This window comes from Stylophora pistillata, chromosome 12 (genome assembly GCF_964205215.1).
Source record: "Stylophora pistillata chromosome 12, jaStyPist1.2, whole genome shotgun sequence".
NCBI classification, from domain to species: Eukaryota; Metazoa; Cnidaria; class Anthozoa; order Scleractinia; family Pocilloporidae; genus Stylophora; species Stylophora pistillata.
The window spans coordinates 6124660-6268838 of NC_142530.1; the positions used below are offsets into that span (position 1 = coordinate 6124660).

The window sequence follows — 144179 nt, forward strand, 5'->3', positions numbered from 1 at the left end:
CATCTGTAAGAACCTACTGCTATATAGTAATATATTTTTTTGATTATTGTCTAGTACCATAACAACATTCATTACACTCTAGCAGGCAAAAATAAAAACAAGTAGACTTATCCATGATTGGAAATGACAAAATTGCGTAACGACAGCACAAATGGCAATAGGGCAGTCTCCTAAAGATAACTCCAGATGTGCGATAGAGAAAGCCCAAGTTCAAGCAGCTATGCGTCTGCTTGAAGGGAAAAAAAGTCTAAAACAGCAAAATATGATGAAATATTCCTTGCATAATGAATATGAAGTTTCAGCATTTAATTTTTATTTATCAAAATGTACATCTTTCATGGTTTTAATTTCTGGTTTCCCTCTTGTTGTGGAAAAATGAAGTAACCTTAGTAATGGGATAGGATCCGATTCAAGCTTTGAACTTAATTCGACATAAATATCCAGTGCTACTTTATCTGCTGAAATTCATGCCAGAAGCTCTATAAAAATATCGGTTTAGGCCTTCCCTGCACTTTGTAATCCCAAGAAAAAGAAAATAGAGATTACCTTAACATATTGCAGCAAAATCCCAGCTTATCTTGAACCTAAAACTTTACCCTGGAAAAAAAACTATACTTCGGCGCATGCGCCAAGAGCAAAGTTTGGCACACGAGCCTTCTTTCGCAAAACGACTCTCGTTTTGTCAAACGAGTCTCGTTTTGTCAAACGAGTCTCGTTTCTAAAAACGAGTCTCGTTTCTAAAAACGAGTCTCGTTTCTACAAACGAGTCTCGTTTCTATTCACAAACAAACGAGTCTCGCTTTAAATCGTTTATCGAGTGATTTATAAATCGTGACGATTTAAAATCGACTCGTTGCCAAGAAAATGTGAGTGCGTTTCTATTCACAAACAAACGATTCTCGCTTTAAATCGTCTATCGAGTGACTTATAAATCGTGACGATTTAAAATCGACTCGTTGCCTAGAAACTGTGAGTGATCCAGGGATTGATTGATTGAGTGAGTGAGTGAGTGAGTGAGTGAATGAGTGAGTGAGTGAGTGAGTGAGTGAGTGAGTGAATGAGTGTATGAGTAAGTGAGGGATTGATTGAGTGAATGAGTGAGTGAGTGAGTGAATGAGTGAGTGAGTGAGTGAATGAGTGAGTGAGTGAGTGAGTGAGTGAGTAAGTGAGGGATTGATTGAGTGAATGAGTGAGTGAGTGAGTGAATGAGTGAGTGAGTAAGTGAGAGAGAGTAACAATAGAATTCCGATCTTGACCCCTTTTTGACGGGATGTTTCTAGGCGCTACCTACTCTTTGTTTCGGAGTACTACAGAAAAAAATAAACATCACAAAATAATTTCGAGAATTGTTTTTCAGAGGGGAAACATTTTACCGTTTTAGTCAGCGAATTATGCCCAGTAGATCGAAAGATATAATTATTTCAGTTCTTGCCGTGACACTAACGACAGATAATAAACATCTCAAAATAAATTCACAATAGCGCCTCCGGGGGCACATAATCGATTCGCAGAAATATCGAAAGCTAGCCGAAAGCTTCCTTTTTAGGTAAGCTTTTCCGGTCAAAAAGTTTTAATTATGATGGTTCCTTCTCCCATATTAAAACGCAAGATTAAGAAGACATGAATTGTGCCAATTGATGAATTTTAGTGTGCTGCTAAAGTTGCCAACATTTGCATAGCGATCTACCACACATTGATATAGAATAATCTGTTCAAAGATAATTTAGAACAACCGTGGCTAATGAAGTCACAATGTTGCCTTTTTTGGTAGGCGCCCGGAAATTTTGCTACTTAGTGAGCAATACAATTAGTTTTCAACAGCCCCCTTTTTTGTTGATTTGACTGTTACTTGCTTTCAGTTAGTGGTCTTTTAAATAATGAAAAGGCTGTACAGAGTTAACATGAAGTAATCGTGATAAAGTGGTAAAATGTGATGGGGAGTTTTTTCAATGAATTAAAAACTTGCAACTATGTGGCTACCACTACTTATTTGCATGTTAAAACTTAAGAAACATAGTGCTCGTAACTTAATTCGCATCAGCTTGATATACTGTAAAGACTATATCGTTCTAGCTACTTGACAAATGTTTTCCACCCAGGAAAGTGTCTCTCTTGCTTCCACTCTTATACTTGAGTGGACGAAGTTTGGAAACAAACATATGACGAAGGAGTGTGTTTAATAATTTGATGTAAATAAATTGAAAACTTCATGTTTGATGTGATGCATTAAGTACTACGCAGGGAGCATTTCTTGAGTATTCAAAATTCTCAGAAAATGAACAATAGGGATATTTAAAATTCGCTGCACAATTCTAATGAGTATTCAAAATTCTCGGAAAATGAACAATGGTCCGTTCAAGGTAAAAACATGCGATAGCTTTTCTCTCAATAAAAATGTTTAGTTCATAAACAAATCTTAATTAAAAAAATAAAAATGTAACGTGTGAGTCCGTTCCCTAACAGTCACGAAAGTGTTTGACTTTAAATTTCATACAAAATTCGCAAGTGAGGAAAATAATAACAACGATACATCAACGCAATTCAATGGCATGATTCCAAGAGAAATAATCAAATCACCCATTTCATACATTAAAAAATTCTCAGAAAAAAATCGAGCGATAAGATTATTCAAAAACGCAGCACCATGCTCATGAACATCACAATTCTCGGGTAAAAAATAAACCATAGAGCAGACAAATCGGGGAAAATACGAAATGACAGCAGGCGTTGTAACCTAGGTAGTCTCATTATTATCTGTCCATCAAACTTTAATCAAGTCATAGCATCGTTACATTTTTTGGGATCAAAGTCAATGACCTGTCTGTCAAAATTGTTACCGATTTTTTTTCTGAGTTATGACATGTGTCAATTAATTATAGGCCAATGGAAAACTAGCAATGGTTGTATAAGAGTGGCTACGAGTGGGAATGGTATGATCATACATGGGACCAAAGTGATGATGAAGAAAGTTCAGTTTCATCCAATCAGACAAGTGGTGTATCTCACTGAAATCCATCCCTCCATAGAAGTCGAAAAGAAGATAAATACAATCAAACCGTTCCTGGATATCCGTTTAAACACAAAATGAAAAACTTAAAAGAGAGGCAACATAGCAAGTACCTATATACAAGCAAGTTTTACACAAAACCTCGACATCTATATGTGATAAAGCGATTAGAAGAATTACAAGGAGCATAATCCAAAATCGACTTTAGCTCAGATGATATCGACTTGCATCAATGGTTACAAAACATTCAAAGTACCACTACTAAAAGGTGGAAACATTGCCACGGTCGCCACGCGACCGCATTCCGGACGCGCGCGTGCAGGAGCAGGAAAGAGGAAGAAAGAGAAGGGAAGAGTGTAAATAGAATTATCTATCACTGTTATAAACTGTTTTAAAAAAGTTAAAGTCTCATTTCTTAGTGGCAATGTCTTACCGCGAGTGTAGATGAGCCCCACGAACTGAGTACATTTGAGAAATAAAATGACTATAACGAGAGAGTAAATGAGAAGAATAAATAATTGTGAGAGTGAGTAAATTTGATGCAAACGAAATGACATCTAGTTTACTCTCTATTTCAATCACAGCAAATTTTGGCGTATCGTGTCCGACGTGATTAAGAAATGTCCATAGGTTCTTCCCCTATTTCACGTAACCAATGTTTACACTTTGAACACATAAAAATTTGAAGGAGCGCTTCAGTTGATTTCCTTCAATGATCGCAGAAAAATGTCTTCAACGGTAAATTGCGATACGCACTCGGCGGTGTGGATAGAGGTGTTGTAGAGTATTTTAAAGGATTGCTATTTTGAGTATTTTTAGGTTTCCCTTTTGTTTTGTTAAGTCTCGCCTTTTTGCGTCAACGTATTATTTTGGTAATTTTATAGTTTTGATCTTTTATTTTTGGTGTGTGCTTGAACTTGGCTCCGTTGGCGGATTTCCGTCTTGCCGTGCTAGACATTTTAATCGCTTGTTATGGTTGAGAATAATTAGTTTCATATAGGTGGTCATGTTTGGGTTGGTAAAACTGACCTTCAGTTTTACCCACGCTGAAGATTCTGCTTGTGCGCGTGATTCTCGTATGTACCTCGATCATTGGCGTTTAATTGGTTCTTTGGTGCTCGCCAACTGTTTCGGAGCGAGCCACCCTATTTCCCCCTTTGCAAAACAACGAATACACTGCGGAAACTCTCACGGTCAGCTAACCCAAACAGGTCTACGATTTTCCTACTTAAAGCGTTGGTTCCTCACGCTAGAGTATGGTGATGATTGTTATTAGATGCATAGAGCGTTGCTTTAGTAGCTCTCCAGAAGAGAATAAAGAAGAAAATTACAGAGTCCTGGTACCTTTCATCAATTCGTATAAGCAAGTGGCAAAAACCCCCAACAAAACCGGTGGAGCACCCGTTATCTACAAGTTGTTAAAGGACGCTTTTGGAATTTTGTTCCGGTAGCCAAAGTTCTGACTCCGAAGAAGATCTTATTTACGAGGGCGGAGAGACCAGAGAAAATCTTTCCGATCGTGAAAATTTATCGGGAGGATCGCTCGAGGCTGATAAACTTGCTTTCAGTAAAGTCAAGCCTACCGATATTTCAGTAGATGAGAGAATTAATTTAGCGCAACATGTTAGTTCAAAGATAATTGTCAAACCTTGCCAAAACATTCATCTAGTCAACATCCGCAGAGTGGTAGACAAAAACAAGGCGCTTGTTTGGAGAGTGGTATCGCCATTATTTTGTCCATTATTCTAGCTATCGTTATTAAGGTACTTGAATTGTTTGAAGTAGTCATGACAAGTACTGTGGAAGTACTTAAACGACCTCCGGTGTCTGGCAAAGGACACGCGACTTTATTTTCAGGCGCCAGTACGCCGAATTTTTCTACTTTGTCTATTCAGGATAAAACTACTCAGTGTTTATGTGAGGTCTCAAAGGAAGAACCTCCAAGTTCTAAAAGTTCTGTTGTTGAAGAAAACAGCCTAGTTTTTGAGCAAGCAGATGTTTTTGTTGATGATATGTTGAGTGGTGACGATATTGTTATTTCGGAGGTCATTTCGAACAACGCTAAGCAAAACGAGGTACCCGATAGCAACGAAACTTTATGTAGTGACTACTCGCCTTTGGCTAGCAGTGATTTAGAGAATGGCGAACAGGTGTCAACAAGTTTATCCGTCACGAGGACTTTGAATAATTTTAGCAGCAGCGCTGAAGCGGATTCTTTTGTACAGCCGATATCAAATCCCGTTAGTAATTATGTAGAGGACGAAGTTGATAACATTTCTATTTCTTTTGCACCGGCTGGAAGTTCTCTTCTATCTGTTAGCATGAAGGGTTATGATTTTCAATGTTTAATAGATTCCGGAGCTTCTGTCACAGCAGTAAGTGCTTAAGTGTGGCGTCAGTATTTATGTCACGCTTACCCAAAACTTGGTGTGCCTGATTCAGAAAGTGCGACTACAGTCAATGGTTCTCTTTTGACTACAATAGTAAAGACTTCGATGGAATTCGTTATTTATTCTCGTGTATTTATTTTCTAAGTAGGTGTGATAGAGGGCCTGTCTTTTGATTTTATGCTGAGTAGAGATTTTCTTCAACGATTTTGTTTCAAAGTTAATTTTGAGAATGGATTAGTTAGTTTTTCCTTCTGAGCCCAGACCTTTTCCTTTTGAGGGTGTACGCGTAGATGACGACAATTATTTAATCGATAAAGCCTTCATTCTTCGGCCCATGCCTCTCGTACCTTTGTGATTCCACCTCAGTCACAAATTTTGATTTCTGAGGAACTTGAAGACTCGTCAAATAAGTATGGTATCGATGACATGATTGTTCCAAAGCCTGATTTATCTCACCGTTATTCGATTTTTGGAGTATCAGAGCTTGTTAGTATTGCAGAGGATGGTACTATCCCTATTAGGTTGGTTAATCCTTCTTTTAAACCAGTGAAAATTTACCGTAGGACCCGTCTAGCTAATTTTGAGGAGGTAGATCGTAATATAACTAACTGCAAAAAGTACTGTTTCGGCCTTCTGGGCCTCGTCAGTGCAGTGCTGATGCTAGAATGGGGGAGAACTGAGATGGTCACCCCAAACGACCCAACCTTTGTGGTATCGTCTAAGCCATGCCAGAGTGTTCAAACTAGAGTAAACTAGCGAGCATGCGCAATTGCAGCAGCAATGACTCATCCTAGATAGAGTGCTCAATTTGGACATGATATATATATAATATTTATTAAAAACTTGATCATTGGATAATGCAATTCAAGACCTTTTATTGGCTTAGCCATTATGGTATATCAGCCAATATACCATAATCTACAAATATGGTTAGCACGTGTCAGCTTAAAATTAAAAGGGAGCTAACAATTTAATGAAATTTAATAATTTGATTTAAGGTTTGTAATAAAACAATTACTCCACTCGCGCTTGTTGGATATGAGACGATTATAGCCAACTCGGCACTACGCACCCCGTTGGCTATCTATCATCTCATATCCAATGCGCACTCGTGGAATAATTGTTAAATATATATATATATATATATATAAGCAGAAAAGTGATGGTCAAGAGGCCAACTCCAATGTAGCTTTGTTGGTTTATTAGCTCGAAGTTTCGAACATCTCGGTCTTCCTCGGAGGCTTAATTATATATATATATATATAAGCCTGCTCTGTTAAATAGATATGCCTGCACACTATACAACTGTAGTGCATGGCCTTTAATAATTAAGCATCAACATGCTTACATTCTCTCTCATCAATTTATTTACCGGAGGTGTATGACTGGGTGGGTCAAGAGACTTCCCAAGACTATTTTACATTACATCAACTTGAATCTGGTTTTTTTTTTCTGATACAAAACTACCCACTGATAATCTCATCCAATCAGAAAAATCGTGCCTGATAACAAGGGTAAGTAACATGTAAAAAGGATCTTGAAAAGGCCATGTAGTAACAGCTAAATTAAAAAAAAATGGTTTATGTCAATTTTACTTCACAGAAAAAAGATGAAGCAAATGAAATATTTGGAAAAGATGATGAGGTGAGAAAAATGAAAACAGATCATTTGGTCCCTTCGTTTTTTTTTTTTCTTTTTAAAAATCCATCTTATTAATTTTACTTATCTTTCAAAACTCTAGTTGATTTCAGGTGTCTTTCTATGGCAAGTTTGATTCTGATAAATCCCTTGATTCCACTATTCCTGGTAAGTAGAGAATTCTCTTTACAGAATTTTAAAAAAATTAAAAATGAAAAAATGAAGCTGTAAACCTATTTGTTTCTGTACTTCTAAAGATAGCAAACTTTAAATAAAGTAACAAGAAATCACCTTTATAAAGTTATATTTTTATATACTCATGCATAATACAAATTTAACTGCGAACTGCAAGATGAAAAAAAAATCAAGGCCTTTCTCTTTAACTTTAAAGATGACAAGGACTTGGGAGAGCAAAGACACGACATTGAGGAGAGGAAGACTTTAAGTGAGGGTAAGATTTAACAAACAAAATTCATTAAGTTTCATTGCTGGTGAATTTCTCCAGTTTTCTTATTTGCTCAAAGCATTCCAAAATGGGAAATTCCAATCCTGCATGACCATTAGCAAAAACCTATAAACGAATGACAACAAAAATTTCTTACTATCCTCAAAAAACTAGAAATGAAGAAAAAGAAGACCCGAAAGAGAAGAAAGAAGAAAATTAATGAATCTCAGCAAGAAGGAAACGAAAAACCTAGTTAAAGTGTAGATGAAGTTATTAATAAGTGCAAAAATTATCATGTAATGTCTTGTATATTGAAATAGCCTTAACTTTTCTTTTGCTACTTGTCAAAAAGTTATCTTTGCAAATTTGATGAGAATAAATGATATAAAGTTTTCCAATATGTATTAGTCGACTGTAATCGGGCCAGATATTTGGTATTATTTGACAACATTTTCCAGAGGCAAAGAGATCAATGAGCTATAATTATATGCAACTGATAACAAAAATTTTTGTTTTAGTCATCATGGTAATTATGCACTTACCAGCGGCCCTCCCAGGGGGGGGGGGGGGAAAGAGGGTAACCCTGGAGAACCCCTGGGCATTGCAAAGGCATTTCCTAAACCCCCTAACCAACAATAACATTGTTCAACATAAAGCTACCAATGCCCCTCCCCTGGGGACAAAGAAGTATGCTCTACTAACTCAAACAATGTAATGCTCCAAACGAATGTTATTTGCCACAAACAAAAACTTACTTCAGCTTGTGTTTACTATACAGGGCTCAAAGTTAAAAACATCCAATGTGGCTTTTGGCGGCGACTAACTGGAAAAAGTGGTAGTAGTAGTAGTAGTTTTTTTACATCTGAAGATATCAATGGTAATAACCAGTCCCCATGGTAAGGACCTCTTATTCTCAAGATGGCGGCAATGGTAAAAATCCAGTGGGTGTTTTCCCATGTGTCTCGTCTCGGAAGTGCAAATGCACTTCAATGCCCCCGTCCTAGAACAAAAATTGGCGACAAAAGTCTATTCCCCTGTATGACCCCAGGGTCGACCCCCAGGATGGCAGCTGCTAAGTGCATAATTATTAACCTCGTTATCTGTTTGTTAAAAATTCACAAACAATCATTTTATAAATCAAAGATCTCTTGCTAATAATATCCTTACCGAAGCAATCTAATCTCTGTAATAATCTAGAAAAGTTTCCTAAACATAAACATGTCAGAACATTTTTTCATAGCGAATTAGATTTGTCATTTTGATTTGCGTTTATTTTGATGAGATCTCTGAGATAAAAGATAGTTTATGACGAAAAAATTCATTTTAAGAAAGAAATGATCATGTACTTTTAGATCATATATCCTATGAATACACTCCTCATAAATTACTGGGGCTTTCCAAAGGATACGGCCGAGATAAATTCGGCTTTTTTTTCGCTGAGAATAAGTCTGGTTGGCTCGCTGAGAATAATTCTGGTTAGCTCGCTGAGAATAAGTCTAGTTAGCTCGCTGAGAACGAGTCTGGTTGACTTGCTGAGATGTTTGGTATTGCTATAATAAAAATTATTTCAGCCAACATTTCTGAAATAGGGTTAGTTGTAGTGGGAGTATGTCTCTCTGTCATTAGAAAGACATACTCCCACTTGTTTTTTCCTCTTTTTTTCCCCAGTACAACTGTCTAATGGCAAGTGATGGATGTTTACATTGTAACAATGAAGCTGTGAATGAATAGGGGTGGTAGGTGTGAATTATGTAAATCTTATTGTGGAATCTTAAAGTAACATGCCCCACCTTTCCTCCAAAAAAAATAAAAATAACCAGAATACTAAATGCCAAGTTGTCAACCCTTTCTCTTACAACTTAGTTGATTTCTGGTACTTAATTTAGTTCATAACTTCCTTTCCTTTTTTTTTTTAATTCTCTTCCTTGCCATGGTCATAATCACTGCAAATTCTGGGTTTACCTTATTTATCATTTTTGGCCTAGAGTTCCTTCTTGTCTCTTGGAAGTCAAATCATCCATCTAGAAGGCCTTTTTTAGTTGAAGAGTGTTTCATCTTCCTATTACCCATGCCTGTCATCTTAAATTGACTTTCACTCAAAATTCACACCTAACTTTTTGTATTTGTTTCTCTTCCACAGTTGATGACTGGGATGGGAATTCACAGAAATGCAAACCAATGATATTTATCATGTGTTAAATAAATTAATCTTGAATATTAATAAAAATCATCAAAATATACTGGCTGACTTATGCAAAATAGTTATGGTAGCATGGGAAAAAATAGGGAGATAAAGAGAACCATCTGAATTAAATTAAATAAGTTTAGATCCTAAAAGTGATTACAGTGAAGGAAAAATGTCTGATTCAGTTAATAGCAAATCAGTTCTTGAAAATCTTGTAAGAAATAATAAGGAATGCACAGGGTTTTCAATGAATTCATAATGCAAGATCATCCCATGTTAATGTCACATCTCGTAATATACAGTGTGCAAGTTGAAACGGCGGACAGTTGTGTTGTGGGATTCACACTCTTTAAGAGTTAAAGCACTTTTATGATTAATTTTGGAGCGTTTTCATGATTCCGGCATTCTTTCATTAGAGTGAATTTAGTTTATAAGGTCATTTTCGAAATTATAGACTGAGAGCCATTCATTGCGGAAAAATCTGAATCGAACAAACTAGCCGGGAAGTTTAGTAACAGAAACGCTCCTTGCGGGGTATTTTGTGCACCATTAAATATGAAGTTTTAAGTCACATGAAATTATAATAATTAAACATTGTGTCGTTATATGACTGGTTTTTGAACTTAGTTCTTTGAAGTATTAGATAAGTTCGAGGGAGGCAACACCATACACTGTCCTGAATGAAAAACATTCATCAGATAGTGGAGGTAACTTCGCCACAGCCGTGCTTCAAGCTGATGCGAAGTTACAAACAAAAGTCGCTTTTGTTTTAATATGTTTCAGATTGAAGTGTACATTAAGACGCTTCAAGGTACTAAATCATCGAAGTCAATTCTACTTGTATTGAGCTACTTTATCACAATAACTCGTCTTACCTTGGTACAACCTTTCCAATATTTCCAACGCTGGACCAAATACTCCAAGATGGCGAAATAAGGGAGAAAACAATTTGCCCTCGTCACCAGATTCCTTTAAGTTGTGGAGAAGAAAAAAAAACACGATGACGTCACTAATGTTGCCACTTTAGGTTTTAGCCTTAGCAGGAGTTACAAATAATTTGGATCACATTTTGTTCCTGGGCAACCGAGCCCGATATGCATTTGGGATCACTCACAGTTTCTGGGCAACGAGTCGATTTTAAATCGTCACGATTTATAAGTCACTCGATAAACGATTTAAAGCGAGACTCGTTTGTTTGTGAATAGAAAGGAGACTCGTTTGTAGAAACGAGACTCGTTTGTAGAAACGAGACTCGTTTGTAGAAACAAGACTCGTTTTTAGAAACGAGACTCGTTTTTAGAAACGAGACTCGTTTGACAAAACGAGAGTCGTTTTGCGAAAGAAGGCTCGTGTGCCAAACTTTGCTCTTGGCGCATGCGCAGAGGTATAGTTTTTTTTTCCAGGGTAAAGTTTTAGGTTCAAGATAAGCTGGGATTTTGCTGCAATATGTTAAGGTAATCTCTATTTTCTTTTTCTTGGGATTACAAAGTGCAGGGAAGGCCTAAACCGATATTTTTATAGAGCTTCTGGCATAAATTTCAGCAGATAAAGTAGCACTGGATATTTGTGTCGAATTAAGTTCAAAGCTTGAATCGGATCCTATCCCATTACTAAGGTTACTTCATTTTTCCACAACAAGAGGGAAACCAGAAATTAAAACCATGAAAGATGTACATTTTGATAAATAGAAATTAAATGCTGAAACTTCATATTCATTATGCAAGGAATATTTCATCATGTTTTGCTGTTTTAGACTTTTTTTTCCCTTCAAGCAGACGCATAGCTGCTTGAACTTGGGCTTTCTCTATCGCACATTTGGAGTTATCTTTAGGAGACTGCCCTATTGCCATTTGTGCTGTCGTTACGCAATTTTGTCATTTCCAATCATGAATAAGTCTACTTGTTTTTATTTTTGCCTGCTAGAGTGTAATGAATGTTGTTATGGTACTAGACAATAATCAAAATAATAGGAGTAGGTTCCTACAGATGCCAAAGGTTGAAATTGAAGGGCTTTTCAATGACTTTGCCAAGTTTTAGATAAATTGAAGGACCTTTTTTGGAAAGGTTTGCATAAGAAATTTTAAAATTATTTACCATTATTTCTCAGCTTTTCTATTAAAGTACTGCAGTTTTTTACTCGAAAATTGCTAAAGAAAAAGCGTTGCAAAAATCAAGCTCTAGTCCTCAAACTCAAGTACTTTCAAGACCTTGAATTTGTTATTTTTGAATTCAAGCATCTTCGAATACTTTCAAGGCTTTTATGAACTATGAGTAGGTAATGTACTTGCCTTTAACTGCAATGAGAAGGGAATTTTTTACCTCTTATTGATATCGAGTCAAAGTTTGTTGCAAAATGTTCACCCAAGGGGAGTTTTCACAAATCAGTTGATTGAAGCAATATTACTTTTCAATAGTTCATATTGTTTTTAATAGAAAAATATCTGAATATTGAATATCGTTGATGGCCACAACAAGAGAAGTAGTACTAATTACAGTTTTAGTATATTCAATTAGAGGGATTTGACTTTCATTAGATACCAAGAGGCAATACACCTATTTTGACCTCTTTGTGGGTTAAAAATACATGTCATACAAAAAACTGAAAACCTCATTGAAAACCCTGTGCATTCTTTATTATTTCTTACAAGATTTTCAAGAACTGATTTGCTATTAACTGAATCAGACATTTTTCCTTCACTGTAATCACTTTTAGGATCTAAACTTATTTAATTTAATTCAGATGGTTCTCTTTATCTCCCTATTTTTTCCCATGCTACCATAACTATTTTGCATAAGTCAGCCAGTATATTTTGATGATTTTTATTAATATTCAAGATTAATTTATTTAACACATGATAAATATCATTGGTTTGCATTTCTGTGAATTCCCATCCCAGTCATCAACTGTGGAAGAGAAACAAATACAAAAAGTTAGGTGTGAATTTTGAGTGAAAGTCAATTTAAGATGACAGGCATGGGTAATAGGAAGATGAAACACTCTTCAACTAAAAAAGGCCTTCTAGATGGATGATTTGACTTCCAAGAGACAAGAAGGAACTCTAGGCCAAAAATGATAAATAAGGTAAACCCAGAATTTGCAGTGATTATGACCATGGCAAGGAAGAGAATTAAAAAAAAAAAGGAAAGGAAGTTATGAACTAAATTAAGTACCAGAAATCAACTAAGTTGTAAGAGAAAGGGTTGACAACTTGGCATTTAGTATTCTGGTTATTTTTATTTTTTTTGGAGGAAAGGTGGGGCATGTTACTTTAAGATTCCACAATAAGATTTACATAATTCACACCTACCACCCCTATTCATTCACAGCTTCATTGTTACAATGTAAACATCCATCACTTGCCATTAGACAGTTGTACTGGGGAAAAAAAGAGGAAAAAACAAGTGGGAGTATGTCTTTCTAATGACAGAGAGACATACTCCCACTACAACTAACCCTATTTCAGAAATGTTGGCTGAAATAATTTTTATTATAGCAATACCAAACATCTCAGCAAGTCAACCAGACTCGTTCTCAGCGAGCTAACTAGACTTATTCTCAGCGAGCTAACCAGAATTATTCTCAGCGAGCCAACCAGACTTATTCTCAGCGAAAAAAAAGCCGAATTTATCTCGGCCGTATCCTTTGGAAAGCCCCAGTAATTTATGAGGAGTGTATTCATAGGATATATGATCTAAAAGTACATGATCATTTCTTTCTTAAAATGAATTTTTTCGTCATAAACTATCTTTTATCTCAGAGATCTCATCAAAATAAACGCAAATCAAAATGACAAATCTAATTCGCTATGAAAAAATGTTCTGACATGTTTATGTTTAGGAAACTTTTCTAGATTATTACAGAGATTAGATTGCTTCGGTAAGGATATTATTAGCAAGAGATCTTTGATTTATAAAATGATTGTTTGTGAATTTTTAACAAACAGATAACGAGGTTAATAATTATGCACTTAGCAGCTGCCATCCTGGGGGTCGACCCTGGGGTCATACAGGGGAATAGACTTTTGTCGCCAATTTTTGTTCTAGGACGGGGGCATTGAAGTGCATTTGCACTTCCGAGACGAGACACATGGGAAAACACCCACTGGATTTTTACCATTGCCGCCATCTTGAGAATAAGAGGTCCTTACCATGGGGACTGGTTATTACCATTGATATCTTCAGATGTAAAAAAACTACTACTACTACTACCACTTTTTCCAGTTAGTCGCCGCCAAAAGCCACATTGGATGTTTTTAACTTTGAGCCCTGTATAGTAAACACAAGCTGAAGTAAGTTTTTGTTTGTGGCAAATAACATTCGTTTGGAGCATTACATTGTTTGAGTTAGTAGAGCATACTTCTTTGTCCCCAGGGGAGGGGCATTGGTAGCTTTATGTTGAACAATGTTATTGTTGGTTAGGGGGTTTAGGAAATGCCTTTGCAATGCCCAGGGGTTCTCCAGGGTTACCCTCTTTCCCCCCCCCCCCCCTGGGAGGGCCGCTGGTAAGTGCATAATTACCATGATGACTAAAACAAAAATTTTTGTTATCAGTTGCATATAATTATAGCTCATTGATCTCTTTGCCTCTGGAAAATGTTGTCAAATAATACCAAATATCTGGCCCGATTACAGTCGACTAATACATATTGGAAAACTTTATATCATTTATTCTCATCAAATTTGCAAAGATAACTTTTTGACAAGTAGCAAAAGAAAAGTTAAGGCTATTTCAATATACAAGACATTACATGATAATTTTTGCACTTATTAATAACTTCATCTACACTTTAACTAGGTTTTTCGTTTCCTTCTTGCTGAGATTCATTAATTTTCTTCTTTCTTCTCTTTCGGGTCTTCTTTTTCTTCATTTCTAGTTTTTTGAGGATAGTAAGAAATTTTTGTTGTCATTCGTTTATAGGTTTTTGCTAATGGTCATGCAGGATTGGAATTTCCCATTTTGGAATGCTTTGAGCAAATAAGAAAACTGGAGAAATTCACCAGCAATGAAACTTAATGAATTTTGTTTGTTAAATCTTACCCTCACTTAAAGTCTTCCTCTCCTCAATGTCGTGTCTTTGCTCTCCCAAGTCCTTGTCATCTTTAAAGTTAAAGAGAAAGGCCTTGATTTTTTTTTCATCTTGCAGTTCGCAGTTAAATTTGTATTATGCATGAGTATATAAAAATATAACTTTATAAAGGTGATTTCTTGTTACTTTATTTAAAGTTTGCTATCTTTAGAAGTACAGAAACAAATAGGTTTACAGCTTCATTTTTTCATTTTTAATTTTTTTAAAATTCTGTAAAGAGAATTCTCTACTTACCAGGAATAGTGGAATCAAGGGATTTATCAGAATCAAACTTGCCATAGAAAGACACCTGAAATCAACTAGAGTTTTGAAAGATAAGTAAAATTAATAAGATGGATTTTTAAAAAGAAAAAAAAAAAACGAAGGGACCAAATGATCTGTTTTCATTTTTCTCACCTCATCATCTTTTCCAAATATTTCATTTGCTTCATCTTTTTTCTGTGAAGTAAAATTGACATAAACCATTTTTTTTTAATTTAGCTGTTACTACATGGCCTTTTCAAGATCCTTTTTACATGTTACTTACCCTTGTTATCAGGCACGATTTTTCTGATTGGATGAGATTATCAGTGGGTAGTTTTGTATCAGAAAAAAAAAACCAGATTCAAGTTGATGTAATGTAAAATAGTCTTGGGAAGTCTCTTGACCCACCCAGTCATACACCTCCGGTAAATAAATTGATGAGAGAGAATGTAAGCATGTTGATGCTTAATTATTAAAGGCCATGCACTACAGTTGTATAGTGTGCAGGCATATCTATTTAACAGAGCAGGCTTATATATATATATATATATATATATATATATATATATATATATATATATAATTAAGCCTCCGAGGAAGACCGAGATGTTCGAAACTTCGAGCTAATAAACCAACAAAGCTACATTGGAGTTGGCCTCTTGACCATCACTTTTCTGCTTATATATATATATATATATATATATTTAACAATTATTCCACGAGTGCGCATTGGATATGAGATGATAGATAGCCAACGGGGTGCGTAGTGCCGAGTTGGCTATAATCGTCTCATATCCAACAAGCGCGAGTGGAGTAATTGTTTTATTACAAACCTTAAATCAAATTATTAAATTTCATTAAATTGTTAGCTCCCTTTTAATTTTAAGCTGACACGTGCTAACCATATTTGTAGATTATGGTATATTGGCTGATATACCATAATGGCTAAGCCAATAAAAGGTCTTGAATTGCATTATCCAATGATCAAGTTTTTAATAAATATTATATATATCATGTCCAAATTGAGCACTCTATCTAGGATGAGTCATTGCTGCTGCAATTGCGCATGCTCGCTAGTTTACTCTAGTTTGAACACTCTGGCATGGCTTAGACGATACCACAAAGGTTGGGTCGTTTGGGGTGACCATCTCAGTTCTCCCCCATTCTAGCATCAGCACTGCACTGACGAGGCCCAGAAGGCCGAAACAGTACTTTTTGCAGTTAGTTATATTACGATCTACCTCCTCAAAATTAGCTAGACGGGTCCTACGGTAAATTTTCACTGGTTTAAAAGAAGGATTAACCAACCTAATAGGGATAGTACCATCCTCTGCAATACTAACAAGCTCTGATACTCCAAAAATCGAATAACGGTGAGATAAATCAGGCTTTGGAACAATCATGTCATCGATACCATACTTATTTGACGAGTCTTCAAGTTCCTCAGAAATCAAAATTTGTGACTGAGGTGGAATCACAAAGGTACGAGAGGCATGGGCCGAAGAATGAAGGCTTTATCGATTAAATAATTGTCGTCATCTACGCGTACACCCTCAAAAGGAAAAGGTCTGGGCTCAGAAGGAAAAACTAACTAATCCATTCTCAAAATTAACTTTGAAACAAAATCGTTGAAGAAAATCTCTACTCAGCATAAAATCAAAAGACAGGCCCTCTATCACACCTACTTAGAAAATAAATACACGAGAATAAATAACGAATTCCATCGAAGTCTTTACTATTGTAGTCAAAAGAGAACCATTGACTGTAGTCGCACTTTCTGAATCAGGCACACCAAGTTTTGGGTAAGCGTGACATAAATACTGACGCCACACTTAAGCACTTACTGCTGTGACAGAAGCTCCGGAATCTATTAAACATTGAAAATCATAACCCTTCATGCTAACAGATAGAAGAGAACTTCCAGCCGGTGCAAAAGAAATAGAAATGTTATCAACTTCGTCCTCTACATAATTACTAACGGGATTTGATATCGGCTGTACAAAAGAATCCGCTTCAGCGCTGCTGCTAAAATTATTCAAAGTCCTCGTGACGGATAAACTTGTTGACACCTGTTCGCCATTCTCTAAATCACTGCTAGCCAAAGGCGAGTAGTCACTACATAAAGTTTCGTTGCTATCGGGTACCTCGTTTTGCTTAGCGTTGTTCGAAATGACCTCCGAAATAACAATATCGTCACCACTCAACATATCATCAACAAAAACATCTGCTTGCTCAAAAACTAGGCTGTTTTCTTCAACAACAGAACTTTTAGAACTTGGAGGTTCTTCCTTTGAGACCTCACATAAACACTGAGTAGTTTTATCCTGAATAGACAAAGTAGAAAAATTCGGCGTACTGGCGCCTGAAAATAAAGTCGCGTGTCCTTTGCCAGACACCGGAGGTCGTTTAAGTACTTCCACAGTACTTGTCATGACTACTTCAAACAATTCAAGTACCTTAATAACGATAGCTAGAATAATGGACAAAATAATGGCGATACCACTCTCCAAACAAGCGCCTTGTTTTTGTCTACCACTCTGCGGATGTTGACTAGATGAATGTTTTGGCAAGGTTTGACAATTATCTTTGAACTAACATGTTGCGCTAAATTAATTCTCTCATCTACTGAAATATCGGTAGGCTTGACTTTACTGAAAGCAAGTTTATCAGCCTCGAGCGATCCTCCCGATAAATTTTCACGATCGGAAAGATTTTCTCTGGTCTCTCCGCTCGTAAATAAGATCTTCTTCGGAGTCAGAACTTTGGCTACCGGAACAAAATTCCAAAAGCGTCCTTTAACAACTTGTAGATAACGGGTGCTCCACCGGTTTTGTTGGGGGTTTTTGCCACTTGCTTATACGAATTGATGAAAGGTACCAGGACTCTGTAATTTTCTTCTTTATTCTCTTCTGGAGAGCTACTAAAGCAACGCTCTATGCATCTAATAACAATCATCACCATACTCTAGCGTGAGGAACCAACGCTTTAAGTAGGAAAATCGTAGACCTGTTTGGGTTAGCTGACCGTGAGAGTTTCCGCAGTGTATTCGTTGTTTTGCAAAGGGGGAAATAGGGTGGCTCGCTCCGAAACAGTTGGCGAGCACCAAAGAACCAATTAAACGCCAATGATCGAGGTACATACGAGAATCACGCGCACAAGCAGAATCTTCAGCGTGGGTAAAACTGAAGGTCAGTTTTACCAACCCAAACATGACCACCTATATGAAACTAATTATTCTCAACCATAACAAGCGATTAAAATGTCTAGCACGGCAAGACGGAAATCCGCCAACGGAGCCAAGTTCAAGCACACACCAAAAATAAAAGATCAAAACTATAAAATTACCAAAATAATACGTTGACGCAAAAAGGCGAGACTTAACAAAACAAAAGGGAAACCTAAAAATACTCAAAATAGCAATCCTTTAAAATACTCTACAACACCTCTATCCACACCGCCGAGTGCGTATCGCAATTTACCGTTGAAGACATTTTTCTGCGATCATTGAAGGAAATCAACTGAAGCGCTCCTTCAAATTTTTATGTGTTCAAAGTGTAAACATTGGTTACGTGAAATAGGGGAAGAACCTATGGACATTTCTTAATCACGTCGGACACGATACGCCAAAATTTGCTGTGATTGAAATAGAGAGTAAACTAGATGTCATTTCGTTTGCATCAAATTTACTCACTCTCACAATTATTTATTCTTCTCATTTACTCTCTCGTTATAGTCATTTTATTTCTCAAATGTACTCAGTTCGTGGGGCTCATCTACACTCGCGGTAAGACATTGCCACTAAGAAATGAGACTTTAACTTTTTTAAAACAGTTTATAACAGTGATAGATAATTCTATTTACACTCTTCCCTTCTCTTTCTTCCTCTTTCCTGCTCCTGCACGCGCGCGTCCGGAATGCGGTCGCGTGGCGACCGTGGCAATGTTTCCACCTTTTAGTAGTGGTACTTTGAATGTTTTGTAACCATTGATGCAAGTCGATATCATCTGAGCTAAAGTCGATTTTGGATTATGCTCCTTGTAATTCTTCTAATCGCTTTATCACATATAGATGTCGAGGTTTTGTGTAAAACTTGCTTGTATATAGGTACTTGCTATGTTGCCTCTCTTTTAAGTTTTTCATTTTGTGTTTAAACGGATATCCAGGAACGGTTTGATTGTATTTATCTTCTTTTCGACTTCTATGGAGGGATGGATTTCAGTGAGATACACCACTTGTCTGATTGGATGAAACTGAACTTTCTTCATCATCACTTTGGTCCCATGTATGATCATACCATTCCGACTCGTAGCCACTCTTATACAACCATTGCTAGTTTTCCATTGGCCTATAATTAATTGACACATGTCATAACTCAGAAAAAAAATCGGTAACAATTTTGACAGACAGGTCATTGACTTTGATCCCAAAAAATGTAACGATGCTATGACTTGATTAAAATTTGATGGACAGATAATAATGAGACTACCTAGGTTACAACGCCTGCTGTCATTTCGTATTTTCCCCGATTTGTCTGCTCTATGGTTTATTTTTTACCCGAGAATTGTGATGTTCATGAGCATGGTGCTGCGTTTTTGAATAATCTTATCGCTCGATTTTTTTCTGAGAATTTTTTAATGTATGAAATGGGTGATTTGATTATTTCTCTTGGAATCATGCCATTGAATTGCGTTGATGTATCGTTGTTATTATTTTCCTCACTTGCGAATTTTGTATGAAATTTAAAGTCAAACACTTTCGTGACTGTTAGGGAACGGACTCACACGTTACATTTTTATTTTTTTAATTAAGATTTGTTTATGAACTAAACATTTTTATTGAGAGAAAAGCTATCGCATGTTTTTACCTTGAACGGACCATTGTTCATTTTCCGAGAATTTTGAATACTCATTAGAATTGTGCAGCGAATTTTAAATATCCCTATTGTTCATTTTTTGAGAATTTTGAATACTCAAGAAATGCTCCCTGCGTAGTACTTAATGCATCACATCAAACATGAAGTTTTCAATTTATTTACATCAAATTATTAAACACACTCCTTCGTCATATGTTTGTTTCCAAACTTCGTCCACTCAAGTATAAGAGTGGAAGCAAGAGAGACACTTTCCTGGGTGGAAAACATTTGTCAAGTAGCTAGAACGATATAGTCTTTACAGTATATCAAGCTGATGCGAATTAAGTTACGAGCACTATGTTTCTTAAGTTTTAACATGCAAATAAGTAGTGGTAGCCACATAGTTGCAAGTTTTTAATTCATTGAAAAAACTCCCCATCACATTTTACCACTTTATCACGATTACTTCATGTTAACTCTGTACAGCCTTTTCATTATTTAAAAGACCACTAACTGAAAGCAAGTAACAGTCAAATCAACAAAAAAGGGGGCTGTTGAAAACTAATTGTATTGCTCACTAAGTAGCAAAATTTCCGGGCGCCTACCAAAAAAGGCAACATTGTGACTTCATTAGCCACGGTTGTTCTAAATTATCTTTGAACAGATTATTCTATATCAATGTGTGGTAGATCGCTATGCAAATGTTGGCAACTTTAGCAGCACACTAAAATTCATCAATTGGCACAATTCATGTCTTCTTAATCTTGCGTTTTAATATGGGAGAAGGAACCATCATAATTAAAACTTTTTGACCGGAAAAGCTTACCTAAAAAGGAAGCTTTCGGCTAGCTTTCGATATTTCTGCGAATCGATTATGTGCCCCCGGAGGCGCTATTGTGAATTTATTTTGAGATGTTTATTATCTGTCGTTAGTGTCACGGCAAGAACTGAAATAATTATATCTTTCGATCTACTGGGCATAATTCGCTGACTAAAACGGTAAAATGTTTCCCCTCTGAAAAACAATTCTCGAAATCATTTTGTGATGTTTATTTTTTTCTGTAGTACTCCGAAACAAAGAGTAGGTAGCGCCTAGAAACATCCCGTCAAAAAGGGGTCAAGATCGGAATTCTATTGTTACTCTCTCTCACTTACTCACTCACTCATTCACTCACTCACTCACTCATTCACTCAATCAATCCCTCACTTACTCACTCACTCACTCACTCACTCACTCACTCACTCATTCACTCACTCACTCACTCATTCACTCAATCAATCTCTCACTTACTCATTCACTCATTCACTCACTCACTCACTCACTCACTCACTCACTCACTCACTCATTCACTCAATCAATCCCTCACTTACTCACTCACTCACTCACTCACTCACTCATTCACTCACTCACTCACTCATTCACTCAATCAATCCCTCACTTACTCATACACTCATTCACTCACTCACTCACTCACTCACTCACTCACTCACTCATTCACGGATCACTCACAGTTTCTGGGCAACGAGTCGATTTTAAATCGTCACGATTTATAAGTCACTCGATAAACGATTTAAAGCGAGACTCGTTTGTTTGTGAATAGAAACGAGACTCGTTTATAGAAACGAGACTCGTTTGTAGAAACGAGACTCGTTTGTAGAAACGAGACTCGTTTTTAGAAACGAGACTCGTTTGACAAAACGAGAGTCGTTTTGCGAAAGAAGGCTCGTGTGCCAAACTTTGCTCTTGGCGCATGCGCAGAAGTATAGTTTTTTTTTTCCAGGGCAAAGTTTTAGGTTCAAGATAAGCTGGGATTTTGCTGCAATATGTTAAGGTAATCTCTATTTTCTTTTTCTTGGGATTACAAAGTGCAGGGAAGGCCTAAACCGATATTTTTATATAGCTTCTGGCATAAATTTCAGCAGATAAAGTAGCACTGGATATTTGTGTCGAATTAAGTTCAAAGCTTGAATAGGATCCTATCCCATTACTAAGGTTACTTCATTTTTCCACAACAAGAGGGAAACCAGAAATTAAAACCATGAAAGATGTACATTTTGATAAATAAAAATTAAATGCTGAAACTTCATATTCATTATGCAAGGAATATTTCATCATATTTTGCTGTTTTAGACTTTTTTTCCCTTCAAGCAGACGCATAGCTGCTTGAACTTGGGCTTTCTCTATCGCACATCTGGAGTTATCTTTAGGAGACTGCCCTATTGCCATTTGTGCTGTCGTTACGCAATTTTGTCATTTCCAATCATGGATAAGTCTACTTGTTTTTATTTTTGCCTGCTAGAGTGTAATGAATCTTGTTATGGTACTAGACAATAATCAAAAAAATATATTACTATATAGCAGTAGGTTCTTACAGATGCCAAAGGTTGAAATTGAAAAAAAAAAAGCCGAATTTATTTCGGGCGTTTCCTTCGGAAAGCCCGAGTAATTTATGAAAACTGTATTCATAGAATACATGATCTAAAAGTACATGATCATTTCTTTCTTAAAATGAATTTTTTCGTCGTAAACTATCTTTTATCTCAGGGATCTCATCAAAATAAACGCAAATCAAAATGACAAATCTAATTCGCTATGAAAAAATGCTCTGACATGTTTATGTTTAGGAAAATTTTCTAGATTATTACAGAGATGAGATTGCTTCGGTAAGGATATTTTTAAGAAAGAGAGCTTTGATTTAGTGATTGTTTGTGAATTTTTAAGAAACAGATAACGAGATTAATAATTATGTACCTAGCAGCTGCCATCCTGGGGGTCGACCCTGGGGTCATACGGGGGAATAGACTTTCGTCGCCAATTTTGCATTGAAGTGCATTTGCACCTCCGAGACGAGACACATGGGAAAACACCCACTGGATTTTTACCATTGCCGCCATCTTGAGAATAAAAGATCCTTACCATGGTGACTGGCTATTACCATTGATACCTACAGATGTTAAAAAACTACTACTACTACTACTACTTTTTCCAGTTAGTCGCCGGCAAAAAGCCACATAGGATGTTTTTAACTTTGAGCCCTGTATAGCCCTGTATAGTAAACACAAGCTGAAGTAAGTTTTAGTTTGTGGCAAATAACATTCTTTTGGAGCATTACATTGTTTGAGTTAGTAGAGCATACTTCTTTGTCCCCAGGGGAAGGGCATTGGTAGCTTTATATTGAACAATGTTATTGTTGGTTAGGGGGCTTAGGAAATTCCTTTGCAAATGCCCAGGGGTTCCCCGGGGTCACCCTCTCCCCCCCTGGGACGGCCGCTGATAAGTGCATAATGACCATAATGACTGAAACAAAAACTTTTGTTATCAGTTGCATATAATTATAGCTCGTTGACCTCTTTGCCTCTGGAAAATGTTGTCAAGTAATACCATCTGGCCCGATTACAGTCGACTAATACATATTGGAAAACTTTATATCATTTATTCTCATCACATTTGCAAAGATAACTTTTTGACAGGTATTGAAAGAAAAGTTAAGGCTATTTCAATATAGAAGACATTGCATGATAATTTTTGCACTTATTAATAACTTCATCTACACTTTAACTAGGTTTTTCGTTTCCTTCTTGCTGAGATTCATTATTTTTCTTCTTTCTTCTCTTTCGGGTCTTCTTTTTCTTCCTTTCTGGTTCTGTGAGGATAGTAAGAAGAAATTGTTGTCGTCAGTTGTTTATAGGTTTTTGGTCATGCGGGATTGGCCTGAATTTCCCATTTTGGAATGCTTTGAGCAAATTAGAAAACTGGAGAAGTTCTTCAGCCATGAAACTTAATGAATTTTGTTTGTTAAATCTTACCCTCACTTAAAGTTTTCCTCTCTTCAATGTCATGTCTTTGCCCTCCCATGTCCTTGTCATCTTTAAAGTTAAAGGGAAAGGCCTTGATTTTTTTTCTTCTTGCAGTTGGCAGTTAAATTTGTATTATGCATGAGTCTATAAAAACATAACTTTATAAAGGTGATTTCTTGTTACTTTATGTAAAGTTTGCTATGTTTAGAAGTACAGAAACAAATAGGTTTACAGCTTCATTTTTTCATTTTTAATTTTTTAAAATTCTGTAAAGAAAATTTTTCCACTTACCAGGAATAGTGGAATCAAGGGATTTATCAGTATCGGGCTTCATACACGAGTAAGTCCCTTTAGAACTTCTGCAATAGAACCTTCTGCTATCACATCACACTCTACACACAGTTCCCGCAAGCCAGCATCCTGGAAGCGTTTGCCAGTGTTGGACAACATGGTGCATGCTGTGTGGAATACTTCCATTTTCATAACCATATCTTTCAATTTTGCGCTTTGTTTCCATTGTCCCTCGCTTGCCTTTGCATACAGTGTTAAGTCAATGACGAAGCCGATGCTCTTTAAGTTGAGCGTGTTCTTTACCTTGAGAGACTGCACTAGAACCTTGTGAACGGTAGCCATGTCATTAGCAGGCACATCGATACTCGGGAGATACCTGTTGACAGCCAGTGAGATAGTTGAACCTCATTAAGGACAGAAATGTTAAATCCATCCTAGCCACTGGCTTTTTGGTTCCTGCACCAGAAAGGGTCTCCTCCAATCTATTTATAATACCCCACGGGAGTGTTGCTTTGATATATGGCTTGATAGTTTCAGGCAAAGGACCGATCTCATGCCCCAATCGGTGTGGCATCTGGATAAGTTGAACATTGTTCGGCATACGGTAACAGTATTTGCTTGGGTGGTTTTTGTACTCCTGCCGTAACTCCTTAAATAATGTCCTGGCCAAAAGAGGTAACAAGGCGCCGCACGCGATCAGAATATTCCGCCGAGATGTGTGTGTGTTGCCAGTTTAGAGTATAGAAACGCATCTAGTTCTTCTGAAAGTTTGACTGCACTATCACATAGCTCGGTAGGTTTCGGAGGCCATGACATCTTACTAATATTTGGGTGAAGTGCATCACAGAAGTACAGGCCAGCTTAAGATTCATATATAAATATGAAAGGAAACCCTCTGTATTAACATCTGAAGTTTCTTCTCGGATTACCCTAGACGTGGGTGTGATGGATTTTCAGAACGGTTTACTTTTAAGTGTAAGCAGATGCTGAAAGTGTGGCCTGAGAAAGGCTTTGAATGGCGACGCACCTCATTTCTGTGTTTTCAAACATACAACCATTTTTCGCGATTTTCTTTACATATCAAGAAAAACATCTCGATTTCTCCTTTGATGCTGATCATGATCACAGACTTTCTTTTTTTGAATTTGTTATTTCATGCTATTCTGACATCTTACTTTTCTACATTTACATATCCGCTCGCTTGCACCGGCTCTACAATCTCTTCTTTTCTACTTTTTATTCCAAACAAGTTAATGAAATGACTTATATCTACTTGTACGTCTTTGGCAGGAACAACAGCAATCCGTCGTTTCATGAAAAACATCTTCCCGTCATTGCTTTGTGCAGTGGCTTTGGTTGGATGTTTTCCACGCATCGAGTGGCAGTTTGGGAGTTTACAATGGAAAAATTTGATTAAGACAAAAAAAAAAAAAATACTGTTAAAACATCGATCGATCCCTTCAGAAAAACACACTTTCTGTGTTGAGTCCATCACCTTTTCAATCAACCAATAAAAAAAATTCAATTGCCGTATTCTGGTTCTTGCTCACAAGAAAGTTGAGAAATCTCCAATTAAATCCATATATAATTAAACTATACCCGTGTGTTTTGAAAGGTAGAAACCAAAGAATTTGCTACAATAATATTTCTTCTGATTGGAAATTATTGAATCAAGGTACTACTCAAGGTAGCGTAAGCGGACACTAACTATTCCATATTTTTATAAATGATCTAGAGATCTATTTAGATACCCTGCCAGTGTTATTCTAGTATGCTGCTGTTTCACTGAAATATCATTGCTCCTGTTTACAAAGTTAAAGACATGTCTGAGACATTGGTCAAACATTTCTTAGAGTGGATAGAAAAAATGGAATGTTATTTAACCCCAGCAAATGTAAGGAGCTTACAGTCCTTGAAAGGCAATCATGAATTGTACCCTCCTGTGTTAGGGATCCCTAGTTGTACTTATGTGAGCATTCTAGGTGTCACCTTTCAGAGTGACTGTAGGTTCAATACACATGTTAAAGTGCACCTAAACCCAAAATTTTTTTTTCGCTTAACGAAATAAGCTTATTTTTTGGAGTATTTCTGTGCAAAAATTTTTTAATTTGCTCAAATCTTTAATTTTCTATGCCCAGTCAAAATACGGAAAATCGGCCGCCATCTTGCCCCACGACCGAGTTTAAAGAAGAATGGCTCTAGCGGGTAATGTGACGTCAAATCGAGAACACGAAAGTCTGCATCTCACACATTTTCACTTGTTTGGGAAGATTGTCGTCGATATTGTCCGAAATATGCCGACTAGGTGTGTTGTATGAAGAATGTATGAAGCGCGATACCCTCTTGCAAATTTCGCACGTCGCTACATCCTTCTACAACACACTTAGTCGGCATATTTTCGGACAATTATCTACTACAACCTTCCCAAACAAGTGAAAATGTGTGAAATGCAGACTTTCGTGTTCTCGATTTGACGTCTCATTACCCACTAGAGCCATTCCTCTTTAAACTCGGTCGTGGGGCAAGATGGCGGCCGATTTTCCGTATTTTGACTGGGCATAGAAAATTGAAGATTTGAGCAAATAAAAAAATTTTTTCGCAGAAATACTCAAAAAAATAAGCTTACTTCGTTAAGCGAAAAAAATTTTTTGGGTGTAGGTGCACTTTAAATGCCTCTATGTCCTTAGATGTCTACGTAAAGAGGAGTATAAGCAGGTACAAATAGACTTTCTTTTCGATTCCTTAGTACTTCCCCGATTTCACATATGCCCATATGGAGCATCAGACTCCGACCTCACCCCACTACAATGTTTTTTTCGATCGTTGGAAACGGAATTTTATTACAAGAAATCACAATTTACGATCAATTTTACAGAAGCAGCAGTATTTTTAAAAAGGTTTCTAAGGCCGCCAATCACCCCTGTCGCTTTTTATTCCGCTTGTAAAGGCCTGCAGCTACAACTTACGGACTACGTCTGGCACCAGAACAAGCATCAAAAGTAAACGTTTTAAAAATACATTCGTTGGTCGTTTAATTTTTAGACATAACCTATATGACAATTTTTAACTGTAATCAAGTGGTAAATTTAATTTTGTGGAATTATTAACCTTTTAACTCTTTTAACTCAAATTGCTTGTAACATTAGGACTGTATTTTTCTGTTTTGAATCAATAGAGACCATTATTATTATTGTTATTACTATTATTATTTATCATTATTAAGCGCGCTTATTTAAGGTTACTTCCTACCTTCAGAGGCTAATTTGTTTTGGGACTAGATTGAAGTTACACTTTTTAACTAGTGTTTGCAAAAGAAAAAAAATTAAAAATTTCAAAAAGCGTCCGACTTATTTAAAAAAAAAGTATTTTCGAATAAAAGTTAATAAATCAGGAAGGTGTCATAATCTCGTAAATGGGCGAACCCCCCGGGGGAATATTCGAATATTAGGAGGAATATTACATCGCGCCCTTGACAAATTTCATACGTGGAAGTAATCTGCTCGTAGAAAGTCTTTTCTCGTGGATATAACACAAAACTCAAAATTAGAGAAGAGTCCTTGGGTAAAGAAAAAGAGAAAAAGGTCCAAAGAAGAGAGAGATGGCAGCATTTTGTAAAAAAAAAAGAAAAAACAAAACAAAACAAAGCGACAAAGGTTCTTGGTTTGGCCAGGAGCCGTCGACAAGCTTGGCATCCACTGAAGATCGACAGCATTCAATTATCCTTGGGGCAAAGAGCGGAAAAATTAAAGTCAACACCACAGAAGGTTGTAAACAAGATTCTTCGTTGGAATCTGACGAAACCGATGGAGAAAAAGAAGAATGCGACAGATTTACCCTTTCTGCCGAGGGTTTTCTCTTCGCCGACTTTGTCCATTACAAAACGATCAACAGGGCGAGAAAAAAAAAAAGACTGCTACACGATACTTTTCCCGGGACAATCTTGATCCATTGTCATTGACGGCGGGTCTCGTCTTTCTCATTGGTTTGCGGTTTCGGGAGGCGAGATAATCTCCTGGTGTGGCGCAAGTTGTTTACAAACCTTTGGGAGCTAAAATCTCGTATTTGATTTTGAGAGGAATACATCCACTTTGAACGAATTTATAAGGTATGTAGATTTGACCAATTTTCAGGAAATTTCGCCAAAACATTCCCGGGATGATGACGAACAAAAGTGTGTCAGGAAATTTTGATCTTTTAAATATTTTTTACGTGGTGTCCATTTACGCAAAACGCTTCGCATATTTTTCGCTACTCTAACTTTAGATGCGAATATCCAGACAACCAATCAGAATATTGGAAAAGCCTGACACATTTTTGTTGATTGATACCTTGTGAATGAGACTAGGCAGCCCTTTTTCTCGTGCCGCGGGATCCGATACCTGATAAATTCAATAGAAAAACACTCGGTCGTTTCACGCCTTTCCGGCTCCTGACACTTCCTAAGTGAAAAAATCGCCGAAATTATATTTCTATCGTAAATTGCATTTATTAACCTTTGTTTTGATGTCTAGTTTGTTAGGGTTTTCTTCCAACTAGCGCGCGTACGAATTTTCTCCCGAAGGACATCCGCGAAGGTAGGAGGTAACCTTAATTTTTGGGCTTTCAGGTTGGGCGCTTATTTGAGGCTGGGCGCTTATTTGAGGCTGGGCGCTTATTTGAGGCTGGGCGCTTATTTGAGGCTGGGCGCTTATTTGAGGCTGGGCGCTTATTTGAGGCTGGGCGCTTATTTGAGGCTGGGCGCTTATGGTAACCCATTCTCCCTGAGGTCATACCGCTGACAAACGCCAAGATGCCCCTAGGCTCGAGATTGAACTTTCCCACGCCGGCAAAGGTCCTTGAATCAAGCGCAATGTCATTCAAATTTTTACTTTGCCATCAAGGTCGTAATTTTACATCTTAGATTTACTGGCTTCGTTCACGCCTTCAGCCTTATCTTTTTCTCCCTTCGATGTTTTTTTTAATTTTTAACAAGCACAGCGTGTTCCAACTTGATGTGACAGCTTAGACTTAGTTATGGCTTAGAGAGGAAACCAGCAGCTACAGCCACAATGGTACGCGTGTGTCGAGAATGGCAGTCGTTTTAGAAGTTGCTTAACGAGAATGTAGTGGAATACATCACATAAACAATCCATTTCTGTTACATGATGACACATCTATGCTTTTGAAATGATACCGGTTGCTACGTTGTTTACAAGGCAAGAGTCGAGAGTCGGGTAAGTACGTGACTAAATTCAGCTGAATTTTATAAGTTCACAGTTCAACTTATGTTACAAGTAAGCTAGTGCCACGTATTCTTATTACAGTATCATACATGCCAAGCAAAGGTTTTGATTACCCTCCTGTCCAATAGCCAAAGGGTTTTTGGGCGGAATTACGCGAAACAATTCCATGTTTAAATAAATTTGGCCCCAGCGTTTCATTATTCAACAACTATTTACAATCAGGCTTGTTTACTGGAGGTTTGAGATGGATCCAAAAACGAACGCAGCTCCTCTAAGGATTTGGGAAATTTTTCTTTATAAAGTTCCCTGTGAAATCTGTGTCACTACGTTCCGAAAGTAAAGATGACCCATGATCTGACCTTGAACTGAGTTCACTTGCAAACGAGGATACGTTGTTAATTTACGTTGATTTGGAGTCTGGCCCAGTTACAACGCCGAATTTTTCTAGGACACGAAGAAGCTAATCAACTACTTTAACCAAGTACGTCAAAATATCGATTTTTAACCCTGTCATGTTGGTTCGTTCCGAAGATTACCTTTTTCTTGGATTAAAAATTAAAGCTAATTTTAATAAGTAACTGGCGTGACCAAGCAACTATCATTATGCATTGTTTGCGGTATTATTTGTCTCCACATTTCTTATTCAATAAACAATTTAAAAAGAAAGCTCCTAACTGGTTCAAGGCCTTTTCTTGTTATTTCCATAATATTAGGTCAATCTTAGTCAGTAGGGCTCAATGTTTTGACCCTGTGAAAAGGTTATTCACTTGAAAAACGAGTGTAAGGGTGGCCCCTTATTTTTTTCAAGGTGAGAATTAAGTACAGTGATCTACGTATGCTGTTCCTCGGTGAAACCAAAAGTTGACCTTTTCATTTGCCAAATATTGTTTATAAATTATTGTAATTCATTGTGAGGTCCAAACAATGGATGCAAGTTCAGAATCTCAACCACTGAACTTTATCATTTGGTTAGAGCCATTTGAAAGACAAATTACCAGATGAAGTAAAAGGAAAGAAAAATAGAAATGTAATGCCACATTAGCCATGATGCGTGGAGGTTATGATTTTGATGGATCTTCATTCATTTATCTCATGCATTATGAAGAATTGAAACAACTCAGAAGGCAGATATGTTTCTGTACTTTCCATTTCGTATTTATTCGCTCAGGAGAAAAGGCACAGAAATTTTAGCAATCTGTAGTAATTTAACCATATTGCATAACCAAGTTATAAAGGGGAAGAGCTTGAATATCCAGCCCAGGAGAGGTAGGAGATGACTTGGCTTAGTAAAAAATGTATTATCAAAAACCAGGTAATTGCCAAGTCAATTAGGTAGTGGAATTATCACAACCTTGGAAATATGTTAAGAGTTCATTTATAAATTTTAAAATAGGAAGAACATTGTTTATCCTGAGATCACTCTCTCCGCTGATGGGAAACATTGAAATCAAGGTTAAAATTCAGAAAAGGAGTATTTATGCACCCATTATCAACAGCTATTTTTTTATGAAAGGCAAGTAAAGCAAACAGAATCAACTTCTTAAAATAGTTTCCACTTGATTAAAGTTCAGGGTGATATTTAAAAAATTATACAGCACTCAATGGTTCCTTTTCACTCTCATTTAGATTTTTTCTTCATTCAGTGGTACCAGTGACTTGGCTAACATATTTGTTCTTTTACAGAAATTTGGACAATTCCCCTGGAGCTTTATTCCAAAGGTTAGTATGATTGTCCCTTATTTTGTATCTATAGTTCAACTTGCTTATAATACTAAGACTCATAGTATTTAATGGAATTAAATTTGCTGCAAATCTAAAGCTATCACTTGTAGAGGATCCATATACCTTGACTGGCCCCAAATTAAATGCTTTCTTTTTAGCTTGTTTAGGATACTGCTCTTAGACTTGCTGAGGATACTGGTCTTTGACTCACTGAGGATACTGGTCTTTGACTCGCTGAGGATACTGGTCTTTGACTCGCTGAGGATACTGGTCTTTGACTCGCTGAGGATACTGGTCTTTGACTCGCTGAGGATACTGGACTTTGACTCGCTGAGGATACTGGGCTTTGACTCGCTGAGGATACTGGGCTTTGACTCGCTGAGGATACTGGTCTTTGACTGGCTGAGGATACTGGGCTTTGACTCGCTGAGGATACTGGTCTTTGACTCGCTGAGGATACTGGTCTTTGACTCGCTGAGGATACTGGTCTTTGACTCGCTGAGGATACTGGTCTTTGACTCGCTGAGGATACTGGTCTTTGACTCGCTGAGGATACTGGTCTTTGACTCGCTGAGGATACTGGGCTTTGACTTGCTGAGGATACTGGACTTTGTAAGTCTGGCTCATTGAGAAGAAGTCTGGTTGACTCGCTGAGAATAATTCTGGTTGGCTCGCTGAGAACAAGTCTGGTTGGCTCGCTGAGAATAATTCTGGTTGGCTCGCTGAGAATAAGTCTGGTTGGCTTGCTGAGAATAAGTCTGGTTGGCTCGCTGAGAATAAGTCTGGTTGGCTCGCTGAGAATAAGTCTGGTTGGCTCGCTGAGAATAAGTCTGGTTGGCTCGCTGAGAATAAGTCTGGTTGGCTCGCTGAGAATAGGTCTGGTTGGCTCGCTGAGAATAATTCTGGTTGGCTCGCTGAGAATAAGTCTGGTTGGCTCGCTGAGAATAAGTCTAGTTGGCTCGCTGAGAACGAGTCTGGTTGACTCACTGAGATGTTTGGTATTGCTATAATAAAAAATTATTTCAGCCAAATTTTCTGAAATAGGGTTAGTTGTAGTGGGAGTATGTCTTTCTGTCATTAGAAAGACATACTCCCACTTGTTTTTTGCTCTTTTTTTCCCCAGTACAACTTTCTGATGTCAAGTAATGGATCTTTACATTGTAACAATGAACCTGTGAATGAATAGAGGTGGTAGGTGTGAATGATTTAAATCCTATTGTGGAATTTTAAGGTAACATGCCCCACCTTTCCTCCCCCCCCCCCAAAAAAAAAAAAGGAAATAACCAGAATACTAAACGCCAAGTTGTCAGCCCTTTCTCTTACAAGTTAGTTGATTTAGTTCATAACTTCCTCTCCTTTTTCTTTAATTCCCTTCCTTGCCATGGTTATAATCACTGCCATTTCTGGGTTTACCTTATTTATCATTTTTGGCCTAGAGTTCCTTCTTGTCTCTTGGAAGTCAAATCATCCATCTAGAAGGCCTTTTTTAGTTGAAGATTGTTTCATCTTTCTATTACCCATGCCTGTCATCTTAAATTGACTTTCACTCAAAATTCACACCTAACTCTTTGTATTTGTTTCTCTTCCACAGTTGATGACTGGGATGGGAATTCACAGAAATGCAAACCAATGATATTTATCATGTGTTAAATAAATAAATCTTGAATATTAATAAAAAATCATCGAAATGTACTGGCTGACTTATGCAAAATAGTTATTGTAGCATGGAAAAAAAAAAGGGAGATAATAAGAACCATCTGAATTAAATTAAGTAAGTTTAGATCCTAAAAGTGATTACAGTGAAGGAACAATGTCTGATTCAGTTAATAGCAAATCAGTTCTTGAAAATCTTGTAAGAAATAATAATGAATGCACAGGGTTTTCAATGAGGTTTTCAGTTCTTTTTTTATGACATGTATTTTTAACCCACTAAAAGGTCAAAATATGTGTATTGCCTCTTGGTATCTAATGAAAGTCAAATCCCTCTAATTGAATATACTAAAACTGTAAATAGTACAACTTCTCTTGTTGTGGCCATCAGCGATATTCAATATTCAGACATTTTTCTATTAAAAACAACATGAACTATTGAAAAGTAATATTGCTTCAATCAACTGATTTGTGAAAACTCCCCTTGGGTGAACATTTTGCAACAAACTTTGATTCGATATCAATAATAGATAAAAAATTCCCTTCTCCTTGCAGTTAAAGGCAAGTACATTACCTACTCATAGTTCATAAAAGCCTTGAAAGTCTTTGAAGATGCTTGAATTCAAAAATTACAAATTCAAGGTCTTGAAAGTACTTGAATTTGAGGACTAGAACTTGATTTTTGCAATGCTTTTTCTCAACAATTTTCAAGTAAAAAATTGCAGTACTTTAATAGAAAAGCTGAGAAATAATGTTAAATAATTTTTAAACTTTCTTATGCAAACCTTTCCAAAAGAGGTCCTTCAATTTATCTAAAACTTGGCAAAGTCATTGAAAAGCCCTTCAATTTCAACCTTTAGCACCTGTAGGAACCTACTCCTATTATTTTGATTATTGTCTAGTACCATAACAACATTCATTACACTCCAGCAGGCAAAAATAAAAACAAGTAGACTTATTCATGATTGGAAATGAAAAAATTTCGTAACGACAGTAACAATGGCAACAGGGCAGTCTCCTAAAGATAACTCCAGATGTGCAATATAGAAAGCCCAAGTTGAAGCAGCTATGCGTCTACTTAAAGGGAAAAAAAAGTCTAAAACAGCAAAATATGATGAAATATTCCTTGCATAATGAATACGAAGTTTCAGCATTTAATTTTTATTTATCAAAATGTACATCTTTCATGGTTTTAATTTCTGGTTTCCCTCTTGTTGTGGAAAGATGAAGTAACTTTAGTAATGGGATAGGATCCGATTCAATTAATTAATTAATTAGTTAATTAATTAGTGCTACTTTATGTGCTGAAATTCATGCTAGAAGCTCTATAGAAATATCGGTTAAGGCCTTCCCTGCACTTTATAATCCCAAGAAAAAGAAAATAGAGATTACCTTAACATATTGCAGCAAAATCCCAGCTTATCTTGAACCTAAAACTTTACCCTGGAAAAAAAAATATATACATCCGCGCATGCGCCAAGAGCAAAGTTTGGCACACGAGTATTCTTTCGCAAAACGACTCTCGTTTCGTCAAACGAGTCTCGTTTTTAAAAATGAGTGTCGTTTCTACAAACGAGTCTCGTTTCTAAAAACGAGTCTCGTTTCTAAAAACGAGTCTCGTTTCTAAAAACGAGTCTCGTTCCTAAACGAGTCTCGTTTCTATTCACAAACAAACGAGTCTCGCTTTAAATCGTTTATCGAGTGACTTATAAATCGTGACGATTTAAAATCGACTGGTTGCCCAGAAACTGTGAGTGATCCCTCATTCACTCACTCACTCACTCACTCACTCAATCAATCAATCCCTGGATCACTCACAGTTTCTAGGCAACGAGTCGATTTTAAATCGTCACGATTTATAAGTCACTCGATAGACGATTTAAAGCGAGAATCGTTTGTTTGTGAATAGAAACGCACTCACATTTTCTTGGCAACGAGTCGATTTTAAATCGTCACGATTTATAAATCACTCGATAAACGATTTAAAGCGAGACTCGTTTGTTTGTGAATAGAAACGAGACTCGTTTGTAGAAACGAGACTCGTTTGTAGAAACGAGACTCGTTTTTAGAAACGAGACTCGTTTGACAAAACGAGACTCGTTTGACAAAACGAGACTCGTTTTTAGAAACGAGACTCGTTTTTAGAAACGAGACTCGTTTGACAAAACGAGAGTCGTTTTGCGAAAGAAGGCTCGTGTGCCAAACTTTGCTCTTGGCGCATGCGCCGAAGTATAGTTTTTTTTCCAGGGTAAAGTTTTAGGTTCAAGATAAGCTGGGATTTTGCTGCAATATGTTAAGGTAATCTCTATTTTCTTTTTCTTGGGATTACAAAGTGCAGGGAAGGCCTAAACCGATATTTTTATAGAGCTTCTGGCATGAATTTCAGCAGATAAAGTAGCACTGGATATTTATGTCGAATTAAGTTCAAAGCTTGAATCGGATCCTATCCCATTACTAAGGTTACTTCATTTTTCCACAACAAGAGGGAAACCAGAAATTAAAACCATGAAAGATGTACATTTTGATAAATAAAAATTAAATGCTGAAACTTCATATTCATTATGCAAGGAATATTTCATCATATTTTGCTGTTTTAGACTTTTTTTCCCTTCAAGCAGACGCATAGCTGCTTGAACTTGGGCTTTCTCTATCGCACATCTGGAGTTATCTTTAGGAGACTGCCCTATTGCCATTTGTGCTGTCGTTACGCAATTTTGTCATTTCCAATCATGGATAAGTCTACTTGTTTTTATTTTTGCCTGCTAGAGTGTAATGAATGTTGTTATGGTACTAGACAATAATCAAAAAAATATATTACTATATAGCAGTAGGTTCTTACAGATGCCAAAGGTTCAAATTGAAAAAAAAAAAGCCGAATTTATTGCGGGCGTTTCCTTCGGAAAGCCCGAGTAATTTATGAAAACTGTATTCATAGAATACATGATCTAAAAGTACATGATCATTTCTTTCTTAAAATGAATTTTTTCGTCGTAAACTATCTTTTATCTCAGGGATCTCATCAAAATAAACGCAAATCAAAATGACAAATCTGATTCGCTATGAAAAAATGCTCTGACATGTTTATGTTTAGGAAAATTTTCTAGATTATTACAGAGATGAGATTGCTTCGGTAAGGATATTTTTAGAAAGAGAGCTTTGATTTAGTGATTGTTGGTAAATTTTTAAGAAACAGATAACGAGATTAATAATTATGCACTTAGCAGCTGCCATCCTGGGGATTGACCCTGGGGTCATACGGGGGAATAGACTTTCGTCGCCAATTTTGCATTGAAGTGCATTTGCACCTCCGAGACGAGACACATGGGAAAACACCCACTGGATTTTTACCATTGCCGCCATCTTGAGAATAAAAGATCCTTACCATGGTGACTGGCTATTACCATTGATACCTACAGATGTAAAAAAACTACTACTACTACTACTTTTTCCAGTTAGTCGCCGGCAAAAAGCCACATAGGATGTTTTTAACTTTGAGCCCTGTATAGCCCTGTATAGTAAACACAAGCTGAAGTAAGTTTTTGTTTGTGGCAAATAACATTCTTTTGGAGCATTACATTGTTTGAGTTAGTAGAGCATACTTCTTTGTCCCCAGGGGAAGGGCATTGGTAGCTTTATATTGAACAATGTTATTGTTGGTTGGGGGGCTTAGGAAATTCCTTTGCAAATGCCCAGGGGTTCCCGGGGTCACCCTCTTCCCCCCTGGGACGGCCGCTGATAAGTGCATAATGACCATGATGACTGAAACAAAAATTTTTGTTATCAGTTGCATATAAGTATAGCTCGTTGACCTCTTTGCCTCTGGAAAATGTTGTCAAATAATACCATCTGGCCCGATTACAGTCGACTAATACATATTGGAAATTTTTATATCATTTATTCTCATCACATTTGCAAAGATAACTTTTTGACAGGTATTAAAAGAAAAGTTAAGGCTATTTCAAAATAGAAGACATTGCATGATAATTTTTGCACTTATTAATAACTTCATCTACACTTTAACTAGGTTTTTCGTTTCCTTCTTGCTGAGATTCATTATTTTTCTTCTTTCTTCTCTTTCGGGTCTTCTTTTTCTTCATTTCTGGTTCTGTGAGGATAGTAAGAATAAATTGTTGTCGTCAGTTGTTTATAGGTTTTTGGTCATGCGGGATTGGCCTGAATTTCCCATTTTGGAATGCTTTGAGCAAATTAGAAAACTGGAGAAATTCTCCAGCCATGAAACTTAATGAATTTTGTTTGTTAAATCTTACCCTCACTTAAAGTTTTCCTCTCCTCAATGTCATGTCTTTGCCCTCCCACGTCCTTGTCATCTTTAAAGTTAAAGGGAAAGGCCTTGATTTTTTTTCTTCTTGCAGTTGGCAGTTAAATTTGTATTATGCATGAGTCTATAAAAACATAACTTTATAAAGGTGATTTCTTGTTACTTTATGTAAAGTTTGCTATGTTTAGAAGTACAGAAACAAATAGGTTTACAGCTTCATTTTTTCATTTTTAATTTTTTAAAATTCTGTAAAGAAAATTTTTCCACTTACCAGGAATAGTGGAATCAAGGGATTTATCAGTATCGGGTTTCATACACGAGTAAGTCCCTTTAGAACTTCTGCAATAGAACCTTCTGCTATCACATCACACTCTACACACAGTTCCCGCAAGCCAGCATCCTGGAAGCGTTTGCCAGTGTTGGACAACATGGTGCATGCTGTGTGGAATACTTCCATTTTCATAACCATATCTTTCAATTTTGCGCTTTGTTTCCATTGTCCCTCGCTTGCCTTTGCATACAGTGTTAAGTCAATGACGAAGCCGATGCTCTTTAAGTTGAGCGTGTTCTTTACCTTGAGAGACTGCACTAGAACCTTGTGAACGGTAGCCATGTCATTAGCAGGCACATCGATACTCGGGAGATACCTGTTGACAGCCAGTGAGACAGTTGATCCTCATTAAGGAGAGAAATGTTAAATCCATCCTAGCCACTGGCCTTTTGGTTCCCGCACCAGAAAGGGTCTCCTCCAATCTATCTATAATACCCCACGGGAGTGTTGCTTTGATATATGGCTTGATAGTTTCAGGCAAAGGACCGATCTCATGCCCCAATCGGTGTGGCATCTGGATAAGTTGAACATTGTTCGGCATACGGTAACAGTATTTGCTTGGGTGGTTTTTGTAATCCTGCCGTAACTCCTTAAATAATGTCCTGGCCAAAAGAGGTAACAAGGCGCCGCACGCGATCAGAATATTCCGCCGAGATGTGTGTGTGTTGCCAGTTTAGAGTATAGAAACGCATCTAGTTCTTCTGAAAGTTTGACTGCACTATCACATAGCTCGGTAGGTTTCGGAGGCCATGACATCTTACTAATATTTGGGTGAAGTGCATCACAGAAGTACAGGGCAGCTTAAGATTCATATATAAATATGAAAGGAAACCCTATGTATTAACATCTGAAGTTTCTTCTCGGATTACCCTAGACGTGGGTGTGGATTTTCAGAACGGTTTACTTTTAAGTGTAAGCAGATGGTGAAAGTGTGGCCTGAGAAAGGCTTTGAATGGCTACGCACCTCATTTCTGTGTTTTCAAACATACAACCTTTTTTCGCGATTTTCTTTACATATCAAGAAAAACATCTCGATTTCTCCTTTGATGCTGATCACAAACTTTTTCTTTTTTTAAATTTGTTATTTCATGCTATTCTGACATCTTACTTTTCTACATTTACATATCCGCTCGCTTGCACCGGCTCTACAATTTCTTCTTTTCTACTTTTTATTCCAAACAAGTTAATGAAATGACTTATATCTACTTGTACGTCTTTGGCAGGAACAACAGTAATCCATCGTTTCATGAAAAACATCTTCCCGTCATTGCTTTATGCAGTGGCTTTGGTTGGATGTTTTCCACGCATCGAGTGGCAGTTTGGGAGTTTACAATGGAAAACTTTAATTAAGGCAAAAAAAAAAAAAACTGTTAAAACATCGATCTATCGATCCCTTCAGAAAAACACACTTTCTGTGTTGAGTCCATCACTTTTTCAATCAACCAATAAAAAAAATTCAATTGCCGTATTCTGATTCTTGTTCGCAAGAAAGTTGAGAAATCTCCAATTAAATCCATATATAATTAAACTATACCAGTGTGTTTTGAAAGGTAGAAACCAAAGAATTTGCTACAATAATATTTCTTTTGATTGGAAATTATTGAATCAAGGTGCTACTCAAGGTAGCGTAAGCGGACCCTATCTATTCCATATTTTTATAAATGATCTAGAGATCTAATGATCTAGATACCCTGCCAGTGTTATTCTAGTATGCTGCTGTTTCAAATATCATTGCTCCTGTTTACAATTTAAAGACATGTCTGAGACATTGGTCAAACATTTCTTAGAGTGGATAGAAAAGAATGGAATGTTCTGTAACCCTAGCAAATGTAAGGAGCTTACAGTCCTAGAAAGGCAATCATGAATTGTACCCTCCTGTATTAGGGATCCCTAGTTGTACTTATGTGAGCATTCTAGGTGTCACCTTTCAGAGTGACTGTAGGTTCAATACACATGTTAAATGCTTCTATGTCCTTAAATCTCTACGTAAAGAGGGGTATAAGCAGGTAGAAATAGACTTTCTTTTCGATTCCTTAGAACTTCCCCGATTTCACGTATGCCCATATGGAGCATCAGACTCCGACCCCACCCCAGTACAATGTTTTTTTCGATCGTTGTTGGAAAAGGAATTTTATTACAAGAAATCACAATTTACCATCAATTTTACAGAAGCAGTAGTATTTTTAAAAAGGTTTCTAAGGCCGCCAATCACCCTTGTCGCTTTTTATTCCGCTTGTAAAGGCCTGCAGCTACAATTTACGGACTAGGTCTGGCACCAGAACAAGCATCAAAAGAAAACGTTTTAAAAATACATTCGTTGGTCGTTTAACTTTTAGACATAACCTATATGACAATTTCTAACTGTAATCAGGTGGTAAATTTAATTATGTGGAATTATTAACCTTTTAACTCTTTTAACTCAAATTGCTTGTAACACTAGGATTGTATTTTTTTGTTTTGAATCAATAGAGACCATTATTATTATTATTGTTATTATTATATTATTATTATTCATTATTAAGCACGCTTATTTAAGGTTACTTCCTACCTTCAGAGGCTGATTTTTTTTTGACTAGATTGAAGTTACACTTTTTAACTAGCGTTTGCAAAAGAAAAAAAAATTAAAAATCTCAAAAAGTGTCCGACTTATTTAAAAAAACGTATTTTCGAATAAAAGTTAATAAATCAGGAAGGTGTCATAATCTCGTAAATGGGCGAACTCCCCGGGGGAATATTCGAATATTCGGAGGAATATTACATCGCGCCCTTGACAAATTTCACACGTGGAAGTAATCTGCTCGTAGAAAGTCTTTTCTCGTGGAGATAACACAAAACTCAAAATTAGAGAAGAGTCCTTGGGTAAAGAAAAAGAAAAAGAAAGGTCCAAAGAAGAGAGAAATGGCAGCATTTTGTCAAAAAAAAAACAAAACAAAACAAAACAAAGCGACAAAGGTTCTTGGTTTGGCCAGGAGCCGTCGACAAGCTCGGCATCCATTGAAGATCGACAGCATTCGATTATCCTTGGGGTAAAGAGCTGAAAAATTCAAGTCAACACCACAGAAGGTTGTAAACAAGATTCTTCGTTGGAATCTGACGAAACCGATGGAGAAAAAGAAGAATGCGACAGATTTACCCTTTCTGCCGCGGGTTTTCTCTTCGCCGACTTTGTCCATTACTAAACGATCAACAGGGCGAGATAAAAAAAAAAAAAAAAAAAAAAAAAGACTGCTACACGATACTTTTCCCGGGAAAATCTTGATCCATTGTCATTGACGCCAGGTCTCGTCTATCTCATTGGTTTGCGGTTTCAGGAGGCGAGATAATCTCCTGGTGTGGCGCAAGTTGTTTACAAACCTTTGGGAGCTAAAATCTCGCATTTGATTTTGAGAGGAATACATCCACTTTGAACGAATTTATAGGGTATGTAGATTTCACCGATTTTCGTGAAATTTCGCGAAAACATTCCTGTGATGATGACTAACAAAAGTGTGTCAGGAAATTTTGAACTTTTAAATATTTTTTACGTGGTGTCCATTTACGCAAAACGCTTCGCATATTTTTCGCTACCCTAACTTTAGATGCGAATATCCAGACAACCAATCAGAATATCGGAAAAGCCTGACACACCTTTGTTGATTGATGCCTTGTGAATGAGACTAGGCAGCCATTTTTCTCGTGCCGCGGGATCCGATACCCGATAAATTCGATAGAAGAACACTCGGTCGTTTCACGCCTTTCTGGCTCCTGACACTTCCTAAATGAAAAAATCGCCGAAATTATATTTTTATCGTAAATTGCATTTATTAACCTTTGTTTTGATGTCTAGTTTGTTAGGATTTTCTTCCAACTAGCGCGCGTACGAATTTTCTCCCGAAGGACATCCGCGAAGGTAGGAGGTAACCTTAATTTTTGGGCTTTCAGGGTGGGCGCTTATTTGAGGCTGTGCGCTTATGGTAACCCATCCTCCCTGAGGTGATACCGCTGACAAACGCCAAGATGCCCCTTGGCTCGGGATTGAACTATCCCACGCCGGCAAAGGTCCTTGAGGAGAATAGAGCCTTTGTCTTAAAACGAATCAACCGCAATGTCATTCAAATGTTTACTTTGCCATCAAGGTCGTGATTTTACATCTTAGATTTACCGGCTTCGTGCACGCCTTCAGCCTTATCTTTTTCTCCCTTCGATGTGTTTTTAATTTTTAACAAGCACTGCGTGTTCCAACTTGATGTGACAGCTTAGACTTAGTTATGGCTTAAAGAGGAAACCAGCAGCTACAGCCACAATGGTAAGCGTGTGTCGAGAATGGCAGTTGTTTTAGAAGTTGCTTAACGAGAATGTAGTGGAATACATCGCATAAACAATCCATTTCTGTTACATGATGACACATCTATGCTTTTGAAATGCTACCGGTTGCTACGTTGTTTACAAGGCAAGAGTCGAGAGTCGGGTAAGTACGTGACTAAATTCAGCTGAATTTTATAAGTTCACCGTTCAACTTATGTTACAAGTAAGCTAGTGCCACGTATTCTTATTGCAGTATCATAAATGCCAAGCAAGGGTTTTGATTACCCTCCTGTCCAATAGCCAAAGAGGTTTTGAGCGGAATTACGCGAAACAATTCCATGCTTGCATAAATTTGGCCCCAGCGTTTCATTATTCGGCTAAACTTCAGAATTCCCGGCCACTGAAAAATCATTCATCAAATCCTGCTACCGCAGTACCGCAGTCGACATACTTTACCTAATATCTGCATTATATTAAACATCGTAGTTAGTATTGATGTTCGTCTCTCGATACGAACGGATGCCGACGATATTAAACATCACAAAATATACCGCTTGCATATCCTTTACCTAATATCTGCATTATATTAAACGTCGTAGTAAGTGTTGAGGTTCGTCTCTCGATACGAACGGATGCCGACGATATTAAACATCACAAAATATTCCGCTTGCATCATACGAGTTGGTGTTCATCTTGTTCTTCCTTGCTACCGTAGTCCCGCAGTCGATAGAGGTTTCCCGCATGACGTCGCGTTTCCATAGCAACGCATTCACGGCCATCTTGAAGGTCAACTTCTCGCGGAAAACAGAAGACGAACCGAAGGGCTGAAGTAAAGATGGACAATTTTTGCTCTGTTGTCGGTTGTTTCAACCGCTCAAATCGCGACAAGAAGGGATATTATTGTTTCCCAAGTGTTATAGTCCATCAAGGAGAAAAAGCGCTCGATCTTTTCTCTAAAAGACTCAAATCGAAATCCTAAGTAGTCCTTATTAAGCACTGAAGGCTTTCTCAATGTTAAGTCTTGCCAATCAGGACTTATCTGTTGTTCAAAGTGAGTAATGTTTCATTTGTGGCTTTCCTGAAATTGTAGTTTCTGGTATTGTAAACCAGAATAGTTTACATGCAAACTGTTTCTCTGGAGTAAGTTTGACTTTTAAGGTTGTTTGAGATAGATGTGAACATTGAAATTACCAGTTCATCAGAGCATACCCATTGAAGCACTTAAAACTTTCTCGATGGCACATCGAAGGTTGGCAGCTGGCAAAATGGCACATCTTGCCACTCAGTGCTTCTCTGGTGTTCGGAAGTGAGTAATGTTTCATTTGCGGCTTTCCCGAAATTGAACTTTCTAGTATGGGAAACCAGACTAGTTTGCATGCAAACTTTTTCACTGGAATAAGTTTGACTTTTAAGGTTAATTGAGATTGATAAACCTTGAAATTACTGGTTAATTGGAGCATATACCCATGGAAGCACATTGCATTGCAGTGTCGTGGGGACTTGTATACAAGTCAATGCATATTGGAATTACAAATTTATATTGCTTTGGCAGGGAGTGAGCCCTGCCACTCTTGTGTCTGGTTTATTTCATTTTCAGGGGCAGATATTTTTGTACCAGAATATCACCTGTTTTGTTTTGTTTTCTATTTGGGGTTGTGTTTCCATGCATTTCCCATAAATATCAATGCACTGATTGTGTACTTTACTATAAAATTTAATTATTGGGAGTGAATTAACTATTATTGTTATTTGGAGCAGTATTGATGAGTGTGACTTCTATTTTTTAGGGACTGTGTAATTTGGGCACCAGCAAATGGTGATGTAACCCAGTGTTTTCTTAGAGGCAACACACAGACTGCCAAAAATAAAAAATACAAAAAAAACCTACTAGAAGTGCTCCTTCAGCTGTTGCAAAGGGGCTGCTCTTAATGTGACACACATGAATGCAGTGTAGCCCTATTTTTCTAGGTAATTACTGTAAGGGTCCAACTATTTTGTTCTTTGGGGAAGGGGTTGGCAATTCATTTTGGCAAGGATTTTTTCCCTGAACCTCTTGGTGGGTCATTTTGGGTTGTTGTGTAACCAAATGTTTCCTTATAGACCTGGTATATTAAGGGTCTACCCATCAGTGTATTATTACACCCGAGTGATTTCCTAGAGCTGGCTCATCACTTATAGTGACGTATCTGGTCTACAAACATTAATATCAAATTTCTTTTGATGTTCCATCAAATTTTTCCAACCTTTGAACAAAAGAAATCATTGTTTCAAGAGCCAACCATGTGGTAAAGCAATGAGAAAAATTACTATTATCGTTAACGTCGCTGTATCAAGGAAACCCAGTTCAGTTGAAAATATACCCTTTTCGAGGGAGTAAAACCATCAAACATTTTTGGATTGTAGGTTGTCAAAGCGCTTTAAACTTACAATTGATCTTCTAAAGGATTTGCAGCCACTCAGCTAGCATTATTGGGAAGCAATACAAAGTACCTTTTGGCTAGAATTCAAGGCCTAAAATTTCGTTTGCAAAATCTAAAGAGACGAAATTCTTTTTAAACTGTCTTCATATACATCCTAATTTTTTCGTCCAGTGAATTTAGGACTAGATGGTTCACGAGGTCCACGTAAGTTATCGGTGGAAAATCGCTAACATTTGACGATCATTCCTTATTTGCGATCTCAAACGGATCAATGTTGTCTATACAAGCTATTTTTTGCAAATATTTCTCTTTATCGAGCGGATCGAGCGTTGAAACGTAAGTTTTTTTCGCAGACATTGTCAGAATCGCTTGTTAACATTGGAAGACCTGACCTTCAAGATGGTAGCCAACATGGTTGCTACGGCATACGTGACGTCAGCGGGAAACCTCTATTGGCTAATTTTCTTGTATTTCACATCTTTTAAGCTTCCACATAGTTATTACAATGCTTTATTTCAGGATATTTTGAAACACTCATAACCCTCGGGTTAGGGTTTTGGGTTAGGGTTAGGTTTTAGGCTTTTAACGTATTTCTTTATAGGGTTTTAGCGTATGGCAATTTAGTTTAGAGCTCACTTTATTACTTATTCAAGGACTGCGGTACTACGGACCGCGGTAGCAGTTCATTTGAACACCTAGTTTAATACTTATTCATCCACGGCGGGAGTGCGGACCGCGGTAGCACTTGAGTTTAAAAATTACATTACTGCATATTCATCTACTTCAGTAGTGCGGATAGCAGTAGCACTTCATTTTAAAGTTTCATTTCATACATATTCATCCACTTCGGTACTGCGGACCGCGGTAGCACTTCAGTTTAAAAATTAGTTTAATACTTATTCATCCACTGCGGGAGTGTGGACCGCGGTAGCACTTGAGTTTACATATTACTTTACTACTTATTTATCCGCTTCAGTAGTGCGGACCGCGTTATCACTTGACTTCATAAATTAGTTTACTACTTATTTATCGACTTCGGCAGGGCGGACAGCGGTACCACTTCATTCTTTATCTTAGCAAGTACATTTTATTTGTTAGCCGACTTCGGACTGCGGACCACGGGAGCACTCGATTTATAAAGGGCGTGAGTGGCCGGGTATTCTGAAGTTGCTCCCATTATTCAATAACTATTTGCAATCAGGCTTGTTTACTGGAGGTTTGAGATGGATCCAAAAACGAACGCAGCTCCTATAAGGATTTGGGAAATTTTTCTTTATAAAGTTCCCTGTGAAATCTGTCACTACGTTCCGAAAGTAAAGATGACCCATGATCTGACCTTGAACTGAGTTCGCTTGCAAACGAAGATACGTTCTTAATTTACTTTGATTTGGAGTCTGGCGCAGTTAAAACGCCGAATTTTTATAGGACACGAAGAAGCTAATCAACTACTTTAACCAAGTACATCAAAAGATCGATTTTTAACTCTGTCATGTTGGTTCGTTCCGAAGATTACCTTTTTTTTGGATTAAAAATTAAAACTAATTTCAATAAGTAACTGGCGTGACCAAGCAACTATCATTATGCATTGTTTGCGTTATTATTTGTCTCCACATTTCTTATTCAATAAACAATTTAAAAAGAAAGTTCCTAACTGGTTCAAGGTCTTTTCTTGTTATTTCCATAATATTAGGTAAATCTTAGTCAGTAGGGCTCAATGTTTTGACCCTGTGAAAAGGTTATTCACTTGAAAAACGAGTGTAAGGGTGGCCCCTTAATTTTTTTCAACGTGAGAATTAAGTACAGTGATCTACGTATGCTGTTCCTCGGTGAAACCAAAAGTTGACCTTTTCATTTGCCAAATATTGTTTATAAATTATTGTAATTCATTGTGAGGTCCAAACAATGGATGCAAGTTCAGAATCTCAACCACTGAACTTTATCATTTGGTCAGAGCCATTTGAAAGAGAAATTACCCGATGAAGTAAAAGGAAAGAAAAATAGAAATGTAATGCCACATTAGCCATGATGCGTGGAGGTTATGATTTTGATGGATTTTCATTCATTTATGTCATGCATTATGAAGAATTGAAACAGCTCTGAAGGCAGATATGTTTCTGTACTTTCCATTTCGTATTTATTCGCTCAGGAGAAAAGGAACAGAAATTTTAGCAATCTGTAGTAATTTAACCATATTGCATAACCAAGTTATAAAGGAAAAGAGCTTGAATATTAGGCTTGTGGGAGAGGATTTTCAATTTAACACACCAGCCTAGGAGAGTTGGGAGATGATTTGGCTTAGTAAAAAATGCACTACTTTCAAAAACCAGGTAATTGCCAAGTCAATTAGATAGTGGAATTATCACAACCTTGGAAATATGTTAAGAGTTCATTTATAAATTTTAAAATAGGAAGAGCATTGTTTATCCTGAGATCACTCTCTCCGCTGATCGGAAACATTGAAATCAAGGTTAAAATTCAGAAAAGGAGTATTTATGCACCAATTATCAACAGCTATTTTTTTTTATGAAAGGCAAGTAAAGCAAACAGAAGCAACTTCTTGAAATAGTTTCCACTTGATCAAAGTTCAGGGTGATATTTAAAAAATTATACAGCACTCGATGGTTCCTTTTCACTCTCATATAGATTTTTTCCTTATTTAGTGGTACCAGTGACTTGGCTAACATATTCGTTCTTTTGCAGAAATTCGGACAATTCCCCTGGAGCTTTATTTCAAAGGTTTGTATGATTGTCCCCTATTTTTTATCTATAGTTCAACTTGCTTATAATACTAAGACTCATAGTTTTTATTGGAATTAAATTTGCTGCAAATCTAAAGCTATCACCTGTAGAGGATCTGTATACCTTGGCTGGCCCCAAATTAAATGCTTTCTTTTGAGCTTGTTTAGGATATTGCTCTTAGACTTGCTGAGGATACTGGTCTTTGACTCGCTGAGGATACTGGTCTTTGACTCGCTGAGGATACTGGTCTTTGACTCGCTGAGGATACTGGTCTTTGACTCGCTGAGGATACTGGCCTTTGACTCGCTGAGGATACTGGTCTTTGACTCGCTGAGGATACTGGTCTTTGACTCGCTGAGGTTACTGGGCTTTGACTCGCTGAGGATACTGGTCTTTGACTCGCTGAGGATACTGGTCTTTGACTTGCTGAGGATACTGGACTTTGACTCGCTGAGGATACTGGACTTTGACTCGCTGAGGATACTGGTCTTTGACTGGCTGAGGATACTGGGCTTTGACTCGCTGAGGATACTGGTCTTTGACTCGCTGAGGATACTGGACTTTGACTCGCTGAGGATACTGGTCTATGACTCGCTGATGATACTGGGCTTTGACTTGCTGTGGATACTGGACTTTGTAAGTCTGGCTCATTGAGAAGAAGTCTGGTTGACTCGCTGAGAATAATTCTGGTTGGCTCGCTGAGAACAAGTCTGGTTGGCTCGCTGAGATCAAGTCTGGTTGGCTCGCTGAGAATAATTCTGGTTGGCTCGCTGGGAATAAGTCTGGTTGGCTCGCTGAGAATAAGTCTGGTTGGCTTGCTGAGAATAATTCTGGTTGGCTCGCTGAGAATAAGTCTGGTTGGCTCGCTGAGAATAATTCTGGTTGGCTCGCTGAGAATAAGTCTGGTTGGCTCGCTGAGAATAAGTCTGGTTGGCTCGCTGAGAATAATTCTGGTTGGCTCGCTGAGAATAAGTCTGGTTGGCTCACTGAGAATAATTCTGGTTGGCTCGCTGAGAATAAGTCTGGTTGGCTCGCTGAGAATAAGTCTGGTTGGCTCGCTGAGAATAAGTCTGGTTGGCTCACTGAGAATAATTCTGGTTGGCTCGCTGAGAATAATTCTGGTTGGCTCGCTGAGAATAAGTCTAGTTGGCTCGCTGAGAACGAGTCTGGTTGACTCACTGAGATGTTTGGTATTGCTATAATAAAAAATTATTTCAGCCAAAATTTCTCAAATAGGGTTAGTTGTAGTGGGAGTATGTCTTTCTGTCATTAGAAAGACATACTCCCACTTGTTTTTTTCTTCTTTTTTTCCCCAGTACAACTATCTAATGTCAAGTTATGGATCTTTACATTGTAACAATGAAGCTGTGAATGAATAGAGGTGGTAGGTGTGAATGATTAAAATCTTATTGTGGAATTTTAAAGTAACATGCCCCACCTTTCCTCCCCCCCCCCCCCAAAAAAAAAAATTTAAATAACCAGAATACTAAATGCCAAGGAAGGCAAGGTAGTAATATTGTTTATTAAAATATATACCAATACCTAATCTAATTATAGTAATATCATGCATATGCTGCGAGAATTAGGTTTAATATAATTTAATAGGTTTACAACTACACAATTAACATTTGTGGGTAAAACCAATGTTCATAATGTTGATGTCTAGAACCTGTCTATCTAATAACAAAATTAAGAATAAAGAGCAATTCTCCTTTCAACAGAACACTGACAAAATTTTAAACACATAGCTTCCCCAAATCAAAACATAACATTCAAAGCCATTAAAATACTTGACTATTTTCCATCTGCAGTAAGGACCACATTTGGAAGAAGAGGTCCATTTAGTGAGTTGATGATCCTTATTCCAAAAGAAAATAACCCCAGTCTAAATGTTTGCTTTTCAGGTAAGTTGAAAAATTTTGCCAATCAATGACAATTATCAAACCCTCTTAACCCTTTAACTCCCTAGATCTGACTGTTAAATCTCTCCTCTAGCTGATACACATTTCTTTGTAAATCAGTTACAGGAATTTGCCACTTAAGTTTAAGAATTTACATGCTAATTAACTGGGAGTTTAGAAGTTAATAAAAAAATTAATGTATTTCTGAATTAAGGCTGTTGTAGAGTCTCAATCTATATTTTTTCCTTCCTGATGTGCGTCATTGCAAAAAAATGGCTCATACTGATCTACTCTGTGGAGTGAATTGGTTTTTGAGGAGATTGATATAACTTAAAAATGAAAAGTGTAACATTTGAAAGATTGCTACCTTAAAAATGTCTCCTAAAGTTGTCCCAATAGCTGTTAACAGTGTTTGGTTTTACTTATTGAATTAATATTGAACTGGTTACCCAGTTTTTAAACTTATAGTTTTACAATGAGCATCAGACATTTTGTTACACCTAGGAGAATCCCTGAAAGATGTAAGTGATGATCAAATGGAACATACAATTTGTCACTTATGTGAACATTTCTCATCTACTTCTACAAGAGATTGTGAGTAAACCATTGGAGAATATCTATTTTTTCAATTAGTTATAAATATTTTGGATGCAGACATTAGTCACATTAGAGAAAATATTGAGAAAAGGATAAATTTCATGTACAAATACTGCCTTTTCATGTATCATACAAACAAGGCAAAAATGTCGTCATCTTTCATGCATAGAGTCTGGCCATCCATGATAAAATAAAATCTAAAGCAAATATCACATTTCTTTGGAAAACAATAGCATAAAATGCACAAGAAGGCATAAAGAAAACCATAAGAAAGATTTCCTTCATTAATGAATTTTTTCCACAAAATTAATTTTAGCTATAATAATATACATGAAAAAATTTCTCGGTTCTGATTGGTTAAGATGAATGCAGTTTTCAGTTAATTCAGTGCAGAAGAGAGTTAATTCAGTGCAGAAGAGGGCTAATTCAGTGCAAAGAAAGAAACAAACCAGACATTCTGATTGGTCAGAATCATTGGTTAATGTCAATGTCAAGGTCAATGTCAAGGTCAATGTCACTTGCAGAGTTTGAATAAATTATTTTTGCACATGATGCGCGCACTTTCTTCTGCGTAGTTATGAGAAGCTACCTCGTATTTTTTCACGTATATTATTAATAGATAATCACATGATTTTCTCATGCAATTTGGAATAAATAAGCACTTGTAAATTTTTTCAAAGACCACAAACTGCACTCGCCCTACGGGCTCATGCAATTTTGTTAGTCTTTGAAAAAATCTACTCGTGCTTATTTATTCCAAATTGCACTCAAAGTCATGTGATTACCTTTACAAAAATCTGGAACTGTTCTTGTATCAAATTGGATCAACAAAATTCTTAGAGCTGATTGAACTCATGATATTCAACTATTGTTAAAAGGTTAATAAAATTTGTAAACATTTCATTTAAAAAGTCAAGTAGCAGAAAAGTCGGACAAGCATCCAAGGGATCGAAAGAGCAGAAGGCTCCTCGTCACTAGAGAAAGCGAAAAGAGTAAGTAAATTCTTTAAACTACAAATTAAACCAAAATAATTATTGTTTCTGGAACCTTTCATCAAAGTACTAACAAATAATATAAATCCCCGATGTGCAAAATCATGTTCTATGAGTTTCATGTGCTGCAATAACTGGTGAAAACATAACATAACCATGGTGGAAAGGGAGTTGCGTAGCTAGTATAATTGTTGCAGTTCAAATTTCTGCAAAAAGGAATGCAAATTAACTTCATGGTCAATGATTGTTCAGAAAAACCTCCCTACTCTTGGTTTTCTTGTGTTTTTAGTTTTTTTCTTCATCTGGTGGTCATAACTTATGTTGCCAAATTAAAAAAAGCGGGAATTTAATGCCTTGAACAATTGCAACCAAATTAAGGAAGACCTTTGAATAAGAAATTTAATTTGTGGTAAGCTGTATAATGCTGCATGCTTTGGGTGATTGACTTTTGACAATATATCAAAGACCTGATAAATACCATTACTTTGATATCAGGTAACAGCCATGAGAAAAAAATGTCTCACCCAAGAACCTGCTGGGGAATGTTTCCGGATTAAGGTTCTCCATGAAGATGACAGGGAGATAACAAGAAATTTTTTACCAAAGGAACATATCAGGTGAGTTCTGAAACAGTTGAATGATAAGTCATTACAAAAAAAAAAAGGATTAAAGTATAAAGTACCATATGGCATATATATATATATATATATATATAACTAACTGCAGAAAGTACTGTTTCGGCCTTCTGGGCCTCATCAGTGCAGTGCTGATGCTAGGATGGGGGAGAACCGAGATGGTCACCCCAAACGACCCAACCTTTGTGTTATCGTCTAAGCCATGCCAGAGTGTTCAAACTAGAGTAAACTAGCGAGCATGCGCAATTGCAGCAGCAATGACTCATCCTAGATAGAGTGCTCAATTTGGAAATGATATATATAATATTTATTAAAAACTTGATCATTGGATAATGCAATTCAAGACCTTTTATTGGCTTAGCCATTATGGTATATCAGCCAATATACCATAATCTACAAATATGGTTAGCACGTGTCAGCTTAAAATTAAAAGGGAGCTAACAATTTAATGAAATTTGATAATTTGATTTAAGGTTTGTAATAAAACAATTATTCCACTCGCGCTTGTTGGATATGAGACGATTATAGCCAACTCGGCACTACGCGCCCCGTTGGCTATCTATCATCTCATATCCAATGCGCACGCGTGGAATAATTGTTAAATATATATATATATATATATATAAGCAGAAAAGTGATGGTCAAGAGGCCAACTCCAATGTAGCTTTGTTGGTTTATTAGCTCGAAGTTTCGAACATCTCATATAAGCCTGCTCTGTTAAATAGATATGCCTGCACACTATACAACTGTAGTGCATGGCCTTTAATAATTAAGCATCAACATGCTTACATTCTCTCTCATCAATTTGTTTACAGGAGGTGTATGACTGGGTGGGTCAAGAGACTTCCCAAGACTATTTTACATTACATCAACTTGAATCTGGTTTTTTTTCTGATACAAAACTACCCACTGATAATCTCATCCAATCAGAAAAATTGTGCCTGATAACAAGGGTAAGTAACATGTAAAAAGGATCTTGAAAAGGCCATGTAGTAACAGCTAAATTAAAAAAAAATGGTTTATGTCAATTTTACTTCAGAAAAAAAAAGATGAAGCAAATGAAATATTTGGAAAAGATGATGAGGTGAGAATAATGAAAACAGATCATTTGGTCCCTTAGTTTTTTTTTTTTCTTTTTAAAAATCCATCTTATTAATTTTACTTATCTTTCAAAACTCTAGTAGATTTCAGGTGTCTTTCTATGGCAAGTTTGATTCTGATAAATCACTTGATTCCACTATTCCTGGTAAGTAGAGAATTCTCTTTACAGAATTTTAAAAAAATTAAAAATGAAAAAATGAAGCTGAAGTTCCTATTTGTTTCTGTACTTCTAAAGATAGCAAACTTTAAATAAAGTAACAAGAAATCACCTTTATAAAGTTATATTTTTATATACTCATGCATAATACAAATTTAACTGCGAACTGCAAGATGAAAAAAAATCAAGGCCTTTCTCTTTAACTTTAAAGATGACAAGGACTTGGGAGAGCAAAGACACGACATTGAGGAGAGGAAGACTTTAAGTGAGGGTAAGATTTAACAAACAAAATTCATTAAGTTTCATGGCTGAAGAATTTCTCCAGTTTTCTAATTTGCTCAAAGCATTCCAAAATGGGAAATTCAGGCCAATCCCGCATGACGAAAAACCTATAAACAACTGACGACAACAATTTCTTCTTACTATCCTCATAGAACCAGAAATGAAGAAAAAGAAGACCTGAAAGAGAAGAAAGAAGAAAAATAATGAATCTCAGCAAGAAGGAAACGAAAAACCTAGTTAAAGTGTAGATGAAGTTATTAATAAGTGCAAAAATTATCATGTAATGTCTTGTATATTGAAATAGCCTTAACTTTTCTTTTGATACTTGTCAAAAAGTTATCTTTGCAAATTTGATGAGAATAAATGATATAAAGTTTTCCAATATGTATTAGTAGACTGTAATCGGGCCAGATATTTGGTATTATTTGACATTTTCCAGAGGCAAAGAGATCAATGAGCTATAATTATATGCAACTGATAACAAAAATTTTTGTTTTAGTCATCATGGTAATTATGCACTTACCAGCGGCCCTCCCGGGGGGGGAGGGGGGGGGTGGGGAAGAGGGTGACCCTGGGGAACCCCTGGGCATTGCAAAGGCATTTCCTAAACCCCCTAACCAACAATAACATTGTTCAACATAAAGCTACCAATGCCCCTCGCCTGGGGACAAAGAAGTATGCTCTACTAACTCAAACAATGTAATGCTCCAAACGAATGTTATTTGCCACAAACAAAAACTTACTTCAGCTTGTGTTTACTATACAGGGCTCAAAGTTAAAAACATCCTATGTGGCTTTTGGCGGCGACTAACTGGAAAAAGTAGTAGTAGTAGTAGTAGTTTTTTTACATCTGAAGATATCAATGGTAACAACCAGTCCCCATGGTAAGGACCTCTTATTCTCAAGATGGCGGCAATGGTAAAAATCCAGTGGGTGTTTTCCCATGTGAATAGACAAAAGTCTATTCCCCCGTATGACCCCAGGGTCGACCCCCAGGATGGCAGCTGCTAAGTGCATAATTATTAACCTCGTTATCTGTTTGTTAAAAATTCACAAACAATCATTTTATAAATCAAAGATCTCTTGCTAATAATATCCTTACCGAAGCAATCTCATCTCTGTAATAATCTAGAAAAGTTTCCTAAACATAAACATGTCAGAACATTTTTTCATAGCGAATTAGATTTGTCATTTTGATTTGCGTTTATTTTGATGAGATCCCTGAGATAAAAGATAGTTTATGACGAAAAAATTCATTTTAAGAAAGAAATGATCATGTACTTTTAGATCATATATCCTGTGAATACACTCCTCATAAATTACTGGGGCTTTCCGAAGGATACGCCCGAGATAACTTTGGCTTTTTTTTTTGCTGAGAATAAGTCTGGTTGGCTCGCTGAGAATAATTCTGGTTGGCTCGCTGAGAATAAGTCTAGTTAGCTCGCTGAGAACGAGTCTGGTTGACTTGCTGAGATGTTTGGTATAAAAATATTTGGTAATAAAAATTATTTCAGCCAACATTTCTGAAATAGGGTTAGTTGTAGTGGGAGTATGTCTCTCTGTCATTAGAAAGACATACTCCCACTTGTTTTTTCCTCTTTTTTTTCCCCAGTACAACTGTCTAATGGCAAGTGATGGATGTTTACATTGTAACAATGAAGCTGTGAATGAATAGGGGTGGTAGGTGTGAATTATGTAAATCTTATTGTGGAATCTTAAAGTAACATGCCCCACCTTTCCTCCAAAAAAAATAAAAATAACCAGAATACTAAATGCCAAGTTGTCAACCCTTTCTCTTACAACTTAGTTGATTTCTGGTACTTAATTTAGTTCATAACTTCCTTTCCTTTTTTTTTTAATTCTCTTCCTTGCCATGGTCATAATCACTGCAATTTCTGGGTTTACCTTATTTATCATTTTTGGCCTAGAGTTCCTTCTTGTCTCTTGGAAGTCAAATCATCCATCTAGAAGGCCTTTTTTAGTTGAAGAGTGTTTCATCTACCTTTTACCCATGCCTGTCATCTTAAATTGACTTTCACTCAAAATTCACACCTAACTTTTTGTATTTGTTTCTCTTCAACAGTTGATGACTGGGATGGGAATTCACAGAAATGCAAACCAATGATATTTATCATGTGTTAAATAAATTAATCTTGAATATTAATAAAAATCATCAAAATATACTGGCTGACTTATGCAAAATAGTTATGGTAGCATGGGAAAAAATAGGGAGATAAAGAGAACCATCTGAATTAAATTAAATAAGTTTAGATCCTAAAAGTGATTACAGTGAAGGAAAAATGTCTGATTCAGTTAATAGCAAATCAGTTCTTGAAAATCTTGTAAGAAATAATAAAGAATGCACAGGGTTTTCATAAAAGGTTTTCAGTTTTTTGTATGACATGTATTTTTAACCCACAAAAAGGTCAAAATAGGTGTATTGCCTCTTGGTATCTAATGAAAGTCAAATCCCTCTAATTGAATATACTAAAACTGTAATTAGTACTACTTCTCTTGTTGTGGCCATCAATGATATTCAATATTCAGATATTTTTCTATTAAAAACAATATGAACTATTGAAAAGTAATATTGCTTCAATCAACTGATTTGTGAAAACTCCCCTTGGGTGAACATTTTGCAACAAACTTTGACTCGATATCAATAATAGGTAAAAATTCCCTTCTCGTTGCAGTTAAAGGCAAGTACATTACCTACTCATAGTTCATAAAAGCCTTGAAAGTATTCGAAGATGCTTGAATTCAAAAATAACAAATTCAAGGTCTTGAAAGTACTTGAATTTGAGGACTAGAGCTTGATTTTTGCAACGCTTTTTCTTTAGCAATTTTCGAGTAAAAAATTGCAGTACTTTAATAGAAAAGCTGAGAAATAATGTTAAATAATTTTAAAATTTCTTATGCAAACCTTTCCAAAAAAGGTCCTTCAATTTATCTAAAACTTGGCAAAGTCATTGAAAAGCCCTTCAATTTCAACCTCTGGCATCTGTAGGAACCTACTCCTATTATATTTTTTTCATTATTGTCTAGTACCATAACATTCATTACACTCTAGCAGGCAAAAATAAAAACAAGTAGACTTATCCATGATTGGAAATGACAAACTTGCGTAACGACAGCACAAATGGCAATAGGGCAGTCTCCTAAAGATAACTCCAGATGTGCGATAGAGAAAGCCCAAGTTCAAGCAGCTATGCGTCTGCTTGAAGGGAAAAAAAGTCTAAAACAGCAAACTATGATGAAATATTCCTTGCATAATGAATATGAAGTTTCAGCATTTAATTTTTATTTATCAAAATGTACATCTTTCATGGTTTTAATTTCTGGTTTCCCTCTTGTTGTGGAAAAATGAAGTAACCTTAGTAATGGGATAGGATCCGATTCAAGTTTTGAACTTAATTCGACACAAATATCCAGTGCTACTTTATCTGCTGAAATTTATGCCAGAAGCTCTATAAAAATATCGGTTTAGGCCTTCCCTGCACTTTGTAATCCCAAGAAAAAGAAAATAGAGATTACCTTAACATATTGCAGCAAAATCCCACCTTATCTTGAACCTAAAACTTTGCCCTGGAAAAAAAAAACTATACTTCTGCGCATGCGCCAAGAGCAAAGTTTGGCACACGAGCCTTCTTTCGCAAAACGACTCTCGTTTTGTCAAACGAGTCTCGTTTTGTCAAACGAGTCTCGTTTCTAAAAACGAGTCTCGTTTCTAAAAACGAGTCTCGTTTCTAAAAACGAGTCTCGTTTCTACAAACGAGTCTCGTTTCTACAAACGAGTCTCGTTTCTATAAACGAGTCTCGTTTCTATTCACAAACGAGTCACGCTTTAAATCGTTTATCGAGTGACTTATAAATCGTGACGATTTAAAATCGACTCGTTGCCCAGAAACTGTGAGTGATCCGAGTGATCCAGGGATTTATTGATTGATTGATTGAGTGAGTGAGTGAATGAGTGAATGAGTAAGTGAGGGATTGATTGAGTGAATGAGTGAGTGAGTGAGTGAGTGAATGAGTGAGTGAGTGAGTGAGTGAGTGAATGAGTGAGTGAGTAAGTGAGGGATTGATTGAGTGAATGAGTGAGTGAGTGAATGAATGAGTGAGTGAGTAAGTGAGAGAGAGTAACAATAGAATTCCGATCTTGACCCCTTTTTGACGGGATGTTTCTAGGCGCTACCTACTCTTTGTTTCGGAGTACTACAGAAAAAAATAAACATCACAAAATAATTTCGAGAATTGTTTTTCAGAGGGGAAACATTTTACCGTTTTAGTCAGCGAATTATGCCCAGTAGATCGAAAGATATAATTATTTCAGTTCTTGCCGTGACACTAACGACAGATAATAAACATCTCAAAATAAATTCACAATAGCGCCTCCGGGGGCACATAATCGATTCGCAGGAATATCGAAAGCTAGCCGAAAGCTTCCTTTTTAGGTAAGCTTTTCCGGTCAAAAAGTTTTAATTATGATGGTTCCTTCTCCCATATTAAAACGCAAGATTAAGAAGACATGAATTGTGCCAATTGACGAATTTTAGTGTGCTGCTAAAGTTGCCAACATTTGCATAGCGATCTACCACACATTGATATAGAATAATCTGTTCAAAGATAATTTAGAACAACCGTGGCTAATGAAGTCACAATGTTGCCTTTTTTGGTAGGCGCCCGGAAATTTTGCTGCTTAGTGAGCAATACAATTAGTTTTCAACAGCCCCCTTTTTTGTTGATTTGACTGTTACTTGCTTTCAGTTAGTGGTCTTTTAAATAATGAAAAGGCTGTACAGAGTTAACATGAAGTAATCGTGATAAAGTGGTAAAATGTGATGGGGAGTTTTTTCAATGAATTAAAAACTTGCAACTATGTGGCTACCACTACTTATTTGCATGTTAAAACTTAAGAAACATAGTGCTCGTAACTTAATTCGCATCAGCTTGATATACTGTAAAGACTATATCGTTCTAGCTACTTGACAAATGTTTTCCACCCAGGAAAGTGTCTCTCTTGCTTCCACTCTTATACTTGAGTGGACGAAGTTTGGAAACAAACATATGACGAAGGAGTGTGTTTAATAATTTGATGTAAATAAATTGAAAACTTCATGTTTCATGTGATGCATTAAGTACTACGCTGGGAGCATTTCTTGAGTATTCAAAATTCTCAGAAAATGAACAATAGGGATATTTAAAATTCGCTGTACAATTCTAATGAGTATTCAAAATTCTCGGAAAATGAACAATGGTCCGTTCAAGGTAAAAACATGCGATAGCTTTTCTCTCAATAAAAATGTTTAGTTCATAAACAAATCTTAATTAAAAAAATAAAAATGTAACGTGTGAGTCCGTTCCCTAACAGTCACGAAAGTGTTTGACTTTAAATTTCATACAAAATTCGCAAGTGAGGAAAATAATAACAACGATACATCAACGCAAGTCAATGGCATGATTCCAAGAGAAATAATCAAATCACCCGTTTCATACATTAAAAAATTCTCAGAAAAAAATCGAGCGATAAGATTATTCAAAAACGCAGCACCATGCTCATGAACATCACAATTCTCGGGTAAAAAATAAACCATAGAGCAGACAAATCGGGGAAAATACGAAATGACAGCAGGCGTTGTAACCTAGGTAGTCTCATTATTATCTGTCCATCAAATTTTAATCAAGTCATAGCATCGTTACATTTTTTGGGATCAAAGTCAATGACCTGTCTGTCAAAATTGTTACCGATTTTTTTCTGAGTTATGACATGTGTCAATCAATGATAGGCCAATGGAAAACTAGCAATGGGTGTATAAGAGTGGCTACGAGTCGGAATGGTATGATCATACATGGGACAAAAGTGATGATGAAGAAAGTTCAGTTTCATCCAATCATGTAAACTGTAATTAGTACTACTTCTCTTGTTGTGGCCATCAACGATATTCAATATTCAGATATTTTTCTATTAAAAACAATATGAACTATTGAAAAGTAATATTGCTTCAATCAACTGATTTGTGAAAACTCCCCTTGGGTGAACATTTTGCAACAAACTTTGACTCGATATCAATAATAGGTAAAAAATTCCCTTCTCATTGCAGTTAAAGGCACGTACATTACCTACTCATAGTTCATAAAAGCCTTGAAAGTATTCGAAGATGCTTGAATTCAAAAATAACAAATTCAAGGTCTTGAAAGTACTTGAATTTGAGGACTAGAGCTTGATTTTTGCAACGCTTTTTCTTTAGCAATTTTCGAGTAAAAAATTGCAGTACTTTAATAGAAAAGCTGAGAGATAATGTTAAATAATTTTAAAATTTCTTATGCAAACCTTTCCAAAAAAGGTCCTTCAATTTATCTAAAACTTGGCAAAGTCATTGAAAAACCCTTCAATTTCAACCTTTGGCATCTGTAGGAACCTACTCCTATTATTTTGATTATTGTCTAGTACCATAACAACATTCATTACACTCTAGCAGGCAAAAATAAAAACAAGTAGACTTATTCATGATTGGAAATGACAAAATTGGGCAACGAAAGCACAAATGGCAATAGGGCAGTCTCCTAAAGATAACTCCAAATGTGCGATAGAGAAAGCCCAAGTTCAAGCAGCTGTGCGTCTGCTTGAAGGGAAAAAAAAGTCTAAAACAGCAAAACATGATGAAATATTCCTTGCATAATGAATATGAAGTTTCAGCATTTAATTTTTATTTATCAAAATGTACATCTTTCATGGTTTTAATTTCTGGTTTCCCTCTTGTTGTGGAAAAATGAAGTAACCTTAGTAATGGGATAGGATCCGATTCAAGCTTTGAACTTAATTCGACACAAATATCCAGTGCTACTTTATCTGCTGAAATTTATGCCAGAAGCTCTATAAAAATATCGGTTTAGGCCTTCCCTGCACTTTGTAATCCCAAGAAAAAGAAAATAGAGATTACCTTAACATATTGCAGCAAAATCCCACCTTATCTTGAACCTAAAACTTTACCCTGGAAAAAAAAAACTATACTTCGGCGCATGCGCCAAGAGCAAAGTTTGGCACACGAGCCTTCTTTCGCAAAACGACTCTCGTTTTGTCAAACGAGTCTCGTTTCTAAAAACGAGTCTCGTTTCTACAAACGAGTCTCGTTTCTACAAACGAGTCTCGTTTCTATAAACGAGTCTCGTTTCTATTCACAAACAAACGAGTCTCGCTTTAAATCGTTTATCGAGTGACTTATAAATCGTGACGATTTAAAATCGACTCGTTGCCCAGAAACTGTGAGTGATCCCTTACTCATTCACTCCTTGCGACAACATATGTGGCTTCGCCTCCTGCCACAAAAGGAAAGGATAGAGGAGACAGTCATACGAGATGAAATTGTTTTCAGGAACTGTTTAACTGCAATAATGCATTTCTAAGAACTGGAATAATGCAATAAAAAGCGAAAGGTCACGGGAAAAAACCCCTAAATGGCGCCACATTATGGAACAGTTTACCAAGCGATATAAGGAACACAGAGTCTCTGGGGTTATTTAAACGTAAGATCAATGACATTTTTTAAGTCTAACGCACGGCATTCACGGAAAACAGCTTTAGTGTTATAGTATGTAGTTTTAATTTTAAATATCTTAGCGTATGTGATATGTATTTTTATAGGCTGATGAATTGATCGTGTCTAAATAAAGATTACAATACAATACAATACAATAAATGCACCGAAGCATATATATGCATGAAAACATCACGGAAAAATTGAACTGTTTCGAAATGAAATTTACTCTACGTTTACTCCTCTCTAAATGTATAGCGATGAAAGAAATACGGAATACTTGTTCTCCATTATCGAATTCTTACTTTGCCGTTATTACGGTACTCGCAAAACCTGAACATTTCAGTCCCAGATGCATTTCTCTTCCGTGCGGCTGAATAATTATTTACCTTCCCATCAAACGCATGATAGGTGCCACGTGTTAGTACTATGCAAGAAAAAACTATCTAAATCTAAGAAATATCTATATATAATAAACTCGTGATATGGAACACGTTTACACCACAGTGCACTAACCAAAACGGCGGACGATTATATAAATTTAGGATCGACTCTTAATAAATATTTCTGGAAACATTACATGATCCCAGCATACTTTGCAGTACGATAACATGATGACCTCCTCGTAAACATTAGGAGGGAAAAGTCCGAATCCTGGTTACTTAGCTTTGGGTTCGTTTACAATCGTGTATGCAACGCCCTGTTCCATTACGTAAACTAAAGATGTTCTCGGCAAAGATTTCTATTGGAATGATGTTTCTGTTGTGGTTCCTTTTAACTTCTGAGTGTGACGCTTGGCGGAGACGTCGTCGTCGTCGTCGTGTATGTCCAGTGCAAAACTGTGTTGTCGCGTCTTGGTCACACTGGAGTTCTTGCACAGCAGACCGATGTGGAGAGCAAGGCCATCGACGTCGATCAAGAACGATAGAATCAGAGCCTTCTTGTGGCGGAACAGAATGCCCTGACAACCTTGTAGAAACTCGGCAGTGCTATGGGAGTAACCCAGTCGACTGTGTTGTTTCGTCTTGGTCACACTGGAGTTCTTGCACAGCAGACCGATGTGGAGAGCAAGGCCATCGACGTCGATCAAGAACGATAGTATCAAAGCCTTCTTGTGGTGGAACAGCATGCCCTGACAACCTTGTAGAAACTCGGCAGTGCTATGGGAGTAACCCAGTCGACTGTGTTGTTTCGTCTTGGTCACACTGGAGTTCTTGCACAGCAGACCGATGTGGAGAGCAAGGCCATCGACGTCGATCAAGAACGATAGTATCAAAGCCTTCTTGTGGTGGAACAGCATGCCCTGACAACCTTGTAGAAACTCGGCAGTGCTATGGGAGTAACCCAGTCGACTGTGTTGTCGCGTCTTGGTCACACTGGAGTTATTGCACAGTAGACCGATGTAGAGAGCAAGGCCATCGACGTCGATCAAGAACGATAGTATCAAAGCCTTCTTGTGGTGGAACAGCATGCCCTGACAACCTTGTAGAAACTCGGCAGTGCTATGGGAGTAAGCCAGTCGACTGTCAACTAAGCTACTGGTCAGAATGGAGCGGTTGTACAACTCCTTGTGGCGTATCAGGAACTCAGTCAAGCTTTCGTCACCGAATCACTGTTGAGCAATGTGGCGGTACGTGCTCATCTTCCCGCAGGAAAACGAGATCGTGCCCACATTCAGGCTGTTTTAATGGAGGAAGTCTACGAGATGGGGCTTGTTTCTGTAAAGAAGGGTTTTCCGGGGATTGCTGTCAGAAGCAAGGTAATTAGTTGAAGAAAACTTAAAACTTTTAGAGCGAATATTTGAATTGACACAGTGAAAATCGAAAAATGTGGTACGTGATCGAAAAATTGAAAACCTCCGTATTTTTCCCAGAAATACCTCATAGTGAACTAAGAAGCGTGGGAAGTTTTTTTTCCCCAGACTCGCTTCTTTATACTAGAAAAAAAATACGATAACTGAAACGAGCGTCGGTAGCCGTAAAATGGCGGAAATTACTGCTCCGAGTAGAGGCAAATGAACTTTAATTTGCTAATGAAAAGCGCAAGAGAAAGCAAGCTCGTATCAATTCGACACATTTGTAGAGGAAGATCGAGGCATGGCTCAAGTCGAAAACGGGACCATTTCATTTAATTTTGATATCACAGAAAGCTTTCAAAAATCACCAATATTTCAAAATCCAACTATCACATTTCGCAGCAACGTTTCAATTATCATTTTCCCCATGCGGTATAACACAGAATCGGTTCAGGTTAAGCTCATGATAAGTGGAAATTGTGTTTTTTTCGAGGATATAAAAATATAAAAATTAGTTTGAGGCTTTTCATTTCTGCACGGAAAAACCGGGCTGAACTTTGTGAAAGTCGCAACATCGTCATTTACGTCATGATATGATCTACTTAGGAACCTTGTGGTTAAATCCGAAGTTCCAAGCATATTTTAGAAGTTAGTACCGTGTTCGATCACGAAATCGATAACAGTAAGCTAACCAAGCATAGCTAACTACGGGAGATTGGTTTTTATCTCTGCTCTCGTTTAAAATTCTCGTCCATTTCCCATGGCGAAATTGTTTTACAATAACACATTCCGTAAGCTAGGAGGGCGTCTGTTTTTCTTTGCGTATTCGAACACCCATAAGTCTTAAGAAAGTTCGAGGGTAAACTTGAGCTTCATTGTGGACTTGAAAGAGGACAATTCAATCATTTATAACGGCAGGTCAAATGCTCTTCGCCGAAGACGTTGAAAACGGGAAACAATCAGATACTACTATGAATTCAACATACCTAAGCGTTTGTCAAGCACGGTCGAGATCTTTTCAATCACAAAAACACATTTGATTGTTTCCTTCTTGCGTTTTTTTCAGGCACGAGAATCACACTTTTAAAAGCTTGTTCATTAGTTGATATAAACTATGTTACCTTGGAAGAGTGTTTCACTGAAAAGCAGAGATACAACTATGGGAGATTCACCCCCACCCCCTCCCCCGTTGAAAACTCCTATGGTAACTATTTTTAAATCGAAAATCGTTAGACTCAGTCCTGTGTGAAAGAAGACACTGTGGCACGGTTTTTCTCGGTGATTATCAAACAGATGACATTGTTAGGTTGAGGGATACTGAAAGTATTATGCTAGAAGAAAAAATGATGCATCGATCAATTCAAAGCTTCAACATTGCCTCCCCTCAGGAATTTTAACTTTTGAAGTTTGGTTCCAGCCCCCCTGGGCCAAAATCATGTTCAAATGCCCTGCCCAGGCGCTAGATCTTAGTGGTTCTCGATGGGGTTAACTATAAGCCGTAAAACGGCAAAAGTTAGTCATTAGGCGTACAAATTTGACAAATTCTAACCGTCAGTCCTTAAAATAATGTAACCGTGAAATTATAGCATAAGCCGTATAAAATGGCCAAAAAATGTAGCCGTTAGCCGTGAAAGCCATCTTTCTATTGAGACCATCATTTCATTGTCACATCTTTTGTAAAAGGCACGACCAGCAATTGATTTGACTATTCAAGCTCAAAAACCTAGACCTTATAGACCCTAAATTCTGAGTCATCCGCTTTAAGTACCTCCACATTAAAAGGTAAACCACAAGTATTCCACTGGAAAGACTTAACACTTCCGGTTCAAATTCCCTAACCCACCCAAGTAGGGTTGAAAGGACGACAGTCAAAAGCCTGTGGGTTGCTCGGATGTTGAAGCTGCTATCAATCGGTGTATAACGTCACTGACACCAATTCAACATTTTTTTAACGTCAAAATCTAGAACAAGGAATGTCAATTAGCACGCTAGGCAAAACTAATTCGCTTGAGTTAACGACCACACCTACAAAAATAAAACAAGCTTGTAATCATACAATGAATTTCTGGCAGAAAAACGCAAACACGAGGTGAAAAGTTGCAAGGACATGTATTTTTAAACAAAAAGCTCAGTGAGAAAATAAACCATCGATGAAAATACCTCGAGCTTGAAGGTTATAACAACTTACTATGTGGCAGGATAGTCTTCAGGTAAATCCGAGCGTTCTGATTAGTTCTTACTCGGTATGGATTTTGCCATACGGACCACTTCCGCGGAAGCGGTCACAAGCCGTATATTTTTGTTCGTGAAAGCCGAAAAATTAAAATCAAAGAAGTTTTCCCGAACGCCATGATAAAATATTTAGTAACATCGCTCGCTCTGTACTACCACGATTTTGGGCCAATAATCCTCAGTACGGCTCTCGCGCTTGGTTAGTAAGAAGTTATTATTTGTGTCAACTGCTCATTTGTCTTCCTTTAATTATATTTGGACAGCCTCTGTAATTAAGAAGGCTGACACATTTTAATGTTTACGGAGGCTTTTAAGTCTCTGTGAGCAAACAACAAATTTAAAGAAAATCCGGAACAACGTGCCGTGCCATTTTGGCAGTTCAACAAGACCGGTGCTTTGCAGCATTTTGGAAATCTTCCTCGAAACGATAATTTTTAACCACGAAAACCTGAAAAAAGGGTTTACTAGAAAATTTTTCTCAAAAATGCCTTACTAATTCGGCGATAAGACCCGCGCGTTTTTTCCTTTAGCATGGCTGTATATCTCTTCTAGAATATAATGCACGGCATCTTTATGACCCTCTCCTTCATCCAACGCCTGAAAAACAGTAATGCCCGGAACAGGTGATCTAGTCTGATTGCTGGAAGGTACGTTAATAATTGGTGCTTGATCTAAAATTAAATATCGGCCTCAAGACCGGTATTGCTGACAGTCTTTAGGTGTTTAGAAATGACTTTAAGGCGCGACAGACATTAGCTGAAATAGTATCAAAAGGATCAAAAGAATTACCTTTTCACCGAATTTTGTTTGTCTACCAATAACGGAGAGGTGAACACTCAAATTTCAAATATTTGCTTTGACGAAGGGCTAACGCTCGAAAAGTCAGTTTTTAAACTCATTACCGGTGGCCATTTTACATTATCAACTTAGTTGTTCAAACCAAATTAAATTATCTTGCTACGTTTGGGTCCACTTTGAACGGCTTAAAGACAAGAGGATGAAAGATTTGACACAGTACCTTCTACGTACAAGCAGGCTTCAGAATATTGATCAGATATGTTATTGGTAATGATAGATCTTACCGAAATTAACTTCCCGATGAAATGAACTCAGGAATAATACTATGCAATATGTGTTTCTGATTTGAGAGAGTGACAGCTATGGCAACAACACGAGCAGAATTTTGGACTTTGCCACATTTACATGTAAATATTCAAGAGGTGTATATTTCAAAACGAATCCTTTCAATTTATATGCTTTAACTCTCAATTCAATTTTATTTAGATGAAGCATAAACTCCAATTTTTCCAATGAAACTCCCCGCCTCCTTAGAATACAATAAAACAAAAAGAAAGCAGAACAATGGCAGCATGATTCTTTCGCGTTGACTGGCATGGCCTTCGATTCACATGTATTGTAATCCTTAGAGAAATGACGGCGTGGGCTGGCTCCAACGCTTAAAGTCTCGGAGGGAACTATCCAGCCTTAATCGCCCGTCACGTTGTGCATTGAACAGGATTTCAATAGAGGTGCAACACGATGGGCATGTCACGCTCGTTTCAACGAATAACTTGCCTTTCTCCGTCTGTCGCCAGAGTCCACGGAAATTGTTTAAAAAATTGACATCTTTTAATTACGTCCTATGCAGGGAACATTTGGCGTTGCGGCGGACTCAGGGAAGTTGACTGCCTACTTAGTTCCTGGTCAGTGTGGAGTGCTTGTTCAACAAAGTGTGGTGTAGGGGGGAAGCAGACTAGCACACGTAGCCTGATAATTCCAGAGCAGTGTGGAGGTACATGCCCCGGAGGATCTAATTTAACAATGACACGAGCCTGCCCTCAGAGGAGTTGTTGGTATGGAGGTAATCTAACGGATGGAGTATGTATTTGTAAAGCGGGCTATTATGGTGTCTGCTGTGACATCGCTGCGAAAGGTAAAACTAGACAGTAAAAGGAATAATGACGTAATAGTTATAGAAATCTCGTTTTCTGACTTGGTTGAAATGATAAAAACTATCGAAAGGGCTATATCTCCCCGAATAAGTCTGCGTTATTCAGTCGCTTCATCAAAAGCCCCCCTTCCGAATCTCTGATCTCGATCAAGCGTTTTGGTCTTAAAACTGTTGCGGCGCGAAAAAATAGAGAAAGAGCCTCAGTTTTCATCGTCATCCTGAGTGTTTGTTTTTATAAACTGATAAAGTGAAACCTAGAAAATCACTGAATTGCGGCGGATCCGATCTAGGTTGACTTATTCCTTTCTCTTCATCAAACTAAATGCTAGGCTTAAAACGCCAAAAGCAGGATAAAAAAAAAAAAAAACAAGGCTGAAATGTTCGTAGAGCTCCTTAAACTAAAACGAGTGTTAGGACTAGCCTTTATCAGACTATCTATGACAGGCGAAAAAGCAGGCGAGTGAAAAATGGTATTAGCGAGAGTCTGGCACAATTTTAAGAGCTATTCTATTTATTAGGTGTAATGAAACGTGATGTTTAAATGCGTAAGCAAATTTCTCTCAATAAAGAAACGACAACTTTGAGTTTAAATTTCCAAGACATGTTTCGACATTCTCATGTCATCTTCAGTTGCAAATGAGCTTTTAACGGTTGTACATTTAAATTATTCAGGTACGCTAGGGCTACGTTACACTTTGAATATCAAATACGCGAAAAATGTAAATAGCGCGCGCTTGACTAGACCAAATAATAATAATAATAATAATAATAATAATAATAATATTAATAATAATAATAATAATAAAATAAAAGACCAAGGAACAACATAATTAAAAGGAAAGAGACAATTCTAGATGCTTCAATTGCTGATTAAGAATGAGTTTTTTCCACTTAATATGCAATGCCTCTTTGATCTTAATTTGGTATTTTGAAGCTGCAGAATCTAAGATCGTGAAACATTCTGTATCACAAGAGTCAAGACAGGCCCTTGATGAGTGCAGGTGCTTGTAAATGTGCGAAGTTTTGTCCGACAAGAGGTGCTCACGAACTCGTGTACGAATGTGGTGAGTGGTCTCACCAATGTAACTGGCATCCCAGCCAGCACACGAAAATTTATAAACGACACGCGAGCGTAGACCTATCGGTACTGAATCTTTCACACTGAACATGTTTCTGAGTTTAAACGTACTGAAGACTAACTTAACATCTAAATCAGCTCTACAATAACGTTTCAGTAGTTGTCTAAACTTAGTCTGAGCGATGTTTGAAAACCGGCCAACATAGCGGGGAAGTTTACAATAGTGCGCAGAAGGTTTACCGGAGTTAGAAGAGGCATTCTGCCCTTGCCAGTAGGAGAAGGATTATTTTTCTTAGCTAGATACCTGTAAATGGTCTTGTCTATGACCCAAGATGGAAAACAATTTTTCCGTAGCAAGAAGATAAGTTTCTTGACATCCAGCTGAAAACCAACCCAGGAATTATTGATCTTATATACTCTGTCAATCAATGTTATGACTAAACCTAATTTGTAGATCAAAGGGGCGAAGCTAAAATAATTAGTAAGAAGACCAGTAAACGTCTTCTTGCGATATACACTAGTCGTTTCACAATGGAAAGGGAAATTGATAGGAAAATATCGTTTTTAGACATATTGTAGACAACAGTCATACATCCATCGTCACTAGTATATATCGCAAGAAGACGTTTACTGGTCTTCTTACTAATTATTTTAGCTTCGCCCCTTTGATCTACAAATTAGGTTTAGTCAGAACATTGATTGACAGAGTATATAAGATCAATAATTCTTGGGTTGGTTTTCATCTGGATGTCAAGAAACTTATTTTCTTGTTACGGAAAAATTGTTTTCCATCTTGGGTCATAGACAAGATCATTTACAGGTATCTAGTTAAGAAAAATAATCCTTCTCCTACTGGGAAGAATGCCTCTTCTAACTCCGGTAAACCTTCTTCGCATTATTGTAAACTTCCCCGCTATGTTGGCCGGTTTTCAAACATCGCTCAGACTAAGTTCAGACAACTACTCAAACGTTATTGTAGAGCTGATTTAGATGTTAAGTTAGTCTTCAGTACGTTTAAACTCAGAAACATGTTCGGTGTGGAAGATTCAGTACCGAAAGGTCTACGTTCGGGTGTCGTTTATAAATTTTCGTGTGCTGGCTGGGATGCCAGTTACATTGGTGAGACCACTCGCCACATTTGTACACGAGTTCGTGAGCACCTCTTGTCGGACAAAACTTCGCACATTTACAAGCACCTGCACTCATCAAGGGCCTGTCTTGACCCTTGTGATACAGAGTGTTTCACGATCTTAGATTCTGCAGCTTCAAAATACTAAATTAAGATCAAAGAGGCATTGCATTTAAGTGGGAAAACCCATTCTTAATCAGCAATTGAAGCATCTAGAATTGTCTCTTTCCTTTTAATTATGTTGTTCCTTGGTCTTTTATTCTATTATTATTATTATTATAATTATTATTTTTTGGTCTAGTCAAGCGCGCGCTATTTACATTTTTTGCGTATTTAATATTCAAATTGTAACGTAGCCCTAACGTACCTGAATAATTTAAATGTACAACCGTTAAAAGCTCATTTGCAACTGAAGATGACATGAGAATGTCGAACCATGTCTTGGAAATTTAAACTCAAAGTTGTCGTTTCTTTATTGAGAGTTATTGTCATTCTGCTGTCTGTACGTCCTTTTGGTAAACAAATTTATATCTACAGAACCAAGTTTTTTTGTGTTTGTCATTGAGTTCAAATTTGAAAAGGAAATTCTAAAGCTTTTTTAAAATTTTATTTTATTGCTTGAAAAGCGGCTCAGCGATCATTCAAATGACTTCCCCTGTTAATCTTAATCAATTTTTTCATCGCCTATATTATTTCTTATCCTTTTCAAATACAGATACAGGTACATATACAGATACAGATACAGATACAGATACAGATAAAAGCTTATCAAAAGTCCTGATCGTGGTAGTAGTGATGGTAGGTTTTGTTGTCGTCGTCGCCGTCATCGCCGTCATCGCGTGTAAATTTTGTTTTGGGAGATGAACCTTGCATTGGCCTTGAAAATCAACATTGTAAGTTTTACGCTTAAAACACTACAAGCGAAATAAAGTAAAACAAGAGTCAAATGGTTGTAGTGAGCTTCTTCAACTATAATGATTGTAAGGACTAACCTTTGCCAAGCTATCTGTTATAGGGGACAGGCGAAAAGCGGGAAAATGAAAAATAGTATTAGCGTGAGCCTGCTACAGGTTATACAAGGACTCGAACCGGGATTCTAAGTTAGGCCAGAGCTAGGTAATCAGATATGAGAATCTACATGTTTTTCTACCTTTTGCCGCGGTCAAACCACAATTGGATCAGAGCTTTTAGTTTTAAGTCTTTTAGTATTAATTAAACACCCCTAAACTTCTTTCTCTTCAAAGTTATATTTTTTGGGAGCAAGTCAAAAATGAATATGCTATTAATAAAAGGGAATTACCGAGCTCGTTCATGGGACAATGACGATTGAACTCAGAGGCGAGTTCAGGCTCTATTGAGAGCTGCTATTTTGTCTAGGAGAATGCGCAACTGACGCGCAAAACGTTGTGCCCAGCGAGGATACGCAATGCAATACTTCGAAATAAAAAATTTTATTGTATCTCCAAAAAGTCTAAGGCATAAATGTGAAGTATCAAAACTTAGAATAAGAAAATAATGACCTTAGCTTTGAAGTATTCTGCTCATTTCTGCTCATGTTGTTTGACCGCGGTCTACTCTGATTGATCAACCAAGCAATGAAAAGCTAACAATGAGTGCATCGTTAATGTCATGGTAGGCAAAAAAAAATCGTAAAACAAAAATTGAATCATTTGCATCTTGGCGCGTTGGAGTAAACGTCTTTGGTGGCAGAGAGATACGGCGTGAATATACGGGGATTGTAATAGGGTTTCACTCAGTCTGTTGCCATTCACTTCGAAAGTTAAAACGTTTGACGGGCCTGCGCGACTCCTGTCATTCATCCATGACGAATTCGTTCTTAGGAGGCAACTGACGTTCTTTAGAGAGACTCTAAACTGAAATCTGGCTAAGAATCTCGACACAAATGGCAACAGTTACACTCACAACCGATGGCGGGATGAATAATTTCAAAGTCAGTAATTATATTCGTAGACGCGAGTTATTTAACTGTTAATTGACCCCTGACATGCAAACGCACATTAGAGAGACAGAGACCTTGTAATAGACGAACTTTTTCCACCGAGCGTAAATACGGGATTTGTAAAAGGAGAAGCCCCACGCCTCCTAGGAACGAATTTGTCGCGCTCCACGTTTAATAAAAACGTATAGAGTTTCAAGTTCTCCTTCGAGAATAGAGGAAACCTATATGAGGGTTTTGAGAAACGTATCTCTGGAGTTATTACTTTTCAGGAGAAAAGTATACTCTGAAACAAAGAAAATAGCGCGGGCACAGAAGAAAATATTGCCTTTTGTAACACAATCTCATCCGGCTTTGCCAACTCCGGCCTCAAGAACATACAGATGGAGAATTATGACGCCTCAAAACTGACCCTTATTATCACATCGCAAAGGAAAGTCACCAAAAGATATCCGAGTAAGAGCTAAACTTTGAAGGTAGAAGATTTGAAAGCGCTAGCGAATGGTAGGAGACGCACAGGCCTATCAACACCTTTCAACGGTCGACTGCCTTTCGCAAGGTAGAGGTTTTCATGGATCAAGTGACTCTTTTCATCGCTCTAATTAAATTGTCCTTCATCCAGTGATCAAGATAGAAGATTTACCACAGAACACACGCGATTATTTAATTTTCCTTCACTTAGGAAGGTAGATTTACAACACTTGATCAGCAGGGATTTGCTAAAGCAAAGGCATAGAAAAAACCAGGAAATATTTATTACTCGACGTTTCGGGGTCATCATGACTCCATTATCAAGAGACTAGTTTAAAAACATGCAAATAAGGAAAGGTACAAGAATAGCATAAATTAGACTGAACGGCTTAAACAAACACCTTGGCGCGGATGATTGATAAATGCCCTTGCAGCAGCAACGATATGTAACGCAACACACTAAACATGCACAACAATGGGCCTTTTCGCTCCACAAAGGGGTCTTAAACACTATCACTTAGATGCATAGAAAATTTGTACTGTTGGAGCGCGTTTGAGCGCACTTGGTCAGAGCTGTTGAAGAAGGATCAAAGTGGCCATAAAAATCTTTGAAAGGCTTCAAACTACGACGTACAACGAATCTTACCTGCTCGAAAACCGGTCTCAAATTACATGCTAAAATACATTGCTTGCGTTTGTCCTTGAGAACGATATGATACGTGACAAATACGCACGAAAAATACTTCTACACGTTCAGAATATATCAAATTATATTTACCTATAGTCAAAGGAAAAGGAAACGGCCTAATGTTTACGTAATATTCGGTCAAACTCTACCCATTTCTACCACTTTTACCGCCATATTGAAAATAACGCTACCACAATGCAATGAAATCGGAGTGCGCACACCGCCTGATGTCATTGTAATTTTGTTAAAGATCTCACTCGGATGATGGCTTGAGTCCTCACGAGGTACCGAGGCATCTTTGTATTGAAATAAACTTTTAAGCTGCTTTTTATTATCTACCCAGATGCAAATGTCATTCTATATTGTTTTTGTTGAGGGATTCTCCGCCCTACGTTCCAAACGATATCCTTTATGTGTCATTTTTTAACTGTAAGAAGAATGACGAGTGAGGAGTTTTGCTTTAAAACTGAGTGACTTGCACTGATTTTTCTTCTAAAAAGCGCTCATATACCTCTAGTCTGGAAATGTGTTACTTCAGGGAAGCCCATCCCAGAATATATCCAGCGCTGTAAGCTCTTTAGGAGAAAACTCAAGTTCAAAGAAGTTTCATGTGTAATCACAGTGCTCAATAAGCTGAAACAAGGCTATTAAAAGTTGCTTTGTGTTTTTCACTAATTTTTGTTTTCATTTATATTTAATAAAATGATTTCAAGCCGAGCAATTTGTATTAAACAAGTACGGGGGGTATTTGGAAAAAATTATAACCGAAAGAAAAAGTAGAAGCCAGAAGGCGCTAGAGAGCCTACTTATCTCAAACTGTCTCAGGAATAAGTTGATTACTGCGACATGTTTTAACTTTTGAGCCAAATTTCAACTTTATGATCGAGTAGGGATTCCGAGCAGCCATTGATTAATTTCGTTGAAATTTCCGCAAGTGCATTCTTATGTTATTTACTGAATAAATAATAAAAGATTTTTGTCTTAGTCTCTGCTATTCCTTGAATATCAAATCGTTCTATCTCCTTAACAGCCCGAAGAAACGTCAGACGTTATTACTTACGTCGTGGTCTAATTAAAAATATTATTTTGTGTCATGACTATGGGCTCTGAGCCACACCACTGATAGTGCGTGGGGTTTTTTTTTGGGGGGGGGGCAGCGGAGAAAGTGGGGAGGGGAGAAAGTGGGATGAGGTGAAATGTGAAGCTTGCGTTGATACAAAAATCAGGGTTTCTTTTACCTTTCTAGCGTTAGAATTAGTAGCTTGGCACAGATTGGGGTGTGGATATTTTTGTTCATCGTCGGTGCTGTGCATTTCCGAACAAAATTTTGATAAGGATACCGAAAAAAGGTCTCCCACTTCGAGACAACTAAGATTCTATAGAGCATCTGCTTTCGCATCAAATGTTGACATTGCAGGAAATTCTATTTCCTCAACACCCATATAGAGCCGCAACGTTTTGCTTGTTGTAGAGGTGAACTTGGCTATTTAAGGTTACCTAGTCTATGACAGTTATTTTTTCACCATGAATAATTCCCGGTTCGTTACAGAATTTGAAGGGAAAAAAACTCCATTTTTCTTATTACATTAAATTGTTTCACCTTTTCAAGAAAACTCCAGTTCGTGCAATCGAATTTCATGCAACTTGTACCGAAAAATATGATATTTTTTTCACTAGTCTTGGTTTGGTTGGATATCGTCGGGTGGGCAATAACATCCATGATTCATTACGATACGTGGTTAGTTTTTAACAAAAGCTGAGCGTCGCAGGACAAATTCATTTAGGTAAATATGAAAAAAGTTTTCCATCATTTAACAGTGGGAATGACAGCCATGTCAACGACTAGCCTCAGGTCTTATGCATATTTCAAAATAATTTGTCCATTACAATAAGTGGTGCTTTGTTTGAGCTACGTTGCTACATCATTATGAATTTTTGGCTCATCCTCGTTGTAAAAACCTGTGAAGCTCACGAGTGACGTAAAACAAAGACAACAAAACATTATAAACAATAGCGTACAGCAAAACAATACCTCATGAAACAAAGAAAACCTCGTCAGGTTTCTACACCGAGGATGACCCGAATTTTTCGATGGCATGCACTAGATGCTTATTAAAGATAGAAAAGCTATCGTAATGAACGATTTCTTTTTCGTCTTATTGTGGATTCGGTAAACTGCATTCCTCCCTTGATCTTTGCTACATTGGCGGGTATTCATTCACTTTTAAATTTATATTTGTAAAACTGCATTCTTCTCTGGAGCATCGCTCCGTTACACAACACATCCCGTTTTTTATGAAATACATAAAACACGACTGCGACAACGGGAACTACAATCAAACAAGGTGTTATGATGCCTGTAAACACACCCTTATTGTCCCCTACGGAATGAAAATATGTTTCCAGTCGGCGAGACGAGTATATCAAGGTCACTTATGATCATAAATGTCGTGATCTTTGTGCTTTTTTTTGTCATTATTTCAACAGATGATCAGTATGAAAAAAAATGGAACTAAGACGCTTCTTCGCGATTTGTAAGTTCTTATAACTAAACTTACAAGCTTCGATTGGGTCAAAGTTCACAAATTGGCTACACTCTTTACTTATTAGGGCCTATCTGTCCTCGTGACAAAATTGTTTATTTAGGAAAATTTTCTGTCATCACCAACACTTTATGAGTGCGAATGTTTTGTCGTGACTCGACAAATTTTGGCCGAGGCGGACAAATTTTCAAACGCACCTCCGACCAAATTTCTCCCGGGTCAAACCTTGACGAAATTGATTAAATAAACAAAGGCCTCATAAACTTGTCGATCATTTGTCGTAAACGCCACCGCTTGCGTGGTAATTAAACTGAGTTTAGTTCACCAAAATATTGTAGTAATTGTCTTTCGTTGCGAAACTCGCGGAATTTACAACTTCAAACAACTTAAGATGAATCCTAGTCATTGGAGTCTCAATCCATAGTCAAATTATAGCGGTCAGTCGTATCGGCAGGTCAGGCGCTGAATGCTACTTTATCAGTCCAACAATGAAGCAGTGTATGTGGCACAAGATTCAGAAGTGCCCACGCAAAGCAAAGAGAAAGGAAAAGCTAAATTGAATAAAATTACAATGAAATATAGTATTTTTGGCTATTAACCAAAGTTGACAAATTTAACAATTGAAACTGGAGCCTCACAACAAAATAAAACTAGTGCCGATACACCTCCTCGTCCATATTCCACATATCACGGTGAGCCCTGGGGTCATCCTCGGTGTAAAAACCTGACGAGGTTTTCTTTGTTTCATGAGGTATTGTTTTGCTGTCCGCTATTGTTTATAAGGTTTTGTTGTCTTTGTTTTACGTCACTCGTGAGCTTCACAGGTTTTTACACCGAGGATGAGCCGAGCCCTGCTGTATTGAGCCGTTGTGTTTTTCGGTCGAAAAGAAATGACTTGTCATTTACAATTTCCAACATTTTTTAATCGTTTCTGGGATTTTCTGAGGTTAAAATATCTTTGAAACCGATGTTTTGACCATTTTATTGGTCTTCCTCAGGTTGTTTAAATTAGGAGTTTAAGCAAATCACTACGGCTGGCGCTGCTACGGCTACCGGAATTAAAATTGTACAGAAACGAGTCATTGCGCATGTCAGTGGTTCCCATCCAGCCGTAGCGGGAAATCCTTCTACGCGAGTGGGAAGGTTTCGGCGTAGTCTGTGGTACGTAAACTTATCTCGCTTCTTTCTTCGCTTTATACATTCTCCTGAGCAATTTTAACTATTGAAATACATTTAACATCTTTTAAAATAGCTTACCGGGAATATTTATCAAGCTTGCTGTCCCTTACCGAGTGAATCTGCCTTTAATTTTGCAGCCGGGTTTGTCGAAGGATCGAAGCAGTGTGCACATGGAGAACGCAGCGAACGCAAGGAGAAATGCGTAAGTAGAAAGTCTAACCTTTCCTTTTCAAACCCCAAAGACTACTTGAAATTCAAATAGCTGAAGCCGAGGAATGACGAGGGTTGTGAGGGACCTTGTAGAAACTTTGCTTTGGTGTTTATAAGCTCCAAACTGGCAATTTTACAACACGTAAGCTTAAATATTTTAATTCACTCATTCACTGTGCACAGGATCGCTTACAATTTTTTTTCCAAACGTTGGAATCCCTCGTCCCTTTGAACGATGTCATTTTGACGCTTAATTTATTGGTTTTAAACTTCTCAGCCGTACTAGGTTTGTAGTTCGCGTTGCTTAAAGTTGAATTTTGGCGGGCTACGGCGACGTACTCTCCCCAAGCCTCGTCAACCACAATAGCCGTAGCAGCGCCAGCCGTAGTAATTTGCTTAAACTCCCTAATGATGTCAATATGGCGGATTGTTTAGTCTTTCAGCTTGGTGACCTATGCAAAAAGGTCATGGCGGTCGGTCGCATGTTTTCATAAAGGCTGATAGTTTGTAAAGAAACTGTTTGGGGCTGCGTCGGTGGGGGTAACGAAATAATTTGAATATATCAACAAAGTTGAAATGGTAAGGGCTAACGCTCGAAACAAAAACAAAAAAATGTATATTTCTTACAAACTGATGGATCTTGAAACAAAATCTTCACTAATCGGTTATGAAGTAAATGCCATAGCATTAGCTGTGTACGGCTCAGGAACGATCTTTTCCGCAAGAAATTTTCCCACATTCACGAAATATGTATTAAAAGCCGAGGCAATAGATTGAGCTGAGGTGAGAAAGGCGCCATCAGCTAACAGAATGTTAATTTTGGAGGACGTTTTAGACGAGGGTAGAGTTTTTGTGAAAGCTTTCCAGAAGTCTTAAACGCTTGATTTACTACTCTCAATTATCATCAGCCAGTCCTCTTGATACTATATCATTTACCTCAAAATGTCATACCAGGTTAGGTTAGGAACACTTTCTTATCATTCAGGGTTTTTATTTTACCTTCGGAAACTTCTCTCTAATATTATCACAACAAAAATATTTTGATGCTCTTTAGTTGAGTGGATCAATTTCCGCGAAACAATGGACTACAAAATGTTTAAAAGGCATTCACATTTCACATTTTTTTATCATATATTTGCTGATGAAGAACTACTTTGAAGGGGCTCCTAAGCTGACGTCGTTAGTTTACAGCTAAAAATAGATGCAAAGACCACTGAAAAGAGAGTTCACTAACTAATTACAACAAGCAAGCGCGAGAAAACGGCACTGTCACGTGCTTCGTGTGGAGCTTAAAACTAGCATTGTTATTAATGTGATAAACGCGATATAACCATGAATATTGTGGCACGACAAGCAAATTATGATCAACAATTAAGTATCTTGCTAAAGAACAAGTAAGGTTGCAAAAAAAAGAAAGAAATCTAACAAAGTAGATATAAGAAAATTGTCCGTTCTCAAGTACAAGGCCATCATGGATAACGATAACGACAAGCAAAAACAGGAAATAAAAAACCAAACTTAGTCATTATATGCTGCTTGCTATAAGAAATGACTGAAAGAGAAGGAAAAATAATCAAACGTGTGAACAAAGTGATGAAAACTGATCGAGATGAAAAACTTTGCAGCAAACATAGTCCTTGACTAAAATGTAACGTTGTGATGGTTGTGAGGGTTAGAAGTTGGGAAAAACTGAATTTAGAAGATGATTGTGAGAATTTATACACGAAGGCGCGCTATATAAGGAAGTCTTCCCTGGGAAGACCTAGGCTCATTTGTCAATCACCGTTGACGTGTGCGGGTCAAATTTAAATGCTGGTAGACGAACAAAAGGAGCTAATGAGATATCTATTGTTTACTTCCACCAGCATGGTGGCATGAGGTAACGTGAGAACCACCTACTTCGATCTCAAATTTACCGCCACAAATAAAGACAGTTTCCATTGGAGAAAGGAAATACAAATCTCAAAAATTCTTGTATTGTGATGAAGGCATAAAACAATTTTGAGGAATGCGCCCGCTGTTCACTGCTTTGGAGTAGCTGTAGCTCAAGCTGACTTGACTCTAAGAGTTCTACATCACACGACGGTTGATTGACAAATGGTCCAGTGGGACCTAAGGTTCCTTTTATAGCGCGCCTTCGTGTTTAAATCAAGCTTTGCTTGGAAGAATTTTGTGTGTATTCCCAATGTGCACTGCAACAAAGCTTCAGCCCCAAGGGATGATCTACGGTTTTTTTTCTCAGTTTTTTCTTTTATCGACGAAAAACATGTATAATCAGACATGGGGTGAGACGCAAAAGTCTAACAGAATAGTGTATAGTGTGCGAATAGTTCTGTTGGTAAATACATACGCGAACTCTTACAGCCACCCACCCAGAATGAATTCACTTTAAAGGATACGTCGGGCGCAAATCTTGCCGTTTAACAAGTTCAGTCATGGTCGAATTTCCCCAGAGCGAAAGACCTAAAGGAATGTAACTCGACTGGTGGTAAGATTTCCACATAACCTCATACTATCGAAGAACAAAGCCGTAGTCCCAAAGGCAATCTATGTTTATTCGCCACTGTTTTCTTTGTTTAAAAACTGTATGTATAATGAAGGTGAGGCTGTACGGATATCATACCCGACTAGCTTTACTAACAATTCCATAAAATTTTATCGAACGTAGTCAATGAGTCGTTACCTGAGAAACAATAAGCCAGAGGATAATTCGAACCGTAATGTAAGGCCTCTCTAATTGCACGTTCGTATGCGAAGAATCTATTCATAGATATAAAACGTTTTCTTGTTTTCTTCCTTTGGATATGCTTTACTTTAAATCAGTTGCCATCATGATGCACGACATATCCAAAGCCTTTGTCACCTTCTGACATATCTAACTTATTCACTTATCAAACTAATATTCATCCCCATAAGACAAGATCATCTTCAAGAGGCGACTATTTTGTTGAAAGTTCAAGATTAGATATACAAAAAAGGGCATTTTCAAGAAATGGTGTTAGAATCTGGATAGCTTGTCTTGTGAAGTGCGCCAGCTATCAAAATACAATTTTAAGAGTAAAATTAATGGTTTCCTCCTCGAGAGACTCGAAAAACATGACGATTATATTGATTTGTCTACTTTAATAGCACAACTATAAGACCCCAGCTTGTTCTGTTTTCTTGCCGTATCTTAAATGTATTAATGTAGTTGTAATTTGTCTAGAATCTTGAAGCTCTTGCTCTGTAAATCTTTTTATTTTATAATATACGTATTAAACACTGCCCGCCTCGACTAGCCTTTGCTAACTGCGGACAGTGCATATTTTTCTGTAATATTATAGAAAAATTCACTGCCTGACGAGTGAATTCCACGTTAAATTTCACGCGAAAAACCGATATCGCACGAATCGGGAAGCGATGAGTGCGATATCGATTTTTCAAGTGAAATTTAACGTGGAATTCAAGAGTCAGGTAGTGAATTTTTCTTGAATCGCATAACAGAATAAAAATAAGAAAATAAGAAAATGAAACGGCAATGTTATTGTTTGTTTTTATTCCGTACGCGCGCCCTTAGGAAAGCCATTTTAAAGTCAACTGTCAGAACTGTCATTGTTAAGGGAATAGAAAGGAAGGTACGTCGCTCACGTTTGAACCGTCGACAATTTTAATTGTACCTCGTGAATTTTTCTTGCATCACATAGCTAAAGCCACCAAATCACTGGGCGAAACCAGATGTTTTGTATTTTTGTGCGCCACGCCAGTGCGCAAACAATGGAAACCCTTTCAAAGTCAGGTGTCAATATCTAGCGAATAGAGGGAACAAGATGTTTTTAGAATGAAAACCATTTTTATTTCAAACTCGCGGAGAAAGCGGTGCCTCACATTTTACAATCTTCACCAAAAAAAACTAAAAGTACACAATACGGAGTTATTTAAGACAGAGATTTGCCTGCTACCACTCAACTTGGCAGAATGTGGCGCCGACAATCAACAACTGAATGGTCAAATCCTCAAGCGAAATGAAAATTTCAGTCGTTCCGGTATCAAAGCAAGATCTACAAAAAACCGGTAAGTGCTTTACAGTTGTAAAAAGAAGTGTATTCAAAATATAACGATTAAGGGCCTGATTACATGAGCCGAGCTGGCCCGGTTAGCCGGGCTGATTTCTTTTGTTTTCGCGCTTTTGCGAACACCAAAACAAAAGAAATCAGCCCGGCTAACAGGGCCAGCCCGGCTCATGTAATCAGGCCCTAAGACTGGAATTTCTCGGTAAACTCTGGCGAAAAACAGTTCAGTTAAAAGTCACAATTTTAACTGTTTTTCTTTCATCGCAGGTAGTCGCTCGTTGGTGTCAATGCTGGACTGAAAGTTTATGGAAATATTTACTGGAGAATTATTAAAAGTTACTCCGGTAAACATTCCGCCAACTGCTCCTGCCATCAGGTAACTGGAACGACTGGCATTGCTGTCAAGGTCACTAGTAGCTGCTGTGTTGCTTGGCGTGGCTGAGCTATTCAGAACAATCTCCCGTAAAGCATGACTTGAATAGCCGTTGGTAGTTGTCGTGCTTGGCATGGTTTGAAAGCGGCCAACTTATTCGTAGCTAGATATGGATTCGGGATTGGAGTGGCCAGTGAGCTCTGATATCTCCACTGGGTCGAAATCATCACTGAGCGCTTGGATGACGGTTTTGTCACCACTCGAATTTTTGAATTTGTCGTCTAGTGTTTTTTGAAACCATGTTGTATCTAAAAGAGGCCAGTTAGTCGTCTGTATAGGCTACAATGGTTTGGATTTCGGGAAAAGATGCTTGACCTTTTTCGGCATTGATACCTGTTTTAGTTTCCTTTCGTAACGCTTGTTTGGTTTTCCTCGGCGAGAACTGTCGTTTGGCTTTCTTCCCTCGTCTCTGGCATTTTGATTTTTTTCCATGCGTTTTCTCGTACTTTTGAGCGTGAGTGGTTTCCTCCAATTTTCTAAAAAATTTCGATTTCAATTCAAAATTTGGAAGACATTCGTTTTCTATAAATTTGTTCATATTTGTTCATATTTTCATAGCACTAGTTATATTTACGTTTTTACGTTAGTTACAATAATTATTGCTCGCGACTCACGTCAGCGATATCGCTTTATGCGTTAGTGCAATTCCACGCTAAATACCCTCTCTTCCGGTTGACGTATTGACCAATCAGAGCGCGTGTTCACTTTAAACTATGCGATTCTGTAATATATTGTAAAACATTGTAATTGTAATAATTGTAATTAATTGAATTAATTACTTGAGCAGACGATACTGAGCTGACGATCTTACAAACCACGTGTCAGCTTTACGTGGTTGAAAAAAGCCTTTCTAATTGGTAACAAGTTATATTGAATTTATCCACAATTATATGCTTTCAAAATAGACCTTTCAAAATAGACTCTAATGAATATTTTTGACAGGATTACCACATAGATGCAATCGAATTCCATTTGTAATAATTTTTAAGAGTTTCATGCTTCAAAAACCAACGCAGTCGTTCCTTCCGCTGCTTCAAGTGCCATCAAACTATTTCTCTGACTAACAGTTATTTGTATTCCGTAGTCAGCGGTTTGAATTTAAGTGCACGGACAGGCTTTCGACTATCACGTGATAACGTGACGTTTTGTTGAATTTAGTGCGGCGTCTCCGTTATTTAAAACGAAGAAATGCAAACTTGCACTGTGAAGCATTCATCAAAGCTGTGTGGTAGTTCAGAAGGAAGTGGTTAGCTACATTTGATAAACAGTGAGTTATTGATGCGTCAGTTGATCCGATACTAACATGGATCCATCAAATGTATATATCTGTATATTTACGACTGTAAATGATGCGCGGGAAAGCTTTCCCGCGCATCATTTGATGAAGATTTATCGGTTCGTTTGAAGTTCGTTGTCATGAACACCAGTTTAACTAACACACTTGACTTCTTTAGAGTCGAAGTACCTTCGGTATTTACACGCGGTTTAAGTCATTCAAGATTGTGAATGATTATTCTATACAGACACGCCTCTGTAGACCTTTAGTATAAGAAACCTCTGTGCTATGTTTAGTATAAGAAAAAGCAGTGTTCAATCCTGAAATAGTTTTTCCAATATGTGCATGATAGGTGGGTCTCGAGAAGCAAGATGAACTTGAAAAAAAAAAAAACGGAGTTATAAGCCCTTTTTCATTATCCAAAGTCTGCTTCCTTGTCTGAGAAAAAAGAGGTATTTTACCTCGAATTTCAATTGTTCACCTCTTTTTTTTTTTTAATAAGTATTTCTTTAAAAACAGAGTTGAAAGACCGTCTTACCGGCTTCAAGTTGGATCGATTTTGATTATCAGAAGACGAACAAATTGCATAGAAATAGAGAAACTCAGGAAAATCGAATTTTACCTTCATTTTTGGAGTTTCCTTCAATGCTGTTGGCATTAGCCAAGTTAGAGATCAGGTCCCGGTTGTTCGAAGGATGGATAACGTTATCCAGTGTATAGATCCCTATCCGGTGGATAGCGCAGTACATTTTGGTAACACTTATCCGCTAGATAGTGATTTATCTGTTAGATAGCGCTATCCGCCCTTTGAACAACCGGAGCCAGAGCAACAACCGTAAGGGGAAGTAATGTCGTGGTTTTCATCATTTCTCAAGGCTTTGATTCCCAGCTCGATCGATACTCGAAAATGATTTTCAATCTAGTTCGACTCCACGTGTAAACAACGCTGTGATGAGTTTTAGAATGTCTTACATGATATAAACGCTTTCCCACAAAGACCGGAGGCGTAAGACGCTCAGAAGAACATCTGTAAGTCGAACATTTCTTCAGATGATTAGGATCTACTATTCAAAGAAACTGCAAAAACGACTTCAGGGCGTATCGCAGGAGGGCATGTTTTAGCATGGGTGGAGGGGTGAAGATTATTAAAAGCTACGTTTATATTCAAAAGACACCAGGAAATTATATATGCATATGTAGTTTTAGAGAGAATTCTTGATACCTGTCTGCTTAGAAAAAGTATGAATTTACACCATGAAATTGTAAATAAAACTCTAGAAATCTTCAAACAGTTCATCGACGGTCCTGCGGACTAAACCAGTAAACCATGGAATTCAACGCCAGCAAAGCTCTCGCGATATACCTGTGATCTGTTCGTATACCAATAAATGAAAAGTCGAGATCTCATAAATCAGTTTTACATTTTAGTGTTACAAAGCAAAAAATTAACTGTAACGAAGAAATGGCTACTGATTTACTCTGACTGCAGACACCTCAGCGGAAAAAAATATCCACGCTAGCTGAAGTCATTCGAAGCAAAGTTGCGAACAAAACGTTAATTTCAGATTGCAGAAAATGGTCCTGCATCATATAGGAAACAAATTTACTATGATAGCCCTTACCTCGAGCTCGGTACGCAAACAGTGAACTCAGTAATTTTGTCAGGAGCCGAGACTTCAAGATGGCAGCTTCAGGGAGCTAAACACGCAAAACTCTTACCCAGGTTCTTCTCTTTTTTTTTAAGAGAAGCCTGATAAGTATTGACGTCAAGGAATATTCAGTACAGGAACGAAAGTACAAATTAGAGGATGTTGCAGGTAACATTTAATAGTCTCCTTCACGCAGTTATTTCGCACACCCAGACAGAGTGTAATGTTCTATTGCTCACACAAAAAAGAAAAATCATTTTTAATTTTCTGAAAAGAGTCCATTGCACTTTTTGTACAAATCATTGCCAAAAGGCTCGCGGGTGTGCTTGACTTGAAACTTGTTGTTTCTAAGCATTAAGCTTCGCTTTTGACGAGCAAAAGAAGTATCAATATTTCTGATGGGAAAGCAATCACGATGACGATTTCATAATAGACTCCACGCTTTGGAGATGTCATAGCCGAGAAATGTAGTGTTTTTAAACTCTCTATCATTCCTCGTTAACAACTCGTAATTCCTTAGTGCATTTTCGAAACTCTAGATCAACGAGGGATTATAATAAATAATAATAATAATAATCATCATCATCTTTATTTAACGTGGAGAACACCTAGCTGAGAGCTAGTTTACAGGTTTTCCATCATACAACTGAAACAAATAATTCAAATTGAAAATAACATTACTAAGAATCCCATCTGGCCGCAGGCAAACCAGTTGACTATATTACAAGCATGGCCAAGGATTTGAACTCGGAGCTACCGTGAAACAAATCCAGGTAGTGGTCAGGGCGTGACTCTAACCCGGGAGCGGCGGATTGCAAGTGCAACACGCTGACCACTCGGCCACACTGCCTTCTCTTATCAAATCAAAGAACGTCGAAAAAACAGAGATAGCCTTTAAACCTATTTTCCCATATGAAATTTTTAAGCTTTACTTTAACAAAAGTTCTCGATAGTCACTCAACCCAAAATAACTTTGCTTTACATGGTCCGTTGACCCATATTAAGCTAATCAAAAAAGAGATTAAGCCAGTCATCGAAATGTAAGCTGAAGGCGAACAAAGATAATGAAGGCACTTTTGCAAGAATACTCGGGTGTTTAGACATCCCAAGAGAATCTAGAAATATGCAACTCTATCTTGCGAGTTTTGTTCTCGTTCGAGCATCATGCAACGTACAGTGTAGATTCCTTCTCTCCCAAAACAAACGCAAAAATAGCACTAAGCGTGGTACACGTTACTATACTCTCTGAAGGCCAAATACTTTGGAACCAAATAGAAGCTAACAGTCTCTATTATCTCTTGCTGGGAGAGGTTACTTTTGTAATGAAACCTGTGTACGAAAATCTATCCCTTAGCTTAAACCTCTTTAACCAATGATTGATTACCCAATCAAGTACCAAACTTTAGACAAAAAAATCAACTGTAAAATAAGACGTTTCGACAATATTTCAGTCTTTTTCAAGTAAATGGTGAGAATGTGACAATGAATACACACACACATATATATAGCTCTTTGGCATATAAAGCTCTGCTTTCATGTTTAAATTGAGCACTGTGGGATGAATCATTGCCGCTAGCATTGCGCATAGCTCACTAGGCTTCTCTAGTTTGAGCACTCTGGCATGGCTCAGTTAGACGATACCACAAACGTGGGATCGTTTGGGGTAGCCAGATCGGTTCTCCCCCATCAGCACTGTACTGATCAGGCCCAGAAGGCCGAAACAGTACTGTCTGAAGTTATATATATATATATTTAGTATAATTTCAGAGCTGGGCAAAGAGTTTCCAGCAATCTGCTTGGTCGAGCGGTTCCTTATAGGACGCTATATAAACCGCTTCACGCGGTTTATAAAATGTTAAAATAAAATGTTAATAAATGCTATTGAAATGTTATTAATAATTGTTTAAGTGAACCTAAACCCAAAATTTGTTTTTTTCGCTTAACGAAATAAGCTTATTTTTTGGTGTATTTCTGTGCAAAAATTTTTTAATTTGCTCAAATATTTAATTTTATGTGCCCAGTCAAAATACGGAAAATCAGCCGCCATCTTGCCCCACGACCGAGTTTAAAGAGGAATGGCTCTAGCGGGTAATGTGACGTCAAATCGAGAACACGAAAGTCTGCATTTCACACATTTTCACTTGTTTGGGAAGATTGTCGTCGATATTGTTCGAAATCCCCTGATGAGTGGGCGACCACGAAACAGGCTTGTAGGGATGAACTTGTAGTTTACTTGTCTTTTTCCTCCCACAATATATACTTCGCTCTACTTCTATGTATTGAGCACTGTTCTACGAAAATCAAGTCACACTTTATATAATATATATATATACATACAAAGCTTTGCTTTCATGTCCAAATTGAGCACTCTATCTAGGATGAGTCATTGCCGTTGCAATTGCGCATGCTCGCTGGTTTACTCTAGTTTGAGCACTCTGGCATGGCTTGGACGATACCACAAAGGTTGGGTCGTTTGGGGTGACCGTCTCGGTTCTCCCCCATCCTAGCATTAGCACTGCACTGATGAGGCCCAGAAGGCCGAAACAGTACTGTCTGCAGTTAGTTATATATATATATATATATATATATATATATATATATATAATTTTAGTATAATTTCAGAGCTGAGCAAAGAGTTTCCTACAATCTGATTAGTCGAGCGGTTCCTTATATGACGCAATAGAAACCGCTCCACGCGGTTTACATAAATTGTTAAAATAAAATGTTAATATTTGTTACGTCATATCTTATCGTTGATTCATACTGTCAAAAGCTTTAAGAAACCGTTACCGATAAGAATTTTTAGTACCAAAAATAGGAAATAAAAATACGATTAACAAATTATTGATCTCCGCATGACTCTTCAGTGCCACTTCGAATCACATATAAGTTTTAAAGAAAAAGAAAAGAAACAAATGGTAAATGCATTGTGGAGCCTTGACATACAACTAATTAAGACAAGGCCAAACGTTTTGCTCTTGCGACGCTTTCGTTGTTGTTTGCTCGCAAGCTCCTTTGATTTTTTTTTTTTTTTTTTTTTTTTTTTTTATGCTTAGCGGTGGAAATAGACTGATACGTTCGGCTATTACATAAAAACAAGACGAAGGGTTTCCGCACCGAAAAAATGAAAAGTTGCCAAACATGGATACATCCTTTCCATGAAACAGTAAAGGCTTGAATATCACGAAGGATGCAACGCAGCAATGAGTACTTATGCTAAAAAGTAGGACTATGGTTGGTCGTTTACATTTTCGATACTCTTCCTCATGTTCTGGCCTACTAACTTCTTACTCCGTAAGGGACTTAACAAAGCCTTCTCTTCCATGTTCCTTGTAATGAATATATTGATCCATTTGTATAGTAAAGCCACCTGTTCAATATACTCTCTTAATAACCTGTGACTTTAAACATGGCTGTATTGCTTTGTAGCGCAGCCAAAACAATACCCTACTTATTTTTGAAAAGTGGGGGCTATCTACCAATATCTAGAATTTCAGGCTAAAAGACCGAAGTGGAGTCAAGAATTGATAAGCGTAATTACTACCTATAGTTCATAATGTACTTTAACCTAATCGACTGTTAAGGTATACGATAACGACTACTCTACGCTCACTTGAACCTGAAGAAAGCATCAAGAGTTTCTCATTCGATTAATTACTTGTGCTAACCTTGATTTTGTAAAAAACCGCACGCACCCAATTTAACTGATTTCAATGTCTTCTACCAATTTGCTTGTTTCCACTGCTGTCACACCGACTGATAAAAAAATCGAAAGAGTTGCACAACCTTTATCGGTATTTGTTTTCCAATCTACATCAAATCTGCAATGACCGGCATTTCATGGTCGACTAAGGTGTCATAGATCTCTCCAACACTCAGGTAGCGATGCTTCCCCACAGCTTCGAGGACAGCTGCAGCTGGGTTCATAACTCTCTCGCCAAGAAAGGCTATGTCTATATTAGACAACCCAAGACTTTCAGCCAACAGTTTCCATTTGTCTCCAACTTTTGCCAAAAAAAAAAGAAGAAAACAAATTAAATAAATAACATCATTTGTCATGCGAACTTTTCTTTTATTTATCTACTTTTTTAATCGAAAGAAAAAGGGTGGGTCGCAAATAAAGAACGTGAATCAGCATCTGAATAACAAAAGAAATAAAGATAAAATGCAAGCTTACACGCAGTAAGAATTAACTGTTTTCTTAACTTCTGAATTAATCAAGGGTAAACTACGTAAAGGATCCAATGTGGTCATTAAATACTGTTCACCATGGTCGTGCTCAAAAGCATATTCACCAATCTGACCTACACTGGTATAGACTATTTTTAGTTCAAACCAGACAAGCTGCATTATTAGCGGGCCAAAAAAGGTACTTTTTTCAGATGTGAACATACACATGTACAGAGAAATGGTTGTAGCTTAAAGTAGTAAGCAAATCTCTTTTCATTTGTTGTTTTATCGCGAAAATTTGTTGAAAAACATGAGATGCTTCATACTTTACTTTCAGTTCCGGTATCTTTGACACTTAGTTTCGAAAAAAACCTTTCAATTTATCAGTTAATCGTGTAAATCAATCTTTCTTTCCAATTTCAGAGTGACAGTTCCCTTTTAGGACACCGTGCGAGGGCGAAAAGCCACATTGTTACTATCAGGGGTAAACTTTTATTTAAGAGGGTGACACCAATTACTATAAAAGTGTTCTCCCTAGCGGCCCTCTGAAAACAAAATTGATGATTAAAAGCATATTTACAAGTAGAAATTATGCTAGAAGATCTCAAATTTCTAAACAAGTATCCTCCCTCCCTAACGCACTCATTAAAAAAAGAACCAATTTCAAAACATCTAATTAAAATCAACGGATTTTATCAAACAGAATAACTTTTTTAACTTTGAAATTGTCCACCGTATATTTCGAGAAGACGTTATTAGTCAGTGTTGCCTTTATTTGGCTGAAGGAGGTGGTTGGGTCTATGTTAAGATCATTTAGTTCTTTAGTAGTGGAATAAAAGAATTTTCTCCTCATTGCTTCAGTTCTGGGTTTGGGCAAACGATACAATGTTTTTGATCTGGTATGGTAGTTGTGTTCAAACAAAAGTGAGTCTAAGGCTGTAATTAAGTATTCCGGTGCCCTACCATCAATAACTTTCTTTAAAAGACAAAGTTTATTGAGCCTGAATATTCCAATTTTTTGACGTAGTTTTCGGCGCAGTGTGTCAATGTGTTCGTTCCAGGTGAGATGACTATCAATGTAAAGTCCTAAGACACGTTCAGATTCAACCTTAGTGAGCGATATTGGCTGATCTGATCATATGCGAGCGACCGAAAGGCACTTTTAACTTGTTCAACATGTGTTTATCATAATTCAAATAGATTATGAGCTCAAGATTCCTAGTCCGTAATAGCTGATGAGGGAAAAGCTCTTATCAACTATCACGCCTCAAAGCCGAAAGATAACAATCTAGTTGTTTTCGTACAAATCCACTACTCGATCAAAACTTTACAATAAGACAAGCTTTTCCTCTGCAGTGTAAGTAATTACGTTTTTTTTTGGCACAATAATACATGGGAGGTATAGAGCATAGGCTAAAAAATTGAAAACGGGAGTTACCCAAGTTTAAGCACTATCTCAGTTAAAGGTACTTACCAGAGAGGCTAAACGTCAGATTCTTGAATTCCGTAAAAGGCATCTCAACAACTGGAAGACTCTCATCCAACAGTGGCCCTGGTTTAAAAAAAAAAAGAAAAGGACAAAATTATGCCATAATATACACAAAAGTATACGTTTGCACATGCAACGTTGCAAATACCAGGGCAAAGTTGTTTGAAGGCCGAATAGCACTAACCCGGGGTCAAGTTATTAATCTGGGTTTCTTTATTTCTCTATTCAAGGGTCTTTTTAGGGAACTTGTCTCCATTATTTTTAGGGTATTCAGCTATCAAATTGAAGAAAAAAAAAAAGGGTTGAATTGAGCTTTCTTTAAAAGCTTTCAGATATAAGATAAAATGTTATTCTAAGAGAAACTGTAGCTAATTCTTGGAAAGGGGGCTCAACATGAAATAAACCAGCATCCACATTGTCTTTGTTAACGATTATGCATGACGAACACTCGTCACACTGAGGCAGTTCTGATAGTTGATATGCCAAGACTTTAGCCCTACATTATCTTTAACTTTAGTATGTACGAAGAGGGAAGCGGAAGGAGGGAAATTCACGCACTGTTTCGGTGGCTTATATCTTATTGTGCAACAATACCCATGCCGCCCAACAGAGAAAGAGAATGAAAGGTTCAAAGGCCTGTAGCTGAGAATTTCAGTAAATGTCTGGAAATAAACGACTGCAGGACTATGCTCTCGATTGCGCCATTTTCTCGAGACTAGCATTCGATCACACTAACGTGGAAATCTAAGTGGTGGGCAAGTTTATTCTTATTCTTGACTTGGAGATGAAACGACTCAAGCGGGAAGGTCCAAAAATGGACTAAGATGGAGGTAACTATCAGTCATCAATTGAATATCGAAAGCAACTCCAACCTTCTCGCCCTTCTGAACTTATTTCGTTAGGTAAAGGCTGATAGTTTCGAAACAAACTGTTTGGGGCTGCGTCGGTGGGAGTAACGAGATAATTTGGATATATCAGCAAAGTTGAAATGGTAAATTGGCCACCGTAACGATTACAAAAGCTGATGTTTCGAGCGTTAGCCCTTCGTCGGAGCGAATAGAGGAATTGTGGGCTGTGTGTGCTTTTAAAGGCAGAAAATGGAGTTACGTTATTGGTGGGAACATGGCAACGAGAAAAACAAGAGTAAATTAGTGGAATGAAAAGCGTTCGTTGATCCCTGTGGGATTTAGACTGAATAGTTGATCGACCGGTAGCCACTTAAGCTTTTGAAAATTATCATACGATCGTGCATCCCGAGGACTATCCAAAATTAATCGAGCGCAACGTTTCTGAAGTTTAAACAGTTCATCTAAGTTGGTTTGACTACAGTTGCTCCAAACAGTACAGCAATAAGTAAAAAGCGGTTTGATACTTGCATTGTACAGAAGCAATCGACAGAAACAGGGTAACCACGTTCATCGGAAAACTGGCACAGTGACTCTGATTTGTGGTGGAAATCAGAGTCATCACTACATAAACGGCGAAGTCTTAGAAACTGAGAAAAAGGAATGGAATTCTTAACGTGAGATGGATGCGAAGACGAATAACAAGTAATTATGCGAGTCTGTAGGTTTGTAATACACACTAGTGCATAAACCGTTACCTTCAATTGAAACTTTGATGTCTAAAAAGGATAAAGAATTGTAGAAAATTTCCCAGGTATATTTCAGAGCCGTGTGAAAAGAATTGACTGCGGTTATGAATTGAGTGAGTTCCTCTCTGGTAGAGGAGGTAGCACTGATACAGTCGTCGATGTAGCGACCGTAGAGCTCAGGTTTGGACCCGTTGTATTGGCTGAAAAGTTGATGTTCGACAAAACCTACAAAAAGATTGGCATAGCTAGGTCCCATTTTGGTGCCCATCGCTACACCATTGGTTTGTTTGAAGAAGTTGTTTCCGAATGAAAAACAATTGAGTGTGAGCACTAGTTCGGCTAAGCGCAGTAGTGTTTCAGTTTTAGGTTCCTTAACAGTACGTTGATCAAAAAAATGTTTAAGGGCCAGAAGGCCTTCGTCATTAGGTACAACAGTGTAAAGAGACGTAATATTCATGGTGAAAAGAAGTTTGTTTTGGCCAAGGAAATTAAAGTCTCGAAAAATTTGAAGAGCGTGTTGGCTCTCTTTAATATATGATGGTAAAGTTTTGACGATGGGAGCCATAATTTTGTCTAGATAGCTGGAGATAAGTTCGGTAGGGCAACTGCAAGCCGAGATAACGGGCCGACCCGGGTTGCTAGGTTTGTGAATTTTAGGTAAAAAGTAAATACGAGAAGTTCTAGGAGTGGTTATGATGATATTTTTTGCTGTGGCCGGCAATTATTGTTTTGATAAAAAGAGGTGTCAGAACGTTGCCGCAAAGTTTCTTTTTGGTAGAGGTCGGTGCGCCAAACAACGACTGAGCTGCCCTTACCGCCCAATAATTTACTCTTGTTTTTCTCGTTGCCATGTTCCCAACAATAACGTAGCTCCATTTTCTGCCTTTAAAGCACACACAGCCCTCAATTCCTCTATTCACTCCGACGAAGGGCTAACGCTCGAAACGTCAGCTTTTGTAATCGTTACGGTGGCCAATTTACCATTTCAACTTTGTTGATATATCCAAATTATTTCTTTAGGCAAAGGTTCAGTGATGACATTTTCTCATTACGGACCAAAAACGAAAGGGAAATCCCATATTTTGTTAATTTCGCTGACAACTTCTACTCTAATATCAAATTTGTATTATTTGTATTTGTATTTAGGAATATTTATACAGGGTAGTCCAGTTTAGCAGATAGCTAGTTTAAATGGGGCACTGGGAACACCCACCCATCCCACCCCAGGGGAGGACATCCACCACACACTAATCTCGTGCGTGGAAAATTAACGTCTCCTACCTCGAACTCTGTAGGAGACGGGGCCTACGGTTTATTCGTCCTTATCCGAGAAGACTAGAATATCTATCCATTTCTGGATATTATAGAGAGGTAGCAAATTCTCCTCAGTTATTTCACGACCATGAGTATTGGTCCGGCCAGGGCACGAACCCTCAACCTCCCGCACAACACACTCCGGCGCTCTGACCAATTGAGCTAACCGGGGGGCGGTTTACATACGAAGTGTCACCAGAACTTATTGTACCTTTTGACATTCCTGTTTTCAATAGCCCTCGTTTCGCCAAGAGCAAAACACAAGATGTTTAACACCTTTCAAGCCGCTTGCATCTATTCACAAGGCAAAGTCACCTTCAAGACGCCCTATCCATGGCTTGAGAATGATATTGTTAATTCTAGTTAGAGCGCAGAGCTCTCTCAATAGAACTTACCTGTAATGCCAGCAGCTGTTATCTCTCGTAAATGATTCACCAAATCATGTCTGTTCTCGCATTTAGCTTTCAACGCAAGATTTCGGATCAGTCGTTTGGTCTCAGGCTCTGGATTCTCTAGGGATACTGAATCCAGCTGCAGAGCTTTTACAAAATGAAGCACAATACCTTTAGCATCATTCTCCGTACACTGCAGGGAGTTGATGACATCCTTGGGAAGTGCAAGTTCTCGATCCTTCGTCCCTAACAAAATAAGACTGGGAAATGTGACACAGATACTACTGGCTTCCCTTAAAATCTACCAGTTTTTTTTCTGTCCAGAGATCTACTTCTATCTACTAGAGATCCGTTGATAAATATTCTCTTCTGTAGTTCGATAAAGAGATCGAGCGAAGAACAATATACATCGCAAGGAATTGATGACATCTTTGGAAGTGCAAGTTCTTGGTACTTCATGCCTTGGAAAATAAGACGGGGAAATGTAACATAGATAGGACAGACTTCCCTTAAAGGGCATCCTAAAGGACGCTGTTAAATAGTAGAGATCCGTTGATAAATATTCTCTTCTGTAGTTCGATAAAGAGATCGAGCGAAGAACAATATACACCGCAAGGAATTGATGACATCCTTGGGAAGTGCAAGTTCTTGGTACTTCATGCCTTGGAAAATAAGACCGGGATAGGGACAGACTTCCCTTAAAATCTAACTGTTTTTTTTTTTTGTCCAGAGATCTACTTCTATCTACCAAAGATCCATTGATAAGTATTCTCTTCTGTAGTTCTGATAAAGAGATCGAACGAAGAACAATTTATGGCTTCTCACCTTCCAAGGGCAATCTCCCTTTCTCAAAGACCTCGTCTCCACCACTCGCTTGATCAGCCTGGCGCTGTTAAAAAGTAAATCACACCATGTGGTCAGCGATTGGAATGCTTCAGTTATATAGGCAGACAAAAATGGGAAAAATGCAGTACTGTAATGTACCATTACTGACGTGTCCGCGCCGTCCTGAAGCCCCCGGAAAGTGGTTGGGATAACAGTCCCTTGCAGGTTAATGCTTGCGTTTAAGCTACATTTAGAACCTTGAAAATTACCGTCAGTGCTATAAATCTGCCAAAAATAATATTTTTTGACCTAATACTGCAATTCAATACTGCCCAGGATATGTTTCAGATCAGCTGTAATGACCTTATCCATAGAAATGAATGTGATCGATTCAAGGGCGTTTTACCTCCTTATTAACCCATTATTCCCTGCTCTATTTTGCTGCCAACCTTACTAGTCTTAGGGTAGAGAGATTACGTTCACATACGATAAATAGAGAGCCACCATGCATAGAAAATTACCTTTCTTTAAAAAAATAGCTAATACAGATATGTGAACGTGCGCTTTAATATGTCATGTAGCTCGGTAGTCACTCACGGGATTAAGCAAAACACTCCTCTCCTGCTCATCCCCAACTGAGAACCAACATGCAAACTGCTCTACATAAATCCTGCAATCTCCACGAATACTGCGTCCAGGTCTGCTGCAGTGACGACTCTTTAGCAAATCAGATTCCGACAAGAAGTGAAGGCATTCACATCCACCGACTTTGTGAGCGTGACATTTCACTGACCCTGGTCGCGAATTCGAACAGACTGGGCAGCAGACACACATCTCGTACTTCATATTCTTGAGCCAGTAAAATTCTTTCCGCATACATTCGAGTAACAACCTAACTTTCCAATGAATAGTACGGGTTAACTCTTCCTTGGTACTGTGCTCGTCTTTGCTGTGCACGATGACCTCGATGAATGAGGAATGGTACAGAAAAATGACAGAAATGCCCTTGTCTGGAACAATATGAAACATGGCAAAATTTCGGAATAACTGTGGGTTCACGTTACTCTTCCATTCTTCTCTACACCACTGGAGGAAAAGCAGGATAATGCGAGAGAAGAGACCAGGAGGCACCTGACAAGATGGAAATGTTACAAAAAGTGATGGAATTTTCACTAATCCAAGAAGCTTCAGGACATCATCTGTTGGCGGTGACATCAACATCGATGGCACGAGATACCGCTTGCTACCTTTAGATGACGACCATGGGGAGAGCAAGCTCAATCTTTCCATGATAGCAATGAAGCTCTTGCGACTTTCCTGGCTGTCGAGCAATTCTTTCCAAGCATGGTCGATGAGCTTTTCATCCAAGATTCCGGTTTCTTCCAGCTGGATCCAAAGGTCTTTGACAGAATGCTCCGTGTCCTTAAAGCGCTTTACAGTTATTATGTTTTTAAAGACGTCAACAAGCCACTGAGGATCTAATATCACCATCTTTTCCAACTCTGGAGAGCCACTAAAATGAATCACAATTCTCTGATCATGCAAAAAATTCAGCAAAGTTGAAAACTCATCCTCTTCTTGGATCCCACAGTCACTAGATGCAATCCTCTTGGCTTCCTCAAGTGTTATACACTTATCACGGTTTGTACGAAGCTTGTTTTCATACCTCAGCCACTTCACCGGTATTTCTTCTTTCGTCAGTTTCATCTCCCTTGCAACAGCAAGTACCTCTTTTCTCAGGCGCAAAACTTCAAGACATTCTTCCTCACTCCCAGACTTTGTGTTATCCACGACGAAAAAGTCTTTATAGAGGTGTTCCTTGTAGGTCTTGCGTTGCAAAGAGCCATACATTTTACGAGCGAGGTCTCCGGCGTGAGAGTTACCAAACGGCATGTCGGCATGGGTGCATACCAGGAACACTGGGGGAAGCCTCTGTGGCAAAACATGATCAACATTCGGATCAGTCTCTCGAGAGCTGATAACATCTGGACTTACCAAAGAGTGAATTGATGACATCCAAAAGTCCAGATAACCAAGGTTTGTTTTATTGAAGTGGATGTCCACTTTGTTCTCAAAAATTCCTGTTTTGACAGGTGGGATGGCTTTCTCATCTGGATCACGGCTCAGGTCACATACTAAAATGTAAATGGCTTTCTCGGTAAGGAAAATAGGATGGGTGTCATAGTAAACGGACTGTCCTCCAAAGTCCCACAGCATTGAGTAGATTTGGTCTTCGTTTGCATTTTCTCCTTCACGAAGCAATTTCTCAACCAGCCTGGCTAATTCCTCTGGCAGTTCTCTTTCAGAAGCTTTGGTATCTCTAGGGGTTTTGAGGAAGACTTGACGGGCAATTTTTGTACTTGATACATCTGGAGATTCTGAGTCGAACTCTAACTCTGCCCCAGCCCCCGATAAAAGTGACTCTCCTTTCTTCAAATGACCGATGATCACTTTTGCCGCTGCAAGGTGCTCTAATGGAATTTCTGGCTCGGCTTGCATTCTTTCGCACGCTTGTCCGCATTTCCAAATCTCTGTTGATACTTTAAAGTAGGAAGGGTCAGTTTCGATTCCATCGGTGCTCTCTTCTTCTTTGTCGAATTTTTCTCCCTTCAAGGACCTTTTAAGACTAGTTTTCCCTGTCCGCTCCTGTCCGATCAACATTACGGGTATTCTCTTGATGCAGGCCTTTCCTTCTGTTAGGGCTTTGTTATAAGCCTCGACAGCTTCAGGACCTCGAGCTTGAATTTCCAAAGGCACTGAAGATGTAATTTAAAAAACGATGCTTTAGTGGGTGATAAACTTAAAGTATGTAGCTCTCGCTGGGCAGTAAGATAAATAGGTGAGTGGTCTTTAGGATGATAATAGTCCCCTTTATGATGTTTTGTTAGTTCTATGTCTTCAATAATTATAATCATATTGTCATCAATGATTAGTTCTCATTAACCTAGCGGGAGGTCTATATGGGAGAATCTTGACCGAGGTCGACAGTACAGACCGAACGCGGTGAGGTATGTACCAGCGACTAAGGTCAAGATTCTCTCATACAGACCGACCTAGCTCGGTTGATAAGAAGTTAATTATATGGCTGTCTTATATGCCAATTTTTATATTCTTTGTACCTTTTTTTCTAGACCGGTCTATAGGGTGGTCTAGATGGGAAAATCTACACTGCTTTCATTATTGATTTCAACCAATCAAATTCGTGAATTCGGTAGTTCCCAGTCCTTGTAAGACACAGCCATATAATAAAAGGTATTATTAAAAACTGGATCATTGGATAATGCAATTGAAGACTTTTTATTGGCTTACCCATTATGGTATATGAGCCAATATACCATAATCTACAAATATGGTAAGCGTACACGTCGGGCTAAAATTAAAAGGGGGCTAAAAAATTTAAGATTTGGTGAGATTTTTCTAATATATTGGGGGCGTTTTTAATAAAACAATTATTCCATTCGCGCTTGTTGGATATGAGATGATTATAGCCAACTCGGCGCTACGCGCCTCGTTGGCTATCTATCATCTCATATCCAACGCGCGCTCGTGGAATAGTTGTTAAATATAAATTAACAGCTCTTTACAAACGCGTCATTATGGAAAATTATAGCCACATTTCGAACGTTAAGCTCGTTTTCTAAACGATATTCCCAAAAATTCTGAAATACAAAAAAATTCACTCATATTCCTTCTGCAGCCAAAAAAAATTGAAACTATTAAAGAAAAATGATCAATAATGGCAGCCTCTGATCTTTCTGTCTTTTCCATTTCTGAGAAGTCAATGTCCCGTTCCCCTATTTATTTAATAATCAATATATGTAAGCTCTTGTTATCTCTCTTCAGTAAGAAGCATTTGCTATAAATTAATCATAATTGCTGCACGACTCGATGTAAGGTTTTTAGATCTTACATGTCAATCAAACGATCCATTTACCTCTGGAGGGAGAAATTAAACTTCCATGGAAAAAACTAATGAATTCAACGTGAAAATAAAGCACCAACGTGCCCAAAGACCTAGCGCGTGTAACTGTCCGAAAAGGTAACGCTTATAACGGATCTGTTAAAATTGAATAGTTCAGTCGTTTGCAGAAGTCAGTTTACACTCCTCTATTCTGGCATGTGTGGTGTGACGAGACTTCTATATATCCCACTGAGATTACGACTCAGTATACCAAGCTGCGGTTCAGTTCTTTTAAGAACCTTCAGATTCGATGGGCGATTCGTGATTATTTGAACTAAAGATTTCCTAATAATGAATGAATTGCACTTATAGATAAATACTAAGCCATTAGCTACCCTGAAAGGCACAAAGAATACTTCCTCAAAGAAAGTCTGAGACAGTATCAGAAACCTCTTGGATGGACCAGTCTGCCCATGGGAGGCCCCCACACCATCAGCATTCATTGTTCTGTTGTAAACATTATGCTTAAAAAATTTGACGCCAGAGAAAAGAGAAGGGAGCACAGGCTTCGTAGTTGGGCCCATGAGTTTCCTTTCAGTTTGAATTGCATCTCCCCCTCTTCTATTTGCAGAAGCCATGCGAAAATAGAAGGCCAAGACTCCGAAATGATTTGCAACAGTCTTATGAGATCAGGCCTTTGATGGATCACTTAATTAGTTATTACGAAAGCGTTAAGTCACCAGCGGCATTTAATAAAAATCAGTGCATTTTTATATGTCATTAAGGACATATTTATTCCCAAACAGGAACCTTCATGTAAGTCAAGCAGCTTTAGCCAGATGAGTGCAAAAAAAAAAAAAAAATGGAATTACTTCCTATAAGCACGTGCACGTGAACAGGCGACTTACAAATAGCAGCTGTACCCTTCTTGATTTTTCATACTCATTGTCTGTGAACATCTCGAGTGCGTATGTCTTCTCGGTTAAGTATCGCCGCAAACTGTTGTGTAAGAGCTGGAGATTGTTCTTTGGTCATTCTATTCTTAATTTTTTTCTGGGTATCGTTCCGTAAAAAAAAATTGACAGAAGGTGGTCAAGTTCGGATGCAGGTATAGGCTTTCAATTCTATGGCTTCCAAACCTATTTGCTGCCACTTACCGATCTCAGTGTTCATTTCAAAGAAAAAAAGGATTTCTATTTAAAAATGCCATTTTTGGAACGTAATTATTCGCACTAAAATGCTTTTAGCTCAAATGAATAGCCAGTTAGGACAATGCAAGCAAGGAACGGTTCATGTACGTAAAATTTTTCTTGATCGTACTTTCCCTTTAACGCCATTGTATCATATCAGAAGAATGCGTAATTTTTTCTAAGCATAAGCCTCCACCAGGTGTTTTTAATAAAAAAACACTAAATTACTCAAAAAAAGTATATCCTCCCCGTCCAAGCGTGTATTATTTATGCGAATAAAAGTTGACAGCAACGTCAATTATGAATAATGACTAATACATTTTACGATAAAGGGAGATCCGAGGACAAAATTCATAGCGTTCATTGACCTAAAAAAAAATCATAATCCGCGACTTTGTTATATCTATCACACCTTGGCTATATACTGGTAAAATGACCAAACACCGGTATACAAGAGGCCCACCCATTAAAATTTCACAAGATGGGCAATCCTTAGCCCAAATTAAACAAAGACAACAGACAAACTGGTCTACGGAATGAAGGGGGTAGGTTTCTTAAGAAACTGTGGCACCAAATGATATGCGCAGGAAAATCCATTGATTTAAACGTCCTAAAATCACAGCCTTATTTAGTGTGTATTGTGTTCTTCTACGAATAGATTTCCGATGAGACGGATCGACCTTACTAAAGACGAGTCAAGTTGACCCTTGCAAATCGTGTAGATTTGTCTAAATTTAATGCCCTTATCTAAAGCTTAATGTAATGTACTGAAGGATTTTTGATGACTTCGACTAAACTAAAAGGCGCGTCGAGTCGACCCGTGCGAACTATGAACGCTTAAGTGTGTGTTGCCTTCTTCCACAAATCGACTTCCGATGAGACGGATCGACTTTACTTATGGCGAGTCGAGTCAACCCGTGCGAATTGTGTCGATTCGGCAACATTGAGCACCTTAATTTAACGCTTAAGTTTGTATTGTCTCCTTTTGCGAATCGACTTCCGGTGAGACGGATCGACTCAACAAAAACCGAATCGAGTTGATGAGTGCGAATCGTGTCGATTCGTGTACATTTTCTAACCTTGCACTGTATTTAATATCCTGAAAATGGACTTCCGGCCTTTTCACGTTTCCAGAACGTAAAAGGTTCAAGTTGTCATTCACTCCCTCACCATGTTAAATTTGCTCTCGCCCCTCAACTTTCGATATGTTAACGTACGATTTGATTCCCGGTGTGACGATTCGTCAACGACCGTAGACGAATCGCAACAGTTTGGGTGTACTGGACATGTATGTTGATTTGCTGTACTCAGGAATGAGCTCTTTCAGTTGTAGTCGATTTTCACGCTCGCTTAACCCCGATAATGAATGCTCATATTCACCGTGAACGCCAATCAGATCACTCTCTAAACCATAAGTTCAAAAGTACATAAAATGGAGATGGTCGTCTTACAAATAGATCACTAGTTGCTATGTCATCTTTCAAAACAAAATCATCCATACTATTGGTTTTTCCTTGGTTCGCGGCTTCTAAAATTGTGTGATAAAAATTTCTATGATGACTTTATCTATCACCACAAATAGTGGTAACAGATATGAAAAAATAGAAAAGAAGAAAAAAGGAGAAATTACGATAAAGCACTATAGGAAATACAGTTCACCACTAGTTTAATTTAATGGGAACACCTCAAATCAGAAGAGCATGCATTACCACTGATTAGCCAATTGCAATTGGAAGTATTCAGACCTTACGTAAAAAGGACGTTAATGTTTAGCAGGATCCGCGGATAAATGTCTTCCTTTCAAATTTATCAGTGTAAATAAACTCCCTCATATTCATTTCTCAATTAATCTGCATTTCTCATATATGATTTTCAAATATAGTTATTCGCGTATAAACTATAAGAAGGCTATGCTTGTAAATAGGGAGGGGTTCTCTAAGCATTGTCTCCCTTTTTCCTTAAATATTAACACTTAAACGACGACTAGCATATAAGCAGCTTCATTGACTGTTTTAATAGTCATTTTAACGGTAGAAAATTGACAGTAGGCGAGACCTTTGAATTGAATAACACTCTTGGGTAATTTGGTAAGATCAACTAAGTTAAAAAATTGCAAATTGGCCACTACAAAGCGTTAAAACGCTGATGTTTCGAGATTACTGAATTACTTTTCACCGGAATAATTATTTCGAGTATTTATAAACTCCCACTCATTTGCATTTCTTAATTCATCCGCATTTAACATGTATAATTTTCATATAGTCATTTGTGTATTAACAAAAAGGAGACTCACTGCTTCCGGAAATAAAAAAGATAAAAAATAAAAATAACAAGGGAAAACTATCATCATATCTACTACGATTCATTACCATGCACGCTCTCCCCATAGCCTAAAATATCGCTCAAATATCGCCGATATATCGCGATAACCGCGATATTCGGCGATTATCCTTTGTATTACTTTTGCACAGTATTGTATGATGTAATAAGATCAAATTAAAAGAGTTATATTGTAAGCTTCTGGTATGTTCCGGAAAACCGTTCGTAAATATATATGAGAACTTGGTCGTGTACTTGGAGTAGTTCTTGTTGTCGGGAGTGACCGACTGTTTGGAAAGCTATACCAAGAGAGAGGACTGCGTGGAAGATCGTAAATTTCGAGGAAGTTTGGAGAAAACTCTGAGTGAGATATCAATCATCTCAATCCCCTACTGATATTGCCAAGTATTGCTGAACATTTCAAAGATGCCCTATATTTTTATTTGATATTTGCATTGTTAAATAGCCATTGACTCCCAACATATTTATTTGATTACGCATGAAGAAGCATTGTTTATTATTCATTTGGTGCACTCGTCTTCTGGGTATAAGCCGTGGATGGTTTTCGAGTTCTTCTCAAATATGATCGGCCGTCGATCGATCAATGACTTTTAAAAGGTTTTACGATCGGCCGTTGATCGGTCAACGGACTTTGTTTGACTTGTTGGCATGCGTATGAACGAGTGAATAATGATACCGCTTTTCCACGGGTAATCAAACAGATATCTTGGGAGCCAATAGCTACTTATTAACTACTGAACGTTAAATAAAAATGTTTTACAGAAGGTTTATACTGACTCTACTGGGTAAAACCCTTACATGGTTTTCAAAGTCTTTTATTTTTTTTAAACACGATCAGCCGTCGAGGAAATAAGATATTGGGGAGATTGAAACGAACAATTTCAAACGATATTAACCTACGAACACTCGTGAACACATAAAAACTAAAATTTTAATCCCATGGTCATTTGTAATTATAATTATTTTGGACGTTTGCGAACTGACATTAGACGTTGGCGAATCGACCTCATATGTTGGCGAACTGACGTTGACGAACTGACACGTTGGCGAGACGACCGTTTACCTTTTGAGGTACCGTACCGATAATAATCGAGTGTCAACTGAACGATGAAAAGTTTAGATCAATTTTGGTCACATTTTTGGAGGGACTAAGCTAACTACATCGATGCAAAATGTAATGGCTAAGCACAGCCTGATTTAACGCATAAAAATGGGTCGATATAATAGCCGATAGCTTTCATCGGCATTCTTTCGAAAAACAAAACTTCAAATATAACATTTGATAGCGAGGTTAAATAATGATAAATCATCTCACTAATCTACTGATTTTACGGAAACCTAGCGTGCACAAGAGAAAAAAAAAACCTGGCTAAATTTCTATCACCAAAACATCATGTGCAACATTCCGAACATGCATACAAAGACATGTATTAAAGATCGACTCAACATAGTCGCTTCACCTATTTCAAATTCCTGAACACACATCAAAGTAAGAAACCTGCGCATAAAAGAGGGCGGGGGGGAGGGGTAGACGTGGGTCACTTGAAACCCACTCTAATTAATCTTTGCCGTTCACAAGAGGTACAAAGTACAGTAAAACCAGGAAATAACACCATGCTTTTCCTTGAGCAGCAACACGACAAAGGCTCGAGCAAATGAAATTTGTGTGATAAATGAAATCCCAAGAGTGCGAAATGGATTCCCCACGGAAGCCCTTCGACCAATCACGAGAAGCGCGTAGTTAATTTATAACTTGACTCGCGACTATGTGAGCTGGAGTAGCCTACTTCCCGCGAAAAGATAGTCTAAAAAATAAAGCGTTCAGTGAAAATGCCTTAACATAGGCTCACCATGGGAGTCGAACGCTCCAAATAATGGCTCCTGTGACAGCCTATTATCTTTGCGTTGATTCCATCTCGGGAAGGTAAAAGATTTTCCTCTTATTCTCTCTCTTCAGTAACGAGGAGTTGCTATAAACTAACCATATCGAAAGCGCGATTCGATGTAAGGTTGAGAGACTTTATATGGCCATAAAAAGGTCAAATTACCTTTGAAGGAAGACACAAAAAAATCTGTGGCACAAAGTTAAGACTACAGCTTGAAAAATATATAGTGCCGCACGCTCGAAATACCTGGAAACATTAACAAGAAGATAACGCTTCTGACGGATCTGCGTACGTTAAAGATGAACCTAGTTCAAGTGACCACTTCTTACAGGAAAAATTTCTCTTGATCGCAGGATATATTGGACCTGTCTTAATTGCCACGCAATGTTACTTGCTTCTTCAAATTCGTGCACTCACTTTGAAATTTACCTTATCGCTTATAAACTCATCGAAAGGATGCAGACTGGCCAGGTGTAAAGGAAACGAATTAATAGTCAGCCGAGTCTGCGGAGCAAAGTTGTCCATTTTGGCTCAGTGAGCATCTATGAACCTCAGGGAAGCTATGTACACAACGACAGAGGGGTCTGGGTGAGTGACTTCGACCACTTCACCTCTCCCTCTTCAGAAATCCTAAGGGACTTAAGTCACTCAGCAACTCAGTGTATTTTAGGTATCATTTGAATGTGAGACTGACTGATCCGTGGTAAATTCACGTAAGCTGGACTTTAAAACTAAAGTTTGACCGGTCCGAAAATAAAATAACAAACAATCAGCGAGTTTCTAGAGTACATAGTCAACAGAGTCACCTCATCGATTTTATATTTCCTTAGCGCCTATCACAAAAATTAACTCCACGTACGTAGGGATAGAGGATGTGCATTCAATATGTATATGTACGTAATTTAAGGAATCGAACGCTCCTAAATAATCTTTATATCTATAGTGATAAAATGAGTATTTTAGCAACGGCAATTGTTTGTGTGGTGTCCTGTGGACATGCGGGACTATACACAGCGGTCAGGTGACCGAGAGAGTGTGCGTGTATGTGAAAAACAGCAGGAGTTCGAAGGGTGATGGTGTGTTGTTCGAGTTGTTGACCTTAGTGGCTTCTAGAAATATTACATTGGCGACGAGGATGGTCCAAATATGAGTGAGAAGCACTTACCACCGTTGGATTTATCCGAACTAGCTCCGCAAGTCGCGGACAGGTGGCGTAAAAGGAAGTGCGCGTTTGAATATTATGCCGAAGGAAAGGGCATGGACAATGCTCGTAAGAAGACGTCTCAACTTTTGCATTTCGCCGGTATGGAGGTGCAAGACATATTCGAAGACTTTCAAGATCCTGGTCCTATCCCAGCGGAGGGTGATAACGCTTATAAGGTCGCTATTCGCAAGCTGGATTTCTACTTTCGCGTCGAGGAGAATATTCCTTACGAGCGCCATGTTTTTGCCAGCTGTCACTGCAGGAGGGGGGGACCGCTGACCAGTTTTTGGTACGCCTAAAAAAACAAGCTAGGCATTGCAATTTCGGAACGAGTTTGAACGACAACTTAAGGGATCAGCTGCTTGAGAAGTTAACGGATTTTGAGCTGAAGAAGAAATTGGTGGAACACGGGAATATTACACTGGAAGAAGCCTTAGATAAAGCTCGTGCTTGGGAAGTGGCTGGGAGACAACCAACAAACATGACTGTGAACCCAGTGGTAATGAAGGAGACAGCGTCAATGCAATCAAGATGAGACAAGGAAAAAGAGATGATAAACCCAGAAAGTGCTACAATTGTGGAAGAGAGGGGCATCTGCCCATTGATAGGAGTTGTCCAGCAAAAGGAAGGAAATGTGCAAAATGTGGGAGGTATGGTCATTTTGCTTTGTGTTGAAAGGCACAGAGTGGTAATTATGCAACTGGAGGTAAAGCGGATCAGCGAAGGAGGGATTCTGATAGACGCCAGTCTTAAAATGCTAACTTCGTGGGCGATCAGAACGCATCTGACAGCGAGGGAAACTGTTGCAGTTACAGAGAATCAAGGAGAAACCTGCAATGCAACCCGTCTCAAAGAACCTGTGCTGGAAGTGAATATTAATGGTATTACCACTAGAGTACTAATTGATTCAGGGTCAGTAAGTAACCTCATAGGAAAGGAAGAATATGAAGAATTTAAGGCCCAAGGCCTTAACGCGAAGATGGAGGATTGCCACAAGCGGTTGTATGCGTATGGCGGGAGGGAGTTGGAAGTGATTGGCCACGTTAAAGTTGAGATCTGGATAGGTGATAAGAGGAGAGGTTCGCATTTGGTAGTCACTAAGAGTGAAAGGTGTCTGCTGGGCTACGAAACCTCACAAGCTCTGGGTCTGCTTCGTATTAGTTCGAGCGTCAGCAGTGAGTTTGTGGAGTGCAATGTCGTTGCGAGAACCTAGTCCCAGTTCTTTAGCCTAAGTATCCAACAGTGTTTGTTGGCGTCGGCGGGCTGAAAGAGTACAAACTGAAACTACACGTCGACTCAAAGGTGACACCAGTAGCTCAGAAACCAAGGCGTGTCCCATTTGCACGGCGAGAGAAAGTAACTGCGAAAGTTGAAGACCTCATTGCTAAGGATATAGTGGAGCGAGTAAATGGGCCGACGTCATGGGTTAGTCCTGTGGTGATTGCGCCAAAGGCATCAGCGGATATCCGGTTGTGCGTAGATATGAGGAAGGCAAATGCAGCTATCATTCGTGAAAGGATACCCATCCCGACGGTGGACAAGGTGTTGGAAAATCTCAATGGCAGTGCTGTGTTTTCAAAATTGAATCTTTGTCTGGGATTCCACCAGACTGAACTAGATGAGGACTCAAGAGATATAACCACATTTGCCACACATGATGGGTTATTCAGATACGAGAGTCTGAGTTTCGGAGTAAACTCAGCACCTGAGAAGTATCAGCAGATAATGAGACAAGTGGTCTCTGATATCGGTGGGATTCAGAACATTGCCGATGACTTGATAGTGCATGGCAAGAATAATGAGGAGCATGACAGGCACCTTAAAAAAGTATTGCAGCGATTAGAGAACAATCTCACCCTCAACCCTCAGAAGTGTTAATAGCCCTTATCCCATTTACGCCCACTGTGCGAGACCTCAGCGGACTTTGAAGTTTCAAAACGAGGCTCTCGGGTCACACAGGTAAAACTTTCAAGTAAAATCGAAACAAACGGCTACGTTTGGAGGCATTTTTATCCATTTTCTTAAGGATACAGCGTGTTCTCGTCACGGTTAGACATTGTATTGTGTACGGGTGCAACCTTCTACTCAGTGAATCGGCAACTGACGAGATCCACAAGATTAGGATCGAAACCGCGGTCTTTCTAAAGAAATTAAACTATCAAACTAGAGGCGAACAAAACGCACATAAAAAACCTCTCAAATAAAGAAGTTACAAACGACCAGATTAATTTACTGGCAAAAGGGCTCAAATTCATTTCAACACCCGCTACAAAACAAAAACAGATCAGACAACAACTATTGTGTGACTTTGATCAGTTCGCAAGGAGAATGCGTCTGATTTACATATTCCGAGGGGAGGACAAAAATACCCATCCCTGCCACGTCAAATCTACATGGATACCACCAATACAAAAATCAGTAGCCCTTGAAAGCTATTTAGAAGAGGTTAAAAAGTGACCTTTCAGAAATAGAAATTACAAAGCGAAAATATAATTTGCTTCCGGCTGAACGCAAGGAACTGAGGGCCTTGAAACCTGACTCTGAGTTAAACCTTAAAAAGGCCGACAAAGGAAAAACAACCGTAGTCATGAACAAACGCGACAAAATTTTGCTGTTCCTTTCCGAAGTGACAACCATTCTTTCAATCTTCCCTTCGTGATGCCAGGACTAAGAATTTTAACCTTTTCCTCAGCAGAAAAATACGCAGATTCCAGAGTTATATGGTCAGACATGGAGTATTTCTGGTGTTTCTCGAGAAACGTTGACCCGATAGCCTCGTCCTGAAACTGTAACTCCCCGGACCCTTTGCATTGCAGACACAAATGAGATAAGGGCTATTCAGGATGGACAAAGTAGTTTTCATGGAACTTCTAGTGTCAAAGTACGGTATCGGTCCAACTGAAGAGAAATTCCGTGCTGTACTTGAATCAAGCCGCCCAACCACACCAACAGAGGTTAGCAGCTTCCTGGGGATGGTCAGCTTCAGTGCACCTTCTATTCCCAACTTTGCCACCATTGCAGAACCTCTACGAGCGATCTCTAGGCAGGGAGTACCCTTTGTATGGGACAGCGAGCAAGAAGCGTCATTTCAGGAACTGAAACAGCAGTTAGCCAAGGCGCCTGTTTTGGCATATTTTGACATACTCGAGTAATAACTGACGCAAGTCCGGTGGGCTAGGTGCAGTGCTGGTCCAGGAGAAGAACGCTGTGGGCAGAGCCGTCTGTTACGCCAGCAGGAGCCTTAACAGCGTAGAAAGGAGATATAGTCAGACAAAAAAAGAAGCGTTCGCACTAGTGCGGACGTGCGAATGGTTCATATCACACATAGCAAAGACACTCATAACACAATATAGGTTATGCATAAGGACGATATGCATACAATAGGTACAGTAAGGGAGCGGTTTGTGGGTTGAGTCACTTATCCCATGTCATATCTTCCATTATCATAAGTCACTAAGCGCATGAAATTTTGAATAGTCTATTTTAATAGAGTTACAGACGGAATAGTTGTTAGAAGTAACTAAAATGATTAGTAAGTAAGCCGTAAATATACGCTCCCCCTGTATTTCAGCTGAATTCGAATTTTATCTTACTTCATTCAGCTAAGCCTCATGCCATTCCCGTGAGAAGGGACAGAGTTTTTTTTTTTCATACAGACCGATCTAAACCTGTAAATAACCGTTTTGTTAGGAGTTGTATTAATTAATATTCTGATGCTGTCGCGCAACATACCCTCCAGGTGATAGAGGAGTACTCTATTTGCAAGCAATAAAACAAGGAAATTTCGCTGGAATACCTTTCACGATGGGCTACATCTTGACATCATATCAGTTAAGGTGCGGTTATCAACAACGCAAGCCCCAAACATGCATAGACGCAAGGGTTATATTTCGGTCAAGAACAACAATGAAATTGTGGACAATAATAGTTGTAACTTAATAGTTGTAACTTATTCTTTGCATTACTTTTGCACAGTACAGTGTGATGTAATACGATCAAACTAAAATAGTTATGTTGTAAGCTTCTGGTATGTTCTGGAAAAGCTTTGAAAATAAATATAAGAACCTGGTCGCGTAGTTGGAGTAGTTGCTGTTGTCGGGAGTGACGACCGACTGTTTGGAAAGCTTTACCAAGAGAGAGGACTGCGTAAAAGATAACAAATTTCAAGGAAGTTTGGAGAAGACTGTAAGTAAGATATAAAACTTCTCAATCCCCTACTGATTTTGCTGAGAATATACTCCTGCATGATAAAACCTGAATGATTGCTTATGTTTGCAAAGAAGAAGGATTATGGAAATAGTTCAGTTTTCCCTTTTGTTGTATCTTTCAAAGAAATGAAGGTTTGCCATAAATTAATTATGACATCTCTTGAAGTGGATTATCGCTGAACATTTCAAAGAAGCCCTATGTTTTTATTTTAACATTTGCGTTGTTAAATAGCCTTGACTCCCAATATATTTGCTTGATTAATCCTGAAAAAGCGTTTTTTATTATTCACTTGTTGCATTCGTCTTCTGGGTGTAGGCCATGGATTGATTTCGAGTTCTTTTTTCAAACACGATCGGCCGTCGATCGATCAACGACTTTTAAAAGGTTTTACGATCGGCCCTCCATTGGTCAACGGACTTTGTTTGACTTTGTTGCCGCGCGAGTGAACTAGTGAATAATCATAACGCTTTTTCATGGTAATCAAACAGATATCTTGGGAGTCAATAGCTATTTAACTACGAAACGTTAAATAGAAATGTTTTACAGCAGGTTTATACTCTACTGGGTAAAAGCCTTGCATGGTTTTCAAAGTCTTTTTAAACACGATCAGCCGTCAGGCAAATGAGAGATTGGGGAAGGTGAAACCAGCGCTTTCATTGTTTTCGAGTAGTTAGAATCTCTGATTAAATATACCAGGGCATTCAAATAAGCGTAGCTACCTTTAAGTGCACATGGGAGGTAGACTCACCCTTGGGGTACAAGGTCTTAGCATATAATAGTTCTGCTGTGCAACTTTAACATTTTTGCTATTGGGGAAATAAATCGCCAAGACGTTCCAGATATTTTCCAAGCGTTAGATAAGATAGGGCTTTCAAAACATCAGTTAAAATGGAACAGTTTAGTAGTTTGCGGCACTAGGTCGAAATCAGTGTATTAATAATGTAGGTGGAGCATGCATTCAGTTGAGATTTCTCTCTTACCAGACATTATCACAAGCCAAGCAGCTCAACAGAACAAAGGCTCGAGCACATACATGAAATTTGCATGACATATTAAATCCTAAGAGTGCAAAAGCTAAAATACTTCATATACTCGCTGCGGGAAAGAAAAAATATCTTCAAAAACTACACAGGTTTTTTTTTTTCTTCACGGGTAAAATAAACCATTGCAGTCTTAAGGAAAACAATTTATTACCTACAATAAAAAAAAAATTACTGATATATAGCTACTCCCCACAAATGCGGATCATATGTATTTTTCAGTTAAAGGTAAGACTCTAAGCAAGCAACAGAAAACTTTGAAACTAATGAAAGAAACACTGTTTTGTAATCACAGCCTATCTTTGTGTATCTCTGAGAAGTTAACTGCCATTCCTCTCCTATTTTGTGAATGATCAATATGAAACTTACAAGAGCGAATAAAGGGAGAAAAAGAAGATAACAGATTTTTGCTCTTGTTGTCTCTCTCAAGTAATTGGAGTTGCTTTCAACTCAACACATTAAATACACGACTCGATGAAAGGTCAAAAGCTCTTGTATGGCCATTAAAACATTAATTTATCTCTGAAGGGAGACACAACAACAATTGTGGCAAAAACGAATGAATAAAACGTGAAAGCAAAGCGCTAATTAATACGCTCGGAATAGTTTCCACTACTCAAAGATTACTTTCTGCTGAGCACTAAAGAACGCGGTCTGAAAGGGATCTAGAATCAAAGATTAAATCCGAAATATAATCTGAAATTAAACCTCTTGGCTGGATCCGTCTGCATGGGCGGTTGGCACATTATGCCATAGTGGCACAACCGTTAGCAATGGCGAACATAAACTTTCCTGTGTTTCACAATGAAAACAATTAAGCGCCAAAGCGCTCAAGAGATTTGCAACTGTAGGTTTAAAATCAGGCCTTTGATAGATCAGTTAAATGGAACAGCTCAGTTGTTTGCAGCATTTAATCGAAATCAGTTTTATCTAAGATGCGCTTTCAGTCAGCAAAATGTAAACGCACGTCCGGGATTTTGACTGCACTAGGATTTGTGCTTATTACTTGTCGCGTCTACGTTTGCTTTTATAATCCCTACGGGGTCTGAATACTTCGAAAAAAAATTGTTGTCTTCCTTGCCGCTGAATCATGAGTTATTCCTTTCCCACTAAATGCACGATTAGTACTTTAATTGAAAAAAATAAACAACAAGAAGGCATTACTCACGTAAAATATTCGTAAAGAAATACTTTTAAGTTTAAAAAATTCCATAGAGATTGTATAGAGTGTATCGGATGCAACTTCTTTTAAAAGTTAAACTATTTCAGATTACTCTGCGCATGTCACAGATAGGAAAGAGTGAAGGGTTGATGGGGAGAGGGGGCTCACTTACGATTCACTTTTCTTATTACTTGCCGTTTAGAAAAGGTACAAAAGGGGGCCTGGGAGCAGCATCATATTGTTCCTTGAGCCGCTAGACACTGTGAAAGTAGACTCAAGCAAAAACAGTTTCAGTCACATGTGTAAACTCCACGTTTAATTTCTTTTTTCTTCAGAGTTCCACAGCATCGTAAATCAGCCTCTCTACCTATATCGCTCCACGTCGCTTCGAAATTCTCTGAATCTTTTGCAAAAACCCTTCGCGAACTTTACAAACTAACTTAGATACCAACTTTTCGAAAACTAGAGTTCCAAAGTACTTATTCATAAAAAAAGAAACGAAAAAGGTCACGTGCACGTGAACTTGCTGGAACTCGCATTGCTGGAATTCACGTGCTACGTTCTTAAAATATTTTAGTGGGCAAACACAAATAAGACTCGACAGCGGCCCCGCAAACGTCAAGGCCAGTTGACACGTTTGCAAACCAGGAGAAGTGTCTGTCCTAGCCATCCAATGAACACAATTTAACAACGGGGCGGTGTAGCTCCGTACTAGAAGTCTTCACCTTGGCGGATCGCACTCTTGAATCTCGTCCTACAAAGACCTCAGTCCCACGACCCAAATTCCACTTGTTACGGGGAACATTCTCTTCCATGATGAGCACCAGATCTCCAGCTCTAACATTTCGTTGATCCTTGAGCCACTTTTCTCTTTCAGTCAAGGTCGGCAAATATTCGCTGATCCATCTTTTCCAAAAGATGTCGGTTAGGTATTGGACCTTTCTCCACTGCTTCTTTCCCAATTGGTCTTCCTTGACAAAAACCCCTGGAGGCAATCCGGTCACCTTCCTTTGCAGCAAGAAGTGGTTGGGGTTCAATGCTTCCAAATCGGCAGGGTCGTCTGAGGCTGCTACAATCGGGCGATTGTTCATGATGAATTCTACTTCGGTGAACAAAGTTGGCAGCGCGAATTCACTTAGCAATCTATCTCCTACGATAGCCTTCAAATGCCTCTTCGCACTCGGCACCAGCCTTTCCCAGACTCCGGACATGTGCGCCACTGTAGGAGGGTGGAAAGTCCACTTGACTCCTTTCTGCTGGAATTCTTGGTAGATCTTAATGTTGTTCCAGCCTTTGATTCCATCTTGCAATTCACGTTCCCCCCAACAAAGTTGGTCCCTCTGTCCGATCTGATTTCCTCGGGGGGTCCCCTTCGGCTGACAAACTGTCGCAAGGCCATAATGAAATAGTCAGTCTCCAATGACGGCACTAGCTCCAAGAAAACGGCTCGGGTTGTTAAACAAGTAAACAAGCATCCCCAGCGTTTTGCTGAACCGCGGCCCCATTTAACCATTAGTGGCCCGAAGAAATCGACGTGAAGGGTGGTTTGTACGGTTCTAATCTCTCTTTAGGCAAGGGGGTCATGATCTGCTTCATTGGTCTCTCATTCAACCGGCGACACTTGAAGCAATTTCTAATGATGATCTCGGCCAATCCTCTGCCTCCGAGTATCCAGAACATTTTCCTCGTCTGCGCCATGGTCTGCTCCTTACCAGCCTGGGCCAGACGTTCGTGACAGCAGCGAGCAATCAGCTGACTAACGTTGTGTTTCTTTGGGAGTATGATTGGGTGCTTTTCGTTGTAAGACAGTACAACTGCTTCCTCCAGCCGGCTGGAGTTCACAAGCCTGCTGGAGCTGGACTTCAGCCGGACCTCCAGCCTGGACTTCAGCTGGATCTCCAGCCGGCTGGACTTCACAAGCCTGCTGGAGCTCTTTACTTTCTTATTGGCCTTGAGATCTCTCAGTTCTTCAGCGAAACTTTGAGCCTGGACTAACCTCATGATTAGCTGGGTTGCTTCTTGTAGCTCCTCTGTGGTTAATGCTTGTACACTCGAAGAAGTTTTCCGGTTCCTTAGCCAATGGCTAAAGCGCACTAGCCAAGCGACGCAACATTGCAACTTCAACCACGAGCTATAGTAAGTCATTATCTTGTAAACAGGCTGGTCGCTCATTCATGGAGCTTCTGGGTCGAGTCCAGGGTCAGGATTTTCAGTCTTGATTGAATGAACTTGCACTTCATTCCAAACTTCTGGATCGTTTTGTAAGACTTCGCCAATCTCGGCTTCAGGCCAGTTCTCTTCTGATTCCCACAGATACTCTGGTCCCTTCCACCAACGATACTGATCAATCAATTTCCGGGGCTTCAAACCACAGGAAGCGTCGTCTGCTGAATTCAATTTTCCTGGGCAGTGTCTCCATTGGTCTGGACTGGTTATCTCACGAATCTCAGCAATTCTGTTGGCTACGTAGGTGTGAAAACGTTTGCTTTCATTTTTGATGTACTGCAAGGTAGTTTGAGAGTCGGTCCAGAACACCACTCTGTCAATCCTGTAAGTTAACTCCTCTCGACAAACTTGATAAATCCTCGCAGAAAGCGTCGCAGCCTGCAGCTCTAGTCTTGGTATTGAAATCGGCCTCACCGACATCGCCTTTGACTTGCCAATCAGGAAGGAGCACTAAATAGAACCATCTTCATAGACAAATCGCAGATAGGAGCACATGCCATATCCCTTATCTGACGCATCTGAGAACGGGTGAAGAGAAATTTCTTTGAACTCTCCGTGTCGCTGGAGATGGCATCTCGGAATCTGTACTTGCGTCAAAGTGGATAGCTCACACTTCCATAACTCCCAGTGAGCAAGCTCACTCTCTGGGATAGGATCATCCCATGCTAACTGTAATTTCCACGGTCGCTGCATAATTTTCTTTGCTTCCAACACAGCTGGACAGACAAAACCCATAGGATCGTAAAGGGAGCTAATAGCTGACAGGATCCCTCGTTTAGTGGCCTGTTTGTCGGATTTGAAGACCTCAAATTGGAAGACATCTTTCTCGACGTTCCACAAAACGCCCAGCGCCCGCTCAATAGGCAGCTCGTCCAAGTCCAGGTTTACAGTCGGCCGCGCCTGTTTATCTTCGGGTATGCTCGCTAACACTTCTCGGCTATTGCTCGTCCACTTAGTCAGACGAAATCCGCCCTTCTCCAGTAGGGCCATCAATTCGTGTGCCAGTGAAATCGCTTTGCTGGGTGTTTCTACGGCCTTCAACTGATCGTCAACGTAAAAATCCTCTTGGACGGACTTAACAGCTTCTTCACTAAAGATCTTCTTGTTATCGTCAGCGGTTCTTTTGAGGCAGTAGTTTGCGCAGCTTGGAGAATCTTTCGCGCCAAAAATGTGAGAGACCATCTGGTACTCCTCTGGGGGGTACGAAAGTCAGCGTCTTCCCACCATAAAAACCAGAGGGCGTCGGCATCCTCGGCAGGTACTTTCACCTGAAGGAACATAGATTGTATGTCTGCTGCAAGTACGATGCGCTCTTGTCTGAACCTCAGCAACACGCCAAGCAAACTGTTTGTTAAATCTGGTCCTCGATTCAGCTGATTGTTAAGAGAAACTCCATCATGTAATGCCGCGGCATCAAATACCACACGAATTTTTCCCGGTTTGTGTGGGTGGAAGACACCATGGTGTGGTAGATACCACGTCCTGGGGCTCCGAGCCGCAGCCTCGTCTTTCGTCAACTTTCTTGCATATCCTTTTGTCAAGAGGTCATCCATAAAGTTTCGGTACTTACAGCACAACTGCTCATCTGCGCATAGCCGTCTTCTCAGGGAACGAAGTCTAGCTACAGCCGTCATTCTGTTATTTGGCAACCAAGGACTCTCGTGCTTCCACAGCATTCCAACCTCGTAGTGGCCATCTACTAGGCGAGCGGAACTATTAAGCTTGCTTAAGGCTTCTCGATCCTGGACTGACATCCCTTTTCTACTACTGATGATCGAATCAATGTTCTCCAAACCAAGAAACTGACTCATTTGCTGGTCTAACGTCTCGTTGCCGTACCTCAGAAAGTTTACGTTTGCTTTGTTAAATTGGCTTCTAATGTTGCCATTAAGTGGACCCATAATAGCCAACCCAAATAGAGTACGAACCGCATATGGTTCTCCCACTCCTCCAACGCGAACTTCCTCGTGTATGTGAGCTTCAGGGACGTTTGCTCCAATTAGCAGCGTGACTTCTCCTCCACCAATCTCTGGAGGCGGTATATCATTTAAGTGCTCCCACTTCGTTAAGTCCTGCGGCCTAGACATGTTCACATGGAGGTGTTCAACAACCTTGACATCCTCAATCTCAATTCGATGGCCTTCTGGACCTTCCATCGATAAAACCGCCAGGTCTACTCTTCCCACACGTACTGTTGACTCCCCAGTCAAGGTACAAACTGCCAAGGACTCGAAATTCTTCACCCTCAACCTCAGCTTGCCGGCGGTAGATTTAGCGATAAACGACTCCTCGCTTCCCGTGTCAAGCAATGCCCACGTGCTCACTAAGTTCCCATTCTCTCCTTCCACTCTTACAGGGACCACTTGCAGAGCAATCTTCTGCGAGGTGAATGCTGTCGAACTGCACGTCTTGTAGGAGGCTAACTTGGCAAAATGTACCGTAATGCTTGTCGGGGTTTCACTTTCACAACCATTTGCCGTAATTACGTTCGCAGATACTCTAACCTGGTCCGGGTTTTGACCAGAAGAGGATGCCCTACCATCGCCTATCATCGTGTTGGCAGTTACTTCCTTAGTCTTGGCTTTGGCGGGGGGTTTCAACACAGTCCAATGCAGCGTTGTGCAAGAGGAAGTGATGTTTCTGTGGGCATAGGTTGCACTTCGATTTAGCAAAGCATTGAGAGTGGAAATGTCCCTTCCTCAGGCAGTTGAAACAAAGACCTCTACCTCGAACAAAGATTTGTCGCTGTCTTCCAGTCATGTTCTTAAATTTATCGCATTCGGCCAACTTGTGGGATGCCCCACAGTTTATAAATTTAACTGGATGGCCTGTACCTCGTGGACCATTCCGGCCAGGCAGAGAAAGCTGCGTTGCTAGCGTAGTCACTCTACCGTCAGTTCTGCTGGGAGGGGGCACTCTCGAATTTCTCTTGGCAGATACATTAGCGGCTCTGCTCGTTTAGCCAATTCGTCCGAAGATTGGATCATTTACAGGATCTGCGCGTTTCTCTATGAACTCCACCAGGTCTTTAAAGCTTGGCAACATCCCTCACTCGCGGATCCGTTGCACTTCATCTGTCCATCTAGCCTGCTGGACAGTAGGCAGTTTGCTGCACATTTTCCCCAGGTTAGAGAGGTTCATTTCTGACAGGGCGTTTATTTCTTTTAGGGTCTCGTACAAGGTCCTGCTACAATCTGCAAACTCTCTCAGGCCTTCTTTGTCACTGTTTGAAATGTTTGGTCCTTCAATTAAAGCGTCAACACATGCTTTGGTTATCATGTGAGGCTGGCCAAATCTTGGCTCCAGTAATCGCATAGCTTTCTTGAATCCACCAGGCGTGCCCTCGAAACCTGCCACCGTCCTTTTTGCCTTTCCCTCGAGAAACTGCAACAAACGGGTCATCTGTTGTTCATCAGACAGATTCTGAGACTCCACCATCAGATGGAAACGTGTTGTAAATTTCAAGAACTCACATGGATCTCCGGAAAACTTCATCACCTCCAGGGGAGCTCACGCCCGTAGCAATCAGATTCATGTTAGCGACAGCTCCCTCGAGAACACTAGCACGGTCAGTTTTAATAAGCTTGGATGTAGCTTCACATTCACTGTTTGGCTGAGGGAAAGGAGGAGCCCTTGGATTCAACGTTGATCTTGGGACTTCCTCAAGAATTCTCGGAGCTGGAACGATGGTACACGGCTAAGCCTCTTTCGGGCAGGACTCAGGAATAAATGGTTCAAGCTTCTCCATCACTCGCGGATCAGAGTACTGTACTACCTCCTCCAACGTAACCGGCTTAGTAGATGCTTCATCGATGATGAGCACTCCTTTAGACCCTTCGCTTCCCTTGTCTGAATCCAAATGTTCATAGAAACGTGTCCTTATCCGAGCTAAATCGGCTTCGTCCTCGGCGTCAGCTATTTCATTTTCTAACAGTAACAGCTGCTGTTTCAACTTTCTCTCTCTTTAATTGCGTCAATTTCGCTTCGGCCAGAACGCTTTCCACCGCGGCATTCTCACGTGATCTTGCACCACGATTTGAACTACGACCTGAACGTCTCGATTTTCGACAACAGTCGAAACAGAACTTTTTGCATCTCCAGGAAGACTAACACACTTTTCGGAAACACCTGGCTCCTTAGCTGAGAGCACGCTGCTTTCTGTTACTCCACTCTGAAGTTCTGCACGGGCAAGGAACTGCTCAATTACAAAGCTGTATCTTTCGAACACTCGCGTCTGATCATTGAAGCGATCTATTTAATTCGATCTTTCACTTTCCCCCGGTAAATGGCTTATAATTTCATTGTACACGAAACAACACCGCGCCCATTGATCCTGTAAACGACGACTCAGCTCCGTTACTTGTAACACGATAATCCTTGAGCACTTCGTCTAAACGGCCAAAAATCTTTGTCATCTCACCGAGGTGACAAGCTTTCGACCTTTTCCAGACCGTAATTCTCTCTTGTGGCACTCCTTGTTCCCGAACGTCGTCGCTGTCAACCAAACTGAGCGACTCCATACGCAGAAATTATTTATTCATCTGCAGAATTTCGCAGAATCTACAGAATTTCGAAGAATTGTAAACTCCACGTTTAATGTCTTTTTTCTTCAGAGTTCCACAGCGTCGTAAATCAGCCTCAGCAAACCTTGCGTACAAAGGACGTTGATGATAAGTAGAATCTGCGGAGTCATCTCACACATTTCAACCTCACGAGTATGTATAAACTATAAGGAGACTATGAATGTAAAGAGGAAGGGAGCTCGATAAGATCTTTAATCCCACGCCTTTTCACCTCACCCGTTTTCAATGGGTACAACAAGAAGCATTTTGCCTTTTTTTCTTGCATAGCAACACCAAATTGCTTCCACTTTAAATATAGCGCATATTTACTTGTGCTCATCAATAGCACCAGAACGCAGACAAACAAATAATCAGCACTTCTAGCAGTTTGTTAGTCATTTGAACGTTAGAATCGCGAGATGAACAAGAAAGAGATTACCCTACAGCCTGTCAGCCAGTAGTTGTCTTGCCTTTTCTGTGAGACAACGTGCATAAACCAATACGATATCCTGTAAGTACATCGTTGTTCACTGAATCACTTTAGCGTCATTCAAGATTCCAGATACGTTAAAATACAAAGGGTGAAGTAGGTCGTTTTTACACCCCTTAAAAGCTACACGCTTTACCCTATTCAAGAAAATCATCCCTCCCATTTCCATTAAAAACCACTATTTTACAAAAGCATTTGAATTGTTGATATCCAATTCATGTGTGCGATCTCGGCTTTAGAATGATACTTGAAAGACTTTGTCAGAACACTCCTAAATAGGAGAGATTAATATCGCCTATAAGTTTTTTGAAGAAATGCAGACCGGCCAGGTTTAAAGGAAAGGAATTAGAAGTCAGCAGAGTCTGTATAGCCAAGTTATCCATTCTGGCTTGGTGACCATTTATGAACCTCACGGAGGTTATGCATGCAAAGACAGAGGGGGTTAGTGTATGATTTTAAGTAAGTAACCTTTGACTGTGAAACTACTGATCCGTGGTAAACTCACGTAAGCGGGACTTTGAAATTTATGTTGAAATACTCCAAGATTAAAATAACTATTAAGTCAACTATCAGATATGATAACAAGAGAGCGGAACCCAGCAATTCTCAGCTTTTTCTTCGTTACCGAAAGAACCCAGTTAAATGTAGCGCATGCGTAGTAAGTAAAAATATTGCGATTGAATGGAAAATTGCTTTCTCGGAAATATGCCTATTTCTTGAGAACTACTCATTAGAATTTCATGAAATTTGGCACGAAAGTACTTTAGGAAATAAGAAACTGAAGTAGTGAAAAAAATTGATTTTAAACAAAGGAAATTGTAGAAAATCGACTGAACCTTCGACAAGGGATAATTAAAGATTTCTCTGTTAAATTTTTAGCAAAATGGTGTTAACTTGTGAGTATCGTCACAAGCTCGTTGGATGCAAATTATAAAGAAAATCGAATGACTAGATTTTCCAAAGAAACAAAACCGATTCTAATTGCCTGTTTATGTTTGTGTAAGAGCTACAGATTGTTCTTTGGTCGTCAGGTACTATTCTTTATTTTTTCTAGGTGCAGTTCCATAAAAAAGAAAAAATCGATAAAAGGTGGTCAAATTCGGATGCAGGTATAGACTTTCAATTCTCTGGCTTTTAATCCTATTTGGTGCCACGGATGTCATTGTTCATTTCAGAAGAAAAAAAGGATTTCAATTTGAAAATGCCGATTTTTGGAAAGTACTTCTTCGCACTAAAATGCTTTTAGCTCAAATGAATAGCCAGTTAGGACAATGCAAGCAAGGAGCTTTTGCTATAAGTAAACTTTTTCTAGATCGTACTTTCCCTTTAACGTCAATGTATTAAATCAGAAGAATGCATAGTTTTTTTCTGACCATAAGCCTCCACTAGGTGTTGTTAAAAAAAAAAAAACACTAAGTATATCCTCCCCGTCCAAGTGTGTATTATTTACGCGAATAAAAGTTGACACTAATGTCCATTATGAATAATTACTAATACATTTTACGATCAAGGGAGATCCGAGGACAAAATGCATATAACATACAAAGAAACAGTAACTTTGGTATACATTTGCAGACCTTAATTGAGGATCTCAGTGGAGTTAGCCGTCATTCATCAAATGGCCACAATATCAATCTTCAACCGTCAAAAATGCAATATTTTTACTGTCAACCGTCAAATAAGCAAGCGAACTTTAGCCGTCAAATGTCTCAGACATCCTAACTAAGATCTAAACGATTGCCTAAATAAGGGCCAAGCTCTGTTGCTCAGTTAGCCGTCAACCATCAAATGCTCAAAGTATTAACCTTCAACCGTCAAAAATGCAATATTCTTACGGTCAACCGTCAAATAAGCAAGCCAATTTTAGCCGTCAAACGTCTATGATATCCTAAGAACTAAACGATTGCCTTAATAAGGGTCAAGTTCTGTTGCTCATAAATAAAAATTTCGATATATTACAAAAAACACGTTTATGTAAGTTCTTTAACTTCTAGTCGCGAGTAAAATTGGTTAGCGACAGAACTGACTTCATGTGTGCAAACACTTCCGGTATCGTAAAACGTTGGTCATTTATCAATAAAAGGTGATATGAATTAATAGTTCTTTACAAACGCGTCATTATGAAAAATTATAGCCAAATTTCGCGTGTTAAGCTCGTTTTATAAACGACATTCCCAAACATTAACCGTCAACCATCAAATAACCCAAAATTTAACAGTCAACCGTCTAAAGGGCTTATTTTTGACTGTAAACCGTCAACGTGAACCCCCCTCCGATTGAGACCCTTTTAATTTGACCGTGTTACTAGTGCTGATGTTGTTGATCATGTATAGAAAGATGGTTTAATTAGTTAACGTCATAGAATGTGCTATAAAAATAAAATGAAAAAACACGAACCTGAATCAGTATCGCTGAGTGTATTTACTTTAATCATTCAAACATACAAAGTAACTCTGTGAAGTCGCTTCAGTAGCATGTTAAGATTGTCTGTTAATAAACATTTCTATGATGACCATGATCTATTACTGCAGATAGTTACCTGCTTCGCTCCTTTCAAGCTCTGAAAAAAAAACAAAGAGAGGAATTACTATCAAGTACGAAATAAAAACAAAATGGAAAAAAAAGGATAAGGTTTGCAAAATCATCTCAGTCCCTTACTGATAAGCTGACTAGGTGTATAATGTATCATTCTTTCTAAGCATTAGCTCCCGCGAAGTGTTTTTATAATGAAACACCAACTTAGCTGAAAAAATATCTCCGAACTCCAAGTTTCTTTTATTTACGGGAATAAAAGTTAATAGACCATATTTGATTTTTTTAATAATTTTTATTTATTTATTAATATGGTTAATTACATGGGATATCTATCGCAGAAAATATTTGTCGCTGCAACAACGCTATCTTCGCTGTAACAACAAAACCAACGCATAATACGATAAATGAAAATCTGAACACAAAATGTAGAGCTCATATGACATACAATGAGACAGTATCTTTTGTAGACATTTGTAGAGCTTAATTGAGGATCCCAAAGGAGTTAGCCGTCAACCATCAAATGGCCGCAATATCAACCTTCAACCGTCAAAAAGGCAATAGTTTTACCGTCAATCGTCAAATAAGCAAGCCAATTTTAGCCGCCAAATGTCTCAAATATCCTAACTAAGAACTAAACGATTGCCTTAATAAGGATCAAGTTCTGTTGCTCATAATCAAAAATTTTGAGATATCACAAAAACACATTTATGCAAGTCCTTTAACTTCTAGTCGCGAGTAAAACTGGTTAGCGACAGAACTGAATTCCGGAGTGGAAACATATACACCTAATTGCAATAAAGTTGTCATAGAAAAAAGCAAAAAGCAATCAAAGGCTCTGTGAGCCAACGCGTGAATTGGATAAGCCAATGTAATTTCTGTCGTCAATAGAAATGGGTATTTGATTTCCATACTAGGGTATGAATCGTTAGACTGGTAAATGAACATTGTGAGGAATATGATGTGAAATTAAATTAGGCCTCAAAGACAGAAAATATGGCCTGATTAGGATTTAGCGTAAGACAATTACTGTTCCAGATTTTACTGCAAAGGTTTGTGGAAAGAAAGTTCAAAAGGGTGCTGTTTCTTTTATCACAAAACTATTGTTCCAATATTGAGCTCAGTAATTACTTGCGATGTAAGTATAGGGATAGGCATGTAAAAGCTTTTGCGCTGGATGGAACGCACGGACATAAGGATAAGCATATATGCATAAGATTATCAAAACCTTGCCTTCTTTTTATGGTTACACTGTCTACTTAAGATGTTGGTTGACATGACCGTAAGGATAAACATAAGCGAAAGACTTTCCGGCAATCAGCAAGCACTATACTGCTGATGCCAACCATGTCCCTATTTAACATAACATCCACTGAGCGCTTGTGCTCATGTTTATATATGTTGCAGTTGTGCCCACCTGCGCATTACCTTGTTATGTTTATGGTTTCACCCCAACACTATTCTTAGCAACAAAGGTCGCCATTCCGTTTGTTTATCACTCGCCAAAAACTATCAAATGCATTCAAAAGCCTAGAATAGAAAAAAGTTTACAAGAATCGACCAACCGAGCGAGAGAGCGAGCGACATTCATCACATCATATCTACAACTCGCTCTTGCGCATGCGCAAGAGCGAGTTAAAAAAGGCGAAAAGAAAGCAATCTCTAGTAGTCTCTTTCAAGTATGGAGGAGTTGCTATAAACTAATCACATTTAATACACGATTCGATGTAAGGTAGAGAGATCTTACATGTCCATCAAAAGATTCATCTTATGTGGCGTCTCGTGAATTGGATAAGCCAATGCAATTTACGTGTCGTGAATAAACATTGATGTTTGATTTCCATACCGCTAAGGTATGAATCGTTCTAAGAAGTGTTGGACTCGGGTAAATGAGCGTTTTGAGGAGTCTAATGTGAAATTAAATTAGGCCTCAGAGAGAAAATATGGTCTGAGTAGGAGTTAGTGTAAGGTAATCACTGTTCCAAGATTTTACCGTAAAGGTTTGTGGAAAGAAAGTTCAAAAGAGTGCTGTTTTTTTTATCGAAAAACTATTGTTGCAATGTTCAGCTAGGCATTTACTTGCGATATAAGCATAGGAATAAGCATATAAAAGCTAATATGCGCTGATGGGACACTCAGGATAAGCATATATGCATAAGATTATCAAAAGGTTGCGTTCTTTTTATGCCTATGCTGTCTAGTCAGTCACGCCGTAGATGGCCTTGTGTTACTGCCACAATCATAGTAACTTTCCCTGTTACGAAGGAGTGGTTGGATCAAATCTGCAGCGCGAAAGTAAATTTTTCGTTTTGCCTAACCACCTGTAGCCGCCCGAACCGCGCGATTAGATCGCGCGGGAACGCTTTTCCCCCTACCTCCCCTACTGAACAGAATTTTCTCCTCAAAGTTCCTCTATAGTTTGGAAATAATAAACCAATCAGAATCAGTCGTTTTCACATATATTTTGATGGCTTTAGGGGGTACTAGAGGGGCATCATTCTGTGCGTTCATACAAAATGATCAAATTTGAAAATATGGCGTCCGCGCGGCCGACCTTCAAAGTTTTCTAGTCAGATTTTTCGTTCCTTTGCGATGGAGTTAGACCTTGTGGAACTCAGAATATAAAGTAGCAATGCTACAGAATACTCTCCATGGAAAATAATGGATATCAAGTTCTTAAAGGTGACAGAATAAGCTCTCGAGTCTACGACAGTACGATTCTCTCTTAAGCACTGCGAATTGTGGACGTAAATTGGAAACCGAACTTTCGCACTTTAAGCAGGGCCAAGCGAAAATTTGACGATTCCATGGCCCGGTGAATATCATGTTCGAGTAACAATGTGTTCAAAAAGTATAGTTTGATAGAAGATCTTCGTAGTTTTTCAGAATTTTCGACATAACGCTGCGCAATTTTCTGGCCATCAAGTCAAGTGAACAACAACCTAAGCATGATAAATTTTACCGCGCGGGCTTTGTACACGTAAGAAATTCGTACGTTTTTCGCCTACAACAGCAAATCAAGAACTGAATAAAACTGTCGTCTCGAAATATTACTAGGTCATTTTCGTCTTGCTTCCTACTGACAGATTCCATAAAACTTGAGATCTCTTCGCTCAGGGACAAATTTGCATAGTCCTTTTGAAATATGACCCGCGTACCTATTTGCACACATACGCAACCTATCGCTTAATAATAACCGCCTCCCGGTTAGCTCAATGGATAGAGCGCTGGACTGTTATGCGGGAGGTCGAGGGTTTGAGCCCCGGCCGGACCAACACTCAGGGTCTTCAAATAATTGAGAAGAATTTGCTACCTTTCTATAACATCAAGAAATAGTTAGATATTCTAGTCTTCTCGGATAGGGACGAATAAATGGAGGTCCCGTCTCCTGCAGGGTTAGGGTAGGAGACGTTAATTTCCCACACACGGGATTACTGTGTGAGGGATGTCCTCCCCTGTGGTGGGATGGGTGGGATATTGGGCGCACTTAATTTGGAGCCTCGCTCTGTTGTGCGGCCCTCGCCATACTCTGCTGAAAGTGATTAAATAGCTTAACTTTCTTTCTTTGTCTTCGTTTTTTCTTTTTCGGACACAATAATCATTTTCCTACAGATATACACTCAAAAATAGAAGCATTGACACCATAAATGAAATATATGCTGCAAGAGACAAAAGTGTAATCGGAGATTGGTCAAACTTTAATTCACGGATGAAAAATGTATAAATTGAACTCTTTTAAGATTATCATTAGCTTGTTTTTCAACCCCAGCATTATTCTTATCAACAAAGGTCGCATTCGTTTGTTTATTACTCGCCAAAAACTATCAAATACACTCAAAAGCCTCAAATCGAAAAAAAGTTTACAGGAATCGGCCAATCAAGTGAGCGGACGAGTGCTAATCTTCACATCATATCTACAACTCGCGCATGTGCGTAATTCACGAGTTAAAAAGGATCTGAGGGATTCAAGTCACTGAGCGTATTTTAATTCGCTAACACTTGAATGCGTCATCTCACGTATAATGGACTTAAAAACCAAAGTTTAAATAATCCAAAATTAAAATAACAAAACGTTTGTAGAGAAAATAAATAGATTTCAAATACCTGACTGCATATCACACATGGGAAAGACACTCATAACACAATACAGGTTATGCATAACGACGATATGCATACAACAGGTACAGTAAGGGAGCGGTTTGTGGGTTGAGTCACTTATCCCATATCATATCTTCCATTATCATAAGTCACTAAGCGCATGAAATTTTGAATAGTCTATAATAATAGAGTTACAGACGGAATAGTTGTTATAAGTAACTAAAATTATTAGTAGGTAAGCCGTAAATATACGCTCCACCTGTATTTCAGCTGAATTCAAATTGTATCTTACTTCATTCAGCTAAGCCTCATGCCATTCTCGTGACAAGGGACACAGTTTTTTTTTTTCATACAGACCGATCTAGACCCGTAAATAACCGTTCTGTTAGGAGTTGTATTAATTAATATTTCTGAGGCTGTCGCGCAACATACCCTGCAGGTGATAGAGGAGTACTCCATTTGCAAGCAATAAATAAAGGAAATTTCATTGGAATCCCTTTCACAATGGGCTGCATCTTGACATCATATCAGTTAAGGTGCGGTTATCAACAACGCAAGCCCCAAACATGCATTGACGCAAGGGTTAAATTTCGGTCACGAACAACAATGAAATTTCGGAGAATAATAGTTGTAACTTAAGAGTTGTAACTTATTCTTTGCGTTACTTTTGCACAGTACTGTATGATGTAATAGGATCAAACTAACATAGTTATGTTGTAAGCTTCTAGTATGTTCTGGAAAAGCTTTTTAAATAAATATAAGAACCTGGTCGCGTAGTTGGAGTAGTTGCTGTTGTCGGGAGTGATGACCGACTGTTTGGAAAGCTATACCAAGAGAGAGGACTTCGTAAATGATCGTAAATTTCAAGGAAGTTTGGAGAAAACTGTGAGTAAGATATAAATCATCTCAATCCCCTACTGATTTTCCTGAGAATATATTCCTGCATGATAAAACCTGAATGATTACTTATGATTACTTATGATTACTTATGTTTGCAAAGAAGACGGATTATGGAAATAGCTCAGTTTTCCCTTTTGTTGTATCTCTCAGAGAAATCAAGGTTTGCCATAAATTAATCAGGACATCTCTTGAAGTGGATTATTGCTGAACATTTCAAAGAAGCCCTATGTTTTTATTTTAACATTTGCGTTGTTAAATAGCCTTGACTCCTAATATATTTGCTTAACTAAGCCTGAAGAAGCGTTTTTTATTATTCACTTGTTGCACTCGTCTTCTGGGTGTAGGCCAAGGATTGATTACGAGTTTTTTTTTCAAACACGATTGGCCGTCGATCCATCAACGACTTTTAAAAGGTTTTACGATCGGCCCTCTATCGGTCAACGGACTTTGTTTGACTTTGTTGCCGCGCGAGTGAACAAGTGAATAATTATAACGCTTTTTCATGGTAATCAAACAGATATCTTTGGAGTCAATAGCTATTTAACTACGGAACGTTAAATAGAAATGTTTTACAGCAGGTTTATTCTCTACTGGGTAAAAGCCTTGCATGGTTTTCAAAGTCTTTTTAAACACGATCAGCCGTCAGGGAAATGAGAGATTGGGGAAAGTGAAACCAGCGCTTTCATTGTTTTCGAGCAGTTAGAATCTCTGATTAAAAATACCAGGGCATTCAAATAAGCGTAGCTAGCTTTAAGTGCACATGGGAGGTTGACTAACCCTTGGGGTACAAGGTCTTAGGATAAAATAGTTCTGCTGTGCAACTTTAACATTTTTCCCTTTGGGGAAATAAATCGCCAAAACGTTCCAGATATTTTCCAAGCGTTAGATAAGATAAGGCTTTCAAAACATCAGTTAAAATGGAACAGTTTAGTAGTTTGCGGCACTAGGTCGAAATCAGTGTATTAATATTGTAGGTGGCGCATGCATTCAGTTGAGATTTCTCTCCCACCAGACATCATCACAAGCCAAGCAGCTCAACAGAACAAAGGCTCGAGCACATGCATGAAATTTGCATGACATATTAAATCCTAAGAGTGCAAATGATAAAATATTTTACATACTCGCTATGGGAAAGAAAAAATATATTCAAAAACTACACAGGGTTTTTTTTTCTTCACGGGTAAAATAAAGCATTGCAGTCTTAAGAAAAACAATTTTTTACCAACGATAAAAAAAAAAAATAATAAAAAAAAATTACTGATATTTAGCTACTCCCCACAAATGCGGATCATATGTATTTTCTCAGTTAAAGATAAGACTCTGAGCCAGCAACAGAAAACTTTGAAACTAATGAAAGAAACACTGTTCTGTAATCACAGCCTATCTTTGTGTATCTCTGAGAAGTTAACTGCCATTTCTCTCCTATTTTTTGAATGATCAATATTAAACTTACAAGAGCGAATAAAGGGAGAAAAAGAAGATAACAGATTTTTGCTCTTGTTGTCTCTCTCAAGTAATTAGGAGTTGCTTTCAACTAAACACATTAAATAAACGATTCGATGAAAGGTCAAGAGCTCTTGTATGGCCATTAAAACATTAAAACATTAATTTATCTCTGAAGGGAGACACAACAACAATTGTGGCAAAACGAATGAATACAACGTAAAAAACAAAGCGCTAATTAATACGCTCGAAATAGTTTCCACTACTCGAAGATTACTTTCTGCTGTGCACTAAAGAACGCGGTCTGAAAGGGATCTAGAATCAAAGATTAAATCCGAAATATAATCTGAAATTAAACCTCTTGGCTGGATCCGTCTGCATGGGCGGTTGGCAAATTATGCCATAGTGGCACAACCGTTAGCTATGGCGAAAATAAACTTTTCTGTGTTTCACAATGAAAAAAATTAAGCGCCAAAGCGCTCAAGAGACTTGCAACTGCAGGTTTAAAGTCAGGCTTTTGATAGATCAGTTAAATGGAACAGCTCAGTTGTTTGCATCATTTAATCGAAATCAGTGTCATCTAAGATGCGCTTTCGGTCAGCAAAATATAAACGCACGTCCGGGATTTTGACTGCACTATGATTTGTGCACTCAGCTTATTACTTGTCGCGTCTACGTTTGCTTTTCTAATCCCTACGAGGTCTGAATACTTCGAAAAAAAATTATTGTCTTACTTGCCGCTGAATCATGAGTTATTCCTTTCCCACTAAGTGCACGATTAGTACTTTAATTGCAAAAATAAACAACAAGAAGGCATTACTCACGTAAAATATTCGTAAAGAAATACTTTTAAGTTTAAAAAAATTCCATAGAGATTGTATAGAGTGTATCGGATGCAACTTCTTTTGAAAGTTAAACTATTTCAAATTACTATGCGCATGTCACAGATAGAAAAGAGTGAAGGTTTGATGGATCACGTACGTGCGTACGTGCCCTCTGTCATGCATGCTATCACGAAAATACTATATGATCAAATTTGAAAATATGGCGTCCTCGTCGCCGACCCTCAAATATTTCAGGTCTGACTTTTCGTTCATTTGCGATCGAGTTAGACCTTGTGGAACTCAGAATGTAAAGTAACAATGCTATAGAATACTCTGCTTGGAAAAGAATGGATATCAAGGTCTTAAAGGTGACAAAATCAGCTCTCGAGTCAACGACACTACGATTCTCTAAGGCGACGCGAATTATGGACGTAAGGTGAAAATCGAACTTTCGGACTACAAGCAGGGCCTAGCGACAATTTGACGATTCGATGGCCCGGTGAATATTATGTTCGAGTAACAATGAGTTGAAAAAGTATTGTTTAATAGGAGATTTTGCGTCAAATCGAGGTTTTTCCAGAATTTTCAACATAACGCTGCGCAATTTCTGGCCTTGAAGGCAAGTAAACAATGATCTAAGCATGATGAATTTTACCGCGTGGGCTTTGTACACGTAAGAAATTCGTTCGTTTTTCGCTTATAACAGCAAATCAAAAACTTTTTTGAATAAATCTGTCGTCCCGAAATATTTCTTGGCCATTTTTGTCTTGCTTCCTATTGCTAGATTCCATGGAACTTGAGATCTCTTCACTCACGGACAAATTCGCATATTCCATTTTGAAATGTGATCCACATGCACATTTGCACACATGCGAAAATATTTAGCAATATTTATCTTTCATCTTGATTTTTGAGTTAAAACGTAACATGTACCTATCGCATTTTTCGTTGGAAATAAGTTCTTTAATTAGTCTTCTTTCACTGGAGCTTGTTTTTCGGAAAAGATAATTTTTAAACATTTACTGCGCATTGTGTTTGCTTTCTTGGTTTCTGCAAAATTTTGACTTTTCACAGGCACGAGTGAAAACTGTTACCTTCAAATATATACCTGGAAATTTCTGACAATTATGTAGGCGCGGAAGAAAATTTAGTGGTGAACAATAAAAACAATAGAGTGTTTATGTCTCGGAACTATCGATGTGATAGTTGCCCCTTGGAAATTTGATGTTCTTAAAACTATCATATCTGCCCTCGAAGCTTCGCTTCTTGGGCAAATATGCGGGGCAACTATTAGCCGATAGTTCCGAGACAGAAACACTGTATTGTTTAAATCGTTAAATTTCGGTCAGTAAACAGACTCGTCACCAGGCAAGAATAAATTTTCTTTGAGCAGGAATACAGGTTCTTCATGACAGAATTTGAAACAGGATCTTTGCGGAGATGACCCCTCATACCATTTTGCCCTCTGTTTAGCTTTTTTAATTAACATTCAACTTTCCCGCGAAAACAAACAAAATGGCTGCGTCAGGCTGCGAGGAGCTTGGATCCGATACGAGTGATTTGAATTGTGGATAGATCATAACAACTGTTCGATATAACAACATACGTACTGCATATAACGACAAACGTACTGCATATAACGACAAACGTACTGCATATAACGACAAACTTACTGCATATAACGACAAACGTACTACATATAACGACAAACGTACTGCATATAACAACAATCGCATTGCATATAACGACAACCGTACGGCATATAACGACAAATGTACTGCACATAAAGACAAATGTACTGCATATAACGACTAGCGCACTGCATACAACGACAATCGTACTGCATGTAACGATAATTGTACTGCATATAACAACAAAAGCATAGCTTATAATAAAGAGAATTGACATAAGACAGTCCTGGCGTTCCATAATAAATTAACAGTTCTTTACAAACGCGTCATTATGGAAAATTATAGCCAAATTTCGAATGTTAAGCTCGTTTTCTAAACGAAATTCCCAAAAATTAACCGTCAACCATCAAATAACCCAAAATTTAACAGTCAACCGTTCAAAGGGCTTATTGTTAACCGTCAACCGTCAACGTGAAACCCCCCTCCCATTGAGGCCCTTTTAATTTGACCGTGTTACTATTATTGATGTTGTTGATCACGTATAGAAAGATGGTTTAATTAGCTAGTGTAATAGCATGAGCAATAAGAATAAAATGAAAAAACAGGAGCCTGAATCAGTATCCCTGAGTGCATTTACTTTAATCAAACATACATAGTAACTCTGTGAAGTCGCCTCAGTCCATCTGATAATAAAAATTTCTGTGATAATGTATATATGAAAAAAAGATAACGTTTGCGAAATTGTCTCTGTCATTTACTGATTGCCTGACCACCGTATAATGCATCATTCTTTCAAAGCATTTAACTTCTAGTCGCGAGTAAAATTGGTAAGGGACAGAACTGACTTCCGATGTGGAAACACTTCCGGTACCGTAAAACCTTTGGTCATTTATCAATAAAAGGTCACGCAAATTAAAAGTTCTTTACAAATGCGTCATCATGAAATATTTATATCCAAATTTCGCGTGTTAAGCTCGTTTTATAAACGACATTCCCAAAAATTAACCGTCAACCATCAAATAACCCAGAATTTAACAGTCAACCGTCCAAAGGGCTTATTGTTAATCGTCAACCGTCAACGTGAAACCCCCCTCCCATTGAGATCCTTTTAATTTGACCGTGTTACTATTCTTGATGTTGTTGATGATGTATAGAAACATGGTTTAATTAGTAAAGTAATAGAAGTGCAATAAAAACGAAATGAAAAAACATGAACCTTAATCAGTATCACTGAGTGTATTTACTTTAATCAAACATACAGAGTAACTCTGTGAAGTCGCTTCAGTAGCATATTAAGATTGTCTGATAATAAAATTTCTATAATGAGCATGATCTATTACTGCAGAAACTTACCTTCTAATTTCCTCTGTATCGCTGAAAATAAAACAAAGAGAAGAATTACTATCAAGTAATGAAAAGAATAAGGTTTGCAAAATCCTCTCAGTCCCTTACTGATTGGCTGACCAGCTGTATAATGCATCATTCTTTCAAAGCATTTAACTTCTAGTCGCGAGTTAAATTGGTTAGCGACAGAACTGACTTCCGCTATGGAAACACTTCCGGTGTCGTAAAACGTTGGCCATTTATTAATAAAAGGTGATATGAATTAAAAGTTCTTTACAATTCGTCATTATGACCCATTATAGTCAAATTTCGCGATTTACACTCGTTTCATAAACGACACTCCCAAAAATTAACCGTCAACCATCAAGTGACCTAAAATTTAACCGTCAACCGTGAACGTCAATTCCCTTCCCATTGAGACCGTCTTAATTTGACCTTGTTACTGCTGTTGAAGATGTTGTTGTTCATGAGTAGAAAGATGGTTTAATCAGTTAATTTCATAGAATGTGCAATAAGAATAAAATGAAAAAAGATGAAACTGAATCAGTATCCCTGAGTGCATTTACTTTAATCAAACATACATAGTAACTCTGTGAAGTCGCCTCAGTCCATCTGATAATAAAAATTTCTGTGATAATGTATATATGAAAAAAAGATAACGTTTGCGAAATTGTCTCTGTCATTTACTGATTGCCTGACCACCGTATAATGCATCATTCTTTCCAAGCATTTAACTTCTAGTCGCGAGTAAAATTGGTAAGGGACAGAACTGACTTCCGATGTGAAAACACTTCCGGTACCGTAAAACCTTTGGTCATTTATCAATAAAAGGTCACGCAAATTAAAAGTTCTTTACAAATGCGTCATCATGAAAAATTTATATCCAAATTTCGCGTGTTAAGCTCGTTTTATAAACGACATTCCCAAAAATTAACCGTCAACCATCAAATAACCCAGAATTTAACAGTCAACCGTCCAAAGGGCTTATTGTTAATCGTCAACCGTCAACGTGAAACCCCCCTCCCATTGAGATCCTTTTAATTTGACCGTGTTACTATTCTTGATGTTGTTGATGATGTATAGAAACATGGTTTAATTAGTAAAGTAATAGAAGTGCAATAAAAACGAAACGAAAAAACATGAACCTTAATCAGTATCACTGAGTGTATTTACTTTAATCAAACATACAGAGTAACTCTGTGAAGTCGCTTCAGTAGCATATTAAGATTGTCTGATGATAAAATTTCTATAATGAGCATGATCTATTACTGCAGAAACTTACCTTCTAATCTCCTCTGTATCGCTGAAAATAAAACAAAGAGAAGAATTACTATCAAGTAATGAAAAGAATAAGGTTTGCAAAATCCTCTCAGTCCCTTACTGATTGGCTGACCAGCTGTATAATGCATCATTCTTTCAAAGCATTTAACTTCTAGTCGCGAGTTAAATTGGTTAGCGACAGAACTGACTTCCGCTATGGAAACACTTCCGGTGTCGTAAAACGTTGGCCATTTATTAATAAAAGGTGATATGAATTAAAAGTTCTTTACAATTCGTCATTATGACCCATTATAGTCAAATTTCGCGATTTAAACTCGTTTTATAAACGACACTCCCAAAAATTAACCGTCAACCATCAAGTGACCTAAAATTTAACCGTCAACCGTGAACGTCAATTCCCTTCCCATTGAGACCGTCTTAATTTGACCTTGTTACTGCTGTTGAAGATGTTGTTGTTCATGAGTAGAAAGATGGTTTAATCAGTTAATTTCATAGAATGTGCAATAAGAATAAAATGAAAAAAGATGAAACTGAATCAGTATCACTGAGTGTATTTACTTTCATCAAACATGCATAGTAATCTGTGAAGTCGCTTAAGTAGCATGTTGAGATTATCTGATGATAAACATTTCTATAATGACTATGATCTATTACTGCAGATAGTTACCTTTCCTTTGCCTCTCAAGAGTTGAAAAGAAAACAGAAAGAGCAATTACTATGAAGTATGAAAAGAAATTTCCGAGTCTCCCGCTAATTTGATGTAACTTTAATTCAGACGAGCCTGCATTATCATTGATTAGCCGATGCCAAGAATGCAAACATTTTGTAAAACGGACTGTAATGATTAACACAATCTACGGAATACTCTCTTCCATTTCAAATTCGCGATTGTGTCATAATTCCATCTCATGGTTACTTCTCAATTAATCCGCAGTTCATATTCACAAATTCATAGACAGTCATTTCTGCATAGACGTAAGGAGGCCATGCCTGCAAACAGGGAGGTGTTTTGGTAAGGTGGTTTACGACACCCGTTTTCAACGGGTTCAGCAAAAAGCTTTTCTTTCCCGTTGATAAAAAAAAAAACAAACAAACAAAACAAAACAAAACAAAAACAAAAAAACCCAAACAATTCACAATTCTGTCAGATTTTGCCGACAACAAACCAGTTGAAGTACAATTGTCCTAATCGCCAGTATTATTTTGGTTTCATTCTTAGCTCAAGTTTGTATGGTATTCAATGAAGGATGGCTATTCCTATCACAACAGTCTGGAGTTATATTCAGTTAATAAATGACTCATAATAATACAAGAGGATATAAATAAACGCACAAAATGTAAGATATTTTTAAAATTTGGACTACACCTCCGTTGGACACAAGCAGGAAATGTAACCATGTTGGCCTACCGAATCACCCTCACTTACTTAACAATTTTAGTTACTAAAGAATTTCCACTACTGTCCCCGTCTTTGTTACAAAGAGGTTAGAAGAAGTGCAGTCTTCTCTTTAATACCCGATACACGTTATGCATTTACAATGGCATGAACAGAACTGCGATAACTTTCTGGTCGGAATCAAGAGATTATACACTGTTTATAATCTCTTGGTTGAGATCGATTCTAGACTGGAATAGTGACGATTTTTGTTTTTAACTTTTGATAAGCGTTTAATCTATATTTTCCGAGATTCGCAGGCGCTGAGATATTGTCACAGTGCCTGGGATATATGCGTTACCTAATGGTCGAGTGGTCCGTATGGGAAAATCCTTTCCCGAGGTCGTAAGCCTCAGGCTGTAGCCATGGCCAAGGGCACAGCTTTATTCCCTTACGGACCGACCTAGACCCGTGGATAACCCGCTTTGTCAGGAGTTGTATTAATTAATATTCGTGAAGCTGTAAGGAAACATAACCTGCAGGTTATAAAGGTGAGATCTATTAGGAGGTATATTTCACCATGGGCTTCATCTTTTTATTATATCAGTAAACGTGCGGTTATCGAAAACGCAAGCCCAAAACATACATTGACGCAAAGGTTAAATTTCGGTCAAGAAGAACAGTGGAATTAAAGGGAAAAATAATTGTGATGCAAGAAATCGAACGCTTCCAGACGATTGTTTACTTCTAGTGATAAAAAGAATCTTCTGGCTGCAGCAATTGTATAGGACATCCATTAGTAATGAAAACTTCCACTATTCATTTACACAAATAGTTACCTTTCTCCTGTTTGTTTGTTTTTCTGTTGTTTTGGTTGGTTTTATTTGTTCGTGGGTGTGTGTGTGTGTTGTTGGTGTGATAATCAAGTTCATTCAATTTAACAAATACCCGTAAAAACTAAGTAGAGCCTTAATTGTGTTACTTGTAACGTTATGTTAAATGAAGATTTCTATGATTTATTACCACAAATAGTTACCTTCTTCTCTTCTTCTCCCCTCTGAAAACAAAAACAAAAAATGAAGAATTACGATCGAGTATGAATCAAAGGCTCTGTGAGCCAACTCGTGAATTGGATAAGCCAATGTAATTTACGTGTCGTTAATAGAAATTAATGTTTGATTTCCATACCGCTAAGGTATGAATCGTTCTAAGAAGTGTTGGACTCGGGTAAATGAGCGTTTTGAGGAGTCTAATGTGAAATTAAATTAGGCCTCAGACAGAAAATATAGTCTGAGTAGGAGTTAGTGTAAGGTAATCACTGTTCCAAGATTTTACCGTAAAGGTTTGGGGAAGGAAAGTTTAAAAGAGTGCTGTTTTTTTTTTTTTATCGAAAAGCTATTGTTGCAATGTTCAGCTATGCATTTACTTGCGATATAAGCGTAGGGATAAGCATATAAAAGCTAATATGCGCTGATGGGACACTCGGACATAAGGACATAATCAGTGCATTTTTATATATCATTTAGGACGTATTTATTCCCAAACAGGAACCGTCATGTAAGTCAAGCAGCTTTAGCCAGATGAGTGCAAAAAAATGGAATTAATTCTTATAAGCACGTGCACGTGAACAGGCGACTCACAAATAGCAGCTGTACCCTTCTTGACTTTTCATACTCATTGTCTGTGAACATCTTTAGTGCGTATTTCTTCTCGGTTAAGTATCGCCGTAAACTGTTGTGTAAGAGCTGGAGATTGTTCTTTGGTCGTTCTATTCTTAATTTTTTTCTGGGTATCGTTCCGTAAAAAAAAATTGATAGAAGGTGGTCAAGTTCGGATGCAGGTATAGGCTTTCAATTCTATGGCTTCTAAACCTATTTGCTGCCACTTAACGATGTTAGTGTTTATTTTAAAGAAAAAAAGGATTTCTATTTGAAAATGCCGATTTTTGGAACGTAATTATTCGCACTAAAATGCTTTTAGCTCAAATGAATAGCCAGTTAGGACAATGCAAGCAAGGAACTGTTCATATAAATAAACTTTTTCTAGATCTTACTTTCCCTTTAACGTCATTGTATCATATCAGAAGAATGCGTAATTTTTCCTAAGCATAAGCCTCCACCATAAAAAAAACACTAAATTCCCCCAAAAAGTATATCCTCCCCGTCCAAGTGTGTATTATTTACGCGAATAAAAGTTGACAGCAACGTCAATTATGAATAATGACTAATACATATTACGATAAAGGGAGATCCGAGGACAAAATTCATAGCGCTCATTGACAAAAAAAAAAAAAAATCATAATCCGTGAGCTTGTTATATCTATCACACCTTCGCTATATATTGGTAAAATGACCAAACGCCGGTGTAGAAGAGGGCCACTCATTATAATTTCACAAGATGGGCAATCCTTAACTCAAATTAAACAAAGACAACAGACAAACTGGTCTAAGGAATGAAGGGGGTAGGTTTCTTAAGAAACTGTGGCACCAAGTGATATGCGCAGGAATATCAATTGATATAAACGTCCAAAAATAACAGCCTTATTAAGTGTGTATTGTGTTCTTCTACAAATAGATTTCCGATGAGACGGATCGACCTTACTAAAGACGAGTCAAGTCGACCCTTGCAAATCGTGTAGATTTGTCTAAATTTAATGCCCTAATCTAAAGCTTAATGTAATGTAATGTAATGTAATGTAATGTACTGAAGGATTTTCGATGACATCGACTAAACTAAAAAGCGCGTCGAGTCGACCCGTGCGAATTTTGAACGCTTAAGTGTGTATTGACTTCTTCTAAAAATCGACTTCCGATGAGACGGATCGACTTTACTTATAACGAGTCGAGTCGACCCGTGCGAATTGAGTCCATTCAGCAACATTGAATACCTTAATTTAACGCTTAAGTTTGTATTGTCTCCTTTTGCGAATCGACTTTCGGTGAGACGGATCGACTCAACAAAAACCGAATCGAGTTGATGAGTGTGAATCGTGTCGATTCGTGTACATTTTCTGCCCCTGCACTGTATTTAATATTCTGAAAATGGACTTCCGGCCTTTTCACGTTTCCAGAACGTAAAAGGTTCAAGTTGTCATTCACTCCCTCACCATGCCACTCAAATTCACTCTTCAATTTGCTCTCACCCCTCAACTTCCGGTATGTTAACGTACGATTTGATTCCCGGTGTGACGATTCGTTAACGACCGTAGACGAATCGCAACAGTTTGGGTGTACTGGACATGTATGTTGATTTGCTGTACTCAGGAACGAGCTCTTACAGTTGTAGTCCATTTTCACGCTTGCTTAACCCCGATAATGAATGCTCATATTCACCGTGAACGCCAGTCAGATCACTCTCTGAACCATAAGTTCAAAAGTACATAAAATGGAGATGGTCGTCTTACAAATAGATCACTAGTAGCTATGTCATCTTTCAAAACAAAATCATCCATACTATTGGTTTTCTCTTGGTTTGCGGCTTCTAAAATTGTGTGATAAAAATTTCTATGATGACTATATCTATTACCACAAATAGTGGTAATATATATGAAAAAATAGAATAGAAGAAAAAAGGAGAAATTACGATAAAGCATTATAGGAAATACAGTTCCCCGTTTGTTTCATTTAATGAGAACACCTCAAATCAGAAGAGCCTGCATTACCACTGATTAGCCAATTGCAATTGGAAGTATTCAGACCTCACGTAAAAAGGACGTTAATGTTTAGCAGGATCCGCGGATAAATGTCTTCCTTTCAAATTCACCACTGTAAATAAACTCCCTCATATTCATTTCTCAAAAAATCTGTATTTCTCACATATGATTTTCAAATATAGTTATTCGCGTATAAACTATAAGAAGGCTATGCTTGTAAATAGGGAGGGGTTCTGTAAGCATTGTCTCCCTTTTTCCTTTAATATTAACACTTAAACGACGACGAGCATATAAGCAGCTTCATTGACTGTTTTAATAGTCATTTTAACGGTAGAAAATTGACAGTGGGCGAGACCTTTGAAATTAATAACACTCTTGGGTAAACTCTTGGGTATTAAGGACGGATTTATTCCCAAACAGGAACCGTCATGTAAGTCAAGCAGCTTTAGCCAGATAAGTGCAAAAAAAATGGAATTAATTCCTATAAGCACGAGCACGTGAACAGGTGGCTCACGATTCGCAGCTGTACCCTTCTAGATTTCTTATACTCATTGTCTGTGAACATTTTTAGTGCGTATTTTTTCTCGGTTGAGTATTGCCGCAAACTGGTGTGTAAGAGCTGGAAATTGTTCTTTGGTCGTTCTATTCTTCATTTTTTCTGGGTACCGTTCCATAAAAAAAAGTTGATAAAAAGTGGTCAAGTTCGGAAACAGGTATAGGCTTTCAATTCTATGGCTTTTAATTCTATTTGCTGCCACGTAAGGATGTCAGTGTTCATTTCAAAGAAAAAAAGGATTTCAATTTGAAAATGCCGATTTTTGGAACGTAATTATTTGCACTAAAACGCTTCAGTTTAGCTCAAATGAATAGCCAGTTAGGACAATGCAAGCAAGGAACTTTTGATATAAGTAAACTTTTCTGGATCGTACTTTCCCTTTAACGCCATTGTATTATATCAGAAGAATGCATAATTTTTTCTAAGCATAAGCCTCCACTAGGTGTTGTTATAAAAAAAAAAACACTAATTTACCCGAAAAAAAGTATATCCTTCCAGTCCAAGTGTGTATTATTTACGCGAAAAAAAGTCGACAGCAATGTCCATTATGAATAATTACTAATACATTTTACAATAAAGGGAGATCCGAGGCCTAATTCATAGCGCTTGTTGACAAAACAAAAACGGAACAGAAATCCAAATCTGCATTTGATGGTCTTAGAAACCAGGCAAGTGCATTAAATACTTTTAGTTGCGTCATTGTGATATTTTTCTTGTTGCTGTTGTACTTTTATAGTAAGACCTGCTCTAAGAAAACGAAGAGATAATAAACTTATTGTATCACTAAGTATATTAGCTCTTGTTAAAAACTTGATTATTGCATAATACAATTCAAGACTTTTTATTGGCTTAGCCATTATGGTATATGAGCCGAGATACCATAATCTACAAATATGGTAAACGTACGCGTCAGCTTAAAATTAAAAGTGAGCCAAAACAATTAATAAAATTTAATAATTTAATTTAACGTTTTTAATAAACAAGTATTCTTCTCGTGCTTGCTGGATATGAGATGATTATAGCCAACTCGGTACTACGCACCTCGGTGGCTATCTATCATCTCATATCCAACGTTCGCTTGTGGAATAAGTGTTAATTATCAAACATGATATCCAATGTGTAGTGCATAGATAGAATATCAGAACATTGAGAAAAAAAAACAAAAGTTACTTACATTCATTATAATAGATAATAAATCAATTACCTGGGTTTCCCTGAGAGAAAGATAACGTGTTCAAAGTTATCTCAGTCATTTACTGATTGGCTGGCCACCGTATAATGCAGCATTCTTTCAAAGCATTTAACTTCTAGTCGCGATTAAAATTGGTAAGGGACAGAACTGACTTCCGAGGTGATTAGGGACACAGTTTTTTTTTTTTTTCATACAGACCGATCGAGACTCGTAAATAACCGTTTTGTTAGGAGTTGTATTAATTAATATTTCTGATGCTGTCGCGCAACATACCCTGTAGGTGATAGAGAAGTACTCTATTTGCAAGCGATAAAACAAGGAAATTTCGCTGGAATACCTTTCACAATGGGCTGCATCTTGACATCATATCACTTAAGGTGCGGTTATCAACAACGCAAGCCCCAAACATGCATTGACGCAAGGGTTAAATTTCAGTCAAAAACAATGAAATTGTGGAAAATAATAGTTGTAACTTAATAGTTGTAACTTATTCTTTGCATTACTTTTGCACAATACTGTATGATGTAATAGGATCAAACTAAAATAGTTATCTTGTAAGCCTCTAGTATGTTCTGGAAAAGCTTTGTAAATAACTACAAGAACCTCGTCGCGTAGTTGGAGTAGTTGCTGTTGTCGGGAGTGATGACCGACTGTTTGGAAAGCTATACCAAGAGAGGGGACTGCGTAAAAGATCATAAATTTCAAGGAATTTTCTCTCTAGGAAATGAAGCTTTACAATAAATTAATCATGACAAGTCTTGAAGCGGATTATCGCTGAACATTTCAAAGAAGCCCTATATTTTTATTTTAACATTAGCGTTGTTGAATAGCCTTGACTCCCAATATATTTGCTTAAATAAGCCTGAAGAGGCATTTATTTATTATTCACTTGTTGCACTCGTCTTCTGGGTGTAGGCCATGGATTGATTTCGAGTTTTTTTTTAAACACGATCGGCCGTCGATCGATCAACGACTTTTAACAGGTTTTACGATCGCCCGTCCATCGGTCAACGGACTTTGTTTAACTTTGTTGCCACGCGAGTGAACAAGTGAATAATGATAACGCTTTTTCATGGTAATCTAACAGATATCTTGGGAGTCAATAGTTAAATAGAAATGTTTTACAGCAGGTTTATACTCTACTGGGTAAAAGCCTTGCATGGTTTGCAAAGTCTTTTTAAACACGATCAGCCGTCAGGGAAATGAGAGATTGGGGAAAGTCAAACCAGCGCTTTCATTGTTTTCGAGTCGTAAGAATCTCTGATTAAAAATACCAGGGCATTCATATAAGCGTAGCTACCTTTAAGTGCACATGGGAGGTTGACTCACCCTTGGGGTACAAGGTTTTAGCATATAATAGTTCTGCTGTGCAACTTTAACATTTTTGCCATTGGGGAAATAAATCGCCAAGACGTTCCAGATATTTTCCAAGCGTTAGATAAGATAAGGCTTTCAAAACAGCAGTTAAAATAGAACAGTTCAGTAGTTTGCGGCACTAGGTCGAAATCAGTGTATTTGTAGGTGGCGCATGCATTCAGTTGAGATTTCTCTCCCACCAGACATTATCACGAGCCAAGCAGCTTAACAGAACAAAGGCTCGAACACATGCATGAAATTTGCATGACATATTAAATCCTACGAGTGCAAAAGCTAAAATATTTCACATACTCGCTGCGGGAAAGAAAAAATATCTTCATAAACTACACAGGGTTTTTTTTTTTTTTTGTTCACGGGTAAAATAACCATTGCAGTTTTAAGGAAAACAATTTTTCTACCTACGATAGAAAAAAAAAATACTTAGCGCTAAAAGCTGGAAGGTAACGCTTTTAACGGATCTACGTATGCTAAACCGAGTTAACGTGACGACTTTTCGCAGGAAATGTTTCCTACTGATCACAGGATCGATCGAACCTTTGATAACTGCCACGCAATGTTTCTTTCTTCTTCAAATTCGTAGACCCACATTGAATTTTCACCTCAGTGAACGATTATTGTCTCGGGAGTTCAAAGATGGTCCTATATTATTATTAGTGATCCTTAACATGTACTGCACTTTACTCAGTAGACTTTACACTGAGGTAAATTGACAATCGGAAATACCTTTGTTTCGTGAGCTAGCGAGAAATACACAAACTTACTAGTATTGACATGTGTTTGAAATTAGTCGTGCTATAATCGAGTACGTGTTGTATGGGTCGTATTCGATTTTCCAGTTCACTTTATCCCGATAAAGTGTGCGCTTATTTTCCATGAAAAACACTGAGATTACTCTCTGAACCATAAATTCAAAACTTATATTAACCTGCAAAAGAAATTAAAAGTTTTAGCCACACTGTCGGGCTTTAGTTCCCATCTGTGTGTGTAAGTGGGCATGGGTGTGTGTGGATGTAAGATATGTGGATGTGAAATGAAGACGGTAATTTAACGAAAAGATCACTGGCAATTACATTATCTTTTTAAACAATACCATCTATATTTTTTTTTCGCGGGGAAGACTGTGTGATGATGAAGATCTATCGCCAAAGATAGTTACCTTTTCTTGACCTCTCACTCTCCGAAAAAGAAAACAAATAGAGGAATTGCTACAAAATAAGAGAAGAAATTCCAGTCCCCTGCTGCGTTGATGGGAACACTCCTACACAGAACAGCCTGAAATGCCACTGATTAGCCAATTGGAAGGATGCAAAGGACGTTGATGATTAGCAGAATCTGCGGAGTCATCTCATACATTTCAACCTCACGAGTATGCATAAACTATAAGGAGACTATGAATGTAAAGAGGAAGGGAGCTCGATAAGGTCTTTAATCCCACGCCTCTTCATCTCACTCGTTTTCAATGGGTACAATAACAATCATTTTGCCATTTTCTCTTACATAGCAACACCAGCTTGCTTCCACTTTATATATAGCGCATATTTAAATGTGCTGATCAATAGCACCAGAACGCAGACGAACAAATAATCAGCACTTCTAGCAGTTTGTTAGTCATTTGAACGTTACAATCGCGACATGAACAAGAAAGAGATTAACCTACAGCCTGTCAGCCAGTAGTTGTCTCGCCTTCTCTGTGGGACAATGTGCATAGACCTATACAATATCCTGTAAGGACATCGTTGTTCACTGAATCACTTTAGCGTCATTCAAGATTCCAGATACGTTAAAATACAAAGGGTGAAGAAGGTCGGTTTTACACCCCTTAAAAGCTACACGCTTTACCCTATTCATGAAAATCATCTCTTCCATTTCCATTAAAAACCATTATTTTACAAAAGAATTTGAATTGTTGACATCCAATTCATTTGGAAAATATCCATATGGACTGTGTGCGATCTCGGCTTTAGAATGATACTTAAAAGACTGTGTGAGAACACTCCTAAATAAGAGAAGTTAATATCGCCTATAAGTTTTTTGAAGAAATGCAGACCGGCCAGGTTTAAAGGAAAGGAATTAGAAGTCAGCAGAGTCTGTATAGCCAAGTTATCCATTCTGGCTTGGTGAGCATCTATGAACCTCAGGGAGGTTATGCAGTCAAAGACAGAGAGGGTTAGGAGGAGCCACTTGAGGTGCTTCACCTCTCCCTCTTTAAAAAGCCTAAGGGACTTATGTCACTCAGTGTATTTTAAGTAAGTAACCTTTGAATGTGAAACTACTGACCCGTGGTAAACTCACGTAAGCGGGACTTTGAAATTTATGTTGAAATACTCCAGGATTAAAATAACTATCAAGTCAACTATCAGATATAATAACAAGAGAGCGGAACCCAGCAATTCCCAGCTTTTTCTTCGTTACCGAAAGAACCCAGTTAAATGCAGCACATGCGTAGTAAGTAAAAATATCGGGATTCAATGGAAAATTGCTTTTTCGGAAGAATCCCTATTTCTTGAGAACTACTCATTAGAATTTCACGAAATTTGGTACGAAAATACTTTAGGAAATAAATAACTGAAGTATTGAGAAAAAAAAATTTTAAACAAAGGAAATTGTAGAGAATCGACTGAACCTTCGACAAGGGATAATTAAAGATTTCTCTGTTACATTGTTAGCAAAATGATGTTAACTTGTGAGTATCGTCACAAGCTCGTTGGATGCAAATTATAGAGAAAATCTAATGACTAGATTTTCTACAAAGAAACAAAACCGATTCTAATTGCCTATTTATGTCACCATGGCAACGGTACAAGCGTCAGCTTAACTATCCGAAAAACAAAGTTTGTTTTGTTAATTTGCTTGCTGCCAGTTTTGGCGACCGAGAAATCAAGGGTTTTAGAAAAAATGGTCAAAGAAACAAAGGTATCAAAAACTGTGTTCAGCCACCTTAACGCTTTGTTAAATGAAGATTTTTATAATTTATCACCACAAATAATTACCTTCCTCTAGACGTTTCATCACCTCTGAAAACAAAACAAAACAAAATGAAGAATTATGACCAAGTATGAAAAAGTATCAAGTCGACTATCAGATATGATAACAAGAGAGCTGAATTGTCGCGTGTAATTGTCGAGTATGAAAAGCATCTGGGCCCTGATTTTATGACAATATATGATACAATAAGAAGAGAGCTGAAATGTCGCGTGTAAGTTCATACATTGAACGGATGTAGACCACGTTTAAAGGGGAAGGAATTAATAGTCAGTAGAGTCAGTAGTTTATCCAATTAGACTAGGCGAGCATATCATTTAAAAAGAGGCTATGAAAGGATTTGTGTTGTTGGTATCGAGTACTAGTTCATACGAATTGAAAAATATCCATATCGATCGTGTACAATCACGGATTTAATGAGCAACGTATATCAAATTCTCTCTTATATCTCCCGTAAGGCTGTAACGCGACTTTAAGCAAACAAAACTTGGGTGAAAACCTGCAAAAGCCTGTTTTCTTTAAATTGTGAAAGTAAAAGAGAATACAAGGAATTGCGTACTCTGCTGCAATTAATACGTTGCCTAAAAAAAAATGATTTTTAAGATTTATTACCACAGAGAATTACCTATATGTCATAGCTGAAATATCGCTTAGAAGCTTAATGAATTGATGCAAGCAGGCCAGGTTTAAAGGAAAGGGAATTTACAATCACCAGAGTCTGCAAAGCCAAGTTATCTACGCAAACTTGGTGAGCGTATATAAACCACTAGGAGGCTATGCATGCTAAGAAAGAGGAGGGTAAGGTGAGTCACTTTCGCCTCTTACTTTTTTAAAAGCTTAAGGGATTCAACTCACAGAACGTATTTTGATTCGCTAACACTTGAATGCGCAATTTCATGTAAAATGGACTTTGAAACCAAAGTTTAAATAGTTCAAAATTATGATAAAAATTTTGTAGAGAAAATAGAGACACCTTTTAAAAGTCAACAGAGTCCCTCGTCGATTTCAAATTCCTGAGCGCATATCACACATAGGAAAACGCAACATACCCTGCAGGTGATAAAGAAGTACTCTATTTGCAGGAAATAAAACAAGGAAATTTCGCTGGGATACATTTCACAATGGGCTGTCAGGACATCATATAGGTAAAGGTACAGTTATCGACAACGCAAGTCCCAAACATGCATAATGCAAGGTTTAATTTCGGTCAAGAACAACAATGAAATTGAGGAACAATGAAATTGAGGAACAATGAAATTTAAGGAATCGAACGCTCCTAAACAACTTCTAGTTCTAGAAATAAAATGAATATTCCAGCAACAGCAATTGGGAAAAATTTTCCGGGACATCCATCAGGATATATTATGGCTAGATGCTGGCTTAGTGCGGCGTTACACGCCTCGTGTGAGCCGCACAGAAAGAAAAAACAAGATAACATGACCGACATGTGATAAATGTTTGTAACGAGAAATTTTGCGTCCATTGGTTCTTTACTTCCGTACACCAATTCTCAAACGGAATATTACCAAAACGATTTGTATCTTAAGATTTTTTCACACTTGTCAGAGATTAGCTCGGAAGCCTTTGGGACTTTGACCGCCCAGCGCAGGACTAGAGCCATATGAGAAAGACATTGGAAGTTGTCAAGATGTTAGAGACTACTCTGTAAGTTAGAAAGTAGCTATTCAATTAAAATAACTTATTTTAATTGAATAGCTACTTTCTTGAAACTGTTTTTTACTAGCTGCCCGTTGCCCCGTGCTCCTTTGAGGGCGTTTTACTTTGCCGTTCACTTTACTTCTAGTCCAAGCGTTTATTTGCCGTTAAACCACTCAGGTCAGTATCTTACTAAGGAATTTAATGGAGAATAATACATGGGCACGCGTAGACATGGAATTTCGCTAAGTGCGTGGGCGATAAGGCTCCAGATAACGTTTTCTTCTGCCCTTAGGAGATTTTGAACGTCACTTTCGGTGAGCGTTACGAATTTTTCAGTGTTTTAGCAATCATATGAAATCTGGACAAATGACCTTGGCATGGATCAGAACAGTTAGACGCTTCTCCAGCCCGGGCCTTCAGTTATCAACATGACAGAGTGGCGCGAAAAATGAGTGACGTGTCAGCAACTCATTGGCGTTATCAAACAAACGAAAAAAAATTCGTTATTTTACAAGTGCACTGTTACTGCTTTTCTCAGGGCAGGAAATATTTGTAAAACACCCCAGTTGATATAATAACATAATTCATCATTTGGCAAAAATACATTAAAAATTTAGCCATAACGTCAGCCTGAAGCTCTCCCATGTATTAAAACCCTTGTTACTTACCAACATCAGAGTCATCAGAACTGCTTGCCCCAGTCGCCATATTCGGCTAAATATCTTGAGCCCTAAAATCAGAAATTGGGCAAAACTTGAAGGATAAAATGATGATTGCAAAAGCTATAAATACCGAGAGACGGAATTGGCTATTCTTTGTGAAAAGAGCACCAAATTGTAGCAAACTTATTGTTTGACTAGAATTTAATTAACGTTCCATAACTAAACCACTCTAATCATCAGGGCCCAGTCATATAAAA

The 144179-nt window shown here is 38.1% G+C and overlaps 3 protein-coding genes, 4 long non-coding RNA genes and 1 pseudogene across 15 annotated transcripts in view; 5 read left to right on the plus strand and 3 right to left on the minus strand.

Moving 5' to 3' along the window:
- The first annotated feature begins 6890 nt into the window (after positions 1–6890).
- On the plus strand, positions 6891–9720 carry LOC148718551 (uncharacterized). The gene is made up of 6 exons (XR_015993713.1): positions 6891–6911; positions 7000–7041; positions 7139–7203; positions 7427–7486; positions 8259–9216; positions 9621–9720. It is a non-coding gene; the product is annotated as an uncharacterized LOC148718551 (long non-coding RNA).
- Positions 9721–12469: 2749 nt separating this feature from the next.
- LOC148718552 (uncharacterized) lies at positions 12470–15299 on the minus strand. Its single transcript, XR_015994272.1, has 6 exons — positions 15279–15299; positions 15149–15190; positions 14987–15051; positions 14704–14763; positions 12974–13931; positions 12470–12569 (listed from the first exon to the last, which is right to left on the minus strand). It is a non-coding gene; the product is annotated as an uncharacterized LOC148718552 (long non-coding RNA).
- A 7967-nt stretch (positions 15300–23266) lies between these two features.
- Positions 23267–25234, minus strand: LOC148718553 (uncharacterized). Its single transcript, XR_015993941.1, has 2 exons — positions 23937–25234; positions 23267–23491 (listed from the first exon to the last, which is right to left on the minus strand). It is a non-coding gene; the product is annotated as an uncharacterized LOC148718553 (long non-coding RNA).
- A 1366-nt stretch (positions 25235–26600) lies between these two features.
- LOC148718554 (uncharacterized) lies at positions 26601–32572 on the plus strand. Of its 6 annotated transcripts, XM_088740896.1 has the most exons (6): positions 26658–28041; positions 28448–28510; positions 28914–29149; positions 30842–30877; positions 31039–32071; positions 32472–32572. In XM_088740896.1, exons 3-5 carry the CDS (start codon positions 29103–29105, stop codon positions 31508–31510), a joined length of 555 nt encoding a protein of 184 aa, XP_088597022.1. In that variant the 5' UTR covers positions 26658–28041; positions 28448–28510; positions 28914–29102; the 3' UTR covers positions 31511–32071; positions 32472–32572. The 6 variants fall into 6 exon arrangements, 4 of the variants coding, with proteins under 4 accessions (XP_088597023.1, XP_088597022.1, XP_088597021.1 ...); XM_088740897.1 differs by lacking the exons at positions 26658–28041; positions 28448–28510 and adding an exon at positions 26601–26651; XM_088740895.1 differs by lacking the exons at positions 26658–28041; positions 28448–28510 and having other exon boundaries at positions 28564–29149; positions 31039–32075.
- An 8834-nt stretch (positions 32573–41406) lies between these two features.
- On the plus strand, positions 41407–49942 carry LOC148718555 (uncharacterized). 2 transcript variants are annotated; one of them, XR_015993945.1, is made up of 6 exons: positions 41407–41587; positions 46545–46580; positions 47900–47967; positions 48395–48487; positions 48971–49078; positions 49454–49942. It is a non-coding gene; the product is annotated as an uncharacterized LOC148718555 (long non-coding RNA). The 2 variants fall into 2 exon arrangements; XR_015993946.1 differs by having other exon boundaries at positions 41410–41587; positions 48989–49078; positions 49454–49622.
- LOC148718556 (uncharacterized) lies at positions 49569–54431 on the plus strand (annotated as a pseudogene). Its single transcript, XR_015994135.1, has 9 exons — positions 49569–49576; positions 50019–50073; positions 50569–50690; positions 51524–51661; positions 51749–51792; positions 51890–51954; positions 52178–52237; positions 53015–53928; positions 54332–54431. The product of XR_015994135.1 is annotated as an uncharacterized LOC148718556 (transcript).
- A 5897-nt stretch (positions 54432–60328) lies between these two features.
- On the plus strand, positions 60329–71798 carry LOC148718557 (spondin-1-like). Its single transcript, XM_088741759.1, has 3 exons — positions 60329–61539; positions 65456–65740; positions 68681–71798. Exons 1-3 carry the CDS (start codon positions 60471–60473, stop codon positions 68827–68829), a joined length of 1503 nt encoding a protein of 500 aa, XP_088597885.1. The 5' UTR covers positions 60329–60470; the 3' UTR covers positions 68830–71798.
- A 7024-nt stretch (positions 71799–78822) lies between these two features.
- The window catches only part of LOC148718558 (uncharacterized), a 70522-nt gene continuing 5165 nt past the window's right edge, over positions 78823–144179 (minus strand). Inside the window, exons 2-13 of one of the 2 annotated variants that reach the window (XR_015993765.1) lie at positions 143929–143990; positions 141610–141633; positions 132879–132899; positions 130469–130489; positions 129196–129216; positions 118954–118974; positions 92802–94960; positions 92205–92268; positions 91383–91625; positions 88065–88142; positions 86089–86424; positions 78823–79971 (exon numbers count right to left, since the gene is read on the minus strand). Coding sequence is in view for 1 of the 2 variants with exons in the window: in XM_088740364.1 (XP_088596490.1) it covers positions 86231–86424; positions 88065–88142; positions 91383–91625; positions 92205–92268; positions 92802–94960; positions 118954–118974; positions 129196–129216; positions 130469–130489; positions 132879–132899; positions 141610–141633; positions 143929–143968 (2886 nt within the window). In the remaining variant the exon portion in view is untranslated. Of the gene's footprint in view, positions 79972–82995; positions 86425–88064; positions 88143–91382; positions 91626–92204; positions 92269–92801; positions 94961–118953; positions 118975–129195; positions 129217–130468; positions 130490–132878; positions 132900–141609; positions 141634–143928; positions 143991–144179 lie in introns of those variants that run through there. The other variant, XM_088740364.1, reaches the window with a different exon arrangement.

Excerpts from the sequence above, each read along its gene's own strand:
- LOC148718557 (XM_088741759.1), top strand. The coding sequence starts at position 60,471 with ATGCAACGCCCTGTTCCATTACGTAAACTAAAGATGTTCTCGGCAAAG. Across the intron at positions 61,540-65,455 it reads GGATTGCTGTCAGAAGCAAG|GGAACATTTGGCGTTGCGGC; the intron begins GTAATTAGTTGA and ends CGTCCTATGCAG. Across the intron at positions 65,741-68,680 it reads CTGTGACATCGCTGCGAAAG|ATACAGGTACATATACAGAT; the intron begins GTAAAACTAGAC and ends TTTCAAATACAG.
- LOC148718554 (XM_088740897.1), top strand. The coding sequence starts at position 29,103 with ATGATACCGGTTGCTACGTTGTTTACAAGGCAAGAGTCGAGAGTCGG. Across the intron at positions 29,150-30,841 it reads AGGCAAGAGTCGAGAGTCGG|AAATTTGGACAATTCCCCTG; the intron begins GTAAGTACGTGA and ends GTTCTTTTACAG. Across the intron at positions 30,878-31,038 it reads CCTGGAGCTTTATTCCAAAG|CTTGTTTAGGATACTGCTCT; the intron begins GTTAGTATGATT and ends CTTTCTTTTTAG.